At 45.6% G+C, this 130,847-nt stretch overlaps 3 protein-coding genes and 1 long non-coding RNA gene across 5 annotated transcripts; 1 reads left to right on the top strand and 3 right to left on the bottom strand.

Moving 5' to 3' along the window:
- Nucleotides 1-6,171: 6,171 nt before the first annotated feature.
- On the bottom strand, nucleotides 6,172-47,296 carry TBC1D2B (TBC1 domain family member 2B). Its single transcript, XM_060755684.2, has 13 exons — nucleotides 46,793-47,296; nucleotides 40,515-40,668; nucleotides 35,372-35,537; nucleotides 28,406-28,566; nucleotides 26,150-26,367; nucleotides 23,381-23,785; nucleotides 21,878-21,988; nucleotides 20,560-20,747; nucleotides 17,372-17,869; nucleotides 17,096-17,213; nucleotides 15,822-16,007; nucleotides 12,455-12,576; nucleotides 6,172-9,854 (listed from the first exon to the last, which is right to left on the bottom strand). The coding sequence occupies exons 1-13, from the start codon at nucleotides 47,144-47,146 to the stop codon at nucleotides 9,659-9,661; spliced, it is 2,877 nt and encodes a 958-aa protein (XP_060611667.2). The 5' UTR covers nucleotides 47,147-47,296; the 3' UTR covers nucleotides 6,172-9,658.
- A 7,641-nt stretch (nucleotides 47,297-54,937) lies between these two features.
- Nucleotides 54,938-84,713, bottom strand: FAM81A (family with sequence similarity 81 member A). 2 transcript variants are annotated; one of them, XM_067471293.1, is made up of 9 exons: nucleotides 84,431-84,713; nucleotides 74,800-74,869; nucleotides 72,505-72,778; nucleotides 70,408-70,526; nucleotides 68,232-68,361; nucleotides 64,561-64,667; nucleotides 62,613-62,748; nucleotides 59,869-60,079; nucleotides 54,938-56,727 (listed from the first exon to the last, which is right to left on the bottom strand). In XM_067471293.1, exons 2-9 carry the CDS (start codon nucleotides 74,844-74,846, stop codon nucleotides 56,621-56,623), a joined length of 1,131 nt encoding a protein of 376 aa, XP_067327394.1. In that variant the 5' UTR covers nucleotides 74,847-74,869; nucleotides 84,431-84,713; the 3' UTR covers nucleotides 54,938-56,620. The 2 variants fall into 2 exon arrangements, with proteins under 2 accessions (XP_067327394.1, XP_067327393.1); XM_067471292.1 differs by lacking the exon at nucleotides 84,431-84,713 and adding an exon at nucleotides 84,199-84,423.
- A 19,408-nt stretch (nucleotides 84,714-104,121) lies between these two features.
- Nucleotides 104,122-104,448, top strand: LOC137097620 (uncharacterized). The gene has a single exon (XM_067471466.1). The coding sequence runs from the start codon at nucleotides 104,122-104,124 to the stop codon at nucleotides 104,446-104,448; it is 327 nt and encodes a 108-aa protein (XP_067327567.1).
- A 258-nt stretch (nucleotides 104,449-104,706) lies between these two features.
- On the bottom strand, nucleotides 104,707-129,026 carry LOC137097608 (uncharacterized). The gene is made up of 5 exons (XR_010910301.1): nucleotides 128,680-129,026; nucleotides 126,638-126,916; nucleotides 107,647-107,919; nucleotides 107,013-107,297; nucleotides 104,707-104,842 (listed from the first exon to the last, which is right to left on the bottom strand). It is a non-coding gene; the product is annotated as an uncharacterized lncRNA (long non-coding RNA).
- Nucleotides 129,027-130,847: the final 1,821 nt, after the last annotated feature.

Below are 130,847 nucleotides of genomic sequence, written 5' to 3'. Positions count from 1 at the left end.
ACAGTAAATAAGTGCAATACCAACTTAGGGATCTTCCTGGCCACTTGGTGAGTAGAGGGCATATTAACCTTAGTCTATCATCCTTGTAAATTGTGCACATAAAAAGTACATGTGTTACAGTTTCAATTTTACCCTCCCCGCATGGGCAAACTCTGTGTTCGTAATCAGTCCCTTTGTATCTGCCCTCTAGTATGGCTGATTTGAGGGCATTGAATCTGGCCCAACTGAAAGCAAGGCGAAATTTTGGGATGTTTAAATTTTCTAAGTATTTGGCACCTCCCAAAGAATTAAATGTTAGGCCTAAACTCAATGGAGAGCATGTGGAGCGCGCCAGAGTCATTGAGTCCTGTTTGTCTATGTCACTGATCCGTTCCGCTAAGATCTGCATTAACTTTTTATGCTCAAAACCGCTCAATATATTCTCTGAGAGGCCCATCTGCCTGAGTTTCTGATTTAGCGCTTTGATTCGGTGGGATTTAAAGAGGTCTTTTTGAATCAGATATGTATATCCCGCTTCAGGCCCTTTGTGCACCCTCTCCATCCAGTATCCTAGGGCCCTTCTCCAAGCCAGTGATTCGAGTGAGGCTGTTCCTGATTCCAGTCTTAAAACAGCAGATGGAACACAACTGGGGACAGCAAACAGTTTTCTAAGAAACCCTGATTGAACTTGTTCTACTTTAGATGTGAAGCCTGTGATCCATACTGGAATTGTGTATAATAATTGGGCTGTTACCTTTGCTTGGAAGACCTTTGTTGCTGCTAGTATATATTGGCCACCTTTTATTTATTTATGGTATAAGGGACAACGGCTCAGAAGTTCCAACTGGTCCAATGAGCAGCGGCCAGGATGTTAACTGGGGCTCCTTACAGAGAGAGGTCAACCCTCCTGTTCAAGGAGCTCCACTGGCTGCTGTTTATTTTCGGAGCCCAATTTAAGGTGCAGGTACTTACTTTCAAAGCTGTAAACGGTTTGGGACCACCCTACCTGCGTGACCGCATTTCCATCTACAAACCCACGCGTTCACTTCGTTCATCCGGAGAGGCCCTGCTCGTGATTCCGCCTGCGTCATAGGCGCGCTTGGTGGGGACTCGAGACAGGGCCTTTTCTGTGGTGGCCCCCGATTCTGGAACACCCCCCCCCCCCAAAGATCTTAGACAGGCCCCTACATTGGCAGTCTTTAGAAAGAACTTGAAGACCTGGCTGTTCCGATGTGCCTTCCCAGATTAGGAATCTCCAGTACCAAGTCCCAGAAGCACTTTAGTAGAACTAAGATTGCTGCACTCTGCACACTCCACTTACCCTATAATCCTACATACCTCCTGTCACATCAGCACTTTTAATGTTGTACCCATTACTCTGACCCGGTCCAGTTTTATAGTGTCTTGATGTATTGTTTATTGCTTGTTGGTAATATTGCTTTAACTGTTTTTAGTTTGCTTTAGGTGTATTGTTGTGTTGTGTATTGAGGCCTTGGCCTATGTAAGCCGCATCGAGTCCTTCGGGAGATGCTAGCGGGGTACAAATAAAGATAATAATAATAATAATAATAATAATAATAATAATAATCAGACATGCCGACACATACACAAATACACATTTTCATTTTTATTATGTGTCTAGATCATCATCATCCATAGCCTGTGAGTAGAAGATCAATCCCGACAAGACAGAGGTCCTCCTGGTCGATCGAAAACTGGATCGGGGTATAGGGTGGCAACCTGTGCTGGACAGGGTTACACTCCCCCTGAAGTCACAGGTCCGCAGTTTGGGAGTCCTCTTGGATTCATCACTTAACGCTTGAGGCTCATGCGTTGGCGGTGTCCGGGAGGGCTTTTGCACAATTGAGACTTGTGCGCCAACTGCGACCTTACCTCGTAAAGGCTGATCTGGCCGGGGTGGTCCATGCCTTGGTCAGCTCTAGATTGGACTACTGTAATGCGCTCTACATGGGGCTGCCCTTGAAAACGGCTCGGAAATTTCAGCTAGTCCAGCGGGCAGTGGCCAGGATGTTAACTGGTGCTCCTTACAGAGAGAAGTCAACTCTCCTGTTCAAGGAGCTCCATTGGCTGCCGTTCATTTTCCGGTCCCAATTCAAGGTGCAGGTACTCACCTACAAAGCCCTAAACCGTTTGGGACCTGCCTACCTGCGTGACCGCATCTCCGTTTACGAACCCGCACGCTCCCTCCGATCATCTGGAGAGGCCCTGCTCACGATCCCACCTGCATCGCAGGCGTATTTGGTGGAGACGAGGGACAGGGCCTTCTCTGTAGTGGCCCCCCGACTCTGGAACTCTCTCCCTAAGGACATCAGACAGACCCCAACGTTGGCTGTCTTTAGGAAGAGCCTGAAGTCCTGGCTGTTCCAGTGTGCCTTCCCAGAATAGGAAACTCTTGGCTTCAAGTCCCAAACGCACTTTGTTAGACATTCAGGATTATCTGCACATTGCACCTACCGCCAAATACCTCTATATATTACCTGTCAGGTTCAGCACTTTTAATTTTTGTCCATTACATTTGGCCTGGCTCCTAGGTTTTAATTGCGTCACGGTGTCATTGTTTTATTGTTCTAATGTTTTGCTTGATGTTTTATTATTTGCTTATGAGTTTTACTGTGTATTGTACGTTGTTGTTGTCGGTGGCCTCGGCCTTTGTAAGCCGCATCGAGTCCTTTGGGAGATTTTGCGGGGTATAAATAAAGTTACTACTACTAATAATAATACTAATAATACTACTAATAATAATAATAATAGTAAGTTCAGCCTGAAAAATGTAGAGGCTGCCAAGGCCAACAAATGGTTGCAGCTGAGGCTTCAGAGCTTGGGCCAAACCCAATGCAATGTAGCGCCCAAAGGTCAGCCTTTAAATAGAAGGAAGGAGGCAAAGAAAGAGGCACGACTTGTAAGGACCGCTCTCCCGGGAGGGAATGCCTGGGACACCAATCATCACAATAATAATAATACGATACCATGCCAGCTCTCATAGGAATAGTTATTTGCCTGATGTGAATAATAATAATAAGAATAATAAGAATAAGAATAATAAGAATAATAATACCATAACAATCATAATAATACCATCCCTACCAAACCATGCTGGCTGTCATATGAATATTTTTGTTTGTTTGACATGATTAATATCAATAGCGCTAATACTATGATAACTCTCATATGAATAGTTATTTGTTTTATGTGTTTTTTAAAATCTTGTTTATACTTGTTTGCTGCGATATTGATTAATTAATTAATTCACGGCATTTATAGCCCACCTTTCTCAACCCTAAGGTGACTCAAGGTGGGTTATGGATTGGCAACAATTCGATGCTCTGCATTCATAAAAACATGATTAAAACACTAGATTCTTGTGGGTTTTTTCGTGCTATAGGGCCATGTTCTAGAGGCATTTCTCCTGACGTTTCGCCTGCATCTATGGCAAGCATCCTCAGAGGTAGTGAGGTCTGTTGGAAATAGGACAATAGGTTTATATATCTGTGGAATGGCTGGGGTGGGGCAAAGAGCTCTTCTCTGCTGGAATTAGGTGTGAATGTTTCAACTGACCAGCTTCATTAGCATTTGAAGGCCTGCCTGAGCCTGGGAAAACCTTTTGTTGAGAGGTGTTAAGATGTGCCTGGTTGTTTCCTCTCTGCTGTTTTGCTGTTGTAATTTTAGAGTTTTTTAATACTGGTAGCCAGATTTTGTTCATTTTCATGGTCTCTTCCTTTCTGTTGAAATTATCAGTATTAAGAAACTCTAAAATTACAACAGCAAAACAGCAGAGAGGAAACAACCAGGCACATCTTAACACTTCTCAACAAAAGGTTTTCCCAGGCTCAGGCAGGCCTTCAAATGCTAATGAAGGTGGTCAGCTGAAACATTCACACCTACCTCTAGCAGAGAAGAGCTCTGCCCCACCCCAGCCATTCCAAAGATATATAAAACCATTGTCCTAATTCCAACAGACCTCACTACCTCTGAGGATGCTTGCCATAGATGCAGGAGAAACGTCAGGAGAAATGCCTCTAGAACATGGCCCTATAGCCCGAAAAAACCCACAAGAACCTAGTGATTCCAGCCATGAAAGCCTTCGACAATACATGATTAAAACAATCAACATAACATTTTAAAAATATATAAAACCCATTAAAACATGTAGTCACTGGTGACGTCCTGGAAAATCGTTTTCCAGTAGCATCGTCTGGCCATTCCATGTTAATTATTCAGTTTCATGTTATCTATTCCGCTGCATTTCCAAAACCTTGCTTTTTTCGGAAAGTCAGGAGGGAGGGGGTTAATCTAATATCTCTGGGGAGGGAGTTCCATAGCCAGGGGGCTACCACTGATAAGGCCCTGTTCCTTGTCCCCGCCAATCACACCTGAAATGAAGGCGGGATCGAGAGCAGGGCCTCACCAGATGATCTTAAGCTCCGAGATGGTTCATAAGGAGAGACACATTCGGACAGGTAAGCTGGGGTAGAACCGTTCAGGGCTTTATAGGCTAAAGCCAGCACTTTGAATTGTGCCCAGTAGCAAATTGGCAGCCAGTGGAGTTGGCACAACAGAGGAGTTTTGTGCTCCCTGAGTGCTGCTCCCGTTAGTAACCTGGCTACCACCCGTTGGACCATTTAAAGCTCCTGAACATTCTTCAAAGGCAACTCCATGTAGAGCACCCTGGAAGTTAAACAGTATCAGAGTCTGCAAAGCCAGACTGCAGGCCCTCTGCAGTTATTGGGTCTAGGGACTGCCTTTTTTCCTGGGTTGAGATCTCCATTTTGGAATCTCCCCTGCCTCCTTCAGTAGAGAAAGAAAGCTTCAGATGTGCTGTTGGTCAAGGCAGGTAGCTCTGAAAAAAATAATTGTAAGTACGATTGAGTTATATAGATAAAGAAGCTAATTGGGATAGATAGATAGTAGAGCAATTGAGATATAGAAAAGTTATTGAATATTATTGAGCATTACACCTCATCTCCAAAGCTAACCTTGAGTTATAGATAGGGAAAAACCTATTTTTTCTAACCATAGCAGCTCAGGGTTAGGGTGAAAGGATCTCAGGATATTTTCTACCTATTGGGGAAAAGTTACCTCAGTAACTGAAGGAAAGGAAAGAAAGATCATCTCTATGGTTTCACCAACTGACTATTTTGTTTGTAATTTTGACAAGCTGTGCCAAGTCTGCAAGGACTTTGAGAAATAAATATTCTGTTTTGATGTTCAAAACCTGTAGTAGCCTCAGTTGCTCAGATCTGCGTTTTTTCATCTACGTCAGGCTAGGCGACTGGCTCCCTACCTATCAAGGAATGACCTGGCTACGGTGATCCAGGCGACGGTAATCTTGAGGATTGACTACTGTAACGCCCTCTACATTGGCCTTCCTTTGTCAGTGATCCGGAAACTGAAGCTGGTGCAAAATGCGGTGGCTCGTCTTCTCGCTGGGGTGCCGGCGAGGTGTCGTATCACCCCAATTCTACAACAGCTGCACTGGCTACCAATTGAGTACCGGATTACTTTCAAGATGCTGGTATTAACCTTTAAGGCCTTATATGGTCTGGGGCCGGCGTACCTGAGTGCCCACTTGAGATTACTTTGGTCCGAAGACCAACATTTGCTTGAAGTCCCCAAAATCCGGACTTATCATCTGTCCTCTACTAGGCAGAGAGCCTTCTCGATTGTAGCCTCTTATTTATGGAAAGCCTTGCCAGTTGAAACCCGAACTATCCGAGACCTACTTGCTTTTCGGAAAGCCTGTAAAACCTTTCTCTTCCGACAAGCTTTCGATGGGTGAATAACTCGGGACTGTGTCTGTTCTTGTTTTTATTGTATTTTAAAGTTAATTGTATTGTTTTAATCTACTGCTGTAAACCGCTCCGAGCCAAATTGGGGTAGCGGTATACAAGTCAAATAAATAAAATAAAATAAAATCTCAAGCTTCTAAAGAAAGACCCTCACGGTCCGCCCAGACAAAGAGAGAAGCACATCTAAGTTTTAATTTTATAGGGTCTGGGTGTGACGGCACAGTGGTGCTGGGTGAAAAGGGCTTTCAGTACTACAGGGCAACAGTTCCTGGGCTGTAGGTGAAGTGATATTGTTAGTTTTGGTTTGACAAAAGCAAGGAAGAGGCAATCCAATGCCAGGGTGGTTTGTCGGTCCCAATTTAATGAAGATGCTGAACTCAAGGGCAATAGAACATTGTTTTTATTGCCTGATTTGCAGTGCAATGATTCCCGACAAAACCAGGGAACCTTTTCATTGCATTACATGTCATCGCCTTGTTTCCAACAAGAAAGATTTCCTGTACAAAAAACGATGGAGGAGTATAAAATACTGAGAAGAGAGACCAGCTGGGCTTCCTTTGGGAGAGAGGCAAGGAAACACAACGGCAATCCCTTGGTCCTTAATACATACAAAGGTAAATCCAGCAAAAAAAGTGGGGGGAAACAGCATTTCGAATCCAAGCCTGGAAACACCTTCTCTATGAAGTCCCTCCAGGAAAAGCTTCCTGCATTTTAGCAGGACTTTGTGCAAAGCATGTGTTCATTGTGCCCAGCAAAATGATTCTGAGACCAGCTATAGACAGAATACATTTGTGTGTGTGTGTATTGCTGTTTCAGCAAATGTGAGCTGTGCAGCCACAAGATCCTTTTTCTGCCTTCAACGGGACCCTCTGTGTGGCTGAGGATCCGGCCCAAAGAAGCCGAAGTGAATACTTAAAACAGAGGACGTGCATACGCCGCATATATGATATGTAACACGTCTTTGAATTCTTTACCAAAAGATTATTTAGAAAAAAAAACATACTGTAGAAATAAAGGAGACCCCAAAAAGGCCCCAAAAGGAGAGTTGGTCCATAAGGAAAGGCCCATCTCCAGTCATTCATATCTCTGAGTTTTTCTTTCTGCGTTTGGTCCAGCATTGAAGAGGCTCCAATCCATCCATATGAATCCAGGTGCAAGGAATGGTTCTGTAGCAGGCATGGGCCAACTTTGGCCCTCCCTCCAGGTGTTTTGAACTGCAACTCCTACAATTCCTGTTCAAAATTGTGGGAGTTGCAGACCAACACTTGTAAGAAGGGCCGAAGTTGGCTCATGCTTGTTCCGTAGAGTTGTTTTCAAGTCACCATATTGTTCTTTTTGCAGAAAGCAAGGGTTTGCATTAAATAGGATAGGAATGGATGCAAACTGTCCTTGCAGCTGGCAAAAGAGCGGGTTATAGGAGTCTGTTCTTGCAGCGGAAATGGATGGATCCTCTCCGCTATCAAAGGAACAGAGGAATCCAAATCTGAGGATCTTCAGGAGGAACCGGTATAATTAGGCCAAATGCAACTGAGTCACACTGACTGAGTACTGAATGTCTGAAGGCAGCGACTGCCATTGCAGGAGGTCCCGGTGGCCTCGATTATAACTTTTCCGGACCAGAGATTCCTCCAAAAAATTAAGATACGGGAATGTGCCAGAGGTAAGGATACTATAGTATGGGCAACGATGCAAGGAAACGGGTCACTGGGATTAAAAAGGGAGGAACAACGTTGCCCAGTTTGGAAGCTTCTATCCTGACGAACCGTTGACCGCATCCTGTGTGGCTTCCTTTCTTTTTTAGCAAACAAGAGATTGTAGATGGACGGATGGAAATCCAAACTGAGACATTGAAATGATTTCCCCTAAAACCAGGGACAAGCAACGAAGAATAAACAAATCAAACTGTGAAGCCTTTTCCCCATTTGGTTTTCCTCTTCCTCTCACAGAATCACTTCCCATTTTGAAGAAGAGCTCTCCTTGGCCTGAAGTGGGACCAAAACATGAAAGCAAAGGCTTCTGGGGACAAAAGGCAAATAAATAGTGGGGGCAGCACCCAAAAGCTGTCCTCTGAGATATCTCCTTCCCTATTGAAGGGAAACAGTGTATTGTGTTCACGTTGGACCAAAGTCTTATTGAGGCCTCAACACTGTGCTGCAAAGAATGCCACCAAAGGCCAGCTTGATAACACACTGCAGGGCATATCAGAAAAGGGAAATGGCTGCGATCCACACAAGGATCCAGGGAGGTTTTCCAGGCACATGGGGTGCTGTTGCAGAAGTTAAAGTGAGATACAGTGATATTGAAGGGGGCAAAGAAGATAGCAAAAGCCAAGATGGATGGAGGAAGGATGGGGAGATGGCAAAGAAGGGTCCTTGATGCTTTTGCATCGCAAGAAGAGACACCAAGCTCAGGAAAGAGGAGAAAGTGCAACTAGGACACGAGGGGCAACCCTCAGGCACTTGGGGGCTGTATTTGCTCCAGAGACCCTTCAAGGGCCACCCATAAATATACTCACGGCACAACCAAAACAAGCCATTCACCTCAAAGGAATGGGCCCATTACTGCTTTTGTGTGCGTCACACTCATTCAGCCAAACTAAAGGCAACACATTTTTGCAAAGATCACAGTGATAGGATCATCGGGAATTCCTCCGCCCGCCACCTTCAAGAAGCCTTCAAGGGCCATGTATAAATATACTCACAATGGTACCAATAAAACAAACCATTCACCTCAAAGGAATTGACACATTGCTATTGTTTGCTTCACGCTCGTTCAGCCAAACCAAAGAGGAGATTTCAAGGCAAAAGGGATGTTAGATTCACTTCCTGGGACGTTCTCCAGGAGACATGGCCCAACTTGCCCCACCTCAATGGGTTTCATTAGGATTAACCAATTGCCTTGTCCATTAAAAAGGCATGCTTCTCAAGGCAAAGTCCCCAAGAAAGGGATGGGAGAGAAATCCTAGCATCAGGGTTCATTTTGGACACGTCAGGGATGCTCCGGTGTCTTTCAGAGCATCAGGTCAAGGAGACACTGCCATCAAAATAATAATGATAATAACGACAGTGATAATCTTCCGTGCAAGTTGCAGTTTGGATAATCAATCTTCCCTGCAAGTTCCATCTGACATTTGCTGACTAATCTTAAAAAGAGACATGATTGGCTTCTTTGGACTCCCCTCTCCTTCCTCCCCGCTCCTACTCTTTTCTTTCTTGGGAGGTTTGAGAAGCCGTTTGGCAAAAATAATCGGCTTCAGGCAGCCTCTTCAACATATTTTCCTCCCCGACCTGAAGAATATATATATATATAGAGAGAGAGAGAGAGAGAGAGAGAGAGAGGAGACCTGATGGGCCATCCAGTCCAACCCCGTGCCAAGAAGCAGACACACACACACACATACACACACACTCAATACATGTCAATAGTTGGATTATGCTTCAACAAGAATAGGCTGCCCTCAAGCAACCAAAGGCTGATGCGGAAGCTTAAACACTCGAAGGTGACGAGGAAAAGGGAGCGAGGATAAACCGTTGAGAACATGGTGCCCTGTTCAGGGGAAAGTTTAGGAAGTGGAGGCTTGCTTGTGACACAGGCCACAAGCAATGAAGGAAGAATGAAGGAAGAATAAGGCAATGAGCTAAAAAAGGAAGAAAAGGACACCTGAGGAAAGGAGGAGAATAAGACAGAACCAATAAGGCAGCTCAGCTGCACATTTGGGACATAAAGTCAGGGAAGTGCTCTGTGCAAAGCAAGGAAGTGCTCAGTGTGGACGTCCGCCCTGCGGATTCCCACTTGTGGGTTCCAATGTGGGAGGGGGAAGCGTGCCCTGCAATATGGCTTTGAAGGAGAGAAGAAAAAGATCCAGCACGGCGCTAGGCGTCCTCGTCGTCGTCGCTGATGAGGTCCCTCTTCTCTGGGTGGGTTTCGCGCTCACGCAGAAAGTCCTCCCGCATGGCCTCCAGCTCCAGCAGCTCCAGACGCACCTTCTCCAGGTGGCAGGCCCGGCGGTTGCGGATCTGACGCAAGGGGAAGGGGTTCAGGTCCCCAAAGGCGATGCCCAGCAGCTTCCTGCAAAAAAGAAAGAGAGAGAAAGTGAGAACAGCCACCAGATGGTGAAGCCAGGCATATCGCTTCCCATGACATTTTTTAATTTATTTATATCCAAAACACCTGGAGCAGGGGTCCTCAAACTTTTTGAACAGGGGGCCAGTTTACTGTCCCTCAGACTGTTGGAGGGCCGGGCTATAGTTTACACGGGAATATTGTGAAACATTTATTTTATATATTATGAAAATTTATTTCTAATTGCAAATAAATGAAATTTTGACTCGAAGCATGTTGTAGCATGGATAACAGGCTTACTATAACAGCAGGAAACCCATGAATATGTTTCCTGATCAGCCTATTGGCCGAATTCCCATGACCTCTTGTCATCATAGTTTGTGGCAGCCACACAAAGTTTCTGGAGGAGAATTACTACTTTCAAAGTAAGAGCCGCACAATTAAACAGAAAATAACAATTTCAAACCAGGAACAAATTTCTGTTCTTCAATATTATTATTATGCTTATTTATACACCACTTTTTGTCTTCACAAGGAGACTGTGGGCACTTCCAGAAAGGCCCTATATCCTAGGATCTGATCCCAGGTTTTCTGCTTTAAACTGGATTATTTGAGTCTGCACTGCCAGTTAATCCGGGATAAACAGAAAACCTAGGATCAGATCCTGGGATATGGGGCTATGAAAGGGCCCTTCCAAACAGCCATATAACCCAGAATATCAAGGCAGATAATCCACAATATCTGCTTTGAACTGCATTAACTGAGTCCACACTGCCAAATAAGCCAGTTAAGTGTGGATTTTTTACAGCTGTGTGGAAGGGGCCAAAGCAGCTTACATTTCAATACAATTTTAAATCTACAAATACGTGACACATTACAATAGCATTAAATATCATTGCTATTCTTTAAAGCAGGCATGGGCCAGCTTGGGCCCTCCTTGTGCTTTGGACTTCACCTCCCACAATTCCTAACAGCCAGTAGTGCAGTGGTTCTCGACCTTCCTAATGCCACAATCCCTTAATACAGTTCCTCGTGTTGTGGTGACACCCAACCATAACATTATTTTTGTGGCTTCTTTATAACTTCAATTTTTCTACTGTTATGAATCGTCATGTAAATCTCTGATATGCAGGATGTATATCCAACCTCCTGCCATAAGGGAAAATCACAATCAAGGCACTCCTGTCAGGTGGCCAGTCAGCCTTTGCAGGCTGAACGTCGTGTTGTTCTTGCTGCTGCTGTTTTGGAAGAGGAGGAAGGAGAGGAAGAGGAGGACAGTAGGTCCCTCCCCCGCCTGCCCACCAGCCACCAGGAGTGGCAGAAGCAGCATTGTTGGAGACGCAGCAGCAGCAGCAGCCTTGCTCCTCTGGCCTTTCTCTCCTCTTCCTCCTCCTCCCTCCTCTTCTTCTTCCTGAAAGCTGCTTTGGTAGTGGTGGTAGCACCGGAGAAAGAAGGAGAGAGGGAGGGAAAGGAGGAGGGAGAAAAGAAAGGGATTTAAAAAGGAGAGGAGAAAGGGAGAGAGAAAAGAGGGAGAAAGAGAAAAGGAAGGGGGAAAGAAGGTGGGGGGGGGGGGAAGAGAGAAAAAGAAAGGAATAGAGCAAAAGAGGAGAGGGAAGAAATTCCTTCCTTTTACATGTTTTTAATGCTTCTTTTTTGTCTCCTTCGATTTGCTTATCATTTGCATGTCCCTGACTCCTTCCTCCCCATCTCTCTCCCCCCCAATACACGGAAAGAGCTTTAAAGCGCATACACACAGCAGGCATGGGTGTTTGAATGACTTCTTTCCTCCCCCTCTTCCAAGCCGGGGAAGAGTGGGAGAAAAGCGCACCGGATGGAAAGTCTGGAAGGAGAAATTTGAGAGAGGGTCGTTGGGCTGAGGGTGAGCTCTTACTCCCTTTTCCTTGGAAGGGAGTTTGTCCTGGGATCAGAAGCCTTTCAGTCCCAAGTCAGGGGAGGTGGAGAGGGGGCTGGAGGAGGATTTGGGATGCTTTCCTTCTCTCCTCTGCGCACAGCTCCCCTTGAGCAGTTTAGTTCCAGGGTTTGGGAGAAGCATTGGTTGGGAAGTTGGTGGCTCATTTTGGCTGTGTGTGTGATAGAGAAACACAGAGAAGGAAGCTGTGTATGTGCATGCATGCGTGCTTTGATAGGGCACCAAGCTTCAGACAGTGCCGGTCCCTTTCTTTTTTTGCTGCGGCCGTGGGGTGCCTTCCTGCCTGTTTGGCGGGTGGGCCCGCAAACGGGTCATGTAAAAAGCCCCTTTAATTAACAAACTCCTTTCGCATGACGCCATCTGTGCGCCCACCCGCCAAACAGGCAGGAAGGCTGTGCAGGACGAGCGAGGTCTACCTTGAAAAGAGCCTCCCGCCTGCCCTGTGCGGCGCCCAGCAAGGCCGTGCCCCTGCCAAGGGGCAGCCCTTTGGGGCGCGGTGGCCCAGTGCATCCAGGGGACGGATAAATGCCCCCGGGGGCCACGTCCAGCCCGCGGGCTGTAGTTTGAGGACCCCTGACCTGGAGGGAGGCCCCCAGTTGGCCCATGCTGACTCAAGAAGCTTTATCCCCACACATTGTGCATGTCATTTTGTATTCCCTCCTCTCAGCCTCCTTACCTGGCATCAAGGACCGTGTGGGTGAAATACCGGAGGTACTTGAAGATGGACATGGAGTCCTGCAGCTTTAAGATCTCCTCCTCTTTGTATTTGAAGAGTGCCAACGCATACCGGAAAATGACCTGGAAGAGTCAAAGAAGAGGGGATTAAATGTGATTCATTGGGAGGCCGTCTTTGAGGTTTCCCGCTGCTTGAGCTACCCATTGAGGAGGAATTCCATCCCAAAGAGCTAAGGGTAATACACTGGACCTTGCAGTCGCCAAAGTTCCCCTCTGGATGGGATTAATCAAAATGCAAAGATAATAAGCTGCCATAATAAAATACTACACTCGTATGGAATGAATGGTGTGGTAGGCAAACAAGTTGTCTTTGCCGCAAGAGTCAGATAATTGGAAACAAAGATCCAAAAGTCTGCTCTTGACTGACTTGCAGGCTTCCACATTTGTGACCATTAAGAGTGCTTCTAAAGGTAGGGCAATTGCTTCAATTTTTCTGAGAATCCAAGAATGCTATTCTGAAATAAAACAATTTGATAACAAAGAGGGAATATAGCTATTGGTGTCTGCTTGAACATGCATGTGCAGCCCAAATTGCATGGCTCTGGTCCATGGCATGGTTTCAAGAGTGGTTTGCCCTGTCTCTTAGCAAGGTACACATCTAGGGAACCCCATTAGTTTCTGGAGAAACTTGGAATGTAACCTAAGAAATGATTTATTTTTAATTATGTCGAAAGGTATGTCCTCTATTTTGTATGGTTTTATTATGTTTTCAATCTATTTCATTAAGGTACTTGCAACTATGCTAATTCATCTTCAGTGGGGCATGAGCAAGAGCCACATGGAGAGGTGAGTAATAGTAATAATATTCCTACTACTCATGCTCCAGTCTGGCTTATATTTATTTCTATTAGGAAATCCCCTCCTCTCTACTTATCTATTATAATTATCACCATTATTATTGCTGTTGTTATTATATTCCTACTGCTCATGCTCCAGTCCTGCTTATTTTTACTATTGGTAAACATCCATCTATAGCTACATTTCTATATTATTATTTGGAAAACAACAAGATGAGTCCACAGCAAACAAGATCACTCTGCTGGCTGTTGTATTGGATCACATGTCGGATGTCAGGAGTCAATTTCTGACGGCATGAAGACATCACAAATTTCCTCCGTGACATCCTGACTGAATCATCCTGGCTGCCTCAGTTTTCTCTCTGTTACATTTTGAAGCCAGCAGAGGGCGCTGGAAACCTTGTATTGGAACATGTAATGCAACAAGCTCTAATAAGGAAACTGAGAAGAGGGGAGAGTTGGGCAGGAAAGGTGTATAAAAGGAAGTGGTGGTGGGAAAAAGTCAGTAGTGTCTTTCTTTGCTGAAGAGATACAAGCAATACATTCATTTCCAAGCAAAACCGGCTTGTGAGTGAGCATTTAATATTGCTATATAAAACCTACAGTCTTACAAGTGTCTAGGACTATGTGATATATCGGCGAATAATGTGAGCAGATCCCAGTAGGGTGCCCTTTCGCAGCTGCAGCTGGCAGATGGTAATTTTGTCAGTGCCGATTGTGTTTAAGTGCAGGCCAAGGTCTTGAAGATCCTTTTCCTCATACTATCTCCTTCCTTCCTGGGCCCATCTGGGGCCCAACGGAACGTTGGGCCGCGCTGCTCCTGGAGGCTGAAGATAGAGGCCAGAGGCAATCTCATTGGAAGCCTTGCTGGAAGGGGCGGGTGCGCTCGCCAGCCGCGGAGCTCAGTGCAGGCCTCTGCAGTCAGCACTGGCCTGCGCAGCCCTGGAAGTCAGGCAGGCAGACCGCTGCAAGCGGAGGTTCTCCTCCGCTGCCTCGGCTGCATCCTCTGCTCACTGTTTATGACAGGGCAGGCCTCCGCAGGCCTCCGCTGACCTGCAGAGACCTGAGCTGGCGTAAGCAGCGAGCGAAGGCTGCAGCCGAGGCAGCGGAGGAGGACCTCTGCTCATAGCAGCCTGCTCATCTGGCTGACAGACTGACTGACTTCCAGGCCCAGGAGGTACTATACTTTGTGCTTTTGCTGCATGAAGACAGAAGGGGGTTGGACTAGATAGCCTTTGGAGCTCCCTGCGAGTTCTATTATTATTATTATTATTATTATTAATAATAATAATAATAATAATAATAATATTAAGGCTATCTGTCATGGGAGAATTTAGGGGGTTGAACTAAATGGAGAATACAACAACAAAATACAACAACAAAAACAGCAGCAGCAGCAACACATTAACTCACAAAATAAAACAATAGCAAATAATAGCAATAACAATAACGACACCTAATGACAGATTGATGACCATCTGTTGGGTGTGCTTTGTTTGTGCTTTCCCTGCAAGAAGGCAGAATGAAGGGGGTTGGACTAAATGGCCTTTAGAGGTCCCTTCAAACTCTAGGATTCTATGAAAAGAGTTTTTGTCGACCACGAGCCAACAGTCCAGCCCTCCAACAGTCTGAGGGACAGTAAACTGCCCCCCTGTTCAAAATGTTTGAGGACCCCTGCTTTAAATCATCCATGTACAGCAAATGGGAAACTGTTGGTGAATTTCTTGCTGTTTGGTAGCCCAGGTTTGTTTTCTGTAGAATTAATGACAACGGGATCACTGCAATGGTGAATAACAATGGTGACAGAGAGTTGCTCTGGAAAATTCCTCTCCTGATGTTAACAATTCCATAGCTTTCATTGCCCACAAACAACTCAATTTTCCATTATTTCATTGCATTTTCTTTACTATTATTATTACTATTATTATTACTATTATCATCATCATCATCATCATCATCCTGCTGCTCATGCTCCAGTCCAGCTTATATTTATTTCTATTGGGAAAAAAATCTACATACCATTATTATTATTATTATTATTATTATTATTATATTCCTACTGCTAATACTCCAGTCCAGCTTATATTTATTTTTATTGGGAAATATCTATCTATATCAATCTATATATCTATATCTATAAATATTATTACTATTATTATTATAAATATTATTATTATAAATATTAGTATTACTATTATTATTACTATTATTAATATATTCCTACTTCTCATGCTCCAGTCCAGCTTATATCTATTTTTATTGGAAAATATCTATCTATATCAATCTATATATCTATATATATAGATAAATATTATCATTATTTTCCTAGTGTTCATGCACCAGTCCAGCTTATTTTTATTTCTATTGGAAAATCTCTCTCTACTGTTGTTGTTGTTATATGCCTACTGCTCCTACTCTTGCCCAACTTTCTCTCTCTTGGGGAAATGACAAGTGAGTGAATGGTAGCAGGAGCTCTGAGTGCCAAGGGAGGGCAGGGAGGCCGGCGCTTGCCTTGGGTCCTTCATAGAGGAAGGCGTCCCAGATCCGGAAGAGGATGTCACTGACCACGCTGTCCACGAAGACCACCAGGAACCAGTTGAAGGTGATGAGGCTGTAGTCCACCCGGTGGAGCTCAAAGTGGGTGGCCAGGCGGGGCAGCTTCTCGCCCATCAGGTCCTTGAAGACCCTCTGGTCCACCTGCAAGGAGGAAGGAGAGTGAGCGGCAGGTGAGGCAGACAAAAATGCCTCAGCCTTGGGAGTGTGGGAAGGACTAAAAAATGGCAACCAATGTGGAGACTGGACTCTCGGATGGGGCTATTTCCTGTTTGTGCGACTGATACCTCTCAGGGACACACCTCCTTTCCTATGTCAGAGAGTTAGTTCAGCCTCACCTTCCCTTCTGTTCTCCAGAGATGAGGCACAGCAATATGTCTCCAGAGATAGTTACAGACAGACCCTCAGTTTTCTCACAGAAATGTAGCTGCAGCTCCAAAAGCAACGTTGCTACCAACAGCTAGCTATTCCAGACTTCAGCTACTTATACAGAGCTCTCAAAATGCTCCTCATCTCAGCCAAAGGACTATATCTCTGTACAGGAATTCTAGCTGTCCTTTGCTGTAGTCAGTCTGGAGCACTTAACCCCTGGTCTCCCAACTCAAAGTCCCAATTCTGCCCTTGCAGGAGAGGGAAATCTCCCATTGTCCACTTGGGGTTGCCGTTGTTCCTGTTCCAAAGTAGTGACCTCTTTGGTCTCTAGCTGCACTTGCCCTTGCTCTGTATTTGAGCCCAGCTCGAAGGCTGAGAGAAGTAATCTTTCCTCCAGCTCCTTGTTGTCAGTACTAGCCATGACAGTGTGGGCAGTATCTGCTTTCATTCAGCACCACAAGGTCTCAAGTGGTGGGTTGTAGGTTTTCCGGGCTATATGACCATGTTCTAGAGGCATTTTCTCCTGACGTTTCGCCTGCCTCTATGGTAAGCATCCTCAGAGGTAGTGAGGTCTGTTGGAAGTAGGAAAATGGACCTCACTACCTCTGAGGATGCTTGCCATAGATGCAGGCAAAATGTCAGGAGAAAATGCCTCTAGAACATGGCCATATAGCCCGGAAAACCTACAACAACCCAGTAATTCCGGACATGAAAGCCTTCGACAATACGTCTCAAGGGGTGTTAGAAAGGCCCTCTGGGGAGAGAGCTATGGGCAAGCCTAGCTTTGCCTGGCTGCTTTAACTGCACCCCAAGGGCTCACACACACACCGAAACCCTGGCCAGCTTTTCAGGCATCATACCTGGGAGCCCAGCAGAGTCTTCGTGTAATAATCCCGGGGCATGAAGACCTCTACAATGGTCACAAGGCACCAAAAGGCGTCCTCCTCCTCCAAGTAGAGGAGCGCAATGGCTGCCAACCTGTCCAGGAAAACAAGGAAATGTCCTCATAGTGTGCACACATTGCTCTCTGAACTGCTGCATGTATACGATCAGCTCATTAACGCAGCCCTTGCACACACGCACACACTGCAAGTGTCAAGCCATGCAATTCAGGCCTCTCGCGGAATGCCTCCTACCTGTTGAGCCCCTGGCAATAGCCGATGTCCGGGTTCCGCCAAGAGAAGGCAAGAAGCACATTCCGTAGCTTCTGGATGCCTTCAGAGGCTGGGGAGGAATAGTGCTTGTTGTTGGGCAGTGTGCGGAGCAGGTCCAACTCGATCTGCTTGGAGGCCGGGTTCTGCTTCCTGAGGGCGTTCTGGAGCAGGCCTTGGAAATAGCCCGGGTCGGCACTGGCCCGGAACTTCTTGGCGTGGAGTCCCACGCACCACTTCCACAGCTGTGAGCGGTGTGCATGCGGGATCCCCGAGCGCACCAGCTGTTTCAGCTCCAGTGAGCGTGACATCTCCCGATGCAGGGTCCCAGCCAGGAAGTTCTCCCACTTGACGCCCACCGACATCTCCTGGTGCTCCGCCAGTGAGAGGGATTTCAGGTCCAGCGCCCGCACCTTGGCCTCCAGCCGCGCCTCCTCCTCCTCCTCCTCTGGGATCGTTCGGAAGCCGTAGATGTCGTACTCGCTGCACAAAAGGAAAGCAGCACCAGGATTAGGAATGGTAGAGAACACTGGCCTAGGAGTCTAGGAAGCCAAGGTTCAAATCTGGGCAAGGTACACTCTCTCAGTCTCAAAGGAAGGCTGTGGCAAGCTTCCTCTAGGGTAGGCATAGTCATCTGTTAGGAATTGTGGGAGTTGAAGTTCAGAACACCTGGAGGGAGAGCCAAAGTTGGCCCATGACTGCTTTAGAAAGAAAAGGCTAAAGGAACCTGAGAGGAATTCACCAATGGAGATCAGGGATGTAAATATTGCTCTATCCAACCCTGAGCCACAAGGAACTCATCATCATCATCATCATCATCATCATCATCATCATCATCATCATCATCATGACTCAGAGTCAATTTACAGGAAATGAGACTCCACCTAAACACTAGGAAGAACTTCCTGATGGTAAGAGCTGTTTGACAGAACTGCTCCTTTGAAAAAGTAGTGGAGGCTTCTTCCTTCTCTGGAGGTTTTTAAGCAGAGGCTGGACGGCCATCTGTCAGGAGGGCTTGGATTGCATCTTGCTCCCTGGCAGAAAGAAGGGGGTTGAACTGGATGACCATTGTGGGTCCCTTCCAACTCTAGGATTCTGTAATTCTGAGAGTCTACTTGGCACTAAAACAACAAGCTGGCTGCCTGACTTACATATGTTACATACAATAGCACAGGAAATGGCCAAATCAGGGTTAGCGTTAGGGAATTTTTTGTGAGGTGGAAAATAGCCATGGATATGGCAGGTCAACTGGACACCTCCACTCATCCAAAGACTGTAACATTCAGAAAAGCAATGTGACATTGAAGGTCAGCTGGACCATGGCCTTAACCATGCCAATGCACAAATGAAATGTACAAGCCACACGCTAGTTTGCAGAGGTCCTCATGCCACTCAAGGCAATGCCTTTCCAAGCATTTGGTGCTGATTTATTTCCATTCCCGCTGGCTGCTCCCTTGCACTGTAAACCCTTTGTTAAGCCAAAGCGGTTAACCAACCGACATGCTCTGAATAAGAAAGCGCGCCTGATCGGGCCTGGGTTGACTAAGATGAAGCACTGGCAGCACGCCGTCACTGGCAAAGCTGGCTCTGAAAGCAGCTTAACTGGCTCTAAAGGCAACCAGAGTTGCCTTTAGGGCCAGTTAGGCTGCTTTCGGGGCCAGCTTTGTCAGGGCCGACATGCTGCCAGTGCTTCATGGAGTCCGAGGGACCTTAGAAAGCCAATCTCTGGTTTGAAGCACAAGAGGAAACCACTGGTGTGCAGTAAATCAGCACACTCAACCTACAACACCCTTGGATTATCATCTGTGGCCTTTTAACTCCCCAATTCCCATTATCCCCAACCCCTGGCCCCACTGGCAGGAGCTAATGGAAGCTCGAGTCTGAGCAATGTCTTGAGGGCCACATGTGATACACAGATAGCCTTTTAGAGTGATGCTGTTATGATCTTAACTTCTTAATATGAAGTTGGTATTACTCTGGTCACCTCACTGCCTTGGTCTAGGATTATTTTTAAAGAGTAATTGCAGTTTCTTTACTGAAGTTTCTACCTATATGTTCTTCTTGTTGTGCATCGCCTTGGGTGCCATGCAGGCCGGGGAGGAAATATGTGAATGCTCCAAATCCTACCCAGCCAGTTTGAAGCGTTAATTCCAAATTTGTGTCTTGTGTTTAATCTCTCTTCCATGTATTTTAATAAGTATTTAATAGAAATACATCTTAATATGTGTATTTATAGATTTTTTGCAATGTTTATGTGTTTTAATTAAGATGTAACTCGCCTCGATCCACAAGGAGAGACGGGTAAGAAATAAAATAAGAAGTTATTATCACTATCATCATTATTTATTTATTTATTTAGAGTTTTTAGAGTTTTTAATCTCCGAGGAGGGACTCAGGCCGGCTAACAACATAGGGTTCAATACAATAAAATAAAACAATATACATCATCAATATACAATACATTAAAAAACAATTCATACAAGTTACAAAGTTATGATATTTGTGGCGTAAGTTGACAGATAACTTGAAAATAAACTCACAAACTCTAATTAACGTCATGATAATAATGGCTCTGAAAGTGATGGGAAGGAAGGAAATCCTTTTTTCAGAGCTCCAACTCCAGACATATTCATATGGGAAAAATCAGCCCTGCAGATTACCTAGACCCAAACTGTAAAATAAAAGCAAATTTGGTAGCCTCAGTATGAATGCCATACTTAGTTTTCTGAGATAACTTTTTCTGGACCAGCAGTTCTGGATTCTCCTGGTGACAGTCATTCTGGGCTCTAAAGTTATGTTTACACATTGCAGAGTTTTGGGCCAGTGGGATAACCCAATAAGATTTGAGTTATGCAGATAGAACCAATGCTCCACCTCTCAACTTTGCCAGCACTTATCCAGAACTCAAACAATGGTGGGCACAGAATCAGAAATACAGATCATCTGAAATCACCGTGGCATTGCTATGGCTTCCACAGAACCAATATAATATGAGATGGCAGCACATAAAAAACATTTGGATTTCATATTGGGAAAAAGGCTGGATTATGTGCAGCTCAGGGAGTGGAAAAGAGAGTCAAACAAATGCCACTGAGTACATCCATGGCTGCAGCTCCAGAGCCAAAATGGAAGACTCCTTCCCAAACAGGAAGGGAGCGAGAGCATGCGCTGACCTGACTATATGGGGCTTGAAGACCTCTGGCTGCTCGCTGGTGTCAGCTCGCAAGGCATCTTCCAGGAGCTGGGCCACCACTTCGTGGCGAGGGCTCTGCTCCTCGGAGCAAACAGGCGCTTTCATCTCTTGCAGCAGGATCAGGTACTTGCTCTCCACTTGGCAATGCTTGGCTTCAAGACTGGTGTACTGCGGAAAATATAGTAAAGAGACCATCTCAAACAGACACTTGCAGGAACACAGTTGTGCTGTGCATTCATGAATTTTAGCATGAGCATCACGGAGTTTGTTAAGGAGGACTTGACCTGGGGCAGCGTTCCTACTGCAGCTTTGTTGAAGAGGGCCAAGCAGAGATGGCATTATTATCTGAGACCTTTAAGGAACCAACAACTGAATGAAAAACCGCTGGTGACTTTCTCCCACTGTGCTCTAGAGCCATGTTTCTCAACCTGGGGGTCAAGACCCCTGGGGGGGGGTCTCGAGGGGCGTCAGAGGGGTCACCAAAGACCATCAGAAAACACAGTATATTCTGTTGGTCATGGGGGTTCTGTGTGGGAAGTTTGGCCCAATTCTATCATTGGTGGGCTTCAGAATGCTCTTTGATTGCAGGTGAACTATAAATTCCAGAAACTACAACTCCCAAATGTCAAGGTTTATTTTCCCCAAACTCCACCAGTGTTTATATTTGGGCATATTGAGTATCCATGCCAAGTTTGATCCAGATACATCATTGTTTGAGTTCACAGTGCTCTCTGGATGTAGGTGAACTACAGCTCCCAAACTCAAGGTCAATGCCACCATATCCTTCCAGTATTTTCTCTTGGTCATGAGAGTTATGTATGCCAAGTCTGGTTCAGTTGCATTGTTGGTGGAGTTCAGAATGCTCTTTGAATTTAAATGAACCATAAATCCCAGTAACTACAACTCCCAAATGACAAAATTATTCCCCCCAACCCCACCAGTATTCAAATTTGAGCATATTGAGTATTTGTGCCAAATTTGATCCAGTGAATGAAAATACATCCTACATATAAGATATTTATAATTCATAACATTAGCAAAATTACAGTTATGAAGTCGCAACAAAAATAATGTTGTGGTTGGGGCCATATAGCCCGGAAAACCTACAACAACCCAATACTATGTTCCTCTTTCGCTAAATAATCAAGAATGGGCCCAGAGATGTCTGGACTTCTAGTATGTCACAGCCAATGCAGTTCATTCATTCTTCTGACACAACTAAAAGGTTTTGATTCTTTAAAATTTGCATTTTGGGTATTTATTACACATTTCAAAATGAGCGGCAGCTTCCGACTGACCTTTACCATCAAGTCTCTTTCTCTGTTTTCAGCATTTCTTCGTAAGGCAGCAAGCTCCAAGATCTCCTTGTTCAAAAATTTGTTCTGGGTTTTGTAACCCTGAAGACTGTCCTGCCAACCCAGAAAGAAAAAAGGGGATGAACCCAGAGACACAGGACTGAAAAGACACTGACAAAATCAGAAGAATCCAGAAGAGATACTACTACCAACAAACGTCTCGCGACACTTCAAAAACTGAAGCAGCCCCGTGAGAGTAAGCAGGGCACCTTAGTAAGGAGCAAGCTCTGGTTCGTGCATTGCTTACAAACGACTTACTTATTTACTTAGGCAATCCCTCGTTGGCCGAATAGGATAGTCTTCCAAGATCAGAATTCTTGTGAGTCTGTAGGTGGCTGTGAGTCTGTAGGTGGCATCTTCTTCCGCAGTGAGGGCATTGGTTTCCAGGTGGAAGGTGGTCTCGGCCGGAGTTGGCTTGACGTGCCTTCCTCCTGGCACGTTTCTCTCTTTCACCTTCCACTCGTGCCTCCTCGAATTGTGCAGCACTGCTGGTCACAGCTGACCTCCAACTGGAGTGCCCAAGGGCCAGGGCTTCCCAGTTCTCAGTGTCTATGCCAGAGTTTTTAAGGTTGGTTTTGAACCATCTTTCAATCTCTTTTCCTGTCCACCAACATTCGGTTTTCCGTTCTTGAGTTTGGAGTAGAGCAACTGCTTTGGGAGACGGTGGTCGGGCATCTGGGCAACATGGCCAGGCCAGCGGAGTTGATGGCGGAGGACCATTGCTTCAGTGCTGGTGGTCTTTGCTTCTTCCAGCATTTTCTGTTGGTCATGAGAGTTATGTATGCCAAAGTCTGGTTCAATTCCATCATTGGTGGAGTTCAAGATGCTCTTCGATTGTAGGTGAACTATAAATCCCAGCAATTACAACTCCCAAATGTCAAAATCAATCCCCACCCCCACCCCCAATCCCACCAATGTTCAAATTGGGCTGTATCAGGTATTTGTGCCCAGTTTGGTCCAGTGAATGAAAATACATCCTGCATATCAGATATTTACATTATGATTCATAAAAGTAGCAAAATTACAGTTCTGAAGTAGCAATAAAAATAATTTTATGGTTGGGGGTCACCACAACATGAGGAACCGTATTAAGGGGTTGTGGCATGAGGAAGGTTGAGAAACACTGATCTAAAAGATCTAGAAGGTTCCGAACAGTTGTGCATGCACAGAAGATAACCTATATGTGCATATTTCACAGACTCCATGAAGAAGAAATACAAATTCACCTTAAGAACAAACCTACAGAACCTCTTCTGTTCGTCACTTGAGGACTGCCTCTATGTATGTGTGTGTGTGGCTGGCGTGATACTTAACAAAGGTCCCTGTTCCAACTTACATACATATTCACCTTAAGAACAGACCTACAACACGTTTGTCACTTGGGGACAGCCTGTATTTTGAGACGGTCTGCCCACCTGCCCCCTATAATGGGTTCCATGCCCTTACCTTCAGCCTGTTGAGCTCCTCTGGGTCTCGGTTTGTGGAAGAAGGCGAGGGGCTAGGTGTGGCCCCTCCCTGAGAAGAGGGGGAAACGGCCTGTGCCTCTCCCTCGCTCAGCTCCCGGGACAGCTTCACGATGACCTCGTCCTTGGCCTGGATGGTCTCCATCAGCATGCTTAGCTGCTCGTTCAGCTCGCCCACCGTGCCCTTCAGGCCCCGAATCTCGGCCTGCAGGTTGTCCTTCTCCAGGGTCAGCCTCTCCAGCTGGTTGTTTAGGCCCAGGATCTGGCCATCCTTCTGGTGGAGCAGCTCCAGCTTCTCACTAGGGGGCCCGTCATCACAGAGGTGGCCGGCAAAGTATCTGTCATACTGGGAGGACCTCACCGTCTGCTGCAGGAGCCGCACGAGTTCCTAGAAAGGGAGAAAGGAACAGATGCTGGACACAAGGGGAAAGCACATTCTGGGTGGCATGAGCACGACAGTACAAGACAGAAAGCTAGGTCCTGAACCTATGCTTGGCTGCTCTGTCGGCCTGGATGAAGGCGAACAGATTGAAAACTTAATCCAGACAAGTCAGAAGTACTCTTGGTCAGTCGAAAGGCTGAACAGAGGATAGGGTTACAACCTGTGTTAGATGGGGTTACACTCACCCTGAAGACACAGGTTCGCAGTCTGGGAGTGATCCTGAACTCAGCGCTGAGCCTGGAACCCCAGGTCTCGGCAATGGTCGTGAGAGCTTTTGCACAATTAAAACTTGTGCGCCAGCTGTGCCCGTTCCTTGGGAAATCTGACTTGGCCACGGTGGTCAACGCTCTGGTTACATCCAGAATAGGCTACTGCAACGCTCTCTACATGAGGTTGCCTTTGATAACTTCTCGGAAGCTTCAATTAGTCCAACGGTTGGCAGCCATGTTGTTAACTGGAGCGGCATACAGGGAGTGTACTACTCCTCTGTTGTGTCAGCTCCACTGGCTACCGATCAGCTTCCGAGCACAATTCAAAGTGCTGGTTTTAACCTTTAAAGCCCTGAACAGTTCTGACCCAGACTACTTGTCCAAACGTATCTCCTGCTATGAACCATCACGAAGCTTAAGATTGTCAGGAAAGGCCCTGCTCTCGATCCCACCACTCTAGCGAACGTGGTTGGTATGGATGAGAGACAGGGCCTTCTCGGCAGTGCCCCCCCCCTCTCTGTGGAATTCCCTCCCTAAGGCCATCTGGTTGGCCACCTCCCTCCTGTCCTTTAGAAGACAACTGAAGACCTGACTCTGCAGCCAGGCATTTGATTAGATGATAATGACAATAGGAAAGGAATTTGGGTTCTGACACTGGATTTCCCAGTTTGATTTTTGGTTTTACTGGCATTTTAATATTATCTGGTAAACGAATGTATTGGCTGATGTGTTTGATGTTTTAAGATGATTTTACTGTATTCTTTGATGTATATGTTGTAAGCATCGATGATGCTTATGTGAGGCCGCTCTGAGTCCCCTTGTAGGGAGAAGGGCGGGATAGAAATAAATAAAAGTTGCATTTCTCTTCTTCAAATACATGGGAGAAGAATTCAATTGGAGCCTAGTGTCCAGGTTGAGGGAAGTCCTACTCCCACTCTCTTCTGCTTTGGCCTCACCTGGAATAATAATAGCCCTGTGTCCAGTTCTGAGCAAAGCAAGTCAGGAAAAAGATGGACAAAGATCTGGAAAGCAAGTCTTATGAGGAAGGACATAGGCAACTGGGTATCTTGAATTTGGGGTGACTGAGAGGTCAACCCTTCTGTTTAAGGAGCTCCATTGGCTGCCATTCATTTACCGGTCCCAATCCAAGGTCCAGGTGCTTACCTACAAAGCCCTAAATGGTTTGGGACCCGTCTACCTGCGTGACTGCATCTCTGTGTATGAACCCACATGATCTCTTCGATTATCTGGAGAAGCCCTGCTCACGTTCCCACCACCACCACAAGCGTGATTGGTGGGAACGAGAGAGAGGGCCTTCTCGGTGGTGGCCCCTCGACTCTGGAACTCACTCCCCAAGGACATTAGGCAAGCCCCAACTCTGGCAGTCTTTAGGAGGAGCCTGAAAACGTGGTTGTTTCAGTGTGCCTTCCCAGAATAAGGAAACTCCCAGCAATATGTCCCTAAGCACACTTTATTATTGCTTATTTTTGCTTATGAGTTTATTTACTGTTTTGTATTATTGTTGTTATTGTTTATTGTTGTATTGTGGGCTCGGCCTCATGTAAGCCGCACCGAGTCCCTTGGGGAGATGGTAGAGGGGTACAAATAAAGTTTTATTATTTTATTATTATATTATTATTATGTAAAGTTATCCTTGAATACCTGAAGGGATGCAATGTAATAATAATAATAATAATAATAATAATAACAACAACAACAACAACAACAACAACAACAACAACAACAACAATTTATTTCTTACCCGCCTCTCCTCATGGCTCAAGGCAGGTCACAGAACAACAAAACCATTGTAAAAATACATATTAAATACACAGGACAGAGACTAAAACACAGGACGTGAGTTTAAAACTCATGCTTAAATCGGGCTGGGTAGAAGACAGTGAGCTTCTTTTCTGCTGTTCCAGAGATGAGAAGAAGACTCAGTGCATTCAAATTAGAAAAAGCCACCCAAACATGAGGAAGACTGTCTTAACTGTAAGACCTGTTCGAGAATGGAATCAATCCCTCCTTTGAAGGCCCTGCCCTTGTGCTCCCTCCCTTCCAGCTTGAAGGCCCCATGCTCTGTGTAACTCAAAAGTACCTTCTGGCTGGCCAGCTCCTTCTTCAGCCCCTCTAGCTCCTCCTGCTGGCTCTGGAACTTCAGCTGCATTTCGGAAGCAAACTTGTTCCCGTTCCACTCAATGGGAGGAGACTCCGCGCTGTTCCGGTTCTTGCTGGACCCAATCATGTCCTTCAAGGGGCGCCTGGCCTTGTGGGGAATGCGACCAAAATCAAACGGAAACGCCGCGCCGCTCAGACCTGAGGAATGGGATACACATTTTCCCCAGTTCAGATCAAACTCTGAGCGAATCGCCGGTGTGTTACCCTACATGCCCGTGCATGGTCATTAGATCAAAGCAGAACCGAACAAAAAAATACATTTTCAGGTTGTTCAACTGCCTGCCAGTTTAGGTTCTCCTTTAGGAGCCTGAGACCAGGCATGGTCTTGATATCATATCGTGACCGATATCATATCGTGACCGGATCTCTGTATACGAACCCACACGATCCCTTCGATCATCTGGGGAGGCCCTGCTCTCGATCCCACCAGCATCGCAGGCGCGGTTGGTGGGGACGAGAGAGAGGGCCTTTTCGGTGGTGGCCCCTCAACTCTGGAACTCACTCCCTAAAGACATCAGACAGGCCCCAACTCTGGCAGTCTTCAGGAGGAGCTTGAAGACATGGTTGTTCCAGTGTGCCTTCCCGGAATAATGATCCCATAGCACTTTGTCCTCCAAAGCACTTTACATTTTTTAGATCTGCTCGTATGCCCTTCCACAAATGCCATTATCACCTTTCGTCCATGTCCCAGCATTATTTCCATTTTAACTTTATATTTGGCCTTCCCACTGTTTTTAATTGCGTGTTGTCTTATTGATAATGTTGTATATTTTATTGTCTATGTTTTTATTTTAATTGCTTGTACTGTTGTTGTTTTGCTTGTATTGTATTCGGGCTGGGCCTCATGTAAGCCGCACTGAGTCCCTTGGGGAGATGGTACCAGGGTACAAATAAAATGTTGTTGTTGTTGTTGTTGTTGTTGTTGTTGTTATATTAGAGCAAAACGAAGGCTCAATCTGAACAAAAGAAGCACAGGTTTCCTATGGCTGTTCCCAGATCAACCACAAGATTTCCCAAAAAAGAACTGAACAAATGGAAGGCTTCTCAAATTCAGGAAACACATTCCATGCCCTCTTTACGCAAATCTAATGCTCACCTTTCTTGAGCATTAGTGGGAAGCCGCATCAGGAGCTCCTCTTTGAGGGACACCATCTCTGATTTAATTATGTCGGCTCCTGGGATTTGTAGTTTGGTGAGGCATTTGCATCCTTTGGCAGAGAAGGCTCAAGACCTCATCAAACTGAAGCCTCCATTATTCCATGGCATTGATCCAAAGCAATTAAAGAGGATTCATTCTGCAGCTTAGATGCACCCCAAAGTTTTCCTTTCCCTCGCTGGAAGGTTTGGTGTTCTTTTGTGTTTAAAGAAGGATTCCTAAACAGGATGGGGGGGGGGGGGGAGAGAGACTACAAAGACAGAACTTTTTGCTGCTTTTTGTGCAGCAGCAAATACTTGTTTTGGTTTTAGGTTTTAAAAATTGAGGTGCACATGACATTCAATGGCTCGTGACACTTGAATCAATATGGTATTAGTCAGGTTCTCCATGGTAGACTTCTCCTAGAACCATGATGGTGAACCTATGACACGTGTGTCAGCACTGACACACGTAGCCATTTTCGATGACACGCAACCTCATTTGGTTGCATACACAGTAGAATGGGGCCGCACCCCGAGAAGGACATTTCATCCTTGGCTCCTGCACCAGCATTTTTCTATAATGCCGAGATATATGGCATAGAAAAAAGCAGGTAAGTTAAATAATTAGTTCTTTGGTTTATTAAATACAGTTATATATTACAATAATATATTTTTGTTATATTGGTTTTTTTTTTCTCAAAGTGACACCCCACCTGAGTTATGCTCAGTTTTTTGGCGGGTTTTAGCACACCAAGCTCTAAAGGTTGTCCATCACTGTCCTAGAAGCTTAAGCCCGGAATTGTGTTGGCGGAGCTAGAAAATCCCTAGAAAGGATATCTTTTTAGGAATCTCTAGGTCCTCCAATGCACCTCTGTGGTAGAGCAGAAGTGAGGGAAGAGTTTCATGGCATTTGGTTGTATTCACAATTTCACATAAGAGCAATCCAACCAGGAACATATCCATCATGGATACAGAAGCATAGGAAGAAAATGCTTGCATTATTAGGTGGGAAAGGAGCCTGGCAATGAATGTCCAGCACCTTTGCTGGGTTCTGCTGCAAGCTTCCTCTTCTCTTCCTGAGCCACCGACTCCTCCAGATCCTTTGGCGTGGGATCCAGCATCTCCCACTCTTCGGTATAGAAAATGCTCCTGCGGTTTTCACCGCTTCCTCTCCCCGGTCTCAGATGAGACACAGAATTTCTGCAAAGGACAGAAGATAAACGTGGTTATAGCTTTCAAGTCCCGAAGACTTAGCAAATCACCTTGCATCGCTCTTCAAAGAAATGTTGTGTGCCATTGAAAAAAAGGCAGCATACATGGGCAGCATACAGAAACGGTGGGAGGCAAGGCAGCTGTATTTCCAAGATTAATTTCCTTTGCTTCCGAACCCCATCAAAGCAGGAAACCCGCTTACAGCAATTAACTGGAATTTTTGTCATGTTAAATAGAATTCCTTGTCCTAGAGCCCTGAAAGCAAAGCACACATTTAAAAAGCTTCCTTGCCTTTCGGTTAAGATTCTCAGGATGAACTCAAACTCATGTGAAGAATGAGCCAAAAGCAATAAAACAACTGTCACAGAAGAATGCGCAAAACATATCTCACTAGTCGGGCAAAAGCTTCGGTTCCATCGCTCATTCTCCAGTTTGGTGCTTAAGAAGTTTGCAGTGTTTCAAAAATAAAACCAAAAACCAAGATCCACTAGTGTCCCATATTCCATTCAGAACAAAACACAGCCCAGATCTACATTTTATCCGCTAAACTACAAACTGGAACCCTTTTCTTCATTTCAAGTCCAGGTTTGACACAGAAACAGCCTTCTCCTGTTTCTAAAAATGGATGCAAAACCACAGTCCACACACCAGGTCTTCTAAACAGCCATGAAAGTGCCTGAAAGACAGCTTGACAACTTGTGAGGGAAGTAAACCACCAAAGAGGCAAATTCCGTTCTGAAAGCAAAAGTCCCAATTGCAAAATCTCAGGCTGCCATTGCTCTGCTCGAAGGTTACTGGAGTGCACTGTGCTTCTAGGAGGAACCTCCTTCCAGCTCCACTCCGCAGAGTTTCCAGGGTGGGTTTTTTTTTAAAACTCTGAATAATCAGAAACAAAACAGCCAATGTTTCCTCCTTGGGCCCATGTGACGATTGTGCATTATTATCTGTGGGCCGTGCCCTTGAGAATAGCAAACACCCTTCTTCTCTCTGTGAAGGGCTTCCTAGCATGGTTCAGCAGCTGTTGCAACATATGACGGCAGCCTTATCGGCTGGTTTTGCACAGAGATACATTCAGAGCACGTGACAAAACTGCTGCAGAGCTGAAGGAGAAGGCCTGATGTTGTGGGCAAATGGCAAAGGAGGGGGAACTCAGCAGATGGAACACCTAAGAGCTGCCTCTGCTCCTTTGCCACATCATGGGGATTATTATTATTGTTATTATTATTATTATTAAACTTTATTTGTACCCCGCTAGCATCTCCCGAGGGACTCGATGCGGCTTACAAAGGCCAAGGCCTTAACACAACAGCAGTAAAACACAGAACAATACAAAACAAAGCAAATTAAAAACATAAGCAATAGCAAAACATTACACTATTACACAATAAAAACCATGGCCGGGCCAGTGATGGGTACAGGTTAAAAAAGTGCTGGGTGTGACAGGAGGTATATTGAGATTCTGGGCAAGTGCCATGTGCAGAGAGTCTTAAACTCTAGTAAAGTGCTTCTGGGACAAAGTGCTGGGGCATCCTATTCTGGAAAGGCATGTCGGAATAGCCAGGTCTTCAAATTCTTCCTAAAGACTGCCAACGTGGGTGCTAGTCTAATGTCTTTGGGGAGGTCGTTCCAAAGTCGGGGGGCAACCACAGAAAAGGCCCTGTCCCTCGTCCCCACCAAACGTGCCTGTGACGCAGGTGGGATCGCAAGCAAGGCCTCTCCAGATGACCGAAGGGAGCGTGTGGGTTCATAAGCAGAGATGCGGTCACGAAGGTAGGCAGGTCCCAAACCGTTTAGGGCTTTGTAGGTTAATACCTGCACCTTGAATTGGGTTCGGTTGGTAAATGGCAGCCAATGGAGCTCCTTGAACAGGAGGGTTGACCTCTCTCTGTAAGGAGCACCAGTTAACATCCTGGCCGCCGCCCGTTGAACCAGTTGGAATTTCCGAGCCGTTTTCAAGGGCAGCCCCACGTAGAGCGCAGGTCCAGAGGAAGAGGCAGGAGCCACTCCTCTTCCCTTGCTTTGCATCTATATGTCAGGAAAACTCCAGAATCCCACACACATTTATCTATTTATTTTGTATCAAAAGCACTGCATAAATTAGTATAAAACTGATAAAAATATAAGGCACACAGGTGGCCAAATGTCTGTTGACCAAAAATGGGCAACGGCAACAGCATTGTCTGTAGCCTCCAACAATTCCTCCTCTGTACATGAGGCAGGGCACAGTGGACAAGCATACAGATGCAGAGTTGTCTGTTCTGCTCCACAGTCACACAAGGTGTGGGATTGTTTTAGGTTGTGCCATTTTGCCAGTTTGTCTTCTGATCTGCCCACTCCACTTCTGAGTCTGTTCAGGCACTTCCAAGTTGCCCATTCTTGGTTTGCCCCTGGAGGAAGATGCTCATGGGGGCCATCCAGTTGGGATTTCCTGGTTTAGCTGCCCAGAGGGATACCCTTGCTGTTACTGGGGCGATGCCAAGAGGAGTGGTAGTTCTCATAAAACCTTTCCTTGATTTGAGTCTGCTGGGAGGAGGCTGGTACCATGTAGTGCAGGGGTCCTCAAACTAAGGCCCGGGGGCCGAATGCGGCCCTCCAAGGTCATTAACCCAGCCCTTGCTCAGGGTCAACATAACTCTGAAACAACTTGAAAGCACACAACAACAACAACAACAACAACAACAACAACACTATCTCATCAGCCAAAAACAGGCCCACACTTCCCATTGAAATACTAACAATTTTATATTTGTTAAAATTGTTCTTCATTTTAATTATTGTATAGTTTTATGTGTTTTTGTACTACAAATAAGATGTGCAGTGTGCACTGGAATTCATTCATGTTTTTTTCAAATTCTAATCCGGCCCTCCAACAGTCTGAGGGACTGTGACCTGGCCCTCTGTTTAAAAAGTTTTGAGGATCCCTGATGTAGTGGGTGGCTTTCACAGTGGTCAACCTTATTTCTCTCACATTTAGCAGCAACTTCCCATCGCACATCGCACAACAAAAACATGAAACATGCACACAAAGAACATGAAACAAAATGTTGGAGGGCTCTCTTGGGCCTGACACAACTGTGTCACATCCAATCCCTTCCCCAAACTTCCCCAAGACATCCTCCCACCGTAATTCCATTTAGCTCCATTTTCCAGCTCAAAATGATGCCAGGAAATCATACTGCATCACGTATGAGGAAAAAAGGAAGTATTTTGGGATATTATAGTACAGGGTTCCGATGTGTTTGAAAGGAGGAAGGGGCTTTTAATGGGACTCCGCATGATTAAGGAGGGGAAAGATCATGCCAAGATTTGTTTGAGGTGGCTCCGGGAGCCACAAAAGTGGGGTCTAATGGGTGCAGACAATGGCCTCTAAGAAGATAAACCATCACAAACTGGCATGCAATTGGTGTCGAAGTTAATGTATTGTCGAAGGCTTTTATGGCCGGAATCACAGGCCAATGGAGACTCCACCTCAGACATCAGAAGAGCTGCAAGACCGAGAACAAGCCACGAGAATAAAGACGAACATCCACCCAGAGGAAAAGTGTTCTTGCCATACATCAAGACCGCATAGGGAAGCTGATGAGGAAACACAACATACAAACTATCTACAGACCCACCAAGAAAATCCAACAAATGCTATGCTCAGCAAAGGACAAGAGGGATCCTCTCACTTCTGCAGGAGTCTACTGTATGCCATGCAGCTGTGGACAAGTCTACATAGGGACCACCAAACGCATTGCCCAAACACGAATCAAGGAACATCAAAGGCACTGCAGACTACTTCAACCAGAGAAATCAGCCATAGCAGATCACCTGATGAACCAACCTGGACACAACATTTTATTTGAGAACACAGAAATGCGGGACCACTCTCACAACCATCATGTCAGACTACACAGAGAAGCCACTGAAATCCACAAGCATGTGGACAATTTCAACAGAAAGGAGGAAACCATGAAAATGAACAAAATCTGGCTACCAGTATTAAAAAAAACTCTAAAATTACAACAGCACAACAACAGAGAGGAAACAAACAAGGACATCTAATTACCTCTCAACAAAAGTTTGCTCTAGGCACTGTCAGGCCATTATATGCTAATCAAGGTTATCAGTTGAAACATTCACACCTAGCTCCAGCAGACAAGAGTCCTTTGTCCCACTCTGGTCATTCCACGGATATATAAACCATTTTTCCTAGTTCCAAAACACCTGACTACCTCTGAGGATGCTTGCCATAGATGCAGGCGAAACGTCAGGAGAGAATGCCTCTAGACCATGGCCATATAGCCCAAAAAAACCTACAACAACCCGGTGTCGAAGTTCCTTTGCAGAGTTACTGTTCACCTCTTTGGTTCAGTGTTACATCAAAATCAGATCCTAGAGTTAAAAGGTGTTAAAATGATGAGTGTGGCCCTCAAACTGCAGGCACAGAAATCGCTCAGGGCCTTCTATGAACAGGTTGCAAGGTCCAGTGGTTCTGAAGCCACAGGGGACCTTTTCTGTGGTCAAACTGAGAAGAACAGGGGAAATCGTAGTGCGTATTCAGAGCCACAGCTCTTCTTTTGAATGTCTTTTTGCACAACTGCGTAACAGGGCTGGGGGGAGGACGGGGACACTATCAGTCACACTGAAGTGATCGGGAGGAAGTGGACCTTGTTTTTCCAGAGCTGCCAAGGCAACTGCTGACCTGCATATGCCTTGGTCTGTAATTATGTGGGGAAAGAGCCAGGAGGGAAGGCTCAAACCCATGGAAACAGATGCATTTGTGCTGCTGCAGCTGGGCATAAATGGAGGGATCCCTCCCAGGGCAGCCTTTCCGAAGGCAGGAAAGGCTGCTGAGCAGAGTGCTGAAAGAAGCAAGACCAGACGAGGCTGTTGCCAAAAGCCGGCCAAGGTCAAAACAGTGATTTCAGCTGCCTGGCGGGCCGCGCAATGGTGACAATACCCCTTTTCAGAAAGAGAGAACACAAAGGCCGGGGTGTCCTCTTTGACGGCACTTGTTGCGAGATCTGTATTTCAATTATCTGGGTCTGTTAAGCTGGAGGAATCCAAGCATGTGGTCTGCACGTCCCTTTCAAAAAGAGCTATTTCCTTGAGTCTCATGCGCTATCGAATCTAATACGCACCTCAATTTTCAAAACCCTGAAACCAAAAAAACCAAAAAAAACCACAAGTATTTGCTGGTGAATGTAATGTGCAGCACACTCTTTGTAATTTTGCTGAAAAAAAGGTGCACATTACAGTTGCTGCCTGATTACGATTCCTTCTTTAAAAACAAAAGTGTTAGAGCACCAAAGCTTCCAGCAATGGAAAAGGAAAATCTTGGGTGCATCTGTGATGTAGAATGAATCCACTTTAACTGCCCTGTCTCAATGTTATGAAATCATGTAGCTTTACAAAGTCTTGAGCTTCCTCTGCCAAGAATGCTGGTGGCTCACCAAACTATAAAGCCCAGGGTGGCATAGCATTGAGAACGGTGTGAAGATAGAGGCTTTATTTGGGCTATAAGTCCCCAAAGGCCGAACACCAATACGTAATAGAAAGTGGCTTCTTTAATTAAAAGCCGAAACAAAAAGCTGTTATGAAAGCTGGAACCTTCTTCTGGCCAAAAAACCTTTTGAAAGATCTCCGGCACCCACCAAACTTAAAAGCAATGAAAAGCCCTTGGCTTATTTCAGGTATTTTCTGGCTAGAATGTGCTGGATTCGCACTCAGGCCTGTGCACTGAGGTAACACTGAAGACATTACTACTTTGAAATATATGCTGCCACCATTAAATTCTTGATTACTGCAGGAAACTTGTTTTAGAACTTCAGACACAGAGGCACACGTGACGCAGATGTTATGAACAATGAAACAATGATGTTTATTTAAGAGACCTTGAACAAAATAGGCATTAAGCTTAGTTGGTTTGAAAGATTGTCTTAAAAGCGTGTGGTTTCTTTAAGCAATTCCAAAACTTAGTTGCAAGTAACACTTCTCTCTCCCTCCAGAGATTACTGACAGGATTTCTTCTCTGAAAATAAACCCAAACTCCACACAGACAGTCCTTTTCTTTTGGGATCTGTCTCTCAACTCCCCAGCTATCCTTCCCAAATAGCTGTAATCTTCTCACTAGTTATCTCTGCTAGCTAACTGACCACTTCAGGCCTCTCTCACTACTCTTCTCCACACCAAACTCCTAGCTCCTTCTCCTTTCACCCCCAGATTCAATCTCTCTGACAGGGTTTTAAAACGTCCCCTTAAAGTCATTTTTTTCCTTTTCTCAGTTAAGCTCTGCCCACTCTCTCCCAGCCAATCACTAACTCCTCTCATTTTCCTCCAAGTACCTAAGCACGCCCCTTCAGAAAATGAGATTTAACATGGATGCCCCCGGTACCCTTTCCAAAATGGCTGCCGAACTTCCTAGGCTTACTTTCTTAGACTTTTCCTAGCCTAACAGTTAGGGAATCCATCATACACGGCCATTAAATTTGAGGTGACATTCCTAAATAGAAGCTCCAGGCACCTCTGAAACAGCTTCCCCATTTGCTTTGGCTCAGGACCAAGATTACTGCATTACGCCAATCTAACACGCAGCCTAATTTTGGTGAACCAATTAAGCCAATTAAGATGAGCATTAGATACGAGTAAATACACTAATTCTGAATCTGGGACGTGGAGAAGACGGGGCATTGCCTGCCTCCCTAGCTTTGAACTCGACAGAAGAAGACCTGCCGTGCTACAGCGGCATGTGTTTCAAATGTGTCAGGTATCGAGGAACACAACACACACTTCCACAAACCATACTCACTTGATCTCAGCACCCCATTGCTTGAGGGAGAAGTTGATAGCGCTGGGCTGGCCGGGGGCTGGATGGCAGGCGGCTTGTTCTCCCACCAGCTCCGTGGGCACAGTCTCCACTGCAAGGACGTTCCTGGCTCTCTCCGCCGAGGCATTTGCGGGCAGGAGATTCACATCTGAGGGCAAGGCACACCGCTATTCATTAATAATACACACCAGCAGCAACCGGCACTTCACATCACCAGCCTCATCAGCCCCATACCTTTCATACGGCCAACCTTTCAAAGACAAACACAATATCTTTGGAGCAACACATGCCTCTATAAATCTCTGTTTCAAAGTGAGCAAGTTGAAGATTGCAGGCACACCTTCAAACTTTTCCATGACATAGAACGACCTCGCGCTCTGCAAAAGGAGTGGATTTAGCAGGAATCTTCTGGATGGAGTCAATCAGCCTCTCCTGACACCTCAAAGCGAGTTCGAGCTTGCTTTGTTGGCCATTTGCATGTTCCTTTTTTAAATGGTGGGAATGAATGCAGAGCCATACTGCATTTCTGTGAGTTCTTTTCTCCAGAGGATGACAACCATAAGCACATAAGCCACAAAAATGCTTTTGTGGTAGATGCATAAAAGAAATAGTCCATCTTGGATGTGATTTTCCAGCTTGGAAGAAATCAAGACCTCTGGACACCCATTATCCATATTGTGTGTTACAGACAATCATCATCACTGAACTGGCAAAAGTTTGAAGGCAAAGAAAATACAACTGTGGGTTGAAGGCAAGAAAACACTGTTTCTGATGCAAAGGATCTTTGCCTGTTCCAAGAGATTTCTAATGTGACATTCCCCCCTGCAAGTTTCCTGACCCCATTCCTGATGGCTAGTAGGTCACCACAGACTAATGGTGGAGGATCAAAGCAAACTTTATGGTTAATTTCCAGAGTCCTACTGGAGCACCCAGAAACGCTTAGAAAAGACATCATGACCAAATTCATAAAGTGAAACCCACAAATATGGAGGGCTGGCTGCACCTTAAATAAGATGCCAAGGGGATCTAGGGTCTAGTCATTTACTTTAAGAACAGAGACTCAGATGGCGCAGCCATGTCAAGGAAGAGGCCCGCGTAAACAAGCTGCCCTTGTTTACGCTCAATTTTTCCATGCAGATTGATTTATCGCCTTTGGATCAAGGGTAGCGTTTCCTCAGCACTATGCAGGCCATAACTAGCATGAGACACTCAGGTTTATCAGGCCTGTCTAAACACATTTCTTCAATGGAAGAGTTTTGTGCAGCCTATAATTCCTATGTGCACTTTTACCAACAAAGACTTTGTTTCATCAATAACATGTGCAATAATTTAATTTAAGTGCCGAGTTTATTATTTATTATTTATTTAGAACTTTTATATTTATCGACCTCCGCAGAGGGACTCAGGCCGGTTCACAACAAAAGATTCGTAAACAATAGTTTAAAATCACTCCACATAATGCACTAATACATAAAATACATTAAAATACAATCAAATAATTACGTAAGACCAAGTCATCAGAATGAAATCACAATTCATCACCATCTATCCGTGGTCAAGAGTTATTGACTCACTAATCGAATGCTAAATTCCAGAGCCAAGTTTTCACCAGCTTTCTAAAGGTCAGGAGAAGGGGCAGTTCTAATCTCCAGTGGGAGAGAGTTCCAGAGCTGAGGAGCCACCACCGAGAAGGCCCTGTCCCTCGTCCCTACCAGACGCAATTGCAAGGGTTGTAGGACCGAGAGCAGGCCCCCTCCAAAAGATCTTAATAACCTTGATGGTTCATAGGGGAGAATCCGTTTGGACAGGTAAATTGGGCTGGAGTCGTTTAGGGCTTTATAGGTCAACACCATCACTTTGAATTGTGCTCGGAAACTGATTGGCAGCCAGTGGAGCTGACGCAACAGAGGAGTAGTATGCTCCCTGTACCCCGCTCCTGTAGTAGTCTGGCTGCCGCTCGTTGGACTAGTTGTGGCTTCCGGGCAGTCTTCAAAGGCAACCCCACATAGAGAGCGTTGCAGTAGTCTATATGGGATGTAACCAGAGCGTGGACCACTGTGGCCAGATCAGACATTCCAAGGTACGGGCGCAGCTGGCGCACAAGTTTTAATTGTGCAAAAGCTCCCCTGACCACCGCCGAGACCTGGGGTTCCAGGCTCAGCAATGAGTCCAGGAGAACTCCCACGCTGCGAACCTGCGTCTTCAGGGGGAGTGTAACCCCGTCAAGCACAGGCTGTAACCTTATGCCTGTTCAGCCTTTCGACTGACCAGCAATTTAATTTTGAATGATCGGATAATATGACTGAGGTGTCCCGTGAATGAAAGCAAATCCTTCAGTATACATAATACTACAAAGTACACTTCTCCCTACATAAATTCACACAATCCTGGGAATGAAGCCAGAAGGAAAGACAACACAAACACAGCATTTATTACAAAATCAGAGAAAAGGGATTTTCCAATTAGAATAATTTACCCCACATGAATAGCACAATGGTCCCCATACAAAACACTCTGCTGTATTTTACATATCCTGCCCACTTCTTGGTAAACATGAACATTAAAAGAAAAGTGAGCATGAATGGGCCTTCTTGTTTCACACTGAGGACAAGAAGCAAAACAAGAAAAACACCTATATTTGCAAGTACAGTATTATTATATTATTATAACTTTATTTGTACCCCGCTAGGATCTCCCGAGGGATTCGATGCGGCTTACACAGGCCGAAGCCCCAAAACACAATACAACAATACAGTACCTAAAGCAAATTAAAATAGTTAAGCAGAGAAAACAATAACAGTAACAATACAACAAGACACTATTAAAACTGGGCCGGCCAGAGTAGGGGTACAGGATTAAAAGTGCTGATGTGGCGGGAGGAATGTAGGATTATAAAGTAAGTGCAGTGTGCAGTGATCTTGGTTCTACTAAAGTGCTTCTAGGACTTGGTGCTGGAGGTTCCTAATCTGAAAAGGCACATCGGAACAGCCAGTAGAATCTTGCTTATCCAACCCTTGCTCATCCAATATTCTGTATTATGCAATGCAGTCTCCCTCTCACCCGGATCCACAGCTGTTTCAATACATTGCAATGGTTTGGTGCTAAATTCGTAAAGACAGCAATTACTGCATCATGTTACTGTGTATTGAATTGCTTTTTCTGTCGATGTGTTTTAAAGCATGATGTTTTGGTGCTTAATTTGTATAATCATAACGTCATTTGACGTTTAATAGGCTTTTCCTTAATCCCTCCTTATTATCCAACATTGTTGCTTATCCAACGCTGGCCTGTTTATGTTGGATAAATGAGACTGCTGTGATGTTAGAAAAAATATCTCCAGGACTTTATTTTTATTTTTTTGGTCGTGTCAGGAGTGACTTGAGAAACTGCAAGTCGCTTTTGGTGTGAGAGAATTGGCCGTCTGCAAGGACGTTGCCCAGATGTTTTGATGTTTTATCATCCTTGTGGGAGGCTTCTCTAATGTCCCCGCATGAGGAGCTGGAGCTGATAGAGAGAGCTCATCCGCGCTCTCCCTGGATTCGAACCTGCGACCTGTCGGTCTTCAGTTCTGCCGGCACAGGTGTTTAACCCACTGTGCCACCGGGGGCTCCTGTCTCCAGGATGATTTATATTCAATAATTCAATGTCACCTACAAAACTATTTTAAAAAATGAAACAAATTATTTTGAAAAGTTTACAAACAGAATCTACTGCAAAAGCCTCAGAGAAAGAAATGCTTTTAATGTAAGCCACTTTGCGTCTCCTTGTGGAGAGAAAAAGGAGGGGAAAAATAAGCATAATAACAATAAACATAATAATAAACTTCCTAGACACCTGGGAAGTGTCCTCCATGTGATCAAATACAAAAGCCAGCATAGTGAACTTGTTTCATTTGTACTAATCTTGTTATGTATCAAATAATAATAATAATAATCATTATTATTATTATTATTATTATTAACTTTATTTGCATCCCGCTAAAATCTCCTGAAGGACTCGATGCGGCTTACAAAGGCCAAGGCCACCAACAAAACAACAGCATACAAATACAACAGTAAAACTCATACAGCAAATAATAAAACATCAAGCAAAACAATAAAACACTAAAAACAATGACACCATGACAAAATTTAAAAAGTGCTGGACTTGACAGGTGATATGTAGAGGTTTTTTGAGGTAGGTGCAATGTGCAGACAATCCTAAATCTCTAACAAAGTGCATTTGGGATATGATGCCAGGAGTTTCCTATTCTGGAAAGGCACACTGGAACAGCCAGGTCTTCAGGCTCTTCCTAAAGATTGCCAACATTGGGGCTTGTCTGATGTCCTTGGGGAGAGAGTTCCAGAGTATATATAATATAATAATAATAATAATAATAATAATAATAATAACAATATATAAGATATCAGAGTTTAAAGTGTTCTTTCCAAAGTTTCATATTCCAAACAGAAACTGTGAGCCCTTCTACAGTGCCATATAAAATCCAAATTATCTGCTTTGAACTGGATTATATGGCAGTGTGGACTCATATAACCCAGTTCAAAGCACATAATGTGGATTATCGGCTTTGATAATCTGGATTCTATGGCACTGTAGAAGAGGCCTGTTACAAATGTATTCATAATGAAGCTACCTTTCTTTGCAAACTTAAAGAAATATCCAGAGCAAATTGAAGTATGACCTGCAAGTGGCAAACCAGGCCCCTATTAAATGAGTATATCCTTAAGGCTTCCTTTGGAGGTTTAAAGTCTGTTATGGAGCAGATTCAACATGCTGACTCCTAAGGATTCACAACAGGACAGATGCTATGGGCGCAAAAGCCCTTCTTCCTCTGTTCCACCAACCCGCTTCAATTGCTCAAAGTGGGAATGGGAGGGGGGCAGCCTTCAAGGGGAAAGATTTCAATGCAGCCTTTCAGACTGGCACAACCTCCCCTTCTGACCTGGATTGATCTGAGTGTGCAAAGAGAGGCTCAACTTCCCAAACCAGCCTCTGATGCTTGAAGATGGCAGAGTAATGGAGAAGACATGAGACTGGGACTGAAGGTGATCTGCAAAGGTGAGATGGAAGAACGAGCAGTGGTGCAATTCAGACACTTTCTCTGCACCTTTTCAAACCAGCTTACCAGCCTGGTCTCTAGCCACCAGTCCTGTAGAAGGGTCGCATGGCGTCGGGGAGGTGCGGCTGAGCCTCTTGGCTGCATCCAGGCTGTTGCAATATTCCCACCGCTTCTGCTGGAGTTCCTGCAGCCAGTACGTCATGTCCTGGTGCGTGGCTGCCTGCAATGGAGGAGAAAAAAACTCTGAGTATATTGCAAGGGGAGAGGAAGACTTCCAGAAAGACTTGGGTAATTGTTAGAAATGGGGGGGGGGGCATCGGGCCCAGCTTCTCCCCAACACAAGATCCTCAAATTAGTTGCACAACTTCTCTTGAAATATCTTCAGCAAAGGTAAACCCATCTCGATGGCACTTACACATTAAAAGTTGCCTTTACAAAAAAGGGCAAGGGATCCACATGCCAAATAAAGACATTTCCTGAAGCGACAAAAACACAATGACAACAGGAAATCATTTCTAGCTCACGTTGCAGCTGACTAATTTGTCTTCCTTTCACAACAAAGAAGGTCAAGGCCAATCAACGCCCTCCAACCACAGGAGTCTGAGGTAGAAAACAAAGGCTGAAGGTGAGCTTCCCGAGGCAGGCATTCACTCTAGGAAAAGCAGATATTCTGATCGGGAAGAGACCGCATGTTCCTGGTAGTTTTGGAAACGGACTGGAGCGGGGAAACCCACAACTTAAGAGGAAACCGGTTGTTAAACGGTTGCACTGCACCATGCCTGACTAATGGCACAATCTGGTGTACAGTTACTCAGAAGTCCTGGCGGTGCCTCATTCTCAAATATGTAGAGGCAAAGCACCTTAAGGAAGTGGTTCTTAACCTTGCTAATGTCGTGACCCCTTAATGCAGTTCCATATGTTCTGGTGACCCCCAACCATAATATTGTTTTCGTTGCTACTTGATACCTCTCATTTTACTAAATTGAGAACAAATATCCAATATGCCCTAATGTGAATGCCAGTGGGGTTGGGGCGGGGGGGGGGGGGGGATTGATTTTGTAATTTGGGAGTTGAAGTTGCTGGGATTTATAGTTTATCTATAATCAAAGAGCATTCTGAACTCCACCAGCGATGGATCTAAACCGAACTTGGCACACAGAACTACCATGACCAACAGAAAACACTGGAAGGGTTTTGTAGGCATTGACCTTGAGTTTGGGAGTTGCAGTTCATCTATATCCAGAGGAGTGCTGTGGATTCTTGCAATGATGGATCTGGACCAAATTTGGCACGAATACTCAATATGCCCAAATGTGAACACTGGTGGAATCTGGGGAAAATAGGCCTTGACATTTGGGAATTGTAGTTGTTGGGATTTACAGTCCACCTACAATCAAAGAGCATTCTGAACTCGACCAACAATAGAATCCCAATGACCAACAGAAAATACTATGTTTTCTGATGGTCTTTGGCGACCCTTTGACACCATCTCATGACCCCTCAGGGGTCCCAACCCCCAGGTTGAGAAACAGTGCCTTAAGGAGACCTAAACAGATGGGGTCTCCACTGACACTTTCTCCCCAATCCATGTTTCCACAACAAGCCATGTTTTTCAAAATCCAATTCTCACAGGGAGCGGCAAAGGAAACACCACAGGGGAACTCACTCTTCCCTATGCTAATCCAAAGCTAAAAGATATAGATATATATTACTGGAATGACACTTAATGAATATATCTGTTCCAACTTACATACAAATTCAACTTAATAACTTAAGCTACAGAACATATCTTGTTCATAATTTGGGGGTTGCCTGTACATGAAACTGTGGACAAGTAAACCATATGTGGTCATACCACACACAGCAGAAGATCAAGACAAACTAAAAACACATCATACCATAAGAGAAAAGATCAAGAAATACAACTGTTCCGTCTTCCAGGAGCATGGTTTACATTGCCTTTTAGCTGCATTGGATAGCATTCCTTTGCATTTCCTTAGGGTTGCTATAGACCCTGCAGCACCCTGGAAGTTAAACAGTATCAGAGTCTGGAAAGCCAGGCTACAGGCCCTCTGCAGTTATTGGTTTAGAAAGTATCTCTTTGGGTTTAGAGACCACCTTTTTTTCCTGGGGTTGAGATCTCCATTTTGGAATCTCCCCTGTCTCCTTCAGTAGAGAAAAAAGCCTCAGATGTACTGTTGGTCAGGCAGGTAGCTCTGAAAAGCCATTGTGAGTACAACTGAGAAATTGAGATAGAGAGATAGAATAGCCATTGAGTAATTGAGTAATTGGGTTATTTAGACCGAGAAGCTGATTGAGTTATAGATAGATATAGAAATAAAGAGAAGCTTATTGAAAAATAGAGAGAAATAGTTATTGAGTACTATTGAGAATTACTTCATCTCCAAAACTAACCTTGTGCTTAGATAGGGAAAGACCTGTTCTTTCTAACCATAGCAGCTCAGGGTTAGGGTGAAAGATCCCAGGATTTTTTCTATCATTTGGAGAAAAGTTACCTCAGTAATCAAAGAAAAGGGAAAGAAAGAACATCTCTATGGTTTCCCAAATTGTCTGTTTGTGTTGTAACTTTATCAAGCTGTGCCAAGTCTGCCAAGGACTTTGGAAATAAATATTTTGTTGATGTTCACATCTTGACTGGCATCAGTTGCTGAAAGTATTGAGTTATTGCTTCAAAGAAAGACCCCCAGCAGTTCGCCCAGATAAAGAGAGAAGCACATCTTAGTTTTAACATAGCGTCTGGGTGTGATGGCACAACAACCTTATCTGACATAGATTTGTCTGTGACATAGATTTTCAACCCAAGTCCTGCTTGCTGGTGAAAGAAGAAAAACTATCTTTTTTCCAAAACATAATCAAAGCAAATTTTCAGCCAAGAACTAAAGTTTGGGCCACTTTCTACAAGGAAGACAGGCACATGAGTTCAGGCCTCCAGAGTCAGGTGGAAGATCAGGGTGAACCAAAACCATGTTGCTCTTCAGCCCCAGGATGACTACACAGCGCTTGCTACCTTATCGGCAGAGCAGAAGCAACCCTCAGAAATGCTCCCCACAGGCTTCTTTAGAATATTTTTGCCCAGCTCTCCACATGAAGAAGAGGGCCGATCAAACAATACCTCTACTAACTTATTTGCTTTAAATCCTAACGTCATCCTCAAGCTGACAGCTTGGGAGACCAGACACACAAGGACACAAAGATTCTCACTCACACAAAATGATGTATCTTTAAATGCTCCTTGCTCATCTCTGGCAGCTCCTATGTACTACAGCAGTGTTTCTCAACCTGGGGGTTGGGACCCCTGGGGGGGGGTCACGAGGGGTGTCAGAGGGGTAACCAAAGACCACCAGAAAACACAGTGTTTCTGTTGGTCATGGAGGTTCTGTGTGGGAAGTTTGGCCCAATTCAATCGTTGGTAGGGTTCAGAATGCTCTTTGATTGTAGGTGAACTATAAATCCTAGCAACTACAACTCCCAAATGTCAAGGTCTATTTCCCCCCAAACTCCACTAGTGTTTACGTTTGGGCATATTGAGAATTTGTGCCAAGTTTGGTCCAGATCCATCATTGTTTGAATCCACCGTGCTCTTTGGATGTAGGTGAACTACAACTCCCCAAACTCACGATCAATGCCCACCAACAGTATTTTCTGTTGGTCATGGGGGTTCTGTGTGCCAGTTTGATTCAATTCCATTGTTGGTGGAGTTCAGAATGCGCTTTGATTGTAGGTGAACTATATATCCCAGCAACTACAACTCCCACAGGACAAAATCAATACCCTCCCCAAATCCCACCAGTATTCAAATTTGGGTGTATTGGATATTTGTGCCAAATTTGGTCCAGTGTATGAAAATACATCCTGCATATCAGATATTTACATTACTATTCATAACAGCAGCAAAATGACAGTTATGAAGTAGCAATGAACTAATTTTATGATTGGGGGTCACCATAACATGAGGAAGCGTATTAAGGGATCGTGGCATTAGGAAGGTTGAGAACCACTGTACTACAGAATAATAAATGAGAGAACATCCCATGATGCAGGCTTAAAGCTATGAATAAGCTTTAGGAAAATTAAAGCATGTGAGTTAGAGCAAGCTGGAACAAAGGTGGGATTGTTTTATTCCTGTAGGATGCCCCTGTCTAGCCATTATAGGATTTTGTTTCCTTATAGAACTGGATACAGGTCAGAAACCATAAGGAAGGCATGGGTTAACTTTGACCCTCCTCCAGGTGTTTTTGACGTCAATTCCCGTATCTTGGGAAGTCTGACTTGGCCACGGTGGTACACGCTTTGGTCACATCCCGCCTCGACTACTGCAACGCTCTCTACGTGGGGCTGCCCTTGAAGATGGCCCGGAAGCTCCAGCTAGTCCAGCGCGCGGCAGCCATGTTGTTAACCGGAGCGGGACGCAGGGAGCACACAACGCCCTTGCTGTCCCAGCTCCACTGGCTGCCGATTTGCTACCGGGCCCAATGTAAGGTGCTGGTGTTATCCTACAAAGCCCTAAACGGTTCCGGCCCAAAATACCTTGCGAACCGCATCTCGGCCTACGAGCCCACGAGGACCTTGAGATCATCTGGGGAGGCCCTTCTCTCGGTCCCACCTGCCTCACAGGCACGCCTGGCGGGGACGAGAGAGCGGGCCTTCTCGGTGGTGGCCCCCCGGCTATGGAACTCCCTCCCTGCTGAAATCAGACAGGCGCCTTCCCTCATGGCCTTCCGCAAGGGCCTGAAAACCTGGCTCTTCGAAAAGGCCTTCAACTAAGTGCTATGTCTTTGTTGGAATGACCACCGGAATGGACTATGACTATGAGATTGATTATGACCCCAAACTAGACGAAGCGGATTTTTAGATGTTGTGTTATGTCTTGATCTATTGTAAATTGTTGTCTTTTCTATGTTCTGTACACCGCCACGAGTCGCCCTCGGGCTGAGAGTGGCGGTTAACAAGTGCAAATAATAAATAAATAATAATAATAAATAATTCCTAATGGCCCATTGACTGTTCAATTCCCACAATTCCTAACAGACTGTTTTAAGCACAGAGTCTGATCGAAACACCTGCCAACAGGCCTCCTCTGTCATGGATGCTGGTCCCTCATCCATGACAGACACTGGTTGGCCTCCAAGGACAAGTCCAACGATCGGGGCCTTTTGGTCAGTGACTCTGGCTAAGCAGGCTTCTAACAGTGGACGCAATCTAACACCAGGTGTCTTCTCTGGAAGTGGGCCCCACAAGGCAGGAAGGAAGAGGCAGACTTCCTTCTCAGCAGTTGTGCAATTGCACCTTGCAAAACTTGCATACGTTCTCTGCTGCTTGACTGAAAAGCCAAGCAGCAACTGGATCAGAGCAAAAGGTTGTCTAGTGGAGTACTGCAGAGTTCAGTTCCTGGGACCCAATACTGTTCAACATCTTTATTAATGACTTGGATGAAGGTTTAGAGCAGAGATCCTTAAACTGTTTAAACAGAGGGCCAGGTCACAGTCCCTCAAACTGTTGGAGAGCCGGATTATAATTTGAAAAATACATGAATGAATTCCTATGCACACTGCACATATATTAGTTGTTGTGCAAATAACACTTAAAAACAATACAATAATTAAAATGAAGAATAGTTTTAACCAATATAAGCTTATTAGTAATTCAATGGGAAGTGTGGGCCTGCTTTTGGCTGATGAGATATCATTGTTGTTGTGTGTTTTCAAGTTGTTTCAGACTTAGGTTGACCCTGAGCAAGGGCCGGGTAAATGACCTTGAAGGGCCGTATTTGGCCCCTGGGCCTTAGTTTGAGGAACCCTGGTTTAGAGGACCTGCTGATCAAGTGTGCAGATGGGACCAAATTGGGAGGGAGAGGCCAGGACCAGGATTCAAAATGACCTTAACTGATGAGAGCACTGATTGGCCAAAAATAACAAAATGGATTTCAACAAGGACAAATGTAAGATATGACACTTAGGCAGAAAAAAATGAAATGCAAAGATACAGAATAATAATAATAATAATAATAATAATAATAAAAACTTTAGGTGAACTACAAATCTCAGCAACTACAACTCCCAAATGTCAAGATTCTATTTTCCCCAAAGTCCACCAGTGTTCACATTTGGGCATATTGAGTATCCGTGTATTGTTTGGTCCAGATCCATCATTGGTAGGCTGTTAGGAATTGTGGGAGTTGTAGTCCAAAACACCTGGAGGGCTGAAGTTTGCCCATGCCTGTTCTAGTGCTTTCTGGTCATTACTTCCAGGGGAAGGTACGGCCTAGGAGGGGAAGAGGCCCCCTCCCTCCTCCAGCCTTGCCCACAGGCCTCTCCCTGGCCTACCTTGAGGACGGCGACTCCCCCGCCGGGCTCGTGCAGCTCGAAGGCGGTGGGCCCGGCCTGCTCCTCTCGCTCCTCCTGCTCGCCCTCGCCCTCCGTCTCCTCCTCCCCGCGCTCCCCGTCCTGTTCTGGCGGGGCGGCGATGGCGAAGGCGGCGCGAGCCACGTCGAGGCTGACGAGGGGCGGGCGGGCCTGGGCCTCCTCGCGGGGACTGCGGAAGGCCAGGAGGGCGCAGCGGCGCGGCTCGAAGGCCCACCACCGGCTCCGGAAGCCCCGCCGCCGGCCCCGGCCCTCCAGGTGGCCCAGGTAGCCGCAGAGGCGCCGCCCGCCCTCCTCCCGCTCCGCCGCCGAAGGCATCCCGGATAATCGCCTCAGCGCCCCGGGACTACGATTCCCAGCATTCCCGCTGAGGCTGAGGCTTCTGGGAGGGCAAGTCCAGTATTACTCTGAGGTAAAAGGAGGAAAATGCCACGCCTGCTTCCCTTCAAACTTCATTTCCCAGCATCCCCCGCCGTTCGCTGGCTTTGCCGAGGCTTCTGGGAAGTGAAGTCCAAAGCTCCAGGCCAAGGCCCCGCCCACTCCTGCCTCTCCCTTCTCAGCAAAGGCTACCCATTCTCTATTCTGCTTTGGTTAGAATATTGTGTCCAATTCTGGGCACCACATTTCAAGAGAGATATTGACAAGATATTGATATTTCTAGGTGCAAAGATGACTGCAGATGCAGACTGTGGCCAGGAAATCAGAAGACGCTTCCTTCTTGGGAGGAGAGCAATGTCCAGTCTCGATAAAATAGTCAAGAGTAGAGACATCAGACTGGCAATGAAGATCCATTGCCTAGTCAAAGCCATGGTCTTCCCTGTAGTCACCTACGGATGTGAGAGCTGGACCTGAGGGAAGGCTGAGCGAAGGAAGATCGATGCTTTTGAGCTGTGGTGTTGGAGGAAAGTGCTGAGAGTGCCTTGGACTGCGAGAAGATCCAACCAGTCCATCCTCCAGGAAATAAAGCCCGGCTGCTCACTGGAGGGAAGGAGACTAGAGACAAAGCTGAAGTACTTTGGCCACATCATGAGGAGACAGGAAAGCCTAGAGAAGACAATTATGCTGGGGAAAGTGGAAGGCAAAAGGAAGAGGGGCCGACCAAGGGCAAGATGGATGGACGGCATCCTTGAAGTGACTGGACTGACCTTGAAGGAGCTGGGGGTGGTGACGGCCGACAGGGAGCTCTGGCGTGGACTGGTCCATGAGGTCACGAAGAGTCGGAGATGACTGAACGAACGAACAACAACAATATTGCGTTGTGGTCATAATATAATATATTGTACACAACAACAACAATTGACAAGCTGGAATGTGTCCAGAGGAGGGCGACTCAAATGATCAAGGATCTGGAAAACAAGCCCTGTGAGGAGCGGCTTAAGGAGCTGGGCATGTTTACAAACCCCGCAGGAACTTAAGGTGGTCTGGAGAGGCCCTGTTCTCGATCCTGCCTGCTTCGAGAGACAGGGCCTTCTCTGTGGTGGCCCCCCGGCTGTGGAACTCCCTCCCTAGGGATATGAGATCAGCCTCCTCCCTCCTGACTTTCCGAAAAAGAGTAAAAACATGGCTCTTCGAGCAAGAATTTGGAACCCCAGAGTAAACGGACAAACTAGAGATGGAAATTGACCCAGGAACGGCCAAGACAATGTAACGGATGAAGATTTGAATGAGAAGACATACTTTCTTTTTAAATTGTTTATTATGCACTTTCGTTTATGTTTAATTGCATTGATGTTTTTGCTATATTAATGTATGTATTTTGTTTCGACATCGAATTGTGCCGACTGTGTATACCGCCCTGAGTCGCCTTCAGACTGAAATGGGCAGGATAGAAATAATGTAAATAAAGAAGTCATTGACGTGCTAGCTGATATCCAAACAAGGGATGAGCTGGAGATGTCTCTGCCTTGGTCCTTTCATTATTGGCTGCTACTTCCCGGCGGATGTCAGGTGGTGCAATACCAGCTAAACAGTGTAATTTCTCCAGTGGTGTGGGGCGCAGACACCCTGTGATAATGCGGCATGTCTCATTAAGAGCCACATCCACTGTTTTAGTGTGGTGAGATGTGTTCCACACTGGGCATGCGTACTCAGCAGCAGAGTAGCATAGCGCAAGGGCAGATGTCTTCACTGTGTCTGGTTGTGATGCCCAGGTTGTGCCAGTCAGCTTCGTATGATATTGTTTCTAGCACCCACTTTTTGCTTGATGTTCAGGCAGTGCTTTCTTGTAGGTCAGAGCACGGTCCAGGGTGACTCCTCCCAGGTATTTGGGTGTGCTGCAATGCTCCAGTGGGATTCCTTCCCAGGTGATCCTCAGAACCCGGGATGCTTGTATGTTCTTAAGGTGAAAGGCACATGTCTGTGTTTTGGATGGGTTAGGGATCAGCTGGTTTTCCCTGTAATAGGCAGTAAGAGCACCTAGAGCTTCGGAGAGCTTCTGTTCTACCATCTCAAAGCTCCCTGCTTGAGCAGTAATGGCACGATCGTCAGTATAGATGAAGCTCTCTGTCCCTTCTGGCAGTGGCTGGTCATTTGTGTAGATGTTGAACATGGATGAAGCAAGCACACTCCCCTGAGGCAGGCCGTTCTTCTGTTTCCGCCATCTGATTCTCTGACCCTGGAACTCACAAAAAAATTCCTGTTTTGTAGCAGGTTTCCTATGAGGCGGGTGAGTTGGGTAGTCCTTTGTGATATTATACATTTTTCTCAGGAGGAGGCGGTGGTTTACAGTATCATAAGCCACTGACAGGTCTGTGAAGACAGCTCCTGTGATCTGCTGCCTTTCAAAGCCATCTTCTATGTGCTGAGTCAGGTTCAGCACTTGCGATGTGCAGCTTTTGCCTTTGCTGAAGCCAGCTTGCTGTGGAATCAGACAGGGGTCTATTTTTTCCATAATTCTATGCAGAATAAGTCTCTCCAGAACTTTGTAGAGGTGGCACAACAGGGAGATTGGTCTATAGCTTTTTGGATCATTACGATCTTTGCCTGGCTTCAAGATGGCGATGACTCTTGCTTTCCTCCAGATTTTGGGGATCTGACAGGATGCAGTGCAGTTGTTCATCAGTTCCTGCAGACAGCACCTTGCTTTTGGGCCAAAGTTCTTGATTTGTTCCATCCGTAGATCATCCAGGCCAGCTGCTTTGCCATTTTTACATTTAAACAATAAACAGTAATACACAAGCACTTAAATATAATAGTTAATATTTAAAATATAATAGTTAAAATTTAAAAAATAATGCTGGGCATGAACAAGGTAGGATATAGCTGGTATAGCATTTTCAGAGAGATGAGGGAACACAGTCAGTCCTAAATTAGTGGTAAAGTACATTTTGAGGTCATATTGCTAAGAGATTTCCTTATTCTGGGAAGGCACACTGGAACAACCACGTTTTCAGGCTCCTCCTAAAGACTGCCAGAGTTGGGGCATGCCTGATGTCCTTGGGGAGAAAGTTCCAGAGTCGAGGGGCCACCACCAAGAAGGCCCTCTTCCCATCTGCGAAGGAGGTGGGAGCGCGAGCAGGGCCTCTCCAGATGATCGAAGAGATCGTGTGGGTTCGTACACAGAAAGGCGGGTCCCAAACCGTTCAGGGCTTTGTAGGTAAGAACCTGCACCTTGAACTGGGACCGGAAAATGAACGGCAGCCAATGGAGCTCCTTAAACAGAGGGGTTGATCGCTCTCTGTTAGAAGCACCAGTTAGTAACCTGGCTGCCACCCATTGTACCAATTTAAATTTCCAGGCCGTCTTCAAGGGCAGCCCCACGTAGAGTGCATTACAGTAATCCAATCTGGAGGTGACTAAGGCATGGACCACCCTGACCAGATCCGACTTCACGAGGTATGGTGGCATCTGGCGCATGAGTCTTAATTGTGCGAAGGCCCTCCTGGCCACCGCCGACACCTGAGCTTCAAACATAAGTGATGAGTCCAGGAAGACACCCAGACTGCGGACCTGTGACTTCAGGGGGAGTGCAACCCCGTCTAGCACAGGTTGCCACCCTATACCCCGATCCGGCTTACGATCCGGCTTGTAGTTTCTCAAGTCTCCTGACACAACAAAAAAAAAAAGTCTTTGGCCAAAGCAGCCAAGGCACCTGGGAGTTGAAGTCCAAACTCCATGCGAAGGACCCGACATTGCCTGTCCATGCCCAGCCTCCATGCGAGGGAATGATGGGAGTTGTGGTTTCTTTCAGGACCTCTTGCCTTCTCTGCCTTAGCGGCCGGCCTCGGTCCCAACAAACTATAACTCCCAGGGTAACCTTGGCAGTTGAAGTGACCTTTGACTGCAAACAGCGTATTCCCTCATGATGTGAATGAGACAAGTGCATTAACACCGCGTGAAAACGCCAAATATTTTTAATTCTGGTTTCAAGGATTTCTTTCAAAATCAGATATTTACAGGAAAACGATGCACATTGTTTATTCCCCCCTCCTCCCCCCTTTGCCCGGTTTTGATTTCCGAGATAAAGAGTCCACATTCAAAAAGTCTTTATGGCTGTAGATTCGCTGGATTAAAACTTGGAACACAACCTGACCCCTCCCGGCAGTTGGCCACCCGGCTCCTTCTTCAAAATCATAATAATAGAATGAGGAGGGGCCTCCGAAGACAGAGCCCCGCTCCTCCAACCATAAATTATCATCAGAGGCAGCCGTAGGTAATTTTCAATGGTAAGCAAACAGTATTTTGACCCCCCCTCCCCAATCAATCACTGATATATATTTTCTGTTCATCGTGGGAGTTCTGTGTGCCATATTTGGTTCAATTCCATCATTGGTGGAGTTCAGAATGCTCTTTGATTGTAGGTGAACTATACATCCCAGTAACTACAACTCGCATATGTCAAGGTCTATTTTCCCCCAAGAGCGCCTCAAGAGCGTCCCTGGGCAAAATCAACTATACTGCAAACGCTTACTTTGTGTAATGGGTTGAGTCGCCCTGATCATCACCATCATCACAAACAGGGCAGCAACTTAATTCTTCCTCCCCGCCATCTCCTTGAAGGGACTTGGGGTGGGGTACAGATGGGGCAGAATGTCCAAAAGCAAAAGGAATGCACAACCCGATCCCTACCGACAGATGGCCACTCGGCCCTTACTTTAAAGCTCCAAAGAAGGCGACTCCATCACCACCACCATCATCACAATTAGTATTATTTTCAAATACAGGGTGAGGCAGTATAACTTCCTTTTTTCAAAACTTAATAAAACCCATTTTTAATATAATGTAGCCACATACCTAAAGTTTTGTTTTACGTAGTTTTGAAGATCAAATTAGATAGCTGACGTCCCCCATTCTCCATTTTCCACACACTAAGTAAACCAATTTCTGGCGTTTGTCATGACTCTTGCCAGCATCACAGGCGTTATGTTGGTAATTTCCTCCTGGATGTTGGTCTTCAAACCTTGTAGGGCCCTTGGGCGGTTCACATAAACACGGGATTTCAAAAAACCCCATAGAAAAAAATCACAAGGGGCCAAATCTGGAGAGCGGGCCGGCCACTCCAAATCCGCTCGGAAAGTAGGCTTCAATGGGAAAAGCACGCTCCTCACTGTTCCAACGCATGATGGGGACTGAACTGTGTCAGGACAAAACTTTATACTCCCACCCAGGGGCGGCTCAACCAGTACGCAAAGTAAGCTTTTGCAGTATAGTTGATTTTGACAGGGGTGCTCTTGGGGGAAAATAGACCTTGACACATGCGAGTTACTGGGATGTATAGTTCACCTACAATCAAAGAGCATTCTGAACTCCACCAATGATGGAACTGAACCAAATATGGCACACAGAACTCCCACGACGAACAGAAAATATATAATACTGTTTGCTTACCGTTGAAAATCACCTAGGTCCGCCTCTCGAACGAGACCACTAGCGCTCTGCCACGTCTTCAACCAACTGAATGGTGCACATTTAAAAAAAGGAAGTTATGCTGCCTCACCCTGTATTATTCTAGAACCCTCACTGGGAAAAAATCCTGGGGGGGAATCCAGTCCCACCTGATTTTTCCATCAAGGAAGATGCAAACAAATCCCTCCCGACAGATGGCCACCCAGCCCCTGCTTCATCATCATCATCATCATAATAGAATCCTAGAGCTGGAAGAGACCCCAAAGCGGGCCATCTAGTCCAACCCTCTTCTACCATAATGGATGCCCGACTGCCGTCTCCCAAAGCAGTTGCTCTACTCCGAACTCAAGAACGGGAAACGGAATGTTGGTGGACAGGAAAAGAGATCACAAGATGGGTTCAAAGCCAACCTTAAAAAATCTGGCATAGACACTGAGAACTGGGAAGCCCTGGCCCTTGAGCGCTCCAGCTGGAGGTCAGCTGTGACCAGCAGTGCTGTGGAATTTAAAGAGGCACGAATCGAGGGTGAAAGAGAGAAACGTGCCAAGAGGAAGGCGTGTCAAGCCAACCTCGACCGAGACTGCCTCCCACCTGGAAACCAATGTCCACACTGCGGGAGAAGATGCAAAGCAAGAATAGGGCTCCACAGCCACCTATGAACCCACCCCCAGGACACCGAACTTGGAGCACCATCATCCTCGGACTACGAGGGATCGCCTAAGTTAGTAAGTAAGTACCATAAAGGAAGACACAACTCGATCCCTCCCGACAGAGGGCCACCCAGCCCTTGCTTAGGAAACTCCAGAGAAGGAGACTCTTATCGTCATCATCCTCCTCATCATCATCATTAATCAAGGATTATTTGTATGATAGAATCCTAGAAGGAGAGATTCCCCACCCGATCCCTCCTGAGAGAGAGCCACCCGCCCCTTCTGAAAGACCTCTAGAGAAGATCAGCAGGAGCCCCCTCGGACTGGTGGGGATGTGAGACCGGGCTGGCCTGCCTTTCTTGCGCTGTGGCGCTCCCTCCTCACCTTCAGAAAGAGCAGTGTTTCTCAACCTGGGGGTCGGGACCCCTGGGGGGATCGCGAGGGTGTGTTGGAGGGGTCGCCAAAGACCATCAGGATACACCGTATTTTCTGCTGGTCATGGGAGTTCTGTGTGGGAAGTTTGGCCCAATTCTATCATTGGTGGGGTTCAGAATGCTCTCTGATTGTAGGTGAACTATAAATCCCAGCAACTACAACTTCCAAATGTCAAGGTCTATTTCCCCCATACTCCACCAGTGTTCACATTTGGGCATATTGAGTATTCGTGCCAAGTTTAGTCTAGATCTATCATTGTTTGAGTCCACAGTGCTTTCTGGAGATAGGTGAACTACAACTCCCAAGCTCAAGGCCAATGCTCACCTACCCCTTCCATTATTTTTTGCTGGTCATGGGCATTCTGTGTGCCAAGTTTGGGTCAGTTCCATCTCTAGTGGAGTTCAGAATGCTCTTTGATTGTAGATGAACTATAAATCCCAGCAACGACAACTCCCAAGGTCCAGAGAATGAAAATACATCCTGCCTATCAGATATTTACATGTCGATTCATAACGGCAGCAAAATTCCAGTTAAGTAGCAACGAAAATAATTTTAGGGTTGGGGGTCCCCACAACATGAGGAACTGTATTAAGGGGTCGCGGCTTTAGGAAGATTGAGGATCACTGAGAAAGAGGGTGAAGACGTGGATGTGGGACCAAGCCTTTGAAGAGTTGCTCTCAGTGCAATACGTGACTACGGAAGAGTGCAATTTGCCACCGGAATGGCTCCTGGAATTATGCCTTTGGGTCCCATGGTTTTAATTTGATTGGCTTTTAAGATTGACATGTCTTAATTATATGGTGTTAATGTATATGATTGGTTTTTATCTTCTGTATGTATATGTGGCATCAAATTGTGCCTTTTTTGTGCGTCCCTTTGGGGTGAGAAAGGCGGGATATAAGTGCAGTAGGCAGGTAGGTAGATAGATAGAATCCTATAACCCTAGGAATCCCCAAAGGCCATCCAGTCCAACCCCCTTCAAGGAAATTCAGCCCAATCCAATTCTGCCATAAAAAAGACACAACCCAATCCCTCCAGACAGATAGCCATTCAGCCCCTGCTTAAAAGGCTCTATCGCACATATATATCCTGCTTTCAGACATTTAGAAAGTGGGTTGTTGTAGGTTTTTTCGGGCTATATGGCCATGTTCTAGAGGCATTCTCTCCTGACATTTCGCCTGCATCTGTGGCAAGCATCCTCAGGATGCTTGCCATAGATGCAGGCGAAATGTCAGGAGAGAATGCCTCTAGAACAGTGATTCTCAACCTTCCTAATGTCGCGACCCCTTAATTCACTTCCTCAGGTTGTAGTGACCCCCCAAACATAACATTATTTTCGTTGCCATTTCACAACTGTGATTTTTGCTACTGTCATGAATCGTAATGTAAATATCTGATATGCAGGTTGTATTTTCATTCACAGGACCAAATTTGGCACAATACTCAATGTGCCCAAATTTGAATACTGGTGGAGTTGGGGAAGGGATTGATTTTGTCATTTGGGAGTTGTAGTTGCTGGGATTTATAGTTCACCTACAACCAGAGAGCAATCAGAGATTCCACCTGAACATGAGGAAGAACTTCCTGACTGTGAGAGCCGTTCAGCAGTGGAACTCTCTGCCCCGGAGTGTGGTGGAGGCTCCTTCTTTGGAAGCTTTTAAACAGAGGCTGGATGGCCATCGGTCAGGGGTGATTTGAATGCAATATTCCTGCTTTTTGGCAGAATGGGGTTGGACTGGATGGCCCATGAGGTCTCTTCCAACTCTTTGATTCTATGATTCTGAACTCCACCAATGATGGAATTGAACCAAACCTGGCACACACAATGCCCACAACCAAAATACGGGAATTGATTGGTGAGCATTGCCCTTGAGTTTTGGAGTTGTAGTTCACCTACATCTAGAGAGCAGCGTGGACTCAAACAATGATAGATATGGACCAAACTTGGCACGAGTACTTAATATGCCCAAATGTGAACACTGGTCAAATTTGGGGGAAATAGACCTTAACATTTGGGACTTGTAGTTGCTGGGATTTATAGTTCACCTAAAATCAAAGAGTTTTCTGAACCTGACCAAGGATAGAATTGGCTCAAACTTCCCACACGGAGTCCCTATGGCCAACAGAAAATACTGTGTTTCCTGATAGTCTTTGGCGACCCCTTTGACACCCCCTCGCAACCCCCTCAGGGCTCTTGACCCCCAGGTTGAGAAACACTACTCTAGAACATGGCCATATAGCCCGAAAAACCTACAGCAACCCACTGATTCCGGCCATGAAAGCCTTCAACAATATTTAGAAAGTGCTTCCCAATGTTTCTCCTCCTTTCAAGTATTGAATGTAGAGCAGGCAAGGGCAAACTTTGGCTCTCCAGATGTTTTGGACTTCAGCTCCCACAATTCCTGAAGTTTTTCCCATGCCTGATGTAGGGGCAGCCTGCAATGGCCTTGGTCTTGTCCGCTGCAGCATCACCTGGTCAACTGCAAGGAATAGCCAAGTCTGTTGAAATAGCAGAATCTGCCCGGCGGGCTTAGAACAAGGCCCCCTTTTCCTAGGTGCAGGTTCGGGGAACCTCGGATGGGGGTCGGATTGCAATAGGTTTTTGTTAAGGATATTCGTCTGACGATGACATTTCGGCCGAAGTCCCCAAAAGGTTTTGCATCACAACTGTGATCTACCAACGAAGAGTTCCAGTGGGTTCCAAGTGTTGTTGTTTTTTTTGCAGCAACGACCAAAAGGTTTCTTGCTTTCCCAAAAGGTGATCGTGGATCCCACAGCGGGTTCTGGAGGGTTCTCGAGTGTTTCTGTTTTTGCATCCACGCCCATCCCTGGTTCTGCAGCAGCTTTCTCCGAAGGCGGTCCTTCACTTGGCGGGCTGGATCTGGCCCTGCAGCTCCTCCTTGTCGCGCTCCATCTTCTTCTCCAGGGTCTCGCGCAGGGATCCCATGTGCTCATAGACAGCCGCAAAGCCTAGCAAGCAGGAAAGGGGAATATTAGGATGCTAATAATAATAATAATAATAATAATAATAATAATAATAATAATAATATCAAATCACCTCTCAAAGAAAGATTCCCCCAGGCACTTCCAAGCCATTAAATGCTCATCAAGGTGGTCAGTTGAAACATTCACCCCTAGCTCCAGCAGACAAGAGTCCTTTGTCCCACCCTGGTCTTTCCACAGATATATAAACCCTTTTTTCCTAGTTCCAACAGACCTCACTACCTCTGAGGATGCTTGCCATAGATGCAGGCGAAACGTCAGGAGAAAATGCCTCTAGAACATGGCCATATAGCCCGGAAAACCTACAACAACCCATAATAATAATAATAATAATAATCATCATCATCTTTATTTGTTACCCCGCCACCATCTCCCCAATGGGGACTCGGAGCGGCTTACACGAGGCCAAGCCCAAATGACAATTACAATAAAGAAAAACAAAAACACAAACCGAAAACGCGAACAATAAACAATAACATCATCTATATATATAAAATGTAATGTTCGTTTGTGGGATTAACAGAACTAAAAAACCAGTGGGCGAATTGATACCAAATTTGAACAGCATACACCTAACAACCCAATGTATGTCCTTCAAACAATTTTGATTTTGTCATTTCGGAGTTGTAGTTGCTGGGATTTATAGTTCACCTACAATCAAAGAGCATTCTGAACTCCACTAATTATGGCACTGAACCAAATGTGGCATACAGGACTCCCATGACCAACAGAAAATACTAGAAGGGTTTGGTGGGCATTGACCTTGAGTTTGGGAATTGTAGTTAACCTACATCCAGAGAGCACTGTGGACTCAAACAAGGATGGATCTGGATCAAACTTGGCATGAATATTCCATATACCCAAATATGAACACAAATGGAGTTTGGGGAAAATTGATCTTGACATTTGGGATTTGTAGTTACTGGGATTCATAGTTCACCTACAATCAAAGAGCATTCTGAACCCCACAAATGACAGAATTGGGGCAAACTTCCTACACAGAACCCCAATGACCAACAGAAAATACTTAAGGCGAGCAAGTTAAACTCCCTTCGCCAGGGCAAGAATACATAATCAAAGCCCTTCTGACAAAGAACCATCCAGCCATTGATATAGATAGATATTATTCACACACACAGATATAGTATCCTAGATTTGAAAGGGACCCCGAAAGAAGGACAATTATATGTTGCATGTTCCAGAGTAGGCAAACCAGACACTCTCTACATCAACACTGTCACAGAAACAATAAGAAATACTGTTTACTCACAATCATAAAGAAATTACATATATTAGAAACCAACACTTTCTCATTACTTTATTTTCCAGATCACCACACTGGGCCACAGCAATGCGTGGCAGGGGACGGCTAGTAATTAAATAAAACACATGAATAGCCTGAAGAAGAGAAGTCTGAGAGGAGATATGATAGCCATGTATAAATATGTGAGAGGAAGCCACAGGGAGGAGGGAGCAAGCTTGTTTTCTGCTTCCCTGGAGACTAGGACGCGGAACAATGGCTTCAAAGTACAAGAGAGGAGATTCCATCTGAACATGAGGAAGAACTTCCTGACTGTGAGAGCCGTTCAGCAGTGGAACTCTCTGCCCCGGAGTGTGGTGGAGGCTCCTTCTTTGGAAGCTTTTAAACAGAGGCTGGATGGCCATCTGTAAGGGGTGATTTGAATGCAATATTCCTGCTTCTTGGCAGGAGGTTGGACTGGATGGCCCATGAGGTCTCTTCCAACTCTTTGATTCTATGATTCGATGATTTAAATGGTTGTTGGACTCTCGGCTATGTTGGAAACAACCCTTGAGCTTTGATGTTCTCTTTTGAATTGGCTTATTTTTATCTACTCTTCTTTTAATAAACTCTTATTTATTGGATAACCTGGACAGAGTGTGGTTTGGGGTGAAGAGGTGTTTCAAGGCTCAAGTGAGATCATCCGGAGTTTCGGAGTGCAATGCCATCTGTACGCAGATGATGTCCAACTCTGTCACTCCTTCCCACCTGCTACTAAGGAGGCTGTCGAGGTCCTGAACCGGTGCTTGGCCGCTGTGACGGTCTGGATGGGGGCGAACAAATTGAAATTGAATCCAGACAAGACAGAGGTACTCCTGGTTAGTCGCAAGGCCAAACAGGGTATAGGGTTACAGCCTGTGTTGGACGGGGTCGCACTCCCCCTGAAGACGCAGGTTCGCAGTTTGGGTGTGATCCTGGACTCATCGCTGAGCCTGGAACCCCAGGTTTCGGCGGTGACCAGGGGAGCATTCGCACAGTTAAAACTTGTGCGCCAACAGCGACCGTACCTTGGGAAGTCTGACTTGGCCACGGTAGACCACGCTCTGGTTACATCCCGTCTTGACTACTGCAACGCTCTCTACGTGGGGTTGCCTTTGAAGACAGTCCGGAAGCTCCAATTAGTCCAACGGGCGGCAGCCATGATACTAACAGGAGCGGAGCACAGGGAGCATACAACTCCTCTGTTGTACCAGCTCCACTGGCTGCCGATCTGCTACCGGGCTCAATTCAAAGTGCTGGCGTTGGCCTTTAAAGCCCTAAACGGTTCTGGCCCAACTTATCTATCCGAACGTATCTCAGCCTATCAGCCCACCAGGGCCCTAAGATCTTCTGGGGAGGCCCTGCTCTCTATCCCGCCGGCTTCACAAGTGCGGCTGGCGGGAACGAGAGACAGGGCCTTTTCTGTGGTGGCCCCTCGGCTTTGGAACACCCTCCCTATAGAGGTAAGATCAGCTCCCTCGCTGATGGCGTTTCGGAAAAGACTGAAGACATGGATGTTTGAACAAGCATTCGGATAATCCGACGAAACGAATTTTGACGATTAAGGATTGGTAATCACTGACGATGAATTTGGATTGCGATTCCAGTTACGAGATGCATTTGGATTGTTATTGGTGGCCCAATAATTTTATATTGTATATGTGTTCTTATGTTTTTAAATTGAATATTGTTGTTTTTAAATGTTGTAAACCGCAATGAGTCGCCGATTTAGGCTGAGATATTAGCGGTATACAAGTGCAATAATAAATAAATAATAAATAAGTGCAACACCCCACCCCCCCTTGTTCTCCACTGTGTTTTGCTCTTACCAGCGTTGACCTCAGCCTTGACCCCCTTGATGTCTTGGTTGAGGTTGGCCTGGAGCGCGGCCAGCTGCCCCTCAATGCGCTCTCCAGCCGCCTTGACCCCGCTGCTGTGCCCTCCTTCCGCTGCCACTGCCTTCTGCTGCAGGTCCTCCATGCGGTCCAGCTTTCCCCGGATCTCGCACAGCTGCCGCTCCAATGCCCGGCTGTCTGTTTCCTGGGAAGGTCAGGCAAAGATATTAAGGAGAGATAAAGTCAAGAGGGAGCTTCCCTTTCTGGCAAAGGCAAACTGGGCTTTGGGTAGAACCAGACCCAGGCTATTATGCCATTGGGCATCCCCAGAGGTGGCCCTAGGTAATTTTGAATGCTAAGCAAACAGTATCCCACCCTCCCTCCAACCAATCACTGATATATATTTTCTGTTCGTCGTGGGAGTTCTGTGTGCCATATTTGCTTCAATTCCATTACTGGTTGTGTTCAGAATGCTTTTTGATTGTAGGTGAACTATACATCCCAGTAACTACAACTCGCATATGTCAAGGTCTATTTTCCCCCAAGAGCACCTCAAGAGCGCCCCTGGGCAAAATCAAGTATACTGCAAGTGCTTACTTTGCGTAATGCAGTGGTTCTCAACCTTCCTAATGCCGCAACCCCTTAGTACAGGTTCTCACCGTGTGGTGACCCCCAACCATAATGTTATTTTTGTTGCTACTTCTTTAATTTTGCTCCTGTTATGAATCGTAATATAAATATCTGATACGCAAGATGCATTTTCATTCCAAATTTGGCACAAATACCTGATACGCCCAAAATTTGAATACTGGTGGGGTTTGAGGGGATTGATTTTGTCATTTGGGAATGTTGGAGTTGCTGGGATTTATAGTTCACCTAAAATCAAAGAGCCTTTTGAACTCCACCAATGAAGGAATTGAATCAAACTTGGCACACAGAATTCCCATGGCTAAGAGAAATACTGGGAGAGTCTGGTGGGCACTGAACTTGAGTTTTTGGAGTTGTAGTTCACCTACATCCATAGAACACTGTGGACTCAAACAGTGATGGATCTGGATCAAACTTGGCGCAGACAATCAATATGCCCAAATGTGAACACTGGTAGAGTTTGGAGAAAATAGACCTTGCCATTTGGGAGTTGTAGTTGCTGGGATTCATAGTTCTCCCACAATGAAATAGCATTCTCAACCCCACCAATGATAGAATTGGACCAAACTTCCCACGCAGAACACCCATGACAAAGAGAAAATACTATGTTTTCTGATGGTCTTTGGTGACCCCTCTGACACCCCCTTGTGACCCCCACAGGGGTCCCGACCCCCAGGTTGAGAACCATTGGCGTAATGGGTTGAGCCTCCCCTGGGCATCCCCCTCCCCAGCCCTCCCCAATCCCTTTCCATTACAAAAGGGTGAAACGCAGGTGTGGGCCAACTTTGGCACTCCCTCCCAGGTTTCAGGTTAAAGATGAAAGGTCCTCTGCCTTTTGGCTAATGCTAACTCAGCGTTCACTTACAAGATGCCTCTTTTTTAGCCCCGGGAAAGATGATGATAATAATAATAATAACAATAACAATAAGCTTTATTAATATCCCGCCCCATCTCCCCGAGGGGACTTGGAACAGCTGACAACAATGTGAACAATGCAAACAATAAACAGTAATAAACAAATAACCAACTTAAAATTAAATCAACATAACAATAACACGAAATCTATATAAAAGTGGAACAAAAATATTAAATCAACACAAAACCATGATCCATAAATAAACAGAAAATATGATGTTATATAAAAGCAATTTAAAATGTAGAATCATAGAATCAAAGAGTTGGAAGAGACCTCATGGGCCATCCAGTCCAACCCCCTGCCAAATTAGAAGGAATATTGCATTCAAATCACCCCTGACAGATGGCCATCCAGCCTCTGTTTAAAAGCTTCCAAAGAAGGAGCCTCCACCACACTCCAGGGCAGAGAGTTCCACTGCTGAACGGCTCTCACAGTCAGGAAGTTCTTCCTCATGTTCAGATGGAATCTCCTCTCCTGTAATTTGAAGCCATTGTTCTGCGTCCTAGTCTCCAGGGAAGCAGAAAACAAGCTTGCTCCCTCCTCCCTGTGGCTTTGTCTCACATATTTATACATGGCTATCATATCTCCTCTCAGCCTTCTCTTCGTCAGGCTAAACATGCCCAGCTCCTTAAGCCGCTCCTCATTGTTCTCCAGACCCCTGATCATTTTAGCCGCTCTCCTCTGGACACATTACAGCTTGTCAATATCTCTCTTGAATTGTGGTGCCCAGAATTGGACACAATATTCCAGGTGTGGTCTAACCAAGGCGGAATAGAGCATGGGGAGCATGACTTCCCTGGACCTAGACACTATGCTCCTATTGATGCAAGCCAAAATCCCATTGACTTTTTTTGCCGCCACATCACATTGTTGGCTCATGTTTAACTTGTTGTCCACGAGGACTCCAAGATCTTTTTCACACGTACTGCTCTCGAGCCAGGCATCCCCCATTCTGTATCTTTACATTTCGTTTTTCCTGCCTAAGTGGAGTATCTTGCATTTGTCCCCGTTGAACTTCATTTTGTTAGTTTTGGCCCATCTCTCTAAGGAAGGAAGGCCAAAGTTGGCCCAGGGCCAACTTCGGAGGGGGGCCACATCAAAGGGCGTGGAGAGTTGGATTCAACCTGCAGGGCTTGCATTGGGCACATACAGCCTAGGTGTAACCTGTGCGTACGTTCTTCTCTTTGATGGCCAGGGAAAGCCGGTCCACCTTCTCTGCAAACTCCTTCTGGAAGCGGCCCTGCTCCTGCTCCACCCAGCTGCGCGCTGAAGAGATCTGGGTGCTCAGGTAATCGATGGCGTCCTGCAACCTGAGTGGGACAGCATTCAGGAAAGACGGTCAGGCACATCGCATCATTGAAAAAGGGACCCCCTCCTCTAATAATAACAATAAATATGCATTTGTAACTGACATATCTTAGCTGGGTCTCAGGCCCCAGACCAGCCTCAAACATCCCTGGGAGGATTAATCTAATCACTTACCAAGTCTACAAGACAAACTGAGGCCCCTTCCACACAGCTGTATAAAATCCACATTGAACGGAATTATATGGCAATGTGGACACACATAACCCAGTTCAACAAAGATATTGTGGGTTATTTGCCTTGATATTCTGCCGTGGCAATCCCACGTAGTTTTCTAAGATCTACAGAGACACTCACTGGAACACCTCAGCAAGCAGGGGTCCAAGAGTGGCAGGCTCAAACCCAGAACCTCAATCAATGGCTGATACCAAATGAGAGACTCCCCCCTGGGCACACAGAAGACTGGGCGACTTGGAAGGCGCTGAACAGACTGCGCTCTGGCACCACGAGATGCAGAGCCAACCTCAAGAAATGGGGCCACAAAGTGAAGTCCATAACATAAGAGTACAGAGAAGAGCAAACCACTGACCACCTGCTGCGATGCAACCTGAGCCCCGCTACATGCACAATGGAGGACCTTCTTGCGGCAACACCAGAAGCACTCCAAGTGGCCAGATACTGGTCAAAGGACATTTAAACTTGCAAAATTTGTGTTTTTTTATCTGTTTGTTTGTTTTGTTCTGTTAGAAATGTAATACAATTGTCCGGTTGCCCCTGACACAATAAATAAATAAGGGAGCACAGTGTGCTGAGCGATGGACCTACACTGCCCTCTGGTGGCTGATAACACTGTTCAACGGAGAAAAAGTTGCGGGCCTGAAAATAGTTGTTCTTTTATGATTTCGGGGTATCAAGACCAATGGACTCCGTCAATGCTGTCAGACTCCTGCTGGAGCATTGTAAGAGACAATCCTTTCCTTGAATACAAAAGAAAAGTCAAGAGAAGCAAACAGGATATAAACTAAAGTCACGATTAAAGCAATATTTAAACTTTCAGACTTTTCAACTGCATTAGGCCTACTAATATAGTTTCTTGCTGCACAAACATAAACAATAGACTAATTAAATATTTCTCATGTATAAACTATTGGCAATATAATTTGACTAAAATTTAGTAAATATTCATGGTTTATATACATGCAGTAAGGTTAGGCGCATTATCATAATATTAACGAATTACCTATTGTGGAGAAAACTGAAATAGCTGTTGCATAAAAACCAGAGCCAATTAACACATTTAATTATTATATTTGAATTCAGCATGTTAAATTTATTAAGAAACGACACATTTCGTTTCCGTAACTGAGAAAAACTGAAAATTTGTGGAACAGTGTAACTTATTTCAATAATAATAGGAAAAGACTGGAATGAGTTTGTGCTCTTTTCCGGCCTCTGTGTCTCCACTCTCTCTGAACATGGAAGCCCCATTGGGTCATTATGGTGGACCTTTCCAAAGTGAAATGTTACACTTCCCGTTCTGCTTCCAAAATGTAATATTATAGCATAGGTGAGTATGCTGGGGAAAGTGGAAGGTAAAAGGAAGAGGGGCCGACCAAGGGCAAGATGGATGGATGGCATCCTTGAAGTGACTAGACTGACCTTGAAGGAGCTGGGGGTGGTGACAGCCGACAGGGAGCTCTGCCGTGGGCTGGTCCATGAGGTCGCGAAGAGTCGGAGACGACTGAACGAATGAACAACAACAACAACAACAACGAGTAGGCCTCCATCTCTGCAAAACTAGGCCCAGCGACACTCACTTTGTGTCCAGAAGGTGCAGCTGCTGGTTGCTCTCTTTGTAGGTGAACTTCAGCTTGGCTTCCTGCTGCATGATGGAGGTCTCTATCCTGTTCAACAGGTGGGAAATCTGGAAAGGAAGAAGAGATTGTCGTTCCGTCCTCTGCTGTTATCAACCTGAGACATTGGGCCCTTCCAGAAAAAGGCAAAATAGCCATGAGAGCTTGGAAATAGTAGGCAAGGAAGGGTAAACAGCAAGGAAAAAGGCCACAAAACCCAGGGAACAACACTGGAAGAAGTCAGAATGAGCTTTGTGTATTCCAAGCCGACTGGAACACACTTAGTCCTAATCCTTAAGCCCCTTCGTTGGATGTGTTGCAATAGCGGATTCCTAGGTTAGTTTAGTGTTTATTATTGTTTTGGTTATTTAATATTTAAATAATTTCATTTACGTATTTAAGTGATATTTGCTCCCTTCCATCGGCAGTACTGGAGGGGAGGTACCGGAAGACCCCTGCCCAGGAGAGACTATGCCCAGGCTTGTAGCGAGGGGGTGGTTTTAGGAGTTCAACCCCCCCCCCCGAAATGTTTCAGATTTTTTTAAAAAAACCTGGTTTACTCATGAATTTTAACTGGTTAACCAAATCCCCATGCTAAGTCTATGAGATGCAAAAAATTAAGAGTCCCTCCAGAACTGTAAGCACTATCTCAAGCAAATATTGACAATTTATTCACACTGTCATTACTTGCAGCTATAGCCGATGTAGTGAAGCAACCAAGTTGGGTGTGTGTGTGTTGAATGCTCTCATTAAGGAGGCCAGACTTGGTGGAGGTGGTTGACAAGGGCGGAGCTGCAGGCTATTGAAGGTTGCTCTGCCCCCTGCTGTGCTCTTTGCTTCAGCGTGAGCTAAGAGGCAGGTTTCAACCCCCCACTCTCACTGAAATTTTCAACCCTCCCCAAAATTTTCAACCCCCCCCCCCCCGAAATTGTCAACCCTCCCCGAATTTTTTTTCTGGCTACGGCCCTGACTATGCCCCTGTAAGTCTGGCTACATTGAAACAACTGAACATGTGCTTCTCCAATGTGTGTTCAGGGGCGGCTCAACCCATTACGCAAAGTAAGCATTTGCAGTATAGTTGATTTTGCCCAGGGGAGCTCTTGAGGTGCTCTTGCGAGTTGTAGTTACTGGGATGTATAGTTCACCTACAATCAAAGAGCATTCTGAACTCCACCAGTGATGGAATTGAACCAAATATGGCACACAGAACTCACACAACGAACAGAAAATATATATCAGTGATTTGTTGGGGGGGGGCGGGGTGCCAAAATACTGTTTGCTTAACGTTGAAAATTCCCTAGGGCCGCCTCTGTGTGTGCCCCCCCCTCCCGGAAGTGCATGACTCCGATGGGAATACCTGCAGGTTCATTGGAACACACAAGCCACCTCACGTTGTTGTTGTTGTTGTTGTTGTTATATTTATTGTATTTCTTTATACCACACTATCTCCCCCAAAGGACACTCAAAGCGGCTATGTATTTATTATTACAGTGGTTCTCAGCCTTTCTAAAGCCGTGACCCCTAAATACAGTTCCTCATGTTATGGTGACCCCCAACCATCATTTCTTTTCATTATTTTCATTGCTACTTTAGAACTGAAATTTCACAACTGTTATGAATCATAACGTAAATATCTGATATGCAGGATGTATTTTAATTGTTACAAATTGAACCTAATTAAAGCATAGTGATTAATCACAAAAACAATATGTTTGGGGGAGTATGGACAATGGATGATGGGATTTGCAGTACCTTCAACTGATTCAGCTCTGACTTCCACAGACCACTGAGATCCCCCACAAATTACAGAACTGGACCAAACTTGGCACAGAGAACCCACATGACCAACAGGAAATACTGGAGGTCCCCAAATGGAGAGGAGGAGGAAGACGAGCCCAGAGGAGAAGGGCAAATGCAAACCTCGCTGCTCCTGCTGCCCCACGCTCCTCTCGCTCTTATCGAGGCTTCCACCAGCGGCAGAAGCCTCGAAGGGTGCGGGAAGAGGGTGGCACAGGGTGGCAGAAGCAGCGAGGCTCGCCCTCCTTCTCTTCCAGGGTCTTCCCCCTCCTCCTCTCCGTTTGGAGGTCCCCAAACGGAGAGGAGGAGGAAGAAGAGCCCAGAGAAGGTGAAGGCAATCCTCGCTGCTCCTACTGCTCCATGCTCCTCTCACTGTTTTTTGAGGCTTCCACCAGCGGCGGTGGCCTTGAAGGGGGCGAGAAGAGGGTGGTCCCAGGGCCTGGCCGCTATTTTGGGAGTTGGAGGGGACGGGGCCAGAAGAAGGCAACCTTGCGACCCCTCTGAAATGGCCAGGCGACCCCTCGGGGGGTCGCGACCCCCAGGTTGAGAACCGCTGTATTATTATGAGGATGATTACTATTTATACCCTGCTTTACCTCTATATCCCGCAGGAGACTCAAAGAGGCTTAACATAAAAAAAGCATCAGCATACAATTTAAAAGATAGAAATATACAAACACTAAAATAGAATTAAATATAAACAGTATTTTCAAATTTCACTTAAAACCTATTCCAAGTTAAAAGCCTAGAATGAGGGGAGAGACCCCGCGTGAGCTAGAGCCATCCAGTCCGACCCCCTTCTCTCTTTCTGCAGGAAAAGCTACATCAAAGCCTTCCCGGCAGATGACCACCCAGCCTCTGCTCAAAAGCCATTCCACACTCCCCCTAAAGGTGCAGGTTCGCAGTCTGGGAGTTCTCCTGGACTCATCGCTGAGCCTGGAGCCCCAGGTCTCAGCGGTGGTCAGGGGAGCGTTTGCACAACTAAAACTTGTGCGCCAGCTGTGCCCGTACCTTGGGAAGTCTGACTTGGCCACGATAGTCCACGCTTTGGTTACATCCTGCTTAGATTACTGCAACGCTCTCTACATGGGGTTGCCTCTGAAGACTGCCCGGAAGCTGCAGCAAGTCCAACGCTTGGCAGCCAGATTACTAACGGGTGCTGGCTACAGGGAGCACACCACTCCGCTGTTACACCAGCTCCACTGGCTGCCAATTAGCTTCTGAGCACAATTCAAAGTGCTGGTGTTAACCTATAAAGCCCTAAACGACTCCGGCCCTGTTTACCTCTCCGAACGTATTCTCCCCTACGCACCATCAAGATTACTAAGATCATCTGGAGGGGCCCTGCTCTCGGTCCCACCGGCCTCACAAGCGCGCCTGGTGGGGACGAGGGACAGGGCCTTCTCGGTGGTGGCCCCGCAACTCTGGAACTCTCTCCCACCGGAGGTCAGAACTGCCCCGTCTATCCTGACATTCAGGAAATGGGTGAAGACGTGGTAGTGGAGACAGGCTTCCGATGAATGAGACAGCACCCTAGGATTGTGGATGGAAGATGAGGTATACTTGTTTTTAATATGACGACTGACCACCGTAGTTTTAAATATAGTGGTTATTTTAAATGTGTTATTGTAATTATGAACTATGATATTTTACTGATTGTATGTTTTTATGATTGTAAACCAGGCTGAGTCCCTCTAAGAGGTGAGAAGCTCGGTATAGAAAACTTTGAAATAAATAAATAATAAATAATTCCAGGGTTCTTGACTTTGGTCACTCAAGAGTAGGTGTAATTCAATGCCATACCGGTCTATCTATTCTAAGCCAAACTCTGCCTATACCTGAATCTCGGCTTCTTTAATTTTGGACTCCAGGATCAGCTTCGTCGCCTGCTGGTCTTTGCTCAGGTTCTGGAGCCTCTCGTAGGTGACTTTGTGTTCAGCCGACAAGCGGGCCAATCCCGCGTCACACCTGCAGCCAGGGAAGGGAAGGGAAGGAAGGCGCAAATCTATTTATCTATATAAATAAAAATGTAATATTTCTGGGATTAACATAACTCAAAAATCACTGGATGAATTGACACCAAATTTGGACACAATACACCTATCAGGCCAACGAGGGACCATCACTCATAAAAACCCTGAAAAACACAGCAGAAGAGGCTTAAAAAGCTTTCTGGCTTCATGAGGATATGCTTGGTTCCAGCCACAGGGGGAGCTGCCACTTCACCGTCCACTTGTGACACCAAGTCCTTGATAGAGTACTTCCTCATTCTTACACACGCTGCTGGAAGGTTTTTTTTTATGGTGTCGTAAATTAGTTAAATTAGCCTCCCCACATAAAGCAGTACTAAATTTCTTACTTGACAGATGTAACTGTCTTTTGGGCTGCATACATCGACAGAAAGCTAGACTATTAGCTTTATAAAGCTAGCACCGGGATTGTGGCGCAGCTGGCTGAGTGTCAGCTGCATTAAGATCAGTCTGACCAGAAGGTCATGAGTTCGAAGCCAGCCCGGGTTGGAGTGGGTTTCCAACCAATTGTGTGTAGCCTGTTGTCGACCTTTGCAATTCGAAAGACAGTTGCATCTATCAAGTAGGAAAATTAGGTACCACCTTAAAGTGTGGAGAGGCTAAATTAACTGATTTATGAGGCCATAAAGAAGACTCCAGCAAAGCATTCCAGCGGGGAAGCATGTGGGGAATGCGGAAGTGCTTCATCAGCGTCGCAGATGGACGATGAAAGCGACAGCTCCCCTGGCGGCCAGAAAAAGTTAAATAGCCTCTGTGTATGTCTGTATATGTTTGTATGTCAAAAACTGGCATTGAATGTTTGCCATATATATGTGTACACTGTAATCCGCCCTGAGTCCCCTGCGGGGTGAGAAGGGCAGAATCTAAAAGCTGCAAATAAATAAATAAATAAATATTAATGGTTGGAAGCTCACTCTGATCCGGGCTGGCTTTGAACTCATGACCTCTCGGTCAGTAGTGATTTAATGCAGTTGGCTACTAACTAGCTGTGCCACAGCTCGGTCCATTAAAAATTAAGTTTTATTAATTACACTGTTCTACAAATTTTCAGTTTTTCTTAGTTACGGAAACGAAATGTGCCATTTCTTAATAAGTTTAACATGCTGAATTCAAATATAATAATTAAATGTGCTAATTGGCTCTGGTTTTTATGCAACAGCTATTTCAATTTTCTCCACAATAGGTAATTCGTTAATATTATGATAATGCGCCTAACCTTACTGCATGTATATAAACCGTGAATATTTACTAAATTTTAGTCAAATTATATTGCCAATAGTTTATACATGAGAAATATTTATTTAATTAGTCTGTTGTTTATGTTTGTGCAGCAAGAAACTATATTAGTAGGCCTAATGCAGTTGAAACGTCTGAAAGTTTAAATGTCGCTTTAATCGTGACTTTAGTTTATATCCTGTTTGCTTCTCTTGACTTTTCTTTTGTATTCAAGGAAAGGATTCCCTCTTCCAATGCTCCAGCAGTAGTCTGACAGCATTGACGGAGTCCATTGGCCTTGATCTCTTTTTTCCATAGTGCTTTATTTACACACGTGTAAGGCATAACTACAGTAAAAAGAACAATGTAAAACGATGTTTAACGATACTGTCTCAGTCTTCAACTGACTGACCCTCACCGTTCAAAAGTCTGGCCTTATATAGGGCTTTCTGGCTGTGTCATCAAACTTTCTAGAGTATTCTAGAATCTTCCATAGTGTAAGTCGCAACATGCATTTTTTCAACCATACGTGATCACTGATTGCTTATATCATCAAAACTAGAGCCAATATATATTTTTAAATGTCATATTCATTTTCAGCACCCCAAAATCATAAAAGAACAACTATTTTCAGGCCCGAAACTTTTTCTCTGTTGAACAGTGTTATTATTATTGTTGTTGTTATTATTATTATTATTCCCTTTGGGTCCCATTCCAGTGGACAGACGGCGGAGGGAGATAAGCCTTCTAGATGTGGCCCCCTACCTACCTGGCGACGCGGCCCCGCAGGTCTCCCAAGCCGGACAACTGCCGCATCTCCAGGCTCTTCAGGGTGGAGTTGGTCCCGTAACTGAGGCTGTCCCTGACCCGGATCTGCTCCTGCAGCATCTGGAAGGGAGGGAGGCAGGCAGGCAGGCAGGAAGCAAGCAAGGAAGGAATTATTACTATTATTACTACTAACTTTATTTATCCCCGTCTGTTCTCACTGAGAAGCTGCTGCCTGTCATTTAGTGATGCACCCCAAGAGAAACTACACGTGTATGAGCTTATGGCAGGGGAGAAAATACGCTCTGCCAAGCTTCAAACAAGAGGTGCAAGTGTACTTTTGTCATTGCAGGTGAAATATGTCTCATGTGTAAAAGGAGAAGGCCTCCCTTTGGGAACCGAGTCCCTAATACTGACTCTCTTGGCCTCTGAAAGCACACTCAAGACTTTTGGACAGAAGCTGAAGAAGGAGAAGAAGGAGTAGAGGAGGAAGAGAGGGAACAGAGCTCTACATTCAGACAGGAAGCAATAATAATAATAATAATAATAATAATAATAATAATGCTTTATTTATACCTCATTACCATCTCTCAAGGGACTCGGTGCAGCTTACATGAGGCCGAGCCCACAATACATCAATAATAAAAGCAATAACAACAAATAATACAAAACAATAAAATAAAACTCATAACAAAAATAAGCAATAAACATTAACAGTAACACAACGACATTTAAAACCTATGGCTGGGCCAAATGAATAATTAAAATTTAAAGATAATGCTGAGCATGAACAGATGAAATATGAATTTTCAGAAAGGCATGGGGCATGCAGACATTCCTAGATCCATAGTAAAGTGCATTTAGAGGACATATTGCTGGGAGTTTCCTTATTCTGGGAAGGCACACTGGAACATCCACGTTTTCAGGCTCCTCCTAAAGACTGCCAAACTTGGGGCATGCCTGATGTCCTTGGGGAGTGAGTTCCAGAGTCGAGGAGCCACCACTGAGAAAGCCCTCTCCCTCGTCCCCACCAATTGCAACTGCGATGGAGGTGGGAGCATGAGTAGGGCCTCTCCAGATGATCGAAGGGGTCGTGTGGGTTCGTACACAGAAATGCGGTCACGCAGGTGTGCGCTTGAGGCGCTCTTGGGGGAAAACAGACCTTGACATGTGCGAGTTGTAGTTACTGGGATGTATAGTTCCCCTACAATCAAAGAGCATTCTGAACTCCACCAATGATGGAATTAAACCAAATATGGCACACAGGACTCCCATGATGAACAGAAAATATATATCACTGATTGGTTTGGGGGGGGGGGGGGACAAAATACTGTTTGCTTACCGTTGAAAATTACCCAAGGCCGCCTCTGATGGTGGCGGATTATAAATAAAGGTTATTTATTAATTTATTTACTGTATTTGTATACCGCCTTTCTCAGCCAATCAGCGACTCAAGGCAGTTTCCAACAAATCAGTACGTATAAAAACATAATACAGATTAAAACATTAAACAATATAAAACACCACAAAACAATAAAAACAACACCATTAGCGTCTCATTATTATCAAGCATTGTCCAGTTTCACTATCAAATCGTTTGATTTCCTATATTAGCTACTCTGCATTTGTAAACGCTTGCTTGAACAGCCATGTTTTAACTTGCCTCCGAAACGTTAAGAGGGAGGGAGCAGATCTAATTTCCCTAGGGAGGGTGTTCCATAGCCAAGGGGCCACCACTGAGAAGGCCCTGTCTCTCGTCCCCGCCAAACGTACTTGAGACAAAGGCGGGACCGAGAGCAGGGTCCTCGATGGTTCATAAGGGGAAACACATTCGGACAGGTGTTGGGCAAGAACTATTATTATTATTATTATTATTATTATTATTATTATTATTCATCTCCTTCGGTCTGCACTTCTGGCAGGTTCTCATTCTCTTGGGAACTGACTTCCACATTCTCTTGGGAACTGCCAGGAAATTCCAAAACATTTATCTCTGGGCCCATTCCCAGCATCCCCAGCCTCATCTTATGAACACTCAGAATCTGGCCAGGCTACAACAATGCCTTGCCTTTAAAGAAGCCCTGCTTGGCTGTCCCCATACCTCGATGTCTCGGTTGAGTTGGCGCACGATGGCAGTGATGTTGCGGATGTGCTCCTCTAGCAGCTGCCGGGCCAGCCGGTCCCCACCGCCCTTGTTCTGCATGCGGTGCAGAGTGCAGACAATGTCCTCCTTGATGCGGAAGGCATGCTCCACCAGAGCCGCCGTGGTCTTCTCGTGGCTCAAGATGCGGTCCTCCAGCTGGTCCACCAGCCGCGCTGAGCCCAAGGGCACCGCCGTCAGCGCATGGCTGTGCAGGGGGAGGTTCCGGACGCGCCTATGGCAAGCGAGGAAGAGACAGGCCTTGGGAAAGGGAACCACGAGGACACGACGCACAACCGGCACTGCTTCCTAGCTGTTTACCATAACAAACACGACCATTGGGAGCAATAGAGAAACATGCATTTCCCTTATTCCTATTAGGAATCTCTTTGGGATGCGTTCCTTGCTGCTGTTTAGCTCCACTCCGTTTCTGCTCCTTTTCCAATACAGGCCATCTATCTATTTATTTATTTATCTATCTATCTTATCCATCTATCTCTCCTATCATCCGTCCATGCGTCTGTCCTATCTAGATAGATAGATAGATAGATAGATAGATAGATAGATAGAGTAGGTTTGGTCGATTTTGTTTGGAAGCTTCTAAAATCAAGAATATATTCGAAACGAGTTTAGAACCATAGATAGATAGATAGATAGATAGATAGATAGATAGATAGGACAGGAGATATGGTAGCCATGTATAAATATGTGAGAGGAAGCCACAGGGAGAAGGGAGCAAGCTTGTTTTCTGCTTCCCTAGAGACTAGGACGCGGAACAATGGCTTCAAACTACAAGAGAGGAGATTCCATCTGAACATTAGGAAGAACTTCCTGACTGTGAGAGCCGTTCAGCAGTGGAACTCTCTGCCCCGGAGTGTGGTGGAGGCTCCTTCTTTGGAAGCTTTTAAACAGAGACTGGATGGCCATCTGTCAGGGGTGATTTGAATGCAATATTCCTGCTTCTTGGCAGGGGGTTGGACTGGATGGCCCATGAGGTCTCTTCCAACACTTTGATTCTATGATTCTATCCTAGCATCTGTCTAATTGTCTGTCCATCTTTCTATCCTATCCATCTCTCTCATCATCTATCCGTTCTTCTGTCCATCTTTCTATCCTATCTATCTCATATCATCTGTCAATTCGTCTAGCTATCTCTTTCATCTGTCCATTCGCCTGTCCCTCTTTCTCTCTTATCCTATCCTATTCTATCTCTCTATCATCAGTCCACTCATCTATCCTATTTTATCCTATCTCTCCTATCATCTATTCATTCACCTATCCCTTTCTATCCTATCTATCAATTCCTATCATCAGTCCATTCATTTCTCTCTCTCTATCCATCCATCCATCTAATCATCTGTCCATTCATCTGTCCCTCTCTTTCTCCCTCCTCCTATCCAATCTGTCTGTCTCGCCTATCATCCATCCGTTTGTCCGTCCACCTTTTTATCCTATCTATCTATCCCTATCATCCATCCATTTGTCTATCTATCTTTTTATCCTATCTACCTACCTACCTACCTACCTATCTAATCTAACATTTATCTATCTGGTTGAGCTCCCACAGAAGTTGAGGAAGCAAGAAGCCATCTTTGCTCCCTTTACTAAGGAGTACATTAGAAATCTGAGTGTGTGCTTGAGACTAGCTGCTCTGAGTGTTTGTTTTGTTTGGAAGGTGAGCCAAGGCTAAATTCTTTAGCCAGCAGTGATTGACAGTTTCAGGGCAGCAATTAGTGACTGATTGTTCCCTGTTCTTTGAAGCTCTCTGGGAGTGAATGTTTGCTTTCTGTTTAACCTATATAAACCAGTGAACTCACACCCTCACTAACCCACACCTTTACCCCTGTAAACAGAAAACAACAGAAAACAATGCTATTGGACTTTTCCTTTGGAGACTTTTTTGAGAAGCAGTGCTCCAATTTCACTGGATTTGATTTCGATTTTATCCATGAAGAACTTTTTGGGAGTGGTGTTCCATCTTCATTATTATCTTCAGTCTACATATAGCCTCATGACTCAATGCTTACTTTGTTTATATAATTTTTCTCATTGAATATATCCCTGAAGCCTATATACAATGGAACCCTTATTCAGACCTAGAACTGTTACGTTTGAGAGCGGTTGCATCTATCTATCTATCTATCTATCTATCTATCTATCTATCTATCTATCTATCTATCTATCTTATTTATCCACCCATTAAAGCGCAACTCCTCTCCGAGACGAGGTCCTTTCCCTTCGCCTGCCTCAGGATACCTTTCACTCGGTCCGAGGGTCGTGAAGACGGGGCTCCTCTGCGCCATCTTGTCCTTCCAGGAATTTAGACCTGCAAAAGGGAGAAACCAAAAGAACAACCTTTATTGTTGTTGTTGTTGTTGTTGTTGTTGTTGTTATTTATCGCCATCTTGATTTTTCTCTCTTCAGAGACTCAAACTGGCTATCAATGTTAAAACCGTGCACCATTTTAAAACTAAAAATGTGTAAACCTCAAAACAGAACAAAAGATGGAAGTATTAAAAACAAATGGTTAAAACCATTAAAATAATATCACTTTAGAAACAGTGAAAATACTTGGAATCAATATATATATGGACCATCCTTGATCAATGCGCGGGGCATAGCCCTGAGTGGGATGGAGCTCCACCACATTCACACTTACACAATCATGCAGATGCTCAGTCCCCAACCATAGACTGGGCGCAACAGAAACACACTCTGGAGAATGATGGGCTCTTGGACGTATCTTGATAGATTGTCCTTTACGAATGCACCAGGGATGGAGAGGAGGACAACGACAATACTTGACACCTATACAATCTACTTCCACAGGGACACTTTTCAAGGGACTTACACATTGACTTGCACAAAAGGTGCCCTGTCAGTCCTCAAAGGAAACAGGTCTTGGTAGTAGGCGACTCCCTCCTTAGAGGAACAGAAGCCATAATTTCCATGGCTCAAGAAATATGCTGCCTCCCGGGGACAAATATACACTGTGTCCCAGATTTCGATCTTGTCCACCATATTCCTAGTTATTGAAGTTTGCTTGTTTTCGATATCCTGCTGTTTTAAATTGTTTAATTAGATTGCTATGTTTATGTTTTTAATGTGTTTTCAGTTGGTAAACACTGTTGCGACTGGACTTGGTCCCGCACCAAGTCCCTTTGAGGAGATAATGGCGGGATATTAAAAAAAGTTGTTATAATAATAATAATTATTATTATTATTGTATTGTCGAAGGCTTTCAAGGCCGGAATCACTGGGTTGTTATAGGTTTTTTCGGGCTATATGGCCATGTTCTAGACTGAGGCATTTTCTCCTGACGTTTCGCCTGCATCTATGGCAAGCATCCTCAGAGGTAGTGAGGTGGGATTATTATTATTATTATTATTATTATGTCACTCAGAGGCTCATCAGGCTCCTGAAGCCCCATCCTCCCCCCCCCCCCCCCCCCCCGCATGTTGAGCCATGTATACTGCTAGGCATGCCTTTCAAAAGATTTTCAAGCTACGATGCCTGCCAAAGAGATAGGTGAAACATCAGGAGAAAATGCTTCTAGAACATGGCCATATAGCCTGAAAAACCTACAACAACCCAATTTTTGAGCTCCCGGAACAAAGCAAAAACAGTGTAATGTATACGTGGTCTTTTCATCCCTCCTCCCTTTTGTAAGACGCAGCCCTACAAGGGCCAGAAAAATAACACAGGTCAACAACTAGCATTAGGAGGAACGCGTTGGCCTGCTTTTCCAGGAGGATGGCAAGGGATGGGGTGCATCTCACACAAGTAGGAAAACACCTTTTTGCTCTCAGACTTGCAAACCCCATCAGGCCCACTTTAAACTAGGCCCACTGTTGGAGGGGGACAACTGGTCTGTCGCGTGCTGGACTTGAAATGAATTGCTTTTAAAACAGGACGTGTAATTTTAGCCCAGCGGGAAGCCAGGGGACCCAAAGGGAAATTCGTAAGGATTTTCACCATAAACAGTCTTTAGAGGGCTTGTGAAATATAACAAAGTCTTTATTGGTGAACAATCAACAGAAACTTCTTTTGTCTTCAAAAGATTAAACAAATGCTTCTAGGCTTTTGTGCAACTGGTGGTTTCTAACTGTTATTTTATAAGAAAATCCCTTTCCAAACTTCTCCCAGGCTGACTATGAACCTAAACCTAATTGATGTGGGCTCCACTACCGGGTTGAACTGCGTCTCAAAGCACCGAGTGGACCTACCAGTAGGCCTGTAGTCACTTCAGCTGGAGTTCTTAGATATTCAAAGCTGTTTTTCCCTCCAAAGTTCCTCAGAGCTTTAGGGCTGTTTCCCTGGGAATCTTTGGGAATCCTTTTGCTCTTAAGACTGTTCTCCCCCGGGAGGTCTTAAAGGTTGAAGCCTTTGTACAGGAGAAGTCTGTATACGTCCTGTACATTGACTTTCCTTGCTGAGACTGACTGAAAATGGCTCCCTTCCCTTCTCAATTGTCCTGAACAATTGAGAAGAATTCCCTGGATCTCGACACTAGGCCCCTATTGATATTTAATCCGACCACAAGTCATTTCTTAACCCATTGTTTAGGGACCCGCCAGCCCCTCTCCAACCATTGGACAGAGGGAAATCTGCATCGGAAGTGGCTGGCGCTCTCCCATTGGCTGAGGTGTGCCGAACGCCCACCTCCACAGAGAGTCCCTGCTGATGTCATGCTGGCTCAGCAAATCACAGCGAAACTGTATCCAGCTGGGGAGACGGGAACTTTGAATCTGAAATGTATAGAAATGCTTGTTTTGCTGCACAATGTATGAGTATCTCAGTTTATTTTTGGCAGATTACCACATGCTGGCATCACTTCAGCCGACTCTAATCAAAACTTCAGTCACTTTTCTCCAACTTGATGAGCTTCATTTCATCGGATTAGGCCTCCTACCGCTTGCCAAGCGCACAAACTCTCAGGCCAGTCGGGCTTTGGAGCCAATCCCCGCTTAACAGACTTGGCTCCCAGTCCTGATTTCTGATGATCCATGGCTCAGATCTCACTCTCCATGGCTGCATCAAATTGCTGATGCTTTTATGTCAAGCCGCTTTGAGTCTCTTGGCTCTTTGCTTCTCTTCCAAAGATGCCAAAACTCCCACTGGCTTTGGCAGAAGATGTTCTGGCGGAAGGAAGAAAGGAAGGCAGGCAGGTAGGCAAGCAAGGCAATATGGCGCACAGATGGCGCGGGAACACAGAGGGAAGGAAGGGGCTTCGGCAGAGAAGGAACAGCAGAAAGACGCAGGCAGGCCGCAAAGTGGGGAGAAGCATCACACGCATGTCTGGCAACAGATAAGGCGGGTGCTTTGCATTCGGGTGGGTTGGCAGCCCAAAATGCCTGCCTATTAGTATTATTGTTATTGTATTTATTTATACCCCGCTTTATCTCTCCTGAAGAAGACTCAAAGACTAAAAGCATCAGCATGCCATTTATAATAATAATCCTGACCTGTCTCCTGTAATCTTGGAATCCTGGAACCTTGAACCTTTGGACTGGCTTTTGACTACGGTATAGACTCTTGATCCCTGGACTTTGTTTATTGAACTCTCGGCATTTGACCACTGGACTGGACCCTTTTGACTACGAAGTTATTTTTGCTATCAGTTTTTCTTTATTCTGTAGCTGTGTGCTATTTTTGAGTTTTATATTTTGGATTATAAAAACAGCCAGCAAGTAAGTGCTGTTTTAATTAAACTGTTTGTTAAAACTGGGAGTTTGATTCATCTCTATCTAAACAAGGTAGAAACCTAGCAACGTGACAAGTGCCGACTCCTTCCATCCAGCTGCAGCTAACAGTTGCTCTCCCACTCAGGGCTACGTCTCCCACACAAGTCAGACCACTGGGATGGAGGGCGGGACCCCCCCCCCCCCCCCCCGCCAAAGTCTGGACTCAGAACCAGAGCAGAAGCCCCCTCCTTCCTCATCCCTGGAGGGACCCCAAGACAGACAGAGAGAGAGAGAGAGAGAGAGAGAGAGAGGCCCTGCATGACAGACAGGGAGAGAGGGACTGCCTTAGGAGAAGGAAGGAAGGAAGGTGAGAAGAGGAGATATGGGAAGGCAGGAAGAAGAAGGAAGGAAGGAAGGAAGGAAGGAAGGAAGGAAGGAAGGAAGGAAGGAAAAGAAAGGAATAAGAGGAGGAATGGGTAGGGAGAGGTGAAAAGGGAAGGAAGGAAGACGTTGTGTTTAGATACATAAGGATGGATGGAAGAACCGAAAGATGCAAGGAAGGAAGGACAGGCCAAAGGACGGATGTAGAGAAGGAGAAGGGTGAAGCAGGAAGGCAGGAAGACAAAGAAGGAAAGGCAGGGAGAAAGGGAAGGAGGAGAGGGAGGTATGCAGTGGATAGAAGACTAGAAAGATGCAAGGAAGGAGAGAGCAATGGGAAGGGAAGGAAAAGGAAGAACGGGGGGGGGGGGGGCTCCTGTGATGGGGCGGGAGTATCCTCTCCGGGAAGGCCCTGCAGGAGCCCTCTTCCTTGCAAAGGAAAGTCCTTTCTGCAGCAGGACTGCCTTCCAGCATTGAGGTGACTGCAGATCTGGAGGCAGGCACTGGGGGGCACTGGGAGCTGCAAGTGGAACCCCCCCCCAGTCTGGTTCTAGGCCTGACCTTTGACCTCTCTGCATCCCAAAAAGGCGCCCAAGTGGCCCTTATTTTAGCTTCTTGCAAGGAAGTCAGGCCCGAAAGTACCAAGCCCACCATTCCTCCCCATCAAGGCACCAAAGATTGAATAGAACATTCTCTCTATTTGGACCCTTGGGGAGAATCACAGAGGCCATCTAGTCCAGCTCTAGGTTGCCAGGCAAGAAAAGCCCAATCGAAGCTCTCCCAACAGATGACCACCCAGTCTCTAAGTCATTGAATCCTAGGGTTGGAGAGGGCCTCAAAGGCCATCCAGGCCAACCCTTTTCTGCCAAGAAGGAGAACACAAAAAAATAAAACAAAAATAAATAAATAAATAAATAACAAAGCCAGTGGACTGGATGGGATCCCTGCTGAAATCTTTCTTGAGCTGAGCTGACACACCAACTCCACCAGCTCATAGAAAAAGTGTGGGTGACCGAGAAAATCCCAGCAGATTTCAAGGACGCCACCATCATCACCCTCTTCAAAAAAGGGGAAAGAACAGACTGCGGAAACTATTGAGGTATCTCCCTTCTAATCTCAGCTGGGAAAATTCTCGCAAGAATCCTTGCAAACCACCTTCTGCCCCTCTCAGAAGACACCCTCCCAGAATCCCAGAACACCTTCCGCCCCTCCAGAGGAACCGTTGACATGATCTTCACTGCACGACAGCTCCAAGAAAAATGCAGAGAACAAAATCAACCTCTGTACATGGCATTCATCGACCTTGCAAAGGCATTCGACACAGTGAATCGCAGCGCTCTCTGGACCATCCTCCAAAAAAATTGGGTGCCCAAACAAATTTGTGAACATCCTGCGGCTCCGCCATGATGACATGATGGCAACAGTTTTGGACAGCAATGGCTCCCAAAGTGACCCATTTAAGGTGGAATCGGGTGTCAAACAGGGATGTGTTATTGCCCCAACTCTATTCTCCATCTTCATCACTATGATACTTCACCTTGTTGATGGGAAGCTTCCCACCGGAGTGGAAATCATCTATCGGACAGATGGCAAGCTGTTTAACCTCAGAAGACTGAAAGCCAAAACCAAGGTTACAACAACATCTGTTATAGAACTCCAGTATGCTGATGACAACGTCGTCTGTGCGCATTCAGAAGAAGATATTCAAGCCATTCTAAACACCTTTGCAGAAGCATACGAGAAGCTCGGCCTGTCATTGAATATTGAGAAAACCAAAGTGCTGTTCCAGCAGTCACCAGCCAATCCCTCTCCAATGCCAGAAATACAGCTTAATGGTGTAACATTAGAAAATGTTGATAATTTCCACTACCTTGACAACAGCCTCTCCACCAAAGTCAACATCAACACTGAAATACACCACTGCCTGAGCTCTGCGAGTGCAGCATTTTTCCAAATGAAGCAGAGAGTGTTTGAGAACCGGAACATCCGTAGGGATACCAAGGGGCTTGTCTATAAAGTGATTGTCCTCCCAACCCTGCTATATGCCTGTGAGACGTGGACTGCCTACAGACGTCACATGCAAGTCCTGGAACGATTTCATCAGCGCTGCCTCTGGAAAATCCTGCAAATCTCTTGGGAAGACAGGCGAACAAACGTCAGCGTGCTGGAAGAAGCAAAGACCACCAGCATTGAAGTGATGCTCCTCCGCCATCAACTCCGCTGGACCAGCCACGTGTCTGGATGCCCGACCACCGTCTCCCAAAGCAGTTGCTCTACTCTGAACTCAAGAACAGAAAACGGAATGTTGGTGGACAGGACAAGAGATTGAAAGATGGGCTCAAAGCCAACCTTAAAAACTCTGGCATAGACACTGAGACCTGGGAAGCCCTGGCCCTTGAATGCCCCAGCTGGAGGTCAGCTGTGACCAGCAGTGCTGCAGAATTTGAAGAGGCACGAATGGAGGGTGAAAGAGAGAAACGTGCCAAGAGGAAGGCGCATCAAGCCAACCCCGACCGGGACCACCTTCCACCTGGAAACCAATGCCCTCACTGCGGGAGAACATGCAGATTAAGAATGGGGCTCCAGAGTCACCTACGGACCCACCGCCAGGACACTGAACTTGGAGGACCATCATCCTCGGACTACGAGGGATCGCCTAAGAAATGCTGAACACATGAAGGTCATGAGTGACCGAATATGTTATTTTTACCGAAGTCTACTTTATTTTGTCTCTTGAGTGCATGATATAAAACTTAGAATCATAGAATCATAGAATCAAAGAGTTGGAAGAGACCTCATGGGCCATCCAGTCCAACCCCGTTCTGCCAAGAAGCAGGAGTATTGCATTCAAATCACCCCTGACAGATGGCCATCCAGCCTCTGTTTAAAAGCTTCCAAAGAAGGAGCCTCCACCACACTCCGGGGCAGAGAGTTCCACTGCTGAACGGCTCTCACAGTCAGGAAGTTCTTCCTCATGTTCAGATGGAATCTCCTCTCTTGTAGTTTGAAGCCATTGTTCCGCGTCCTAGTCTCCAAGGAAGCAGAAAACAAGCTTGCTCCCTCCTCCCTGTGGCTTCCTCTCACATATTTATACATGGCTATCATATCTCCTCTCAGCCTTCTCTTCAGGCTAAACATGCCCAGCTCCTTAAGCCGCTCCTCATAGGGCTTGTTCTCCAGACCCTTGATCATTTTAGTCGCCCTCCTCTGGACACATTCCAGCTTGTCAATATCTCTCTTGAATTGTGGTGCCCAGAATTGGACACAATATTCCAGGTGTGGTCTAACCAAAGCAGAATAGAGGGGTAGCATGGCTTCCTTAGATCTAGACACTATGCTCCTATTGATGCAGGCCAAAATCCCATTGGCTTTTTTGCCGCCACATCACATTGTTGGCTCATGTTTAACTTGCTGTCCACGAGGACTTGTTGTTTTATGGGATAAGAGATATATTTTGGGCACTGAAACAATGGCATTTTATGCACTGGCATATTATCTGTTTCCTCACAGATCAGAGACAACAGGTTGTTCAGTCTAACAACCGAAGCCAATTGCCTTGCATAATTACATTTGGTTGTATACCACTTGAGAAGATTCTACTCAATGTTTTGTGTGTCAGGTATAACTTGAGAAACGGCATTCTACTCAAATGAGTTTTTGACTCTTCTCTAAAAGAACATAAATGCCATTTTCTAAAAGATTCTGATTTCTAAAAGGGTCGTGCTTTAATAAAAGTTATTATTCCGGGGAAGAGGCCTCAGCAAAGTGACATTTATTATTATTATTATTATTATTATTATTATTACCCTGCTTTTTCTATCAGGGAGACTTCAAGAGACCATTATTATTATTATTATTATTATTATTATTATTATTAATAATAATAATAATGTTTACGTATACCCTGCATTTACATTAATTATTATTATTATTCATGCACAATTGTGGTTATTTCTTCCCCACTTTTTCTCTCCACAAAGAGACTCAGAGACACTTATTATTATAGTTATTACTATCTATCTATATAAAAATGCTCTGTGCATAATGAGTACCTTAAAAACAAAAGAACCAATGAACGAAATCACACCAAATTTGCCAACAAACTTCTCACAACACAAGGAGTGACCATCACTCAAAACATTATGATTTTGTCATTTGGGAGTTGTAGTTGCTGGGATTTATAGTTCACCTACAATCAAAGAGCATTCTGAACTCCACCAACGATGGAATTGAACCAAACTTGGCACACAGTTCTCCCATGACCAACAGAAAATACTGGAAGGGTTTGGTGGGCATTGACCCTGAGTTTTGGAGTTGTAGTTCACCTACACCCAGACATCACTGTGGACTCAAACAATGATGGATTTGGACCAAACTTTACACAAAGACTCAATATGCCCAAATGTAAACACTGGTGGACTTTGGGGAAAATAGAATCTTGACATTTGGGAGTTGTAGTTGCTGCAATTTATAGTTCACCTACAATCAAAGAGCATTCAGAACTCCACCAACGATGGAATTGAACCAAACTTGGCACACAGAACTCCCACAACCAACAGAAAATACTGGAAGGGTTTGGTGGGCAGTGTCCTTTGGTTTTGGAGTTGTAGTTCACCTACATCCAGAGATCACTGTGGACTCAAACAATGATGGATCTGGACCAAACTCTACATAAATACTCAATATGCCCAAATGTAAACACTGGTGGAGTTGGGGAAAAATAGAATCTTGACATTTGGGAGTTGTAGTTGCTGGGGTTTATAGTTCACCTCAATCACAGAGCATTCTGAACCCCACCAATGACAGAATTGGGGCAAACTTCCCACACAGAACCCCCATGAGGGCCACAGCAATGCGTGGCAGGGGATGGCTAGTTATTATTATATTATTATTATTATTATTATTATTATTATTAGGAGCCCCCGGTGGCGCAGTGGGTTAAAGCACTGAGCTGCTGAGCTTGTTGATCGAAAGGTCGCAGGTTCGATTCCGGGGAGCGGCGTGAGCTTCCACTGTCAGCCCTAGCTTCTGCCAACCTAGCAGTTCGAAAACATGCAAATGTGAGTAGATCAATAGGTACTGCTCCGGCGGGAAAGTAACGGCGCTCCATGCAGTCATGCCGGCCACATGACCTTGGAAGTGTCTATGGACAACGCTGGCTCTTCGGCTTAGAAATGGAGATGATCACCACACCCCAGAGTCAGACATGACTGGACTTAATGTCAGGGGACTACCTTTACCTTTACCTATTATTATTATTATTATTATTATTATTATTATTATTATTGCCTTGCTCTTTCTCGCCACAAGGGGACTCAAACTGAAATTTATTGTTATTGTTCTTATTCTTACTATTATTGCTAATGCATTATTATGATTATGATGATCTAGCTGGCTTTTTTCTCCTTTTGTAGCTTAGAGCCCTGTGGATACAGGCCGGCCTCCTTTCCCGGGAGCCTAGGTCCGATTCCTTGGAGGAGGCAAGGCCAGGGATGAGTGGGAAGAATTGCTGATTGGAAGGAAGGCTCTTTAGGATTACTATTATTCCTGTTGCTGCTGCTGTGGCGGCCACCCATGCATTCCAGCTACTCACAGCAGAGCACCCCGCAGGTGCACCCGGCGCAGGGCTGGTGGTAGCAGTGCGCGTGCTGCCCGTCGTCGCTGCTGCCGTCAAGGGAGAAGCGCTCCTCCGGGAAGACCTGGCCGAAGGGTAGCAGGACCATCCGGCAGGCTCCCAAGGGCTCACCCATCCCATCCCACGAGCAATGTGCAAGAGCGTGCGGGAGAACGTGCTGCGTGTGTCGTGCAACCGCGCGCCAACTCACCTGCGGGGAAAAGAAAAGGCGGAGGTGGTCGGAAAGCAGGGAAGGAGGGGCGGAAATCACCGGGAAGCACGGCCCTCAAGGCTCAAGAGGAAGGCAGGCCTCCATCCATGCATCCCCCAAAAGCATCCTCTCTTTTCCTTTCGCTTCTCGGCTTGGCTGGTAAGGAAAGAGGAGGATGGAGAAGCAGCAGCAGCATCAGGACCAGCATCTGAGAGCGGTTGCCAGGACGCTGTCGCCATAGCAACGAGCATCTCAACCCAGAGCAGCTCTTTAAGAGAAAGAGAAGCGAGTGGGCTGCAAAGGGACTTATTTATAGGAGAACAAAACACATTCCACTTCCAGGAGACACAGAGGGAGAAGGAGCGAGAGAGAGAGAGAGAGAGAGAGAGAGAGAGAGAGGCCCCAGCCTCGGGGCATCTTGGGATTTATTTATTTATCGTGTCATCAGCAACCATGCCATTGTATTACATTTCTAACAGAACAAAACAAACAAACAGAAAAATGAACAAGATCTGGCTACCAGTATTAAAAAATTCTAAAATTGCAACAGCAAAAACAGCAGAGAGGAAACAGGCAGGGACATCTCATTACCTTTCAAGAAGAGTTTGCTCCAGGCACACTCAGCCTATTGTATGCTAATCAAGGTGGGCAGTTGAAACATTCACACCCAGCCCAACTGACAAAAGTCCTTTGTCTCACCCTGGTCATTCCACAGATATATAAACCCCCTTTTTCCCAGTTCCAACAGACCTCACCTCTGAGGATGCTTGCCATAGATGCAGGCGAAACGTCAGGAGAACATGGCCATATAGCCCGAAAAAACCCACAAGAACTTAAACAGAAAAAAACCCACAGATTTTGCAAACTTGGTAGTTGATTAAATGTCCTTTGATTAGTATCTGGCCACTTGGAGTGCCTCTGGTGTTGCCGCAAGGAGGTCCTCCATTGTGCATGTAGCAGGGCTCAGGTTGCATTGCAGCAGGTGGTCTGTAGTTTGCTTTTCTAAGATCTACAGAGACACTCGCTGGAACACCTCAGCAAGCGAGAGTCCAAAAGTGGCAGGCTCAAACCCAGCACCTCAACCAATGGCTGATACCAAATGAGAGACTCCCTCCTGGGCACACAGAAGACTGGGCGACTTGGAAGGCATTGAACAGACTGCGCTCTGGCACCACGAGATGCAGAGCCAACCTTCAGAAATGGGGCTACAAAGCAGAATCCTCGACATGTGAGTGTGGAGAAGAACAAACCACTGACCACCTGCTGCAATGCAACATGAGCCCTGCCAAATGCACAATGGAGGACCTTCTTGCAGCAACACCGGAAGCACTCCAAGTGGCCAGATACTGGTCAAAGGACATTTAACCAGCTACCAAAGTCACAAGTTGTGTATTTTTCTGTTTGTTTGCTTTGTTCTGTTAGAAATGTAATATAATGGTCTGGTTGCTCTGACACGACAAATAAATAATTCTCCACACTCGCATGTCAAGGATTCCACTTTGTAGCCCCATTTCTGAAGGTTGGCTCTGCATCTCTGTTCAACGCCTTCCAAGTCGCCCAGCTTTCTGTGTGCTCAGGGGGGGAGTCTCTCATTTGGTATCAGCCATTGATTGAGGTTCTGGGTTTGAGCCTGCCACTTTTGGACTCTCGCTTGCTGAAGTGTTCCAGCAAGTGTCTTTGTAGATCTTAGAAAACTATTTCTTGATTTAAGTCATTGATGTCAGGTCCGTAGCCAGGATTTCGTTTCGGGGGGGGGGGGGGGCTGAATTCTTTTCAGGGGAGGTATCGGGGGGGCTGAGTTTTGGAGTGGGGGCTGAGTCTGAGTGAAAGAGGGTCTAGCCTAGCAAACCTTTTGTATCATTACCCCAATACCCCAATGGGATATATTGAGTATGGTGATCAGATCATGATATGAATAAACATAACAGTTTAAATAATGTACCAGTAAGGCCTTTTCAGGAGCCCCCGGTGGCGCAGTGGGTTAAAGCACTGAGCTGCTGAGCTTGTTGATTGAAAGGTAGCAGGTTCGATTCCGGGGAGCAGCGTGAGCTTCTGCTGTCAGCCCTAGCTTCTGCCAACCTAGCAGTTCAAAAACATGCAAATGTGAGTAGATCAATAGGTACTGCTCCGGCAGGAAGGTAACGGCGCTCCATGCAGTCATTCCGGCCACATGACCTTGGAGGTGTCTACGGACAACGCTGGCTCTTCGGCTTAGAAATGGAGATGAGCACCACACCCCAGAGTCAGACATGACTGGACTTAATGTCAGGGGACTACCTTTACCTTTACCTAAGGTCTTTTCGCGAACCACCATGAGAATTTTACCTTTACCTAAGGTCTTTTCGCGAACCACCATGAGGCCCCCCCCCCCCCCCCCCCGGCTACATGCCTGGTTGGCGTGCTGGCTGATACCCAAACAGAGGATAAGCCGGAGATGTCACTGTCTTGGTCCTTTCACTATTGGCTGCTATGTCAGGTGGTGCAATTTCTCCAATCGTGTGGGGCGCAGACACCCCGTGATAATGCAGCATGTCTCATTAAGAGCCACATCCACTGTTTAAGCGTGGTGAGATGTGTTCCACACTGGGCATGCATACTCAGCAGCAGAGTAGCATAGCGCAAGGGCAGATGTCTTCACTGTGTCTGGTTGTGATCTCCAGGTTGTGCCAGTCAGCTTTCGTGTGATATTGTTTCTAGTGCCCACTTTTTGCTTGATGTTCAGGCAGTGCTTCTTGTAGGTCAGAGCACGGTCCAGGGTGACTCCCAGGTATTTGGGTGTGCTGCAATGCTCCAGTGGGATTCCTTCCTGGGATTATTGTTTAGGAAGAATTGCATTTGTTTTGGAGGTGGGGGAGGTGTAGCAATACAAAAGGAAGCTTCTGCACACATCATCCTCATCCTCATCGTCATTATGACTTTGACAAGGAGGAAGGAGGGATCCCAGGGCAGCCAAGGCAAAAGGCCCAGGGAAGAGGAGAAGGAAGGCCTCCAAAGGAGTTGCACAAACAGAAAGCCTCCCACTTAAAGGCTCATTACAACACAAAGGGGAACCAGAACCACCGCGGATGGGATCTGTACTCCGATAATAATAATAATAATAATAATAATCATAATCATAATCATAATCATAATAATAATAATAATAATCTATAATAAAAGTCAATGTTTGTTTGTATGTATGTATGCGGAGGGCAGAAGGGTGGAAGTGTATGTGGCAGCTTTCTGATTGGCTCTCACTTTCACAGGCCACAGAGACTTGCACGAGCGACGGATCTGGACCAAATTTGGCACACATAACCCCCATGACCCCCTGTACGTCCTGGTGAGGTATGGGGGAGGACAGACAAAGGATGATGGATTTGTAGTACTTTCAACCCCTTCAGCTCCCACAGACTGTGGCCCCCAATGTCTTGATCAGTCATTGGATGAGGGTTGCACTGGTCTCAGAAAGTGAATGAAGGTACTGCAAGTCCCATCATCCATAGTCTTCCCTCCTCCAAACTGCAGTAGCATGTAGAGTGGGTCATGGGGGCTCTGTGTGCCAAGTTTGGTCTTGATCAGTCATTGGTGAGGGTCACAGTGATGTCAGGAAGTGAGTGAAGGTACTGAAAGTCCCATCATCCATGGTGCATCCTCACCCAAACCACACCAGGAGGTAAAGTGGGTCATGGGGGCTCAGGGTACCAAGTTAGATCTTGATCAGTCATAGGTGTGGGTCGCAATGATCTTAGGAAGTGAGTGAAGCTACTGGAAGTCCCATCATCCATGGTCAATTGGCCCACAAATTCCACCCAGACATAGAGTGGGTCATGGACCTTTGTGTGCCAAGTTTGCTCTTGATCAGTCATTGGTGTGGATTGCAGTAGTCTCAGTTAGTGACTGAAAGTACTGCAAGTCCCTTCATCCATGGTCCACCCTCCTCCCAACTGCAGCAGAATGTAGAGTGGGTCATGGGTGTTCTGTGTGACAAGTTTGGTCTTCATCGGCCTTTTTGGGGGGGGCACAGTGGTCTGTGGGAACGGAAGGATTTGAAAGTACTACAAATCCCATCATCCATTCTCTGTCCTCCCCCAAACCTCACCAGGATGTAAAGGGGGTCATGGGGGTTATGTGTGACAAGTTTGCTCCTGTGTTTGTTATCCTGCCCCTGTGTTTGTTAGGGAGATGCACACAATAATAATAATAATAATAATAATAATAATAATAATAATAATGTTGCAATCCCAGGTCACACAATAATAATAATATTGTTGCAATCCCAGCTGACAGCAGGATCGAAGAGAAACAACTGGAAAAGCTGACACGATATGAGGATTTAAAGATCGAACTGCAAAGACACAAGCCTTGACTGCACAAGCCAGTCAAGGGGGTGCCAGGGGTGATCGGTACACTGGGTGCAGTGCCTCAAGACCTTGGCCTGCACTTAAACACAGTCAGCACTGACGAAATTACCATCTGCCAGCTGCAAGAGGCCATCTTACTGAGATTTGCACGCATTATTTGCCGATACATCATACAGTCATAGACACTTGGGAACTGTCTGACATGTGATCCATACAACAACCAGCAGAGTGTCTGCTGTGGACTCATCTTGTTGTGTTTCTAATAATAATAATAATAATAATACCAGTAAAGGTGATCCCAGTGGTGATCAGCACACTGGGTGCAGTGCCCCAAGACCTTGGCCTGCACTTAAACACAATCAGCACTGACGAAATTACCATCTGCCAGCTGCAGAAGGCCACCTTACTGGGATCTGCTCGCATTATCTGCCAATACATCACACAGTCCTAGACACTTGGGAAGTGTCCGACGTGTGATCCATACAACACCCAGCAGAGTGTCTGCTGTGGACTCATCTTGTTGTGTTTCTAATAATAATAATAATAATAATAATAATACCAGTAAAGGTGATCCCAGTGGTGATCAGCACACTGGGTGCAGTGCCTCAAGACCTTGGCCTGCACTTAAACACAATCAGCACAGACCAAATCACTACCTGCCAGCTGCAGAAGGCCATCTTACTGGAATCTGCACACATTATTCACCGATACATCACACAGTCCTAGACACTTGGGAAGTGTCCGACGTGTGATCCATACAACACCCAGCAGAGTGTCTGCTGTGGACTCATCTTGTTGTGTTTCTAATAATAATAATAATAATAATAATAATAATAATAATAATAATAATACCAGTAAAGGTGATCCCAGTGGTGATCAGCACACTGGGTGCAGTGCCTCAAGACCTTGGCCTGCACTTAAACACAATCAGCACAGACCAAATCACTACCTGCCAGCTGCAGAAGGCCATCTTACTGGAATCTGCACACATTATTCACCGATACATCACACAGTCCTAGACACTTGGGAAGTGTCCGACGTGTGATCCATACAACACCCAGCAGAGTGTCTGCTGTGGACTCATCTTGTTGTGTTTCTAATAATAATAATAATAATAATAATACCAGTAAAGGTGATCCCAGTGGTGATCAGCACACTGGGTGCAGTGCCTCAAGACCTTGGCCTGCACTTAAACACAATCAGCACAGACCAAATCACTACCTGCCAGCTGCAGAAGGCCATCTTACTGGAATCTGCACACATTATTCACCGATACATCACACAGTCCTAGACACTTGGGAAGTGTCCGACGTGTGATCCATACAACACCCAGCAGAGTGTCTGCTGTGGACTCATCTTGTTGTGTTTCTAATAATAATAATAATAATAATAATACCAGTAAAGGTGATCCCAGTGGTGATCAGCACACTGGGTGCAGTGCCTCAAGACCTTGGCCTGCACTTAAACACAATCAGCACAGACCAAATCACTACCTGCCAGCTGCAGAAGGCCATCTTACTGGAATCTGCACACATTATTCACCGATACATCACACAGTCCTAGACACTTGGGAAGTGTCCGACGTGTGATCCATACAACACCCAGCAGAGTGTCTGCTGTGGACTCATCTTGTTGTGTTTCTAATAATAATAATAATAATAATAATAATAATAATAATAATACCAGTAAAGGTGATCCCAGTGGTGATCAGCACACTGGGTGCAGTGCCTCAAGACCTTGGCCTGCACTTAAACACAATCAGCACAGACCAAATCACTACCTGCCAGCTGCAGAAGGCCACCTTACTGGAATCTGCACGCATTATTCACCGATACATCACACAGTCCTAGACACTTGGGAAGCGTCCGACGTGTGATCCATACAACACCCAGCAGAGTGTCTGCTGTGGACTCATCTTGTTGTGTTTCTAATAATAATAATAATAATAATAATAATAATAATACCAGTAAAGGTGATCAGCACACTGGGTGCAGTGCTTCAAGACCTTGGCCTGCACTTAAACACAATCAACACTGACGAAATTACCATCTGCCAGCTGCAAGAGGCCATCTTACTGAGATTTGCACGCATTATTTGCCGATACATCATACAGTCCTAGACACTTGGGAACTGTCTGACATGTGATCCATACAACAACCAGCAGAGTGTCTGCTGTGGACTCATCTTGTTGTGTTTCTAATAATAATAATAATAATAATAATAATAATAATAATACCAGTAAAGGTGATCCCAGTGGTGATCAGCACACTGGGTGCAGTGCCTCAAGACCTTGGCCTGCACTTAAACACAATCAGCACTGACGAAATTGCCAGCTGCCAGCTGCAGAAGGCCATCTTACTGGAATCTGCACACAATATTCACCGATACATCACACAATCCTAGACACTTGGGAAGTGTCCGACGTGTGATCCATACAACACCCAGCAGAGTGTCTGCTGTGGACTCATCTTGTTGTGTTTCTAATAATAATAATAATAATAATAATAATAATAATAATAATAATAATAATAATCTTTACTTATACCCGGCCACCATCTCCCCAAAGGGGACTCGCAGCGGCTTACATGAGGCCAAGCCCAGCGATACATTACAACAACATAAAATAGAAACAACAAAATAACATCACAACAAAATAAATGAGCCAATCAAGTAAAATCATAGAATAATAGAATCATAGAATCCTAGAGTTGGAAGAGACCTCATGGGCCATCCAGTCCAACCCCATTCTGCCAAGAAGCAGGAATATTGCATTCAAACCACCCCTGACAAATGGCCATCCAGCCTCTGCTTAAAAGCTTCCAAAGAAGGAGCCTCCACCACACTCCGGGGCAGAGAATTCCACTGGTGAACGGCTCTCACAGTCAGGAAGTTCTTCCTAATGTTCAGATGGAATCTCCTCTCTTGTAGTTTGAAGCCATTGTTCCGCGTCCTAGTCTCCAGGGCATCAGAAAACAAGCTTGCTCCCTCCTCCCTGTGGCTTCCTCTCACATATTTATACATGGCTATCGTATCTCCTCTCAGCCTTCTCTTCTTCAGGCTAAACATGCCCAGTTCCCTAAGCCGCTCCTCATAGGGCTTGTTCTCCAGACCCTTGATCATTTTAGTCGCCCTCCTCTGGACACATTCCAGCTTGTCAATATCTCTCTTCAATTGTGGTGCCCAGAATTGGACACAATATTCCAGGTGTGGTCTAACCAAAGCAGAATAGAGGGGTAGCATTACTTCCCAAGATCTAGACACTATGCTCCTATTGACGCAGGCCAAAATCCCATTGGCTTTTTTTGCTGCCACATCACATTGTTGTCTCATTTTTAACTTGTTGTCCATGAGGACTCCAAGATCTTTTTCACACGTACTGCTCTCGAGCCAGGCATTGTCCCCCATTCTGTATCTTTGCAGAAATAAACAATACAATATAACATAATGGAAAATAAAACACAAGGAAGACGTAAGTAAATGAGACCGAAAACAGGCACAGAGTCCAAAGCTGAAAATAGCCGGACACTCCCCGATTTGAGTAAGTTCTGTGAGACCAACGAGAAGTCCTTCACCTCATGTCTGTTGGTGAGAAGGGTGAGGTCCTTTGTGTCGGGGCAACCTTGGTTGAGATGAGCTTTCTTACCTTAGAAGAGTTCTAGCCAATGGCATGAGACTTGCTTCTCCAGCCACGAATCCCTCCCGTTCAGGAGAACTACGTCCAAAGCCATGAGTACGTATAACTTACTCAAGGGACAGAGGGTATGTTTTAGGGAGGAATTACAGTTAGGTAACCTACCTGAGTAATAAGATATCAAGGTTACCTTTCCACTATAACAATACTTATTTTTAAAAAGCAGCTTCTCCATTCGAAACCGGTTCCTTTGATCACACCTTCCATGCTGCTTCCAGGCAGCTAGAATTGAAGGGAAATGTTGACCGTGACTCAAGGCAGGTGTGGGTCGTCTTGGAGCTCACCATATAAAGTTGGCTTATGGTCGGCCTCCATAGTCTCAGAGAAATGGCCCTTTTTGCAAGTTTGGGGTGAGTCCTTCTGGGCTGCGTAGTCAATATTGTGCCACCCCCACCCCCCAGGATTTGGCTCCAAGGAACACATTGGGTTGGAGACCTTCTACCAGAACATCACCTCCCGTGAGGCAACCCAAGGGCTTTCTATGCAGATGACACACAACTCTACTACTCTTTTCCACCCAACTCCAAGGAGGCCTCTCGGGTGCTAGACGAGTACCTGGCCGCTATGTCTATCCGGATGAGGACTAACAAGATTAATCCCGACAAGACAGAGGTCCTCCTGGTCGATCGTAAACCAGATCGGGGTATAGGGTGGCAACCTGTGCTGGACGGGGTTACACTCCCCCTGAAGTCACAGGTCCGTAGCTTGGGAGTCCTCCTGGATTCATCGCTCGCGCTTGAGGCTCAGGCTTCGGCGGTGACCGGGAGGGCTTTTGCACAACTGAGACTTGTGAGCCAGCTACGTCCGTACCTCGCTAAGGCTGATCTGGCCGGGGTGGTCCATGCCTTAGTCACCTCTAGACTGGATTACTGCAATGCGCTCTACGTGGGGCTGCCCTTGAAAACGGCTCGGAAATTCCAATTGGTCCAACGGGCAGCAGCCAGGATGTTAACTGGGGCCCATTACAGAGAGAGGTCAACCCTCCTGTTTAAGGAGCTCCACTGGCTGCCGTTTATTTTCCGAGCCCAATTTAAGGTGCAGGTGCTTACCTACAAAGCCCTGAACGGTTTGGGACCACCCTACCTGTGTGACCGCATCGCTGTCTACGAACCCACACGCTCACTCCGGTCATCTGGAGAGGCCCTGCTCGTGATCCCGCCCGCGTCATAAGCGCGCTTGGTGGGGACGCGAGACAGGGCCTTCTCCGTGGTGGCCCCCCGCCTCTGGAACGCTCTCCCGAAAGATCTCAGACAAGCCCCTACACTGGCAGTCTTCAGAAAGAATTTGAAAACCTGGCTGTTCCAATGTGCCTTTTCAGATTAGGAATCTCCCACTACCAAATCCCAGAAGCACTTTAGTACCAAATCACCGCACACTGCACACCGCACTTATATCATAATCCCACACCCCTCCGATACATCAGCACTTTTAACCTTGTACCCCTACTCCGGCCGACTCAGTTTTTAATAATGTCTTGTCGTATTGCTATTGTTTTTCTGCTTAACTGTTTTTATTTGCTAGATATTGTATTGTTGTATTGTGTTGGGCTTCGGCCTATTGTGAGCCGCATCTAATCCTTCGGGAGATGCTAGCGGGGTACAAATAAAGTTATAATAATAATAATAATAATAATAATAATAATAATAATAATTTCCTTCTTCTTTGGCCGAGTCCTCCTCCTGGGCTTGGGTGGATGTCTCCCAGCCCAGGGCGTTATCCAGTTTGAATCCAGTGACTGCCCAGTGTGGGGAGGCGCATGTGATGGTGACAGTCAGGCCCGTAGCGAGGGGGGGATTTTAGGGGTTCAACCCCCCCCCGAAATGTTTCAGATTTTTTTTAAGAAACCTGGTTTACTCATGAATTTTAACTGGTTAACCAAATCCCCATGCTAAGTCTATGAGATGCAAAAAATCAAGAGTCCCTCCAGAACTGCAAGCACTATCTCAAGCAAATATTAGCAATTTATTCACACTGTCATTACTTGCAGCAATAGCCGATGTAGTTGTTCTGGTACAGCTGTACCAGGAGCTCCAACTTTATTTGCTTTGTATTAAATGTTTGCTTGAAGTCCTAGGTTTCAGTGACTCTGCAGATAGGTGGCTTCTTTGGTTGCAGTCATAGGGCAAGTCACCTGTCCATCATTGTTAAGTTTTGGTCCTGCCCCTTGCTCAGGGCAATTGGGAAGGGAAGGGAGCCATTTTTAGTTAGTATCAGCAAGGTAAGCTTACGTATAGGATGTGTGCAAGCTTCCCCTGTACAAAAGCTTCAACCCTTAAGACCTTCCGGGGGAGAAAGGCCTTAAGAGTCTCCAAAGAATTTCCAGGAAAACAGCCCTAAAGACCAAAGAACTCCAGCTGGAGAACATCTACTGCCTTGCTGGTAGGGCCACTCGGCGTTCGAGACGCAGTTCGACCCGGTAGCAGAGCCCACATCAGTAAGGGTTGGATTACAGTCAGCCTGGGAGAAGTTAAAAAGGGGATTTTCCTTTAAAGAAGAAGTTATTGAAGACAGTTGCTTGTCCTTCGTGGGCAGGATTAGGAATTCACCAGTTGCCTAAAAGCTTGGAATCATTTGCTTAATTTTACTGAAGACAAGAGAAGTTTCTGTTTCATTGTTCATTAATAAAAGACTTTGTTGTACTTCTCAAGCCATCTAAAGACTGTTTGTGGTGGAAACCTCTGAGAACTTCTCTTTAGGCCCCCTGGCTTCCCGCTGGGCAAAGGTTGCACATCCTGTTCTAAAGACAATTATTTACAGGCCCAGCGCAGGACAGAACAGTAGTGAAGCAACCAAGTTGGGGGGGAGGGGATGTTGAATGCTCTCATTCAGGAGGCCAGACTTGGTGGAGGTGGTTGACAAGGGCGGAGCTGCAGGCTATTGAAGGCTGCTCTGCCCCCTGCTGTGCTCTTAGCCTGAGCTAGGAGGCAGGTTTCAATCCCCCCCCCCCCGGCGAAATTTTCAACCCCCCCCCCCAAATTTCAACCCCTCCTGAATTTTTTTCCTGGCTACGGCACTGGTGACGGTCAACAGGGATCTGTTTGGGACAGGGAGGCTCATCCAAGCGACTGCCTTGACTTTGGGCTCTGTTGGTTGCAAGCCCACCTCCTTTGATGCCTCTTAAGACAGGGCGATCTTTGACGTTGGGCTCCGTGCATGTGGTAGTACCTTGCAGGTATCTTCTCATCCAATATTTCCTTATTGGTCTTTGCTGGACTCCATGAATCAGGCAGCACTTTGCAGGTATGGTGAACCCCAAGGAGAGGAAGGAGGTGAGCGGGGCTGGACAAAAAGAAATATTCCCAGAGAAGACATTTGTATCCCAGGCTGGATCTGCACTGCCATATAATCCAGATTAACTGCTCTGAACTGAATAATGCAAGTGTTCACTGCCATATAATCCAGTTCAAGGCAGATAATCTGGATTCAGAAACTGGATTATATGCCGGTATGGATGGGACCTTAGCTTGTATTTGGAAGCTCTATATATCTATATTCATATATATCTATCTAGACATATATATATCTATCTATACATAGATAATTACATCTATATAGGATTTGCAAAGACTTGCAAACATAAGGAAAAAAATCATATATAAAATCATAGTGTCTAGATCTAGGGAAGTAATGCTACCCCTCTATTCCGCTTTGGTTAGACCACACCTGGAATATTGTGTCCAATTCAGGGCACCACAATTGAAGAGAGAGATTGACAAGCTGGAATGTGTCCAGAGGAGGGCGACTAAAATGATCAAAGGTCTGGAGAATAAGCCCTATGAGGAGCGGCTTAAGGAGCTGGGCATGTTTAGACTGAAGAAGAGAAGGCTGAGAGGAGATATGATAGCCATGTATAAATATGTTACCTATCCAAGTTACCTATCCGATCGCATCTCCACCTACGAACCCACTAGGACTTTGAGATCTTCCGGGGAGGCCCTGCTCTCGATCCTGCCTGTAACACAGGCGCGGCTGGCGGGGACGAGACAGGGCCTTCTCGGTGGTGGCCCCTCGGCTGTGGAACGCCCTTCCCACGGACATCAGATTGGCCCCCTCATTGATGGTATTCCGGAGGAAAGTGAAAACCTGGTTATTTGAACAGGTGTTTGAATAAGCAGTGCAATGAATTTTAGGAAATGGAACTACGACTGATGAGTTTGGATCATGATTCTAGTTATGAGACGGCACTGAATGTTTATTACTGTTAAATTGTTTAATTTGTTTCTGTGTTAACTGTTTTTAAGTACCTTGTTGATGCCGCATTGAATTTTTGCCTTGATTGTTCGCCTTGTTTTTGCCTGTTGTAAACCGCTATGAGTCGCCTTAGGGCTGAGAATGGCGGTATACAAATGAAGTAAATAAATAAATTTACAGACAGGCGCCCTCCCTCATGTCCTTTCGAAAAAGCCTTAAGACCTGGCTGTTCGAGAGGGCATTTAATTAAGTGCTAAGCAACAACATTACGGTAATGAGAACTGGAATGGTATAAGGAAGATGAGACTGGCTATGATTCTACTAAGAGACGAAGCGGATTTTTATGTAGTTTGTATTTGTCGTATAGTTATATGTTGTTGATACTGATCTTTGTAACTGTCTTTTTATGTGTACTGTACACCGCCATGAGTCGCCCGTAAGGGCTGAGAATGGCGGTTAATAAGTGCATCAAATAAATAAATAAATAAATAAATAAAATAAATATGTGAGAGGAAGCCACAGGGAGGAGGGAGCAAGCTTGTTTTCTGCTTCCCTGGAGACTGGGACGCGAAACAATGGCCTCAAACTACAAAGTACTTCCATTTGAACATGAGGAAGAACTTCCTCACTGTGAGAGCCGTTCAGCAGTGGAACTCTCTGCCCCAGAGTGTGGTGGAGGCTCCTTCTTTGGAAGCTTTTAAACAGAGTCTGGATGGTCATCTGTCTGGGGTGATTTGAATGCAATATTCCTGCTTCTTGGCAGAACGCGGTTGGACTGGATGGCCCATGAGGTCTCTTCCAACTCTTGGATTCTATATGGTTTCTGATTGGCCAGCCTCAACTCTCCACGATTCCCAAGTGGCTGAGAAGGGAAAGGAAATTTGCATATGGTTTCTGATTGGCCAGCCTCAACAGGAGCCCCTGGTGGCACAGAGGGTTAAACCCCGAACTGAAGACCCAGAGGCAGCCACCTTCCCTCTTCTACATTGTGTCCAAGAAGTCAGCTTTGGACTGGGTGATCTGGACAGCATTGTCCTTCTACATCAGTGTTTCTCAACCTAGGGGTCGGGACCCCTGGGGGGGTCGCGAAGGTGTGTCAGAGGGGTTGCCAAAGACCATCAGAAAACACAGTATTTTTTGTTGGTCATGGGGGTTCTGTGTGGGAAGTTTGGTCCAATTCTATCATTGGTGGGGTTCAGAACGATTGTAGATGAACTATAAACCCCAGCAAGTACAACTTCCAAATGTCAAAGTCTATTTTCCCCAAACTCCACCAGTGTTCACATTTGGGCATACTGAGTATCCGTGCCAAGTTTGGTCCAGATCCAACATTGTTTGAGCCCACAGTGCTCTCTTGACGTAGGTGAACTACAATTCCAAAACTCAACATCAATGCCCACCAAACCCTTCCAGTATTTTCTGTTGGTCATAGGACTTCTGTTTGCCAAGATTGGTTGAATTCCATCATTGGTGGAATTTGGAATGCTTTCTAATTTACAGGTTAACTGTAAATCCCAGAAGAGATGGGATATAAGTACCAGAAATACCAGAAATAAACTGCCACTCCCAAATTTGGTCCAATGAATGAAAATACATCCTGCAGACCATTATTTACATGTTGATTCATAATGTTAGGGTTATGGTTGGGGGTCACCACAACATGAGGAACTGTATTAAGGGGTCGCAGCATTAGGAAGGTTGAGAAACACTGGTCTACATGGTCAGGCACTGCATCATTCCAAAGACAGCAAGGAGAAACCATTATTGTATTGTAATGATGCCTTTTTATGCTTCTGAACACTCCTGGCCCTCAGCGGCCCCTCACCCCAGCCTTCTTTGGCCCTTCTGCTCAATCCTTGCAGGCCTTCTAGGCTGCCTTCTCCCCGCTGGCCCCAAAAGAGGCAGCCATCTTCCCTCTCCTACACTGTCTTCAAGGAGGCCGCTTTGGACTGAGTGATCTGAAAAAGCATTGTCCTTCCACAAGGTCAGGCACTACATTATTCCAATGGCAGCAGAGAAAACAATTATTATTATGTTTATGAATACTTCTAGCCCCCAAATATCCTCTCCCCGCCTCCTTTGACCTTTCTGCTAAATCCTTGCAGGATGCGTGACCGCATCACTGTGTACGAACCCACACAATCTCTTCGATCATCTGGAGAGGCCCTGCTCGCGCTCCCGCCTCCATCGCAAGCGCAATTGGTGGGGACGAGGGACAGGGCCTTCTTGGTGGTGGCCCCTCGACTCTGGAACTCACCCCCCAGGGACATCAGACATGCCCCAAGGCTGGCAGTCTTTAGGAGGAGCCTGAAAACGTGGTTGTTCTGTAGGGGCAAAGAAACCAGAATATTTCCCAAAAAGGCAGAAGCCCCCTTTCCAATAGGGAGGGCAAGGATGGACACCACGAAAGTTGAATCTTTTAAACTGCAAAAAACTATTTATTCTTGCGTGGCCATAGCAATAACGACAAACAGGCATACAGGGATGCAATCAAAGGGTTTGTCGCAACCCCCAATGGGGCTGCAGAGCATTTATAGTAAATGGAATATACATTTTCATTGGTTCCCAAAGACAAATCATTTCATTGGTCTAAGTTAGCTATACAGTTGTTCATTAGTTGTTTATGATTTTGATTGACATTATAGCACACGTGGGATCCTAACAACGGCACAACTATATCATAACTATAGTCCATTGTTCTCTGACCATAACTGTATCTTATCTGTTAGTCTGTTGCAAACATGGCTTCAGAGCGACTGGGAAACTTGGGGGTTCTAACTAGCCAACAGCTAGCTGGTTTTGTCCGGATATACTGTTATCCTTGAATAGTAACTTTTTCTTTGGAGCACTGATTTCTCAAACAATCAGCATTTGCTGTGAACATAGGCCTACTGCAGAAATAGGCCAATACAGCAGTAAATCATGACGTATGGGCATTGGGGAAATACCTGAAAATTCCCTTTTTAAACCACATCCCCTCCAATGTGAGAGGTGGAATATACACAGGAATCATAATTAGACCACTATTCCTGTAACTATTCCTGCTGGTTCTGACCTATAAAGCTCTATACAGGTCTGGCCCAGCTTACTTGTCCGAACGCATCGACCCCTACGTCCCACCTCGAAACCTAAGATCATCCGGGGAGGCCCTGCTCTCGCTCCCGTCAAAAGCACAAATGCGCCTGGCAGGGACGAGAGACAGGGCCTTCTCGGCGGTGCCCCCCCCCCCATGTAACACACTCCCAACTGAGGTAAGGATATTTCACAAAATAGTAAAGTTCTTTGTTTTCCTTCATAGAATATCTATATACCCTTGCTAACTCTCTTCTTGTCGTTTTCTTTACAGTCATGCCTCGAGGGCATTGGAGAAGGAACCAAGTGGTTCCACTGCCCAATACATTCGAAGACGGAACAGAACTGTTGGTGGTAGGAAAACATCTCGACCTACAAGAACGCTCTACTAGACCAAGGATGTGGAGCCGGAAGATCCATCCCATGCTCCAGAACGACCAACAAGAGGAGAAGGTAGAGGAGGAGGAGGAGAAAGAGAAAGGGGAGGAAGTGGAAGTGGAGGAGGAAGAGCTGACAAAGGAGGAGGAAGTACAAGTGGAGGGAGAAGAACAGGATGAGGAAGTAGAGGAGGAGGAGGAAGACGAGGAGGCGGAGAAGGAGGAGGAGGAGGAGGAGGTGGTAGTAGAGGAGGAGGAGGAGGAGGAGGAAATAGCCGAAGAAGCTATTGATCTACTTACATTTGCATGTTTTCAAATTGCTAGGTTGGCAGAAGCTAGGGCTGACAGCGGGAGCTCATGCCACTCCCCAGATTTGAACTGCCGACCTTTCGGGCAGCAAGTTCAGCAGATCAGTGCTTTAACCCACTGCGCCACAGGGGGCTATATTTATGGTATAGAACAATATAGTAACACATAATACTAATATTGTGCTGTAGTAATAATATAATATATTGTATACACATATAATACTGATAATAATGTTATAATGTAATACAATATAATAGTAAATATAAGAATTATATTTTATATTACATGTAATATTACTAATAATATTACAGTCTACTGGTATAATACAGTATAGTAATATATAATACTAATATTGTGTTGTGCTAATAATATAATATATTGTATACACATATAATACAGATAATTATGTTATAATGTAATACAATATGATAATAATAAATATAAGAATTATATTTTTATATTACATATAATACTACTAATAATATTACAGTATAGTGGTATAATACAATACAGTAATACATAATACTAATATTGTGCTGTAGTAATAATATAATATATTGTATATACATATAATACTGATAATAATGTTATAATGTAATACAATACAATAATAAATATAAGAATTATATTTTTATATTACACATAATATTACTAATAATATTACAATATAGTGGTATAATATAATATAGTAATACATAATACTAATATTGCGTTGATGGCCAGAAGCGAGGAGGAGCTAAGGAGCCTTCTAATCAAGGTGAAAGAAGAAAGCGCAAAAGCCGGGTTGCAGCTAAACGTCAAAAAAACCAAGATTATGGCAACAAGAATGATTGACAACTGGAAAATAGAGGGAGAAAATGTGGAGGCCGTGACAGACTTTCTATTTCTAGGTGCAAAGATGAGTGCAGATGCAGACTGTGGCCAGGAAATCAGAAGACGCTTCCTTCTTGGGAGGAGAGCAATGTCCAGTCTCGATAAAATAGTGAAGAGTAGAGACATCAGACTGGCAACAAAGATCCGCCTAGTCAAAGCCATGGTATTCCCTGTAGTCACCTACGGATGTGAGAGCTGGACCTTAGGGAAGGCTGAGCGAAGGAAGATCGATGCTTTTGAGCTGTGGTGTTGGAGGAAAGTTCTGAGAGTGCCTTGGACTGCAAGAAGATCCAACCAGTCCATCCTCCAGGAAATAAAGCCCGACTGCTCACTGGAGGGAAGGATACTAGAGACAAAGTTGAAGTACTTTGGCCACATCATGAGGAGACAGCAAAGCCTGGAGAAGACAATTATGCTGGGGAAAGTGGAAGGCAAAAGGAAGAGGGGCCGACCACGGGCAAGATGGATGGATGGCATCCTTGAAGTGACTGGACTGACCTTGAAGGAGCTGGGGGTGGTGACGGCCGACAGGGAGCTCTGGCGTGGGCTGGTCCATGAGGTCACGAAGAGTCGGAGATGACTGAACGAACGAACAACAACAATATTGCGTTGTGGTCATAATATAATATATTGTACACATATAATACTAATAATAATGTTATAATGTAATACAATATAATAATAATAATAATAATAATAATAATAAATATAAGAATTATATTTTTATTTTACATGTAATACTACTAATAGTATTACAGTATAGTGGTATAATACAATACAGTAAAACATAATACTAATATTGTGCTATGCTAATAATGTAATATATTGTATTTACATATTTTATTTATTTCACTCCAAAGGGGACTCAGCTTTCCGGGAAGGGAGGAAAGGGCGTGGTTCTTCCATCATTTCAGCCGCCTCCACAACAGTCCATGAACGTCCCTCCGCCTCCCGCCCCACGTCTGCTGCTCCCTCCACTGGTACCCTGGCCACAGGATACAGGTCCGCACGGACGACAACACCGTCGGGTGGCACCTGAGATAGCACGGCGGGCCATGATCCTCCTCCCTCTTTACATTCACCCTTTCACATCTCGGCCACCCGCAGTCATGGCTGCGGGTTCACAGGTGGGAAAAGTGAGGTGGCGGGATTGGGGAAAAAGGAGTGCGTTCTTATGGAGGAGATTTCACAAAATTGTAAAGTTCTTTCTTTTCCTTCATAGAATATCTATATACCCTTGCTAACTCTCTTCTTGTCGTTTTCTTTACAGTCATGCCGCGAGGGAACAAAGTGGCACCATGGCCAAATCCCTTGGAAGACCTGGTGGTGGAAGGGAAAAAGATACGCCTGGAAGAACGACCGAGGCAGAAGAGGATGTGGGGGAAAAAGAAGACCTTTCCCATCCTCTTTAACCACAACCAGGAGGAGAAGGTAGAGGAGGAGGAGGGGGAGAAAGAGAAAGAGGAGGAGGACGTGGAGGAGGAGGAGGTGAAAAAGAAGGAAGGTCAAGTGAAAGTGGAGAGAGAAGAACAAGAGGATGTGGTGTGGAGGCTGTTGCGTTGGTGCATTGTGTGGAGGCTGTTGTGTTGCTGTGTGGTGTGGAGGCTGTTGCGTTGGTGTTTGGTGTGGAGGCCGTTGCGTTGGTGTTTGGTGTGGAGGCCGTTGCATTGCTGTGTGGTGTGGAGGCTATTGCTTTGGTGCATTGTGCAGAGGCCATTGCATTGGTGTGTAGTGTGGAGGCCGTTGCGTTGGTGTGTAGTGTGGAGGCCGTTGCGTTGGTGTATGGTGTGGAGGCTGTTGCGTTGGTGCATTGTGTGGAGGCTGTTGTGTTGCTGTATGGTGTGGAGGCTTTTGCGTTGGTGCATTGTGTGGAGGCCATTGCGTTGGTGTGTAGTGTGGAGGCCATTGCGTTGGTGTGTAGTGTGGAGGCCGTTGTGTTGGTGTGTAGTGTGGAGGCCGTTGTGTTGGTGTGTGGTTTGTAGGCAGCTGTGTTGGTGTCTGGTGTGGAGGCCGTTGCGTTGCTGTGTGGTGTGGAGGCTATTGCATTGCTGTGTGGTGTGGAGGCTGTTGAGTTGGTGCATTGTGTGGAGGCCATTGCGTTGGTGTGTAGTGTAGAGTGCGTTCTTATGGAGGAAATTTCACAAAATTGTAAAGTTCTTTGTTTTCCTTCATAGAATATCTATATATCCTTGCTAACTCTCTTCTTGTCGTTTTCTTTATAGTCATGCCGCGAGGGAGGATCCGGTTCTTCAGCAGGAACCGAGTAGCCCCGGATTTGGTGGTTCTTGGGAAAAATCTGGTTCCTGAAGAGCCACTGAGGCCTAGGAGACCATGGAGGAGGAACAACAAGGTGGCGCCAACCTCAGTCCCAGACTCGAGACAATTGCTAGTGCTCGGGAAAGTTGTGCCTCTTCATTTTTGGTGCCAGAACCAAGTAGCACCATTTCCCAATGCATTGCAAGACTCGACGCAACTGGTGGTCATAGGCAAACATCTGCGTCTACAAGAATGTTGTAAAGTTCTTTCTTTTCCTTCATAGAATATCTATATACCCTTGCTAACTCTCTTCTTGTCGTTTTCTTTACAGTCATGCCGCGAGGGCGGTTCCATTTCTGGAGACGGAACCAAATGGCACCATTCCTGAATCCATCAGAATACTTGGTGGTCGTAGGAAAACAGCTGCGCCTCCAAGAACCACCAAGGCCAAGGAGGATGTGGAGCAGGAAGATCTTCCCCATCCTTGAGAACCACCACCAAGAGGAGGAGGAAGAGAAGGAGAAAGAGGAGGAGGAAGTGGAGGAGGAGGTGAAAAAGGAGGAGTAAGGACAAGTGAAAATGGAGAGAGAAGAACAAGCGGATGAGGTAGTAGAGAAGGAGGAGGAGGAAGAGGAGGAGGAGGAAGGAGTTGAGGAGGAAGAGGAGGAAATAGATGAACAGGAAGACCTTGAGGAACTGGATGTCGTGAAGGAGGAAGAAATACCAGAAGAACTGGAGGAAGGCTGGGAGGTGGAGGAGGAAGAGGAGCACGAGGAAGAAGAGGAGGGAGCCGAGGAGGATGAAGACCTCGAGGAGCTCGAATTAGTAGAAGAAGTAATTCCAGAGGAAAGATGGGAGGAGGAGGAAGACGAGGACTTGGAAGAACCCAAGGAGAGCTCCATCTAGAATCCTCAACAGCCGTCCTCTCTCAAACTCAGCCACGCTTCCATCGGGAGAAAGGTATGTTTTGGTGCATCTCTCCTTTATATATACTAGCTGTCCCCTGCCATGCATTGGTCCGTGGTGTGGAGGCCACAGCGTTGGTCCGTGGTGTGGAGGCCACAGCGTTGGTCCGTAGTGTGGAGGCCACTGCGTTGGTCTGTGGTGTGGAGATCACTGCATTGGTGTCGGTCCAGGTGAGTCTTTCCCATTCCTTTGGGGGGGGGGGGGGAGAGAGACCGAGGGGTTAAAAAAAACCCTCCAAATATTGTGTTTCTACTGTGTTAAAGTCGGCCCTGTTGACACCCACATCATTACTAGCCATCGCCTGCCAGGCGTTGCTGTGGCCCAGTCTGGTGATCTGGAAAATAAAGTAATGAGAAAGTGTTGGTTTCTAATATAAGTAATTTCGTTATGCTTGTGAGTAAACAGTATTTCTTGTTGTTTCTTTGTCAGTGTTGATGTGGAGAGTGTCTGGTTTGCCTACTCTGGAATATGCAACATATCATAGTCTTTCTTTAAGGGTCTCTTTCAAATCTATGATACTATACCTGTGTGTGTGTGTGTGTGAGAGAGAGAATCATATCTATCTATATTTATGACTGGATGGCTCTTTGTCAGGAGGGCTCTGATTACATTTTCTTGCCCTGGTGAAAGGAGTTGGATTGGATGGCCTTGAGTATTTTCTGTTGGTCATGGGGGTTCTGTGTGGGAAGTTTGCCCCATTTCTGTCGTTTGTGGGTTTCAGAATGCTCTTTAATTGTAGTGAACTATAAATCCCAGTAACTACAACTCCCAAATGCCAAGGTCTATTTCCTCCAAACTCCATCTGTGTTCATATTTGGACATATGGAATATTTGTGTCAAGTTTGGTCCAGATCCATCATTGTTTGAGTCCACAGTGCTCTCTGGATGTAGCTGAACTACAACTCCCAAACTCAAGGTCAATGCTCACCAAACCCATCTAGTATTTTCAGTTGGTCATGGGAGTCCTGTGTGCCACGTTTGGTTCAATTCCATCATTGGTGGAGTTCAGATGCTCTTTGATTGTAGGTGAACTATAAATCCCAGCAACTACAACTCCCAAATGTCAAGGTCTATTTCCCTTAAACTCCATCTGTGTTCATATTTGGGCATATGGAATATTCGTGCCAAGTTTGGTCCAGATCCGTCATTGTTTGAGTCCACAGTGCTCTCTGGATATAGGTGAACTACAACTCCCAAACTCAAGGTCAATGCCCACCAAACCCTTCCAGTTTTTTCTGTTGGTCATGGGAGCCCTGTATGCTAAGTTTGGCCCAATTCCATCATTGGTGGAGTTCAGAATGCTGTTTGATTGTAGGTAAACTATAAATCCCAGCAATGATAATTCCCAAATGACAAAATCAATTTTTTTGAGTGGAGGACATACATTGGGTTGTTATGTGTATTGTGTCCAAATTTGGTGTCAATTCCCCCAGTGGTTTTTGAGTTCTGATGGTAGCACAAACGAACATTACATTATAGAGAGAGAGAGAGAGAGAGAGAGAGTTTTATAGTGTATATAAATAGACATCTCCAGCTCATCCCCTGTTTAGATATCAGCCAGCACGTCAACGACTTAAACCAAGAAATAGTTTTCTTAGATCTGCAGAGACACTCGCTGGAACACCTCAGCAAGCGAGAGTTCAAAAGTGGCAGGCTCAAACCCAGCACCTCAATCCGTGGGTGATACCAGATGAGAGATTCCCCCCTGGGCACACAGAAGACTGGGCGACTTGGAAGGCACTGAACAGACTGCGCTCTGGCACCACGAGATGCAGAGCCAATCTTAAGAAATGGGGCTACAAAGTGGAATCCACGACATGCGAGTGTGGAGAAGAGCAAACCACTGACCACCTGCTGCAATGCAACCTGAGCCCTGCTACCTGCACAATGGAGGACCTTCTTGCGGCAACACCAGAGGCACTCCAAGTGGCCAGATACTGGTCAAAGGACATTTAATCAGCTACCAAGCTTGCAAAAATTTGTGGGGTTTTGTTTTTTTGTTTTTTTATCTGTTTGTTTGTTTTGTTCTGTTAGAAATGTAATACAATGTTCTGGTTGTGGATGACACGATAAAATAAATAAATAAATAAATAAATATTACAGATAGTTTTTTTGAGTGGAGAACATAAATTGGCTTGGGCAATCCATAGTTCTAAATGGTTCTAAAGTACTTACAAAACTAAAGTTCTGGTGATGAAAATTTCAGAAAACTCTCAAAATTTCATAATAAATGGCAGTTCCTAATTGGTTCTGTCATTAAAATCACCAATAATGAAATAATAATTAAATTTTGAAAGTTTTGTTAGAGTTCTGAAATTTTCACCACCAGAACTTTAGTTTTGTAAGTACTTTAGAACCATTTAGAACCATGGATTGCCCAAGCCTAATGCCTATAATAATAAAATATCTATACTTCTGTAATAATAATAGTAATATCATATCAATAACAATAATATCTATATGCCTATAAGAATCTATGTCAATACTAATAAAAATATCTATACCTCTGTAAAAAAAAATTTCATGTCCACAGTGATTTAAGAAACTGCAAGTCGCTTCTGGTGTGAGAGAATTGCCCGTCTGCAAGGACGTTGCCCAGGGGTCATTGCTTAGATGTTTTGATGTTTTCCAATCCTTGTGGGAGGCTTCTCTTATGTACCCATTTGGGGAGCTGGAGCTGACAGAGGGAGCTCATCTCCACTCTCCCCAGATTCCAGGCTGCGATCTGTCGGTCTTCAGTCCTGTCGCCACAAGGGTTTTAACCCATTGCACCACCAGGGGCTCCACCTCTGTAATAATAACAGATATATCACATCTATAATAATAATAATAATAATAATAATAATAGTAATAATAATTACATGCCTATAATATCTATAGGTCAGTAATAATAATATCCTTACATCTGTAATAATATTACCCGTATGTCAGTAATATCTATACATCTATAATAATAATAATACCTATATGCCGTTAATAATATCTGTGTCTATAATAGTAATAATATCTATACATCTATAAAAATAATAATATCTTTGAACTGGGTTATATGTAATAATAATAGCAATATCATATCAATAATAATAGTATCTATATGCCTATAAGAATCTATGTCAATACTAATAAAAATATTTATACCTCTGTAAAAAAAAAATTCATGTCCACAGTGATTTAAGAAACTGCAAGTCGCTTCTGGTTTGAGAGAATTGCCCGTCTGCAAGGACGTTGCCCAGGGGACATTGCCTGGATGTTTTGATGTTTTCCCATCCTTGTGGGAGGCTTCTCTTATGTACCCATTTGGGGAGCTGGAGCTGACAGAGGGAGCTCATCTCCACTCTCCCCAGATTCAAGCCTGCGATCTGTCGGTCTTCAGTCCTGTCGCCACAAGGGTTTTAACCCATTGCACCACCTCTGTAATAATAACAGATATATCACATCTATAATAATAATAATAATAATAATAATAATAATTACATGCCTATAATATCTATAGGTCTGTAATAATAATATCCATACATCTGTAATAATATTACCTGTATGTCAATAATATCTATACATCTATAATAATAATAATAATATCTATATGCCGTTAATAATATCTGTGTCTATAATAATAATAATATCTATACATCTATAAAAATAATAATATCTTTGAACTGGGTTATATGGCAGTGTGGACTCAAGGTAACCCAGGGCCCTTCCACACATCCATATAACCTTTTGGCCTCGAGGAGACTGAAAAGGGGCGTATATTAGGTTGACACTATGCCACTTCAGTTGTGTATTGATCGCTTAGAAACCACCTCTTCCTCTTTTTCTTTCCCATTTCTCCACAATGGGCCACAGCAATGCGTGGCCAGGCACAGCTAGTACAAAATAAATATAGATACCAATAAAATTACATTAATTGAGGAAACATAGACTTGTCAGCAGCCTTTGATACTGTGAACCACCGCCTCCTCCTGAGAAAAATGTACAATATCACAAAGGACTACCACCTCACCCGCCTCATAGGAAACCTGCTACAAAACAGGAGCTTATTTGTTGAGTTCCAGGGCCAGAGAAATAGATGGCGGAAACAGAAGAACGGCCTGCCTCAGGGGAGTGTGCTTGCGCCATCCATGTTCAACATCTACACAAATGACCAGCCACTGCCAGAAGGGACAGAGAGTTTCATCTATGCTGATGACCGTGCCATTACTGCTCAAGCAAGGAGCTTTGAGTTGGTAGAACAGAAGCTTTCCGAAGCTCTAGGTGCTCTTACTGCCTATTCCAGGGAAAACCAGCTGATCCCTAACCCATCTAAAACACAGACATGTGCCTTTCATCTCAAGAACAGAGAAGCATCCCGAGCTCTGAAGATCACCTGGGAAGGAATCCCACTGGAGCATTGCAGCGCACCCAAATACCTCGGAGTCACTCTGGATCGTGCTCTTACCTACAAGAAGCATTGTCTGAACATCAAGCAAAAAGTGAGCGCTAGAAACAATATCATACGAAAGCTGACTGGCACAACCTGGGGATCACAACTAGATACAGTGAAGACATCTGCCCTTGCGCTGTGCTACTCCGCTGCTGAGTATGCATGCCTGATGAAGGCTTGATGAAAATACATAATACACATATTGGAAAATATATTTGATATAACCATATTAGAAATAGGAGTTAGAAAATATATAAGAAAAAATGTATGTATGCATGGGTAGATCACTGGACTTCTCAAAAGCTGCAAAGTTAGAGGCCAGCTCCAGGAGAGGAATGTGGTGCCTGACACTTCTAAGACCATAAGATAAGATACATACCAGGCACCAGGCACCAGGCACCTTATTATCCATTAAGAGGTGCCTGGTACCTTATCGTAAAATTGACTAATGAAGTGTCCATTAGGGGGTCTCAGGAATGTTATCTCAAGATGGATGGAGCAGGTCCGGAGACATCCTGGCGCTGGGAGTACATTAACAGTCACTCTTTAGATAGTAAATTAATGAGGATTGACAACTTGTTGATTTCCAAAATATGCCTTTGAAGTCAGTGAAAGAGTAGATGTTTGTGACGCACATTGTGATGTTTCTATGATGCATGAATACTTATTTTCAAAAAGTGTATTTAAACTCGGCATTTCCTTTGTTCGGGACCCTTCTTTCCTGGGCTACCAGGGGGTCTATATCCGGTTGGCGCCAACCGAGAATAAAGCGTGCTTTCCAGTACTCTGGATCTCTCTTTGTCTTTGTTCCTCAAACCATCTCTCTTCCATTACATTTTCTGGCGAGCCAGCCAGGAGGCTTTTGAGAGAGGTTTGTAGGGAAAAAGATTAAAGACAGAGGCCTTTTGGGAGGCCTGGAAGATTCCTCCGAGGCAGCAGGCTGGCTGCATCATTTCGACAGCACTCTCACCGGCCGGCATTGGAGGGAGCCCTCGGGAAGGTGAAGACAGACTGCTGCTTCTGACGAAATTCCATCCTTTCACCTAAGAGGCTGCGAAAACCACGGATCAGGCGAGTATGAATTGCACCATGACATTTTAGGAAAGTGTAGACGTCAGGAAAAGCCTTAGCATTTTGCTGAAGGCTCCAGGAGTAATTAACCTGGAAAAAGGCAGTCCCTAGTAGACTTTTTTGGGGTTTGTGTTTGCTTTGTGTACCAGAAAAGGGAAACCGACTGCCTAGAGAAATAAGGAAAGGGGTTGGGGAGATAAGTACCTCGTGGTGGATGGATGTGTGAGTGAATGGTGTATGATAGAGCAAGAGGAGCAAATCCTTTTGAGGGAAGTTATCCCACACATGTCCCCTATATCCTAGCTTGGGGAGATGTGGTGTGCCAAATGCCTGAATAGCTGAAGCCTTGTGCTTTAGGACATTGCAAAAAAACTCTCCTAGCACAGAAAACTAAAGCTCTTATTCTGCCATGCCCTGTGGAGGAGGAAATAAATGCACCTCCTCCTTATTCAACTGGGGAGCTCATAGCCCCCCAGGCTCCTGCATTCCAGCCCTTGATCCAGCAACAGTAAGCCCTCCAACGCAACCTATGGCCCCAGCACAACTGTACCCAGATCTCCCTGAAGATTTAGATGAAGACACAGACTCTACCATGACTGAGTCTTCTTCAACTCCATCCCCTGAAAAAGAATCCCTACAGGCAAAGGCACCACTGAAAACAGCAAAAGGCCATGACCATAACTTAAGGAATATGGACAAGGCAAACAAGAAATTGGCTACAGTAATGCCCCTTCGTCAAGTGAGGGAATTCATAGGGACCCAAGTTGAAGGTGGACAACAAGTGCCTCAGTTCCGGCCAGCTTTTACGCATGTGCCATTTACCAGCTCAGATCTTTTCAATTGGAAAACACACACCACCCCCTTCTCTACAGATCCAGGACCAATGACAGATGTTTTCACTAATATTGTCAATACACATGACCCTACATGGCAGGACTGTCAGCAGTTGATGACGTCCCTCCTTACTACGGAGGAACGTAAAAGGGTCTTAGCAGCTATGAAGCGGCAGACTGAGGCTAGGAGAAATGCTGCTGTTAACCTAGCTGACCACATGAGGGAGAATTGTCCAGAGACTGATCCACAATGGGATCCTAATACAGCAGACCAATTGACTCGAATTCGTCAGTATGGCCAGTTAATGATCCAAGGCCTTGCAGAAGCTGGGAAAAAGCCTACTAACTTATCTAAAGTAAAAGAAATAAAGCAAGGTGCCGATGAAAGCCCAGGCGCCTACCTGGAAAGGCTGTTAAGTGCCTACAGACAATACACGCCTTTCAACCCCGCAGAGGAAGCCAATAGAAACATGGTGAATGCAACTTTTGTAGAACAAAGCGCCCCAGATATTAGAAGAAAGCTACAGAAATTGGATGGGTTTGCTGGAATGAACATGTCTCAATTACTTGACATTGCTAATAGAGTCATGGCAAATAGAGATCAGGAAGAGAAGAGGGATAAACAGAGGCAGATGAGAGCTCAAGCCGTTTGCTTGGCTGCAGCACTGAGGGAATGGAACCCAGAAATAAGGCAAAGCAGAGGGCAAAGCAGAGGGCGAAGCAGAGGGCGAAGTTATGGGCCAGGAAGAGGACAGCCCCTTGGGCAGGACCAATGTTCCCACTGTAAACAACGGGGACATTGGAGGAGAGATTGCCCCCAGATAAGAAGAGGGAGAGGAAGAGGACACCCACAAGAGCAGAGAGGAAGAGGAAGTGAGATGCCCGGGAGACAGAGACCCTTCTATCAAGAAGCACGTGAGCAGCCAGAGGAAGAAGGATTCATTGGATTGGCCGGAGGCCCCCAATGGTCAGGGCCAGAAGAGGACTGAAGCCAGTCCGGGGTTCTAACCTTGGGATCCAGGGAACCCTTGGTCAAGGCAAAAGTAGGATCCCAAGAAATAACATTCCTAGTTGACACAGGAGCGGAAAAATCAGTAGTTACCACCCCATTGGCCCCCTTAACCCAGCAAACCATAAAAGTTATGGGAGCAACAGGAGATCAATGTCTCCGACCCTTTCTACAGGAAAGAAGATGTCAGCTAGCAAATAAAGAAGTCACCCACAGTTTTCTATATATGCCTAACTGCCCAGTCCCATTGCTGGGAAGGGACATGCTGTGCAAACTAAAAGCAAGGCTATCATTTGAGGAAGATGGATCTGCTAAGATGGCTGTAGGAAGAACCACAGGCCTTTTGCACCTCACCTGCCCTATGGAGGAGGAATGGAGGCTGCTAGTAGTTAAAAGGGGCTCAGAGAACAATGAATGGGAAAAGTTTGAAACTCCTGAGGTATGGGCAGAAGATAACCCCCCAGGCATGGCCAAATACATACCTCCAGTCGTAGTAGAGTTAATCCCAGGAGCCCGTCCAGTCAGTCTAAAGCAGTATCCAATTCCCAGACCAGCAATAAAGGGAATCCAAAAGCATTTGGACCGTCTGTGGCAGCATGGCATTATAACAAAATGCCAGTCTCCATGGAATACACCCCTCCTTCCAATCAAGAAGCCAGGTACCACAGATGATTTTCGCCCTGTTCAAGACCTTAGGGAAGTCAACAAGGCAACAGTTACCTTGCACCCAGTTGTGCCAAATCCTTATGTGATATTGGGACTCATACCAGCAGAGGCCACCCATTTTACAGTCCTTGATCTTAAAGACGCTTTTTTCTCCATAAGGTTAGCCCCCCACAGCCAGTTGTTGTTTGCTTTTGAGTGGGAAGACCCAGCCACAGGAGCAAAACAACAGTATTCGTGGGCAAGATTGCCTCAAGGTTTTAAAAATTCTCCAACGATATTTGGAACTTCCCTAGCAAAGGATTTGGAGGACTTTCATTCTGACTCAGAAAAGACTGTCCTTTTGCAATATGTAGATGATTTACTTTTGGCCTCCACCTCAATGGAAGAGAGTTGGGGCGCCACCAAGCGGCTACTCCAATTACTTTGCCATAAGGGATATAAAGTATCAAGGACCAAGGCCCAGCTGTGCAAGACGGAGGTCAAATACTTAGGATTCCAAATAAAACAAGGATTTAGAAGTCTAGGAACTGAACGAAAGCAAGCCATCTGCCAAATCCCAGTCCCCACTACGAGGAAGAGAGTCCGCGAATTTTTAGGCGCAGCGGGGTTTTGTAGACTTTGGATTCCTGGCTATGCCGTATTGGCAAGACCTTTGTACCAAGTTACTAAGGGGGGTGAAAAAGAACCTTTTAAATGGACACAAGAACAGGACGAGGCATTCCAGCAAATAAAGTCAGCCCTGATGACAGCGCCAGCTTTGGGCCTACCTGATGTAACTAAACCCTTCACTCTTTATGTTGCTGAGAAAGAGGGTGTAGCCATTGGCGTTTTAACACAGACTTTGGGCTCCTGGCCACGACCAGTGGCCTATTTGTCTAAACAGCTAGACATGGTAGCAAAAGGATGGCCCCCATGTCTACGTGCAGTAGCAGCTGCTGCCTTAGTAGCTGAAGAAGCCAGGAAGTTGACCCTAGGACAAGATTTGACCATCAAGGCCCCGCATGAGGTAGTGACATTGTTAGAGCACAAAGGACACCATTGGCTTACCACCTCCAGAATGCTGAAATACCAGACTTTGTTATGTGAGAACCCTCACATTAAAGTTCAGCAATGCACTACTTTGAATCCTGCTACCCTCCTACCTATAGATCCCCATATGGAGAAACATCATAGCTGTATTGAAGTAATGGACACAGTATATGCCAGTAGACCTGATTTGACTGATGTTCCATTGCAAGGAGCTCAGCTCACCATGTACACTGATGGCAGTAGTTTTATGGAAGAAGGGGAGCGAAAAGCAGGATATGCAATAGTTACCATCAAAGAAATATTGGAAGCAAATTCACTGCCAGCAAATACATCAGCTCAAAAGGCTGAGCTCATTGCTCTCACCAGGGCTCTGGAGATAGCAAAGGGAAAGAGAGTTAACATATACACTGATTCAAAGTATGCCTTTTCAGTACTGCACGCCCATGGTGCACTTTACAAAGAAAGAGGACTTTTAACTGCAGCAGGCCAACCAGTCAAACATGCAGAAGAGATATTACATCTCCTAGAAGCTGTATGGGCCCCAAAACAAGTAGCTGTGATGCACTGTAAGGGACATCAACCAGGGCAAGATCCGGTAGCACAAGGGAACCGAAGGGCAGATGCAGCAGCCAAAGAAGCCGCCGCCAGACCCCTTCAGGTGGCTACTCTTCTCCCCTTGCCCAATCCCAAGGTGCAGCCTACCTATAATAAAGAAGAACAACAATGGGCCCAGGACAATGGAGCAGTAGAATTGGCGAACTCTACTGGTTGGCTAGCCTTTCCGGATGGAAGAATCATTGTCCCCAGAACCATGGCCTGGGAGGTAGTAAAAGGAGCCCATGAGTCAACACATCTAGGAAAAATGGCGCTAGCTAAACTACTAGAAAGACAACTGTACATAGATGGACTCCACTCTTTGACAATGGCAGCTTCAGCTAGGTGCCACACCTGTGCTAAGAACAATCCACGCCAAGGGCCGCGCCAGCCCCCAGGCATCCAGCATTGTGGAAATGTACCCTTTGAAGCCATTGTTGTAGATTTCAGTGAAATGCCTAGAGTAGGGCGATACCGCTACCTACTGGTGATGGTAGACACTTTCACTGGATGGCCGGAAGTGTACCCTACTGTTACCGAAAAGGCCACGGAAGTGGCAAGAGCACTCATGAAAGACATAATCCCAAGGCATGGGATGCCAGCATTCATAGGCTCAGATAATGGCCCTGCTTTTGTTAAAGCCACCATTCAAAGCTTGGCTAAGGTTCTTGGAATAACTTGGAAATTGCATTGTGCATATAGGCCTCAGAGCTCAGGCAAGGTTGAGAGAATGAATCGAACTCTGAAAACTAAGTTAGCTAAAATGTGTCAAGAAACTGAACTTAGTTGGATTCAACTTCTTCCTCTAGCAGTGTTACATATTAGATGTACCCCCACTAAGACCATTGGACTGTCTCCTTTTGAAATGCTTTATGGGAGGCCCCCTCCTTTGTTTCCCAGATTGCAAGGGGAACTGCATGAGATAGGGGCCCAGGCAAAGAGACAGGAAATTGTTGCTTTGGGGAAAACACTGCAAGAGCTACGACAGTATGCCTATGAGTTCAGGCCGCCCATTCACATGACCCCCACTCACTTGTTTCACCCAGGGGATGAGGTGTGGGTTAAAGAGTGGTAATGAGAAACTTTGCAACTCAAATGAAAAGGTCTTTATGTGGTGATTTTTACATCACCTAGGGCAGTTAAGGTAGCAGAAATCAAACCTTGCTCCCTTGGAGTAGAATTGAGTCTAACTGCTCTCAGTTAGCAAGCTATTCTAGATCCCAAAGCACCCACTAAAGCTTAAATTAACACAGGATTATGGTTGTTATAACCAAATGGAAAAAGGTGGCAGAAAGAAGATTCAGACTAGACATTACTGCAAGACAACCTGGAAGCTCTTGCCCTGCGTACAGTCAGATCTGCCCCTGCTGTTGGATGAGAAGATACGGGCTAGACACTGCGGCTTAAGTCCATACCTGGAAGCGACTAAGCTCTACGCACTGTCAGACTCCAACTGGAGAGGATAGAAGACGGAACTAGACCCTATTGCAGCCTACCGGAACGGTTGCTCTACATACGGTCAGATTCCAGAAGAATGAAAGCTTAGTGGGTGATATGTGTGTTAATGTGTGTGTCAATTTTAGAAGTAGATGGTAACTGGTTCAAAGAGCATGCCAAATTTATGTTTGATCAATATGGGAGAAATGCCACTCTGATATATGAACACCCCGAAACAGTATGTGAGTTTTCCTTTTTGCCTGCTTTGATCAATGAGGAAGCTGTGGTTTTGGCCACTCTTCTCTTAGCAGAGAAAACAGGAAAACCTACAATCTTTAACCCCCCTGCCTCTCTAAATGGGCTACGGCATAGAATGATAAAGGTTTCAAAGACCACCCCTGGCAAATGTTTTTGTTGTCATTATCCAGAAGGTTATCGGAAAGGGTGGAAGAGTATCCCAGAAAAGGAGAGGGAAATCCTTCTCAATGTGGGAAATTACTCTCACTGTACTGAGAAGTTTTACCTTCATGGGAAACATAATGCTTCCCAAGCATCAGGGTATTGGCACAGTTTATATTTCCAAGAACAGTACAGTGACCCCTCCCAGGGAGAGGATGAATATTACAAAAGAGCCAGAGAACAATATGAAATCATGAAAGATAGCTCCTTTGGGTTATTTTCACAGTTTATGGAACAATACAATACACTTGAAGAGTTTTTGAAGGACTTAAGAGCCCTAATGATGAGAAAAAGCATGACAAATGAAGGGGATATTCTTACATGTAATGATTGGAAAATATATGATCCCAATTTGTGGTTTTTCTATGATGGTTGGGCGTCAAATTTCCATCCAGGTGGATACCAGTGTGCAGGCGTTGGATACTTTACATTCCCAGTCCAGGTTGCTTCTCGCCGCATAAGAACAAAGCGAGACAGATCAGCACCCCTAGGCCCAGCCTGCTCAGATGAGGTAATAATAGGAGCACAATTGTCTGAGACAGAAGGAGGCCGAGTGGCTGGAGGTCTGCTAACGGGCATACTGACGCTTGGAAGCTACCCAGGCATAGTGGCCCAAGAAAATAGAAAGAGTATCCTAGGCCTCACCTGCCGATTGGAAAAATCCATAAATGCCACAGGACTCATAGTCAGGGCCATGCAAAATGAAGTAGAAGAGCTACATCAAATTGTCTTACAACACCGTATGGCCCTGGACTACCTGTTGGCAAGACAAGGAGGTTTCTGTAAACTAATGAAAGAAGGTTGCAAAGTCAGATTCCATGATCTGAATAAAACAATTGAGGATGAATTAAATCAAATGACAGATTTAATAGAAAACAACACACATGGGGTTTCAAACCCTTTTGATTGGCTCACGAGCTGGCTACCATCGATTCAATGGTTAAAGGAACTGTTTTTTGCTTTCTGTATAATCCTATTAGTAGTGTTACTAATGTTATGTTTTCTGCCTATTATTTTCCAAATGCTGAAGAGATGCATATCTAAGATGGTAAATAATAAACAAGACGAAATGCAATTATTAGCTTTAGTTAGATGATGCTCTTCCCCTTCCGGTTCAGAGCACCAAAGGGGGGATTTGATGAAGGCTTGATGAAAATACATAATACACATATTGGAAAATATATTTGATATAACCATATTAGAAATAGGAGTTAGAAAATATATAAGAAAAAATGTATGTATGCATGGGTAGATCACTGGACTTCTCAAAAGCTGCAAAGTTAGAGGCCAGCTCCAGGAGAGGAATGTGGTGCCTGACACTTCTAAGACCATAAGATAAGATACATACCAGGCACCAGGCACCAGGCACCTTATTATCCATTAAGAGGTGCCTGGTACCTTATCGTAAAATTGACTAATGAAGTGTCCATTAGGGGGTCTCAGGAATGTTATCTCAAGATGGATGGAGCAGGTCCGGAGACATCCTGGCGCTGGGAGTACATTAACAGTCACTCTTTAGATAGTAAATTAATGAGGATTGACAACTTGTTGATTTCCAAAATATGCCTTTGAAGTCAGTGAAAGAGTAGATGTTTGTGACGCACATTGTGATGTTTCTATGATGCATGAATACTTATTTTCAAAAAGTGTATTTAAACTCGGCATTTCCTTTGTTCGGGACCCTTCTTTCCTGGGCTACCAGGGGGTCTATATCCGGTTGGCGCCAACCGAGAATAAAGCGTGCTTTCCAGTACTCTGGATCTCTCTTTGTCTTTGTTCCTCAAACCATCTCTCTTCCATTACATGCCCAGTGTGGAACATATCTCACCACACTAAAACAGTGGATGTGGCTCTTAATGAGACATGCCGCATTATCACGGGATGTCTGCGCCCTACACCACTGGAGAAATTACACTGTCTAGCCGGTATCGCACCACCTGACATCCGCCGGGAAGTAGCAGCCAATAGTGAAAGGACCAAGGCAGAGACATCTCCAGCTCATCCCCTGTTTGGGTATCAGCCAGCACGTCAACAACTTAAATCCAGACATAGTTTTCTAAGATCTACAGAGACACTCGCTGGAACACCCCAGCAAGCGAGAGTCCAAAAGTGGCAGGCTCAAACCCAGCACCTCAACCAATGGCTGATACCAAATGAGAGACTCCCCCCTGGGCACACAGAGGACTGGGCAACTTGGAAGGCACTGAACAGACTGTGCTCTGGCACCACGAGATGCAGAGCCAACCTTCAGAAATGGGAATACAAAGTGGAATCCACGACATGCGAGTGTGGAGAAGAGCAAACCACAGACCACCTGCTGCAATGCACCCTGAGCCCTGCCACATGCACAATGGAGAACCTCCTTGCAGCAACACCAGAGGCACTCCAAGTGGCCAGATACTGGTCAAAGGACATTTAATCAACTACCAAACTCACACATTTTGTATTTTCTCTGTTTGTTTGCTTTGTCCTGTTAGAAATGTAATATATTTGACTGGCTGCCCTGACACGAGAAATAAATAAATTGAGGAAACAGTAAGTTAAATGTTTTTCAATGTTTACATAAAACTGTAATTTAAAATAAGACTGACCAACCTTGATTAAACCATTATTCTAACTTTTTTCAGTGTCAATGTGCTTACGTATCCTTCCAATAAGAATAAAAAAGTAAAATAATAAATGTAATAACAACAATAAAGTAAAATAAGAAATGTAATAATAATAATAATAGAGTAAAATAAATGTAATAAAATAATGGAGTAAAATAATGCAAATGTAATAATGCCAATAATAGAGTAAAATAATAAATGTAAAGTAAAATAATAAATGTAATAATAATAATAATAAGAGTAAAATAAATGTAATAAAATAATAATAGAGTAAAATAATGCAAATGTAATAATACCAATAATAGAGGAAAACAATAAATGAAAAAATAATAGTAATAACAGAGTAAAATAATAAATAACTTTAAGTTCTTGTGGGTTTTTTCGGGCTATTTGGCCATGTTCTAGAGGCATTTTCTCCTGACGTTTTGCCTGCATCTATGGCAAGCATCCTCAGAGGTAGTGAGGTCTGTTGGAAGTAGGAAAATGGGTTTATATATCTGTGGAATGACTAGGGTGGGGCAAAGAGCTCTTCTCTTTGTGTGTGTGCTTGTGTATATATATATGTGTGTGTGATACCAAATGAGAGACTCACCCCTGGGCACACAGAGGACTGGGCGACTTGGAAGGCGCTGAACAGACTGCGCTCTGGCACCATGAGATGCAGAGCCAACCTTCAGAAATGGGGCTACAAAGTGAAATCCTCGATATGCGAGTGTGGTGAGGAGCAAACCATTGACTACCTGCTGCAATGCAACCTGAGCCCTGCCACATACACAATGGAGGACCTCCTTACGGCAACACCAGAGGCACTCCAAGTGGCCAGATACTGGTCAAAGGACATTTAATCAACTACCAAACTCACAAATTTTGTATTTTGTCTGTTTGTTTGCTTTGTTCTGTTAGAAATGTAATATAATTTGACTGGTTGTCCTGACACGACAATAAATAAATAAATAAATATGTGTGTATATTTCTGTGTGCATGTGTAGATGTATATATATGTGTATATGTGTATATGAGAGGTTGCTTACCTGTAACCGTAGTTTCCCTAGTGGTATGCTGTGAATCCGCACTAATGGTATCCTTCTGCGCATGCGCAGCACAGCTCGGAAATTTCAGTTAAATTTTGAAATGGAATGGCGGTTGGCCCCGCGCACACTCCCCATGCTACTATATATAGCCAGCGGTAGGCTAACCGCCTCAGTTCTCTTCGGCCGCAGCAGCTGCTCAAAGAGGAGGCATGACAACTGCGGGGAGGATGGGCGGGGCCGTGCGGATTCACAGCATACCACTAGGGAAACTACGGTTACAGGTAAGCAACCTCTCATTTTCCCTGCGTGGCTATGCTGTGAATGCGCACTAATGGTAACAGACTAGCGAGCCACTCACCGAGGCTGGTGGGAGTCATGCCACCGCAGAAAACAACACTGCTCGACCAAAGGCAGCATCTCTCTTCGATGTTAAGTCAAGCTTGTAGTGTGACACGAAAGTCATAGGTGTGGACCACGTGGCTGCACGGCATATGGCGTCCAGAGGCACACCCTTCAAAAAGGCTGTGGACGCTGATTGCGCTCTAGTTGAGTGACCTCTAACGCCCAGAGGAAGTTCACGTCCCGATCTCTGATACGCTAGCTTTATCACTGACACAATCCAAGCAGACAAACGCTGCGAGGACACCGGGAGGCCATTGGAATCTTGTCGATATTTTATAAACAGCCTTGGGGTCTTCCTTATGTCCTTAGTCCGGTTAAGGTAAAATGCAATGGCTCTGCGAACATCTAGTAGATGCAATCTCCGTTCCAACGGTGAGGATGGGTTCTGGAAGAAAGCTGGAAGAACTATTTCTTGAGACATGTGGAAGTTAGTCGTCACCTTTGGCAAAAACGCAATGTCAGTGCGAAGCACCACTTTGTCCTTATGAATGCGTAGGTACGGCGTGTCCGCTCTAAGCGCGCATAACTCGCTTACTCTCCTTGCCGATGTTATGGCCACTAAGAAGGCAACTTTCCAGGACAAGTAGGACATCTGACACGCAGCCATTGGTTCATACGGGGGTCCTTGGAGAGAATCTAGTACTAACTCCAAACTCCATGACGGGGCAACAGGGGAAACCGCTGGTCTCAAATTCCCCATGCCTTTTAGAAATAGCTTGACGTAATAGTCCGTAAAGAGAGAAGGCATGCCCTGCTTTCTCCTATGCCACGATATGGCCGCGAGATAGCACTTCACCGACGATAAAGTAAAACCCGAGTCCAGAAGTGAACCTAGGAACTCTAGTACCTCCGTGACTGGAGCCGTAGCTGGATCGCAGCCCCTATTTCCTAAAAATTCCTTAAAGCGCCTCATTTTATATGTATAAGACCTTGTGGTTGATGGCTTGTGGGCCGCCTCTAACACCTCCCTAACCTTTAGAGACAGTTGATTAGTTAAACACTGGGAGTTATTCTCCAAGCTGTCAGCCCCAGGGTGTGGACGTCTGGGTAGAACACTTTGCCATTTTGTGTCGTTAGGAGGTCCACCCTGCCCGACAGTCTTCTGTATGTGCCTTTCGACATCTCGAGGAGAGCCGCAAACCACGGTTGGCGGGGCCACCATGGCGCGATCAGAATACAGTGGCTCTTGTCCCTCCGTAGCTTTGTTATTACTTTGAGCAGGAGTGGAAACGGGGGGAATGCATAAAGGAAGTTGCCTACCCACTTCAGAAGGAAGGCATCCCCCAGACAGCCCTGATCGTGATTGGCTCGTCTGCGAGCACAGAACTGGGAACACTTCGCATTCTCCTGGGATGCAAAAAGATCTATTTTTGGTGTTCCCCAAGCATTGCATATGAGATTCAGTTCGCCTTGATGAAGGGACCACTCGTGGTTTGACAGGGGAGACCTGCTGAGGGCATCGGCCAGTACATTCTCCTCCCCAGGTAAGTGCACCGCTATCAAATAAATGTCTCTGACTACACACCAATCCCAGATGCGCGACGTTAGGTCTAATAGTGGTCGCGATCGGGTACCCCCCTGCTTGTTTATATAATACATAGTGGTCGTGTTGTCCGTTACCACCTGAACCACTTGGCCCAGCAGATGCCGTTCGAAGGACTTCAGGGCCTTTTCCACCGCTAGAAGCTCCAGCGCATTTATGTGGAACACAGCCTCTTCGGGAGACCACATCCCTTGAGCTACGAGACCGTCCAAATGCGCTCCCCAGCCACTCATGGAGGAATCTGTGGTAACTACCTTTGATGGTTCGGGGGGTAGAAATGGGTGGCCTGCACAGACATTTGACGGCTCTATCCACCATAACAGGGACTGCTTGACCCCCGATGGCATCTTCAGCCGGGCACTGGCCTTGTCCACCCCCGGTTTGTGAACAGACAAAAACCAGGCTTGTAGTGGCCTGAGGCGTAGTCTTGCATACGGTGTTACGGCAGTCATGGATGCCATATGGCCTAAAAGAACCTGCACTTTCTTTGCCTGCACCTGGTCCGCCTGAATGACAGGGACAATCAGGGACCGTAGAGACAGGAAACGGTCCTCTGGTAAGAAGGCCTTCTGTACCGTTGAGTCTAGCACTGCTCCAATAAATTGGATCTTGCGATTTGGTTGCAAATTGGACTTCTCTGCATTGACAACAAGCCCTAGAGACTGGAGAAGAGAAATAGTTGTATTGATGTGTACAATTAACCCTTCGTAGGTGTCTCCCACCAAGAGCCAATCGTCTATGTATGGATAGATAGTTACCCCACGGGTACGAAGGTAGGCCGCGATTACTGCCATACACTTCGTGAAAACCCGTGGGGCTGTTGTCAGCCCAAAGGGAAGGACATTAAAACAGAAAGCCCGTTCTCCTACCATAAATGAAAGGTACTTCCTGTGATGTTTTGCCATTGATATGTGGAAATAAGCATCCTTTAAATCTATGGTAGCGAACCACACGTCTTTATTGAGTAATGGCAGAATCAATGACAAAGACACCATGCGAAACTTCTGGGAAAATATGAACATATTAACTTCTCTCAGATCCAAAATAGGTCGAAGCCCACCTCCCTTTTTTTTAATCAGAAAATACCTAGAGAAAAAACATCTATTGACATCACAGGGGTCGATAGGGGAGATTGCCCCCTTACCCAACAGCTTAGATACTTCCTCCAGCAAAGGAGGAGACTCAGGGGTACGTTTCAAAATGCCCAACTGGGGCAGAGACACCAATTCCATTGCATAACCAAAACTAACTATACTTAAAACCCACTTATCGGTAGTGATCATATCCCAAACATGTCTAAAAGGTTTGAGTCTTTCAAAAAACATCACGGGTTGGGAGGGAGGTGTAACACTTGGAGTGTCCAACTTATGCCTGGACTTATCCCCCAAGATCTCAAATGCAAAGGGAACATCAAAGACGACGTTTTTGATTCCCTCCATTTTTTGCTCTGCTATTATACGGCTGAAACCTCGCTTTAGCATTATAATTCTGTTTCTTATTAGGTTGGAATTTGTTGTTTACATTTCTAAAACTTGGGCCATTATTATATCCATTAAAATACCCCTTACGATATGAGCTTGCTGGTTGCTGCCAGCGAGGCCTTTGTTGGTATCCCGGTTGCCACGGATACTCATACTTGGCTGCATGAAGAACCTCCCTAGAATGCTTTATTTTATCGTCAGTGGAAGGATCGAAAAGGCCTTCTTCTGTCATGGGAAGGTCTTCGGCTAAAGAACGGCTGTCCTCTGATAAAGAGGATGCACGGAGCCAAGCGTGACATCTAATGGCAGTAGCAGTAGCTAGTAACTTGCCCGCGGACTCCGCCATGTGTTTTCCAATATCCTTCTGAAAACGTGAAAGGGAGGTTGCCTCAGTTAGAAAGGCCCGTGGCAAACGCCTTTCACCTACAGGCAGTTTGTCAACATAAGGTGCTATTTGGTTCCATAGGAAACTCTGGTACCCACTTAAGTACGTTGCATAATGGGCTATTCTAGTAAATAAGCCTGCTGCAATGTGGACCTTTTTCCCTAAAGAATCTATTTTCCTGCCCTCCTTATCCGGGGGGGAGATCGTGTATTTCTTTGGCTTCTTGGATTTAGCCGCCTCAGCCACCACCGTATTTGGTACAGAGGGACGGGCCAACCACTTAGCTGTGGACAGATCAACCCTATAAAGAAGGTCTACCCTCCTAGGAATTGCTGATACAATGGCAGGGGACATATCAGGGATTTTAGTTAACTTTAGTAAGTATGGTAAGGTAGGGAGTACTGCAGATGACGGGTTGTCCTGTTGTTCTGGGGGAAACATAGGGTCATCTACTGTAGAAGATGGCTTTGGAATTGCAATTTCCAAAGCAGTTATCATTCTCCCTATGAGTTGCATAAATTTATTATAGTCATCAGAGCGAGCAGGATGGAGCTCCGCCTCCTTTTCTTCCTTAGAGGCATCATTTGCCTCCTCAGAGGCGTCTGAATCAATGTTATTGTCCAAGGTGTAGTCCTCGTGGTGGCGCTCCATCTCATCCAAATCCCCTTCTGGTATGCCTGACAGAGGGCATCTCAAATTCTTATTTGAGAGTTGAGGGCGATGCCTTGAAACAGTGGTATGTTTCTCAGGAGCAGGTTGCCTACTAATTCTCTGGGTCATTGGAGAAGGAATGTCATCATTCCCAAAATAAACGATGCCCCCATTAGGAGTAACTTGATAGAAGCCTGCTTGTGGAGGAGGGTGGTCGCGCCTCTCTCTCTGTCCTCCCCAGCGGGATGATCTCGAAGAGGCGATTGACAAAGCTCTCTCAAGCCTCGACCGCCGCCGCTTCCTCGCAGAGCAGGAGGAGTCAGAACATGACGTGGAGGAATCGCTGGAGCTAGATCTGTTCCTCCTGGAAGCCTTCGTCCTCGCTGAACGCGAAGGCGCCCGAGCTCGGCGTCGCGCTGCGCCATCAGGGGCATTCCCTGCATCAGCTGATGTCGAGGGATGTACTGGGGAAGCCCTGCTTGGCTCCCCCTCCCTCCCGTCTGCTAGGGATGGAGGCGGAGCCGGCGCCGAGAGCATCGGCATCGGAGGCGTGGTTTCACTCGATTGAGAAGCCTCCTGCGCACGCGCGAGGCGTGGTTTCGCCGATGCCGACTCCCCTTCCGCTCTCTGGCCACGCTCGTGGCGTGCCTGGGCCGACATCGACTCCGGCTGCCTTGCAGACTCGGCCCGGGAAGCCTCTTCTCCGGTCTCGACCAGCTTGGCGAGCCAAGACTCCCCGCTGGAGGGACCTGTCGGCTTCTTAATTCTTCGTCTTCTTCGTTTTTTTAAGCGCCTTAGTGAGCAAATCCTTTGTCTGGCCGCTATTCTGCTGGCTTTCCTTGGGAGGGAGAAGCGCCCGCTCATATAGAGCCGCCTTCAATCTAATCTCCCTATTTTTCCTAGTTTGGGGAGTGAACGACTGGCAAATGTCACAATTCTGGGACAGATGCCCCTCTCCCAAACAGGCGATGCACAAAGCATGGGCGTCATTATCAGGAATATTCGCTGGGCAAGCGCTGCAGCGCTTAAAACCTTTTGTTTGCGACATTAAGTAATGGAGCAAGCTCGCGAACGGAGGAAAAACTCCTGGAGCTTGGCCCTAAAAGGATTGAATTGTTCTCTTTTTCAACGAGCTGCCTGCGTTTGAGCGCGGATGAAGAGAACTGAGGCGGTTAGCCTACCGCTGGCTATATATAGTAGCATGGGGAGTGTGCGCGGGGCCAACCGCCATTCCATTTCAAAATTTAACTGAAATTTCCGAGCTGTGCTGCGCATGCGCAGAAGGATACCATTAGTGCGCATTCACAGCATAGCCATGCAGGGAAAGTATGTGTATATGCATGTGTATGTGTGTGTGTTATGTATGTGTATATTTATGTATATATGTACATACATGTGTATGTATATGTGTGTGTGTATTGGGAAAGAATGTACTGTAAACTCCTTGGTGGGCCAATGGGGTCTCCAGGCAGAAAGAAAGACAGGGTGGTGGTGGTGGGGGGGGGGGGGGGGGGACGGATCTTTCCTGGAATTTAGTCCAGACACTTGTTCTTTTGTTCTATTGGGTTGTTGTAGGTTTTTCCGGGCTATACGGCCATGTTCTGGAGGCAATTTTTCTCCTGACGTTTCGCCTGCATCTATGGCAAGCATCCTCATAGGTAGTGAGGTCTGTTGGAAGTAGGAAAAATGGGTTTATTTATCTGTGGAATGACCAGGGTGAGACAAAGGACTTTTTTTTTCTGCTGGGGCTAGGTGTGAATGTTTTAGCTGATCACCTTAGCATTCAATGGCTTGGAAGTGCCTGGGGGGAATCTTTTGCTGAGTGAATTTTTGTGCCAGTTTGTTTCCCCTATGTTGTTTTGCTGTTGTGATTTTTGAGTTTTTTAATACTGGTAGCCAGATTTTGTTCATTTTCATGGTTTCCTCCTTTCTGTTGAAATTGTCCACATGCTTGTGGATTTCAATGGCTTCTCTGTGTAGTCTGACATGGTGGTTGTGAGAAACAAAAGTCCTTTGTCTCACCCTGGTCATTCCACAGATATATAAACCCATTTTTCCTACTTCCAACAGACCTCACTACCTCTGAGGATGCTTGCCACAGATGCAGGCGAAACGTCAGGAGAAAAAAAATTGCCTCCAGAACATGGCCATATAGCCGGAAAAACATGGCCGGAAAAACCTACAACAACCCAATATAAATAACATTTTTATAATTTTAATAATGGGAAGGAACCTACAACAAAAACCTACAACAACCCAGTGATTCCGGCCATGAAAGCCTTCGACAATACACTTGTTCTATTCTTTCTTTCTTCAAGGGGATGAAGGAGGAAGGCTGAGTTGAGTCTGGAATGGCACCTTTAAAGTTTGGACTAAAACCCAAGCCAAATGCCTATAATAATAAAATATTTATACCTCTGTAATAGTAATAGCAATATCATATCAATAATAATAATATCTATATGTCTATAAGAATCTATGTCAATACTAATAAAAATATCTATACCTCTGTAAAAAAAATTTCATGTCCACAGTGATTTAAGAAACTGCAAGTCGCTTCTGGTGTGAGAGAATTGCCCGTCTGCAAGGATGTTGCCCAGGGGACATTGCCTGGATGTTTTGATGTTTTCCCATCCTTGTGGGAGGCTTCTCTTATGTACCCAGGAGCTGGAGCTGACAGAGGGAGCTCATCTCCACTCTCCCCAGATTCAAGCCTGCAATCTGTCGGTCTTCAGTCCTGTCGCCACAAGGGTGTTAACCCATTGCACCACCAGGGGCTCCACCTCTGTAATAATAACAGATATATCACATCTATAATAATAATAATAATAATAATAATAATAATAATAATATGCCTATAATATCTATAGGTCTGTAATAATATCCATACATCTGTAATAATATTACCTGTATGTCAGTAATATCTATACATCTATAATAATAATAATGGATTTATATATCTGTGGAATGACCAGAGTGAGACAAAGGACTTTTTTTTCTGCTGGGGCTAGGTGTGAATGTTTCAGCTGATCACCTTGATTAGCATTCACTGGCTTGGAAGTGCCTGGGGGGAATCTTTTGCTGAGAGTGAATTTTTGTGCCAGTTTGTTTCCCCTCTGTTGTTTTGCTGTTGTTATTTTTGAGTTTTTTAATACTGGTAGCCAGATTTTGTTCATTTTCATGGTTTCTTCCTTTCTGTTAAAATTGTCCACAAGCTTGTGGATTTCATTGGCTTCTCTGTGTCGTCTGACATGGTGGTTGTGAGAAAAAAAAGTCCTTTGTCTCACCCTGGTCATTCCACAGATATATAAACCCATTTTTCCTACTTCCAACAGACCTCACTACCTCTGAGGATGCTTGCCACAGATGCAGGTGAAACGTCAGGAGAAAAAAAATTGCCTCCAGAACATGGCCATATAGTCCGGAAAAACCTACAACAACCCAATATAAATAACATTTTTATAATTTTAATAATGGGAAGGAACCTACAACAAAAACCTACAACAACCCAGTGATTCCGGCCATGAAAGCCTTCGACAATACACTTGTTCTATTCTTTCTTTCTTCAAGGGGATGAAGGAGGAAGGCTGAGTTGAGTCTGGAATGGCACCTTTAAAGTTTGGACTAAAACCCAGAGCAGATGGCAGATGGGGTTCCTGAGTTTTCCAAGCAGACCTTGTGGGCATCTGCCCAAAGAGAGGGAGGGAAGAAAAGGAGGGGAAGAGGGAGAGGGAGGGAAAGAGGGAGAGGGAGGGGAAGAGGGAGGGGAAGAGGGAGAGGGAGGGGAAGAGGGAGGGGAAGAGGGAGAGGGAGGGGAGAGGGAGGGGAAGAGGGAGAGAAAGAGGGAGAGGGAGGGGAAGAGAGAGAGAGAGGGGAAGAGGGAGGGGAAGAGAGAGAGGAAGAGGGAGAGGGAGGGGAAGAGAGAGAGGAAGAGGGAGGGGAAGAGGGAGAGGGAGGGGAAGAGAGAGAGAGAGGGGAAGAGGGAGGGGAAGAGAGAGAGGAAGAGGGAGAGGGAGGGAAAGAGACAGAGGAAGAGGAAGAGGGAGGGGAAGAGGGAGAGGGAGGGGAAGAGAGAGAGGGAGGGGAAGAGGGAGAGGGAGAGGGAGGGGAAGAGGGAGGGGAAGAGGGAGAGGGAGGGGAAGAGGGAGAGGGAGAGAGAGGGGAAGAGGGAGAGGGAGGGGGTGAGGGAGGGGAAGAGGGAGAGGGTGGGGAAGAGGGAGAGGGAGGGGAAGAGGGAGAGAGAGGGGAAGAGGGAGAGGGAGGGGGTGAGGGAAGGGAAGAGGGAGAGAGAGGGGAAGAGGGAGAGAGAGGGGAAGAGGGAGAGGGAGGGGAAGAGGAAGAGGGAGGGGAAGAGGGAGAATGAGGGAGGGAGCAAGGCAGGCCAGGACTTCGTGTGAGTCCCTTCCCCACTTTGCTTGGGAGGATGCCAATGTGGTGGGGGGCTTCTTTCCGGCCCTGGCTCTGGAGTCTTCCCCCCCCCCCCTTTGCATCTCTGCCTGAGGGAGGAGTGTTTAGTTGTGGCGAGGGGAAGAGAGAGAAGGTCCAAACCTGAGGAGAAGGGAGGGGAGACAGCCAGGCCAAGGCAGAGGAGGGGAAACAGAAGGGGAAGGGACTCCAATAATCCCAAAGCCTGTCTCTGGGGGTTCCTCTCTGCAGTGGCTGCCGTGGACCTTCCCCCTTGGCCTCCCAAGAGGCGTGGCTGGGCCGCCCCTTCTCCACAGCCACGGCACTCGAGAGCCAGCCAAACCCGGGCACTGCTTGCCTCCCTCACTTGGTGCCTTGCCTCTCTCTCTCTGTGTCTCTCTATCTCTCTGTCTCTGGCGCCAGGGAGGAAGAGGACTGAGTGGAGCTCCTCTGCCTGAGAGAGAATGTGGCCTCTCCTCCTTCCTTTTTGCCTCTCTTGCCGTTGTGACAGTTGGTGGGGGCGTGGCCACGCGCTTTCCCCTCGCGCTGGAGGGAGCCAGGCCAGAGCAGTCTTTTTGCGCATGCGTACTATTTTTTTTGGGGGGGGGAGGGGTTAAAGTCCATTTCCTGGTTGTTGTTTTTTTGCGGTTTTTTTTTAGTGGAGGACACAAATTGGACTAGGTTCTTGTGGGTTTTTTCGGGCTATAGAGCCATGTTCTAGAGGTAGTGAGATCTGTTGGAACTAGGAAAAAGGGTTTATATATCTGTGGAATGGCTGGGGTGGGGCAAAGAGCTCTTCTCTGCTGGAGCTAGGTGTGAATGTTTCAACTGACCACCTTCATTAGCATTTCCCTGGCTGAGCATGGGAAAATCTTTCGTTGAGAGGTGTTAAGATGTGCCTGGTTGTTTCCTCTCTGCTGTTTTGCTGTTGTAATTTTAGTTTTTTTTAATACTAGTAGCCAGATTTTGTTCATTTTCATGGTCTCTTCCTTTCTGTTGAAATTCTCCACATGCTTGTGAATTTCAATGGCTTCTCTATGTAGTCTGACATGGTGGTTGTGAGAGTGGTCCAGCATTTCTGAGTTCTCAAATAATATGCTGTGTCCAGGCTGGTTCATCAGGTGCTCTGCTATGGTTGACTTCTCTGGTTGGAGTAGTCTGCAGTGCCTTTCATGTCCCTTGATTCAGAAAACTCCTGGACCCTACTATATACAAAAAACTCAAGCCAGACCCAACTTCCAAAATAACCAGGAAAACCATATTAAGAAAACCATATTAAGAAAACCTGATTAAGAACTCCTCAATCAACTTTGACATACGACAACAGCTATGTAAATCGGAAGCCCTTCCACCCAAGCTTTATGGACTCCCAAAAATCCATAAGGACTCCACCCCACTCAGACCCATCATGAGTGCCATTGGATCCCCCACATACGACCTAGCAAAATTTCTTGCTGGACAGTTACAAAGCCATATTGGACTCACTACACACTACATCAAGGACTCAGCCCACTTCATAGAAAAAATCAGCAACCTCAAGCTAAATACCAACGACAAACTGATCAGCTTCGATGTGGTATCTCTGTATCTCTGTCTCTATTTACCATGGTCCCGGTAGCAGACACCATGGCACTCATCAACCAGAGGTTCCCAGAAGACATCACGGCTCTGTTTCACCATTGCCTCACCACCAGTTACTTTCAGTGGGACAATGAATTCTACGAACAGAAAGATGGAGTAGCTATGGGGAGCCCTCTCAGCCCGGTCATAGCTAACTTCTACATGGAACACTTTGAAAAACAAGCCCTGGAGACAGCAACCAAAAAGCCCACGATATGGTTCAGATATGTGGATGACACCTTCACCATTTGGAGCCACGGAGAAGAACTCAACAGGTTCCTGGACCATCTCAACAGCATCCACCCAAACATCCAGTTCACTATGGAAAAAGAAAAAGAAGGAAGACTGCCATTTCTAGATGTCCTAGTCATCCGCAAACCAGATCAACAATTGGGTCACACCGTCTACAGAAAACCCCCCCACACAGATAGATATCTACATAAAAACTCCAACCATCACCCAAGTCAAAAAAGAAGCACCATTAAAGCCTTGGCAGACCGTGCAAAAAGAATCTGCGAACCCCACCTCCTCCAAGATGAACTGAACCACCTCAACTGGGCTCTCCAGGCCAATGGAGACTCCACCTCAGACATCAGAAGAGCTGCAAGACCAAGAACAAGCCACGAGAGGAAAGATGAAGATCCACCCAGAGGGAAAGTGTTCCTGCCATACATCAAGGGAACCACTGACCG

This window comes from Anolis sagrei, chromosome 9 (genome assembly GCF_037176765.1).
Source record: "Anolis sagrei isolate rAnoSag1 chromosome 9, rAnoSag1.mat, whole genome shotgun sequence".
Taxonomy (NCBI): Eukaryota; Metazoa; Chordata; class Lepidosauria; order Squamata; family Dactyloidae; genus Anolis; species Anolis sagrei.
Note: the sequence above shows the minus strand (reverse complement) of the source record. Positions and strands in the feature narration are given on the sequence as shown.

Coding starts and splice junctions, on each gene's coding strand:
- FAM81A (XM_067471292.1), bottom strand. CDS start 84,355: ATGGGTGAGCCCTTGGGAGCCTGCCGGATGGTCCTGCTACCCTTCGGC. Junction 68,362..70,407: donor CTGCGGGGCCGCGTCGCCAG/GTAGGTAGGGGG, acceptor CCCTGGCTGCAG/GTGTGACGCGGGATTGGCCC. Junction 64,668..68,231: donor TTAAAGAAGCCGAGATTCAG/GTATAGGCAGAG, acceptor CTTCCTTTCCAG/ATTTCCCACCTGTTGAACAG.
- TBC1D2B (XM_060755684.2), bottom strand. CDS start 47,146: ATGCCTTCGGCGGCGGAGCGGGAGGAGGGCGGGCGGCGCCTCTGCGGC. Junction 21,989..23,380: donor AGGAGCTCAACAGGCTGAAG/GTAAGGGCATGG, acceptor CTGGGTTGGCAG/GACAGTCTTCAGGGTTACAA. Junction 17,214..17,371: donor TATTGCCAGGGGCTCAACAG/GTAGGAGGCATT, acceptor TTTCCTGGACAG/GTTGGCAGCCATTGCGCTCC.
- LOC137097620 (XM_067471466.1), top strand. CDS start 104,122: ATGGAGAGAGAAGAACAAGCGGATGAGGTAGTAGAGAAGGAGGAGGAG.